Consider the following 144,179-nt stretch of genomic DNA (forward strand, 5'->3'; position numbering starts at 1 on the left):
GGGTTTTGTGTATTGGGTAGGACAGGGCTGAATAGAATCAGACATGCCCGGGGCACACAAGGTGTCCCCGTGCATAGGCCAGTCCAAACCGGTCCTGGGACTTTCCAGACCCAGGCTTGGCGCGGAACTGGACAAAGGAAAGGGGGTGTAACCGCCCCCTTCCTGGTTCCTCCCAGAGGAGGGACCTAGTAGGTGATCCACCCCTCAGATTGGGAATAAGAGTGGGAGCAGTGCCATTGCACAGCAGATCATCCTGAATCAACTTTACACGAAGAAGAAGACTGGACTTCGACATTCTGCTGCACAGAAGACTGAAGAGAATCTCCCTTGTGGCCTAGGAGTGGCCACCCTGTGAACACAGGTACCAACCAGCAACTCGACGTCTGCTTTGCCGCCGCCTCCCGCCGGTGCCCGAGCCCAGAGCCCGACAAGAACCAGACTCCCAGACCTCTCAGAGCCAGATTCACAGTCCCTGCAGAGAAGGGACCCGTGGAGGCACCGAGTGACGTGGGACCGGACCTCTTGGAAGACACTCGAAAAGCTGACTGCGCAGCTTCTGAGGCATCCTCGATGTTGTGCTTTGGGGACTGAGAACCCCCACCACCGAGCAGCCCTTGCACCGAAGATCAGCCCTCCAGCATCTCCACGATCTGCGTGGGGCCCTTTTGCATTGTGCCACTCGACGCGCCATCCCGGCCACTAGCCACATGGTCAGCGGCCATCTTGGCGACGAAACCGACGATTTACACAGCAGGTCTGGTTGCTCCAGACCTAACCCAGCTCCTGTAAAAAAGGAGCACCCGCTCTGACCTTGCTGGTCCGAGTGATAAGCATCTTTCAACTTCTGCATGGCTTGCTTTTGCCAAGGGCTGTTTGCTCCGATCAGGTCGCCGACACCGCCAACAGCGAGAAGCCTACGTGGGACAGCTTGTGACCGACTCCTGGACGTCCTCGACCCCGGGTATCCACGTGGCTGCAGAAAGAAGCTACCCGACAACGCCTGTTTGCACCCGACATCGCCTGGTTCCAATCTGGTTCCACGGTAGTCACTGGCTAGTGACTTTGAACACTGTCCCCTCTGCTTTCAGGTCTTCACATCTTCAGATCCACCCTTGGATCCACCGGAACTCTTCACATCGAGCCGCCTGCAGCATCTTCAGCTCCAAGCACCATCGACCAGCGTGACGAAACCCGACACTACTTCGACCCTGTGCACCCGCTTCCTGTGGGTGAGGTAACTCAGCTCCGCCGGTGCTCCTGCACTGGTACACATCTCAAGGGCCTGTGTCTTAAGTTTCAGCTCCGTAGGTCACTCAGAAGGTTCCTAACTTTCTAACTTGGTACTTTTTACGCACCATAGACTTTGCATTGGAAAGTGCGTGCACTTTGAACACTGCACCCGAGTCCCGTGGGCCTTTCCCGACTTAATCATTGCTAGTCTCGAATAGCTCCAGCGATTCCCAAGGCCCTAGGCCTGTTCCCTTTCCTATTGGTATCTCTTATACCACTTTCTTAGTATATGGTTTAGGTGGCCCCTAGGGCTCTTCCATATTGTGCAACTTTTGTGTATTTTAAACTGTCTTGTGATTTAACGCTTGTGCTTCTGTGCTCATAAAGAGTCCAGGGGATTTTATAGTTAATAAATCAATATATATTTTCAATATATATCTGTGTGGTGTCCCTTTCATTTGGTATTCAAGGGGGTTGTGTATGGTATAACAGCTGGCTTCACATGCCTTTCAGAGTTTAGCCTAAGACTGCGTTGTCCACGTTACCACTAGGATAACTGGTCTACAAGGTTGAATTACAACCATCATCATAAGGGTTGTTTGGCATGGTACAAAGTGATCACTAAGAATTAGTGAGCATTATATACCAGGCCAACTTCTCACAATTGCTTATCTATATTTGCATTTCTAATTCTCGAATATTGCAAAGCATAATTGCATACGTTCCTTATTCTTCCCTGTTTCTTTATAAATGAGATTTTCATGCATTATTTGTCTATTAGCATGTTCCACTTTTCTACCTACCTTTAGCCAAATGCTAAATCGTTATTTTATAGTTTATGTTCCATTCTTACCCTCCCTATAGAGAATAAGCACATCTGGATTAATCTAATTGCATAAGTTTCATTTCCTTTTAACAGTTAGTGAGTTACGAAAGTCTACTTTGATTTAGCATGTTCCCTTTCTTTACCCGCCTTTAGTGAAGTTGTGAAAGTCTGTTGATCTAAATTAGCATGTTCCTTATTTTTCACCTTCCCTTTATTTTTCTGATTTCTAAATGATTAGTATTCTCTGCCTTATTCATAGCTATACGTTATTTCTAATTCTAGTTATAGATAGTCTTATCTGTGTAAATCTCATGCTCATGACATATTATGATGATGATGATTAGATAAAGGTTTTCAAAACTTCCTGAGTCTGTGGTTATTATAAAGAGTGCAAACATTTTTAATTTTATATTGTATTGTGATGACTACTTATCTTTTCAGCTAGTTCCTTGATCCATTGTGATTTAGGTACCTGTGACAAGGATTGGTAAGTCAGGTACATTGGAAATAAATAGAAAGGAACAGGGTTACTGGTAGTAGATTACCCGAATAAATAAAGTATGTGGTAAATAAATTATGGGCCCAAGTGTGCATATTTGGTAATAAAATAGTTGGGTGACCTGCGCGCTCTTTCAGTAATTTTCTGGTAGCAGAATGATGGTTAAGGACTAGTTAAGGGATGTATGACATTACAACGCATGCTTTTACCACGCATGCCTTTACAACGCAGTTTTTACAATGAAAACCTTTACAACGCATAGCGCTTTGGGGTGCTGGATAGTGAATAGTTTAATTTACTATTCCAACTCCAGTCCCCGTGGACACTAGGGAAGGTGTTGGATAGTAAATTAAACTTATTCCCTATCCTAGAGCGACCCCAGCACAATGCGTTGTAATGGTTTGCGTTGTAAAAGTTGCGTGGTAAAGGATGTTTCCCCTAGTTAAGATAGGTAGATAGGTTAATTGCTGCTAACTGTGTAAAATGTAATTGCTGCTATGTAAGAGTATCGATCGATCAAATGTAAAATTGCTTTGAAATATTATGAAATGTTTTTGACATATTTTTGGTGAAATGCTGTTATATTGATCTATGTATTAACACAACTCGTTAGTGATTGTAATATGTTTGTCTGGAATCCCCGGGGGCAGAATAGTGGGTGGTGAGGAGAATCCACCTCGCAGTGAGGTCAGTGGCTCGAGGAAAATTAGTGCATGGTTGGGCAGAGCTGGAAGCGCTAATTAGGGTTTTCTGTATGAATAATTGAATGAAAAATAGCAACGAGTTCGCTAGCAAAACTTCTATTGTGATATAACCTAGTAAGGGTCACACGGATGGAGTAGTAGGTTCGTCGGAGCTTGAGTGATAGCAAAAGGGTTCGCTAGTGACACTTTAGACTTAGTATATATCCTGAAAATAAGTGGATGAGTCAAAGATGTAGCAGGTTCTCTAATGTTTGTGTGAAGGATAGGCAGAAGGGATCTATCCGCAGTATATGAAAAGTAGACAGAAGAGGTTTACTTGCAGTAAAGCAAATCTTTCCTTTCTAGACACTCGAGTACAGTGGTGAATGTTTTACGTTGTAAATTAAATAAAGCACTTGCACTTTAGGAAGGAAATTGAATTTCAGTTACCTTGTGAAAGAGGGAGTCAGTTTCGGAGCTGCGTTGACGTCACTCTGTGCCGCGCTGGTATTGGTCGAAACAGCGGGCATGTAGTTGAGATAGCATTGTAAAGGAGGGGTGAGCGCAGGAGCGTGGGAACTTGTCTCACGGAAAGGCCGCGCACCCACTGGTCGAAACTAGTTGCAACCACAGTGTTGATTGGTTGTCGAAAATTGAAAGACGCACTAGCATTGGAAGAGTATAGTAAACAGAAGTACGTATTTTCACACGATCTAAGTCTTTGCGAAGTATATGTGGTATCCGACTCATCCCGAGACTCGACCTGATCCAAGATATCAAGGTTTTGTGAGAGATCAGTGGGAAGGCCGTAGACTAAACGCTATGTACGGAAGCAAGAGAAAAATTACTCTGGTAGACAGAGTAAAGAATTATTTTAAGAAAGACAAGACAATCAAAACTAGAGAAGGAGTCATTATTCCACCACCTAATACTCCCACATCATTTATGATGTTTGATAGAGGCTACCATGCTTGCGTATGGTTGGAAAATTGGGTGGAATACACTAAAGATGACAGAATTTTAGCATTTCCCTTAGAAGGTACCTTTAATGGGAGAATTTTGTTCAATTTGAGGACTCAAATTAATGATTTACATCCCAGACCCAGACTAACGCAATATGAGGCCTCAGAAGAATGGGAAATAGAGGCGTTTGAGCGAGACAGGCTCAGAATTGACAAAGGGTTAGCAAAATTTTATCCAAAAGTACAGAAAGGGACCCGAGAGAAAAGAATGAAAGAATGGAGACAGAACATGATGGTAGAAGGACTGTACCCAGTATTAACCGTAGAGGATCCTGTGGGAGGGAAAAGGAAAGAGAAAACAAAGCATTTAATGACTAGTGGTGACTCTGATGATGATTACCTGGAGGATTTATTAATGAAAAATCCACCACCGTATAATGAGGAACCCAGGTCCCTGAATACGAGAAATTAATTCCTAAAACCAAATTATGATGAGGGACCAAGTATGGCAAATCCGAGTGCACTGAGTCTTTATACTCCCTTGATTCCACAGATAGTACATGAAACCACCATGGAAAAGGTATTACAGGACTGAGAGAGAGAGGCTTTAATTAAACAGAGAACTGAACTTATCCAGAACATTTCCCAGTTAAATACAAGTCCTGAAGCTCTAAAATTTCCAGTATCTATTGACCCAGTTGTTCCTCTGTACGGGGATAAACAGGCTAGTTTAAAAACTCCAGTTGTAATCCATCTGTAGTGCAGCCAAGAAAAGAGCCCTTAATAGTTGATGACCAGGCAAGTGAATGCGAATCTGTAATTTCCCTGATGGATTTACCCATAAGGGAACCAGAAGGCAGTTCACAGAGAAAGAACACTCATATTAGTTCAAGAGAAGTCCAGATTGAGTCCTCGTCCGGTACTAGAAGTGCCACAGTAGTGACTCCTGAAGAAATAGATCGATGGACCCGAGAACTAGAGAAAATAAATTCTCAGCCAAAACCATTAGATATTTACAAATTAAGAATAGAATTGGAAGAATTAATGGCTGGGAACGTGGGATTGGACAGGCTGAACACCCTTAGTGAGGAAAAATTACTATTCATTTGCAAAAGTATTACCCGAAACACCAGACTGTTCCATGAAAAATTAATGGACACCACAGCTAGCATGGGAATAGACATTAGCAGATCCAAAGTGTTGCAAAAGCCCTACAGAGCAGAATTTTCTCATAAAAACTTAGAAAACAAGAATGTATCAGGAAAAAAGGTGCAGATAAGAGAATTGCTGAACCTGTTATAGAAATGGGGAGACTTAGAAAAATGGAAAGCCAGGTGGGCAAAGAAAAAAGAAGATAGTAGATCCAAACAAATGACTTATGAATATGTCCTAAAAGAAGCTGACAAGGCAGAAAAATTATATCCTATGAGAGATGTACCAGATGGAGGATATGTACATGTTCCATGGTCCAGACAAGATATTGTGTCATTTACAAATGATTTCCCAAAATTACGAGAGAAACCTGTAGAGTGGTTCAGACAAGTTGAGAGATTTGTTAAAGTTCAAAAATGCCTCCTGAAAGATCTAGATGGGTTCTTTGACATTGTAGTTCCCGTAGATTTGTGGACAGAATGAAAAATTGCTGTTGATTGGTCACGTGAAGAATACGCCAGAGACCCAAAGACCGGAGCTCCCTCAGGGGAGGTGATGAGGAAATACAACCAGGTAATGCTGTAACTGAAAGGAAAGGTGCCTGCAAAAGAAACTGATTGGACACGAATAGATAGAACTACCCAGAATCGAGATGAAATTGTGCATTCATACTATGAACGACTGTTACAGGTGTTCAAGACATACAGTGGCTTGGATAATATTGAGATGAAGCATATGACCCACTTCATTTATCGATTTGTGATAGGAATAAGACCTGAAATTTCACAGTGGATCAAAGACAATAAGATCTGTTGGCAAGCTAAGCCCATTGATGAGGTCTTGAAATATGCTAAATATTGTGAAGATGAGCTAGAAAATAAGAAAAAGGAGTTAAAGGAAAAAGTCATGTGGGCACAAGTAAAATTAGCAGAGCACCAAGAACAGCAGTTATATAAAATGACAAATACTCAGAATCAGAACCCTGGGGGTGGAGGAAAACCAAGAATAAAAATGAGCAGAGAGGAGGCCAGGAAGAAGTTCCCCTGCCATGGGCGCGGAAAGATGGGGCACTGGAGGGACGAGTGTAAGGCTGTGCAGACTGATAATGTGCAAATTAATGATTTAAATCCACAGGCGCAGAATGAGGGACCAAAGAAGACACAGCAACAGGTAAAACAGAATCAGTTGCCCCCTGCACCTAGGCCAAACTATAGGAGCAAAGCAGAACAGGGTGAGGAAGCAGAGGTTTGGGAAGGAAGGGAGGATATAAATGCAGCAACTTCGCAATTTCTGCTAAATGATTCATTCCTCTGTGACGAACCTTACTGACGGTGCCTGAGGGTGGAGGACGAGGAGTGCGTGCTTGGCGCCTCCTTGCCGGTGGACCAGACAGGGCCATACATTGAAGGAAAGGTTGAAGGAAATGACGTCACCTTTCTGTTGGACACTGGTGCTACCCGTTCCACTGTGACAACAGCAGACGTTCTAACCTACCCCTCTCGGTAGAAGCGATCCAAATAGTGGGCGTTTCTAATAAATTAATTAGTACCCCAGTTACAGAACCCATGGAAATTAAAATAGTGAATTTCAAAGAGATGCATAGATTTGTTGTTTGCGATTCAAGTCCTGTGAATCTACTAGGACGAGATTTGCTGTGCAAAATGAGCTGCACCATCTTTTGCACACCAAATGGCGTAGAAATCCAGACCCCAGATGAAGACGGAATCTACAAATTAATGCTGATAAGACCTGACTCAGAAATTAAAAGACTGACAACACAAGACTTACCTGAAGAGCTCCAACAGACAGTGAAACCAGAAGTATGGGATTTTACAGGAAAAGATGTAGGATTAATGGCAAATGTTGACCCAATTAAAATTTCGATAAAAGAAGATGCAGTTTACCCGAATACTAAACAATATAAAATGAGTGCAGAAGTGAAAGCAGGGGTTGCTATTGAAATAAAAAGGTTGTTGGAAGCAGACATCATACAGGAGGTATTGAGCGGTCCTTGTAATTCACCTATAAATTGAATAAAGAAACCAAGTGGTAAAACAGGGTAGTACAGGACCTGCGCAAGGTAAATAAAATTGTTGTTCCTTGCTGTCCTCTTGCGCCGAACCCTGCAGTGATCTTTTACCAAATACCATGGAATGCTGGATGGTTTACTGTCATCGACCTATGCCATGCATTATTTTCGATTCCATTGCATCCAGACAGCAAATTTCTTTTCTCATTTGAATTCGACAGTCATGTTTACGTCTGGAATCGTGTCCCTCAGTGGTACACAGAGAGTCCTTCGATTTTCAATCAAATTCTGAAAAAATGCCTTGAATCCTTGCTATTGCCTAGAGAATCAGTCCTGGTGCAATACATAGACGACCTCTTGGTGGCGTCTAAAAGCAGGAAAGACTGTGTCGTTGACACCATTGCCTTACTGAACCATTTAGGTGAAGGGGGACATAAAGTGTCACCAGACAAACTACAGTTCTGTACCTCTTCAGTGAAATATCTGGGGCACCAGATAGAGAAAGGTATCAGGAAAGTTACCACAGAAAGAATCAGGATAATTTTAAACATGCATCTGCCCAATACCCAGAAAGAAATCAGAATGTTTCTGGGAGTTGTAGGATACTGTAGGCAATGGATTGTGGGATTTGCAGTCCTAGCAATACCATTAATAAAATTGACAAAGAAAGGAGCAAAAGACCCAGTGGAGTGGGATGATGAAAGCATGACAGCTTTTATGAAATTATGAGAATGTCTGTGTACAGCTCCTGATTACTCAAAAGAGTTTGCACTATTTTGTGACACACGAGACAATTGTGCACTTTCAGTCCTAACCCAAAGTCATGGTTTAACCAGACGACCTGTAGCGTATTTTTCCTCTACTTTAGATCCAGTGGCTGCTGGATTACCTGGATGTCTGAAAGCAGTAGCTGCAATTTGCATTAGTCTTGAACAAAGAGAGTCTATCATTATGGGACATCCTGTAACTTTGTATGTTCCACATGCAGTTGTAATTTTGTTGACCAGAACCAAAACTCAGTACCTCACACTTAGTTGGCTGACTAAGTATGAAAGAATCCTTGTAGGTGCAGGAAATGTAACCATTGCCCGCTGTAATATCTTGAATCCAGCTACTCTCCTACCAAACTCACTCACAGCAGGAGTGAAGGGAGAAGTTGAGCATGACTGCCTTGATCTGACTGAGTATAGTACAAAACCACGCCCTGACATAAAAGAAGTGCCCCTAACTGATGAAGATTACGAGCTGTTTGTAGATGGAAATGAAATGAAATGTTTTTGATTTATATTGCACAGTTACTTAAAACCATTTACAATACATCTTAGAAAGAAAGGCAATCATAAAAACGACATTTATATACAAAACTTTCAAAAACAATATATAAAAAACAATATGTGTATTAATATTTGTATCTGTACATACGTAAAAAAAATAAACAGCAAGAATATACCAGTGTGTCCACATTAGTGAGTTCCTTGCGTAATTTAAAATGTTATAGTTATGAAAATGATGTCTTATCCAACTGGTTAGTGGGGCGAGTTGGCTTATTGGTCTGAGGTGACTTTCATCATGCCTGACCCTTCATTTTTCAGTAAGCATGTTTCGAAGCTTGGCAATGTATTTCCCAAACCTGGCCAGGTCTGATGGAAGAGTGCAGGAGAAAAGTACCGAAACCGCTTCTTTTACTGTTCGAACCCCGTGTTGTAGCCAGATTTGTTTTAAAAAGATCTGTCGGGACAAGAGCATCTCAGGGCAACAGAAAATCATGTGTAATAGAGAATCGTATTTGTAGGTGCAGAGTCTGCATCTTATTTTGTATTCCAGGGACCTCCACCTAGGGTTTAGCTCTTTAATTTGGAGGGGCACTAGTCTGGCCCATATGATGTTTTTGAGTGCTTTCCTTCTTAGTGCTTGGCTGAGGTAGGGCTGTGTTTTATGCCCTATATATGATGTTGCCAACCCGGGCGGTCCTCTTCCTGTTGCGAATTCTGCTAGGTCATTTGTGTGTGACAAATGAAGACATTGTTTATTTATTGCATTTTTTAGCCGTTTGTAGATGGCTCATGACTGAGACATGAGGATGGAGGCTTAAGTGCTGCTTATGCAGTATGCACTTTAGGAGGTCCAGTGGTAGCATCCTATTTGTATGGAGTCAAGTCTGCACAAGTAGCCGAATTGGTTGCATTGGCAAAAGCCTGTAGATTTGGGAGGAACATGAACATAACCATATACACTGATAGCCAGTATGGTTATGGGGTTGTGCATGACTTTGGCCAATTGTGGCTGCAAAGAGAGTTGCTGACTTCTTCAGGTACTCCTATCAGAAATAGAAATTTTGTGCAAGAATTACTGGAAGCAATCCAGTTACCAAAATAATTGGCAGTGGTCAAGTGTGCTGCTCACAAATCTGGCTCTGACAAAGGGACAGCAGGTAATCGATATGCTGACCAACTAGCCCAACATTGTGCTAAATACAAAATAGCAATCAATACAAAGATGGGGGTAGGCGGAAACAGCTGCCAACTTACGGTGTTTGAAGAAATAAAAACATGGGAAGAACTGAGAGATTTGCAGAATGCAGCAGAACCAAAGGAAAAGGAAAGGTGGAGAAAATTTGGTTGTCCGAGGAGGAATGATGATGGTGTCATTGTTTACCTTGATGATATGCCTGTGTTGCCAGACTGCCTGCTTGCTCCTATGGCTATATTGATACATGGAGATACCCATTTAGGAAGAGATGCAATGATTCGTGTCTTTAGACAGACATGGTTCAATTCGAAATTCAGAAACATAGCAGAGGCACTCTGCCAGAGGTGCTTAGTATGTCAGCAATTCAATCCCGGAAAGAAAACAGTAGTTTTACCAGGTACAATTGGAAAAGGAGACTTTATTCAGTTACCCCCCTGTCGATGAATGAAGTACGTCCTCGTCATTGTCTGCCTATTTTCAAAATGGGTAGAAGCTTACCCTGCACTCAGAAACGATAGCATCACTGTAGCCAAATTGTTACTGAGGGAATTGATACCTAGGTACGGTTTTCCAGTCACAATTGAATCAGACAGAGGTAAACATTTTCATAGCGAAATAATAAGACAAATCTGTGAAGCATTTTTTTTTTTTTTAAACAAAAAGAGGGACTGGAGTAGGACAATATTTAATGGGGTCCAGTGTACTGGTCCAGAAACTAGTATCACAAAGAGGGTACAAAAGTCCCCGGGAAGAGTGACAGAACAGGGGAGAGTGTGTGCTAGTAAGAGGGGGGAATCCCCTTGTTGGAACTAAAACCCTCACACACCCAGCAAGCTAGGTGTCATGCTTCATCATATGGGTTCTGCTCCTCGTCAGACTGGCGCTGCAATGTCTGACGGGCTCCCGAAACCGGGGCTCTTTATCGGAGATCTTTTGTTCCGGCCATATGGTGCATGCGTGTGAGAGGCGGGGGGAGTGTGGTCGTGACGTGAAAGTGAAGCTAAAAAAGGTGAGTCAGTCCACAACCTAGTTTATTCTCGTGGTAGACTTCCTTTGGTTAAAAGGGGTGAAAGGGGAGGTAAACTGCCCTGGAACTATCCAAGCAATATTAACTACTACCCTCAAATGTGGTCGACGTGTTTCTTGCCCTATGGCAATTCTTCAGGACCTCGGTAGACAGTACCACACAGTGAAAATTAGTGAATGAAAAAACTTTCAATGAGGTATACAACCTTCTATGGTCGCCTGTAATAGATAAAAATTGAAAACAATTCACGAAATAACAGCGTCAGTAAAGTTTTCAAATGAGAAGGATTTACTCAACTATAGTGTACCCTCTTTGTGCTGCTAAATATGTGAAGCATTCAAAATTACACAAAAACTACACTGTGCATATCTCCCAGAGGCTTCTGGAGTGGTAGAACAACTGAATGGCACAATCAAGTCAAGATTGAGAAAAATGCGTGAATCGACTCAAATGAAATGGCCAGATGCTTTGCCCCTTGTCTTGATGGGACTTAGAAGTATTCCAGACCGGAAGACAGGCTTGAGTCCCCATGAGATACTGATGGGAAGAGCAATGCGGCAAGCATAGGTGCCAGGACACAAACTGATAAACATATCTGATGATTTGGTGCTAGAGTACTGCAAGCAACTGGGTGACCAAGTGCGTTCTATCTCTAAGCAGATTGGGGAAGACGCCGTCGCCAGACCAGCAACTCCAGCCCATGATTTGAACCCAGGAGATTGGGTTGTAATTAAGAAACATACTCGGAAGAGTTGCCTTGCACCGAAGTGGGGAAAACGAAGACAGGTGAATCTGGTTACCACAACAGCGGTGAAGTGTGCAGGTGTGCCACGGTGGATCCATGCCAGCTACACGAAGAAAGTGACTGAACCTGAAGAAACTGAGGCTGAAGGTTGTGCAGCTGAGGGGTCTCCTGAAATTGGTCCTGAAGTAGCTGAAGAAGAACAACCGAGCTCCAGTCAAGATGATTGGGTCCCAGTAATCGACCTGACTCTCGATCCAATAAGAACAAGAAGACAAACCTACTTAGATAGAAAGTGGGATAGTGAGGACGAGACAGGAATAGAAGAAGATAATCAGATCATCGAAATCCAAATCAAATCTGATGATGAGAAAGGCCAAGTTGGGACAGAGCAGGTTATCGACACACCTCCAAAAACTCCTAAGCCTGAAAAGGGACAGATAGAAATTAGAGCAGAAGTTCAAGCAGAAGAAAATCAAAAGTTCGAAGTGCTTGAACAGGATCAGATAGAAATAGATAAATGTGTTCAGGAAGAAGAAATTGAAACAAAACAAATCCAAATCCAGCACATACCTGAACAAGGCCAGTTTAGTAACCAGGCAGAAGAAACTGAAATAAGACTTGGAACTAGTCAGACAGAGAAGAAAGAAGACACTGAAATAGATGTGCCACAACTGAGTGAAAATAAAAGAGCCTTTGAAGAGGGCCAAAGCACAGTGCCAGCTAAAAGATTCAAGAAAGGAGATAAAGTGCCAAGATTTGTCAAAAGACTGAGACTGAGACTAAAAACTATTGACGAAGAACTTGAGCAAGAAAATCAAGACTCCAGTAAAACTGACCAGTCTGGAACAAAGCCTAAGAGAAGAAGTGCCCAATAAAAAGACTAAACAACAAGTATCAGAGTCCTGAATGGACTTATCTGGTTTTGGAAGACTTTGAAAACCTTGAGATAAGTGACGAAAGTGATGAAGAATTGATTGCTGACCAGACTGACGAAGAAGTGAAACCAACCTGAAAGTTGCCCTGTGTAAGCAACCTGTGCAAAGTTACAAAGAGGGGTTGGAGCTTCTTTTGAGCCAAAATGTCTGATTCCAATGTGAATGGAAGATCGAGGCGAAATTGTTGCAAAACATGCTGCAAAGTATGTTTGTGTAGTATAGCATTAGCACTGATATTATGTATAGGACAAACAATAACTATTCCTTACATGATGAGTAAATATACTAATTTGTACCCTACTAAACCAGTGACAGAGGACACAGAAGAGCTACAAACAGAAGACGCACCACAAAGAGTAGATACACTAGAGAAAGCAGTTAGCCTTAAACAAACTAGAATGGACTTAGATACACCAGATGAGGAAGGACTACATTATCATAGAATCAAGAACAAAACTCATTTAAATGTATTTGCAAACCTTTTAGTACATTGCGTAGAAGCAATGGAAATAGAAGACTGTTACGTCTGTATGAAGCTACCTACTTCAGTAGCTGAGGGTGTGACCTACAATCACTTGCCACTAACATATGGAATTTCCTGTAGTATTTTAGCTAGTTTATTCAATAAGAGAGGGCCGTTACAGTATTATTACTCAAACGTAGATGTGATATTTTCTGAACTTTTTGTGCGAAGAAATCTGAATCCTGAACATACTACTAGGGATGTAGCAAAATACATGGGTGAATATTTTCTAAATATAGGTAAAATAAGTATAGATCACGCACACGGAAATAACTTGACCTGTACATTACATGAACAAGATTTTTTTTTTCTAAATATGGTAGAGAAAAGAAGAGAGAGTTTCCAAAAGAAAGCAAAGGACAAAAATCAGAAAATTCCCAAGTGGGCTGAAAATATAGAGAGCACCTGAAATGGTGGAGCTAATGCTGCATTGTTGCTGGATTTCGAAAAGAAAGGGAAACTTTGTCTTCACAGAGAAAAGACTAGTTATTATAATAATATATTCATTGGTTCCAGTGAATGTGAGCACAATTACAAGGTAATTGGAGGTTGGGGTTTCAAAGATGGGTCAGAGCCTGTGTTTCTTGGAATTTATTATATATGTGGGAACAAGGCTTACTTCAAATCGCTCGACCATTGGTACGGAAGTTGTTATTTTGGTATTGTCTTCCCAAAGATATACCATATGGAGAATATCACTGGAAGCACTGAAAACACTAATGGATTAATGCGTAGTAAAAGAGAAAGTGTAGGAGAAATAATAGGTGATATATTTAGTGCAATGATACCTACAGTGGAAGTGGCTCTGAATACACACAGAATTTGCAAATTGTCTACAGTAGTAGATCGGTTATCAACTGACACTGCTGGAGGCTTCCTAATGGTTAATACCGAAATGGTTGCGATCAGATCTATGGTTTTACAAAATCGACTTGCTCTTGACACTTAATTGGCAAAAGAGGGTGGAGTCTGTAGAATGTTGAAATCGCAACATTGCTGCACCTATATTCCGGATAAAAGTGTTGGAATTAAGAAATACGTGAGTAACATTACTAATTTGGAAAAAGAGCTCAAACCACTGGAGGTTGATAGTGCCTGGAAGAGACTAACTGATGTCTCTCCTCTGTAGGTAATTGGTTTTCTAATCTAGGTAAAAGTTTTGTGAGTAAAATACTGATGCTAATAGCGGGAATTGGCTTATTTGTGCTCATCATAATAATTTGCTGTAAATGTTGAAAACACAAAAAGAAGTATACTGTGAATAAGCGAGGAATAACGAGAAATGTCGATGAACTCGAATTAGAAGAGCTGAATAATCATATCTATAAAAGAGTGAAGAACTCTCATCCTAATAAAGATGCAGAAAAAAAACTAAATAGAAAGTTTGAAGAGATTGAAATGGGTGAAATGTGAAAAGTTGGCATCTGGTTCCATTAATAGTGATGATAGTAAATATCATCAAAGAGGGGATTGATGGAGCAAGGATTCGCATGTTAAGCGACTTGCTTGTATTAAGAACCTCAAATAATGTTAATAAACTAAACCATCATGTTCGTGTTACTAATATTGCACGTTTTTACACTACACGGGGGTGTCCCAGTGAAGCTTGCCTATGTGTTTACTAAATCGAATACGCTTGCCATTAAAATGGCCGCTGCTACGCGGGAATTTAGACTGCGCATGCGTCGGTTATACTCATGTGAAGTGATGTACTTGCAGTTCTGGTGGGAAAGTGTTTGCTCATTCGCAATACAGCTAAAATGGCTTGTTTGTGTTCTCACATGCTCTGAGATTGCATTGCCGCTTTCGCAAAGCTGTCTGTTCTGCCTACAAACTTAATGCTTTAGGTATTATAAAGTAATGGGAATAATATAGCAACTCATTTTATACAGTGAAATCATTTATTCCATGCACTAAAACTGTTCTTTTCCATTTCATGTAACACTTCGAAAACTTGGCCTGTTCTAACGTGATCTTGCTTGAATCTGAGTCTGCGCAAGATCTGCGAGTCTCCACAGAAATTACCTTTGGACGGAAGTCAGATGGCTATCCAAGCCAAGATGAGCCTGGGAGAGAGCCTTCTCACCTAGTCAAAGAAGCCGAACTGTACTACATTTGCAACAATTGTATATGAAAATAGTATTCACCATTGTTATGTGAAAAAATATGTCATGGGAACACAGAAAATAAGGGGTGGGTACAAAGATTGAATATTAAGCCTGAGAAAGTCTAAATATTAGGTGGTGTGATGACCTAACCTCCTCCTTGTCCAATCAAAATTGGGGATCCTTACACTTGCAACATTGGGGGGTGGTACACTGACCCGAAAAATAGTATAACTAGCGTAGGTTTAGCTAGAGAAATTGTCCGACTCGTCCGAATAGCTGACCTGCCACTGACCCAACGCACTCTATAGGTGACTGAACTCAGAGAGCTGCGAAGCACTCTGTTGGGAGGTTCGAGAAACCCATTCGGGGTTTATGCAGACTTGAAAGTGCTGTCAAAGCACTTTGCTGGGAGGTTCGAGAACCCAATTGTGGTTATTGGCAGATTCCTTGCAGAGAAGGAGTAGCACAGGCGTTGCAACCGAAGCTGCGGGTGTTGGTCGTACCCTTTGGTGAACCCGATCCTGATCCAAATTCTGGGGTTATCCTGTCCTGACTGTCCATGAGCTGTACCTGCTTGCCTACTGGCACCTAAGTCCGTGAGGGTCCTTTTGTGAAAAATGAATACAATCTTGGTGAACATTATCTGCGCCATCTTGCCCCCTTTTCGAGCCCATTCATGCGCGTAAGCGGCAGCCATTTTGAGCATCATGGTCTCCCTGCCCCTCGCTAATAGCCAGCGCGTCTCTCTCTCTCTTAACCTCGCAAGCATTCCCCCGCACGCTGACAACCCCCGCTCTCTCATGCCTTGGGTCATAAACCCCTCTTCAGCGCAGCTTCACCACTGAGTCCCGTCCTGTTCCCAGCGCGACACCTCCCCTCATTCCTTTCATGGCCTCAAACCCCTTTTGATGCAAACCCCCTTTTCCTGTGTCCCCGTTTGTCTTCCTCGTTCCCAGGCTGCCACCTGACCCTGCGGATACTGTTTATTACCCGTACAGTAGGAAGCTTCCCCTCCCCATCAAAGATCCCCGAACCGATCAAAGCCCCCACCCCATGAGATCCGATCAAACCCCATGCATTCCGTGAATCGGCGGAATGCCCTGCTGTGCGACCACCACCACCTGTTGTGACCGGGGTGGGGAATCCAACTGTAACTGTATGTGGGAACGGGTCTGAAGGGGAGATTCCGAGGATGTCCTTTCAAGTACTACAATATTACGAGAATGTGTTATATGCAATAAAGGTTGTAAACTCTAGTATAAGAGGCCAGGCCTCAGAGATGTGGTTAGAGCACCTCGTGACGATACTTGCTGTCTGAATTGATGTGTTCTCCTCCGGAGAGAATAAAAATCCTCGTTTCCCGCCTTCCAGTCTCCAGCGCCTGCTTCTTCATTGATTAATATTGGTGGGTCATAGAGGCGATACCGCCGGGCAACATAAAAGGGTCTTTGGTTACCGGTTGTCTTTGAAACCCTTTTTAACAATTGGCGTCCCAAACGTGGGGCCCATCAGCGACTCGTGGATCCAGTGGGAGAGGTCCTGACGACAGAGTGAACGACTGCAACGATCGGAAGGTACCCTGTCCGATAGACCCTCGTCTGACAGCCGATCATCCGAACTTCACTGGTTCCGAACAGACCTCTCTCGAGTGATCTGCGGTCCTGACTGGGAACCATCAGGAGTGCCACGAGAAGTGCGAAGAGAAGAGGACGATCGGGCGCTGGATTCGGAAGACGAGAAACTGTCCATGCGGTCCGGGTAAGGTCGTGTAAACACGACGAATTGCGAAAGTGATAGATAATTGAAAGAAATTGATAATTGTTGTGAAAATACTAGTATTACTCTTTGTTAATTTATTGGAGATTCACTGTCTACGAACGGAGAAACAACAGGCTCTCCCTTTATAAACAGCGAAGGATAGGTACGCACCCGTCGGACCTATTTTTCTCCCCCACCAAACAATTGCCCCATTGCCCCATTGATTAACGGTTATAGATTGTTTTCTGGAGATTCTCTGTCTGAAAACAGGGAAGATTAGGTCCCCTCTTTACAGATAGTGAAAGGGTAGGTGACGCGAACCTTTGCGAGCCTACTTATTCTCCCCATTGACCATATTGATTTTTTATTTTTGACCTAACATTGATTGATTGCTCAGAATTGGTTCATGAGGTATTCACTACGTGCAAACAACGTAGAATAGAAATATTCTGTCTAGTCTTTGCGCGCAGTGATAAGATAGGTAGTGCTGACTATTATCCCATTGTGATCCGTCATGCCTGTCTTCTCCCCACTGGTCAATAGCCTGTTTTACCCGGACCGCTTATTAGAGATGAACCATCCGGCTCCGCTGGAAGGCACCCCTAATAAGGACATGTTCATGAAGCATGGATTAATCGCTATAGCCTATAGTGAGCTGTGGCATAAATATACAAAAAGGGATCGAGAAAGACAGTGGCCACTGAGAGGATCCTTTGATCTCGACAAAATAGAAACAGTAGAAATAGCCCTTCGTAGGAATGAAACAACACCTATTATGCTCGATAGTCTCGGTATGTGGCGCAAAGAAGCCACGCAACGAAGGGAAAGCGACGAATTTAGAAAAGGTGAAGGGACACGACGGACAAACCTCCAAACGTCTAGTAGGCAAAGGGAAGGGCCAGCGATGGCACAGCCCCGAGGAGTAGACATGAAAAGCGAATGGTGTAAGGGGATGTGCCGACAAGCCAACCCCGGAACACAACGACCCGAAGGTAATCCCCCGGCACTATGCACAGGACGAACAGATGTACAACAAAATCAATGTGCTTTCTGTAAATGTCTTGGACACTGGAAAGCCCAATGCCCGACTCTGCAAAGCATAGGTAAGAATGGAGGGTTGACAGAAAGGACGGACCGACAGAAAGGAAAAAGACGTGAGATAAAAACCGATCAGACTAGTGCAGACGGAACAGACAGGACCACCCCGTTCGATTATGCTCGGTGGCACAGATTTCGTCAGACCAATTTTAACGACATGTTAGAGTTCTGGGACTGATTGCTCTCTGTTGCTCCCCCACTCTGAAAAACAAACACAACTGCAGGTCAGTGTAAACAACCCCCCCGTTAGAGAAAAGATTCAAGAAAGCCAAGCGTCTATTATATAACTTAGGATTCAATTACGGTAAAACACACAACCAACAGTAAATAGAATAACTAGTAGAACTCTCTAAAAAGCAAACTTGACTAATAGGAAAAATACAAAACATGTTATGCTCACTCCGGAAGTCCTCGAAATATAACAGTTCGATGGTCCCGCCCATCCGAAACACATAGCACGTGTGGGGCGGGGCCTGCCAGCAACCATGAGCCCAAAAAGAGATTGCTGGCGAGAAGGTACTGGAGACCCCACACAGCGGGCAATGAAATGGTCTTCCCATATTGCCCTTCCAGGGATGGCGTCCCCCGGGCCACAGGTAGGGAGGGGGCGACTGCAAATGACCCCCTCCCTCGTATCTTCTGGTCCGGCCATCACGAATTCCTCCATCGAACGGATGCAGGGTGGGCAGGGAGGAAGAGGCGACGCGGACGAGCCTCTTCCACCTCCACAGGTAGGAGGCTTCCCTGCCCTGGCCCGGCGCCGATGTCCTCCAGCCGGGCGACGGCCATATACCTACGCTGCACAGGAAATATAATGTCCGGCTGGTATATTTTCTCAGAACAGGACATACAAGACCCGGCTGGTATACTTGCGTAGTACAGGACATACAAGACCCGGCTGGTATACTTCCGTAGCACAGGACATACAATGTCCGACGGGCATATTTACGGAGTGCCGGATGTACAGTGGTCCCCCAAGAGTCGGAATCAGGGGTGTAGGGTGGTCATCATGTGCGCCCCTGATTCCAAGAGACGGCGTAGGATGCACCGGGAGAGGAAGACGACACGGTGAGCCTCCCTCACCTCCCCAGATGAAGGCTCCACTGCTGCACCCTGGCGCCCCGAACCAAAATGTCCTGCTCCAACCGCATGATGCTCTGTTTTTCGCCATCACAAGAAGTTTTCCTCCGCTCCTGATGGATACGGCAAAGGTTGCTGCAGGGCCTCAAAATGGCGTCTGGGCCCTCAAAAGGCGGGTCTAGGCCGCTGGAGTAACTTTGTCCGAAATTGCAACTCGGGCGCTTGCCCACCTGGGCGCAAGCCCCCACCATCGACAAAACATCCCCTCGACTTTGAAGATTCTACCAAAGTCCCAAGAGCCCTCGGCCCCTTCAGGCTTCCGGTGAGGAACAGTTGCATTGATCTCAAATGAAATAACCACGGCACAGCAACAAGATGGCGGTGCTCTCGTGTCTGCATCAGCTTCCGTCTGAACCACCCAGGAACATTATGGGCTAACGAACTCGAGCAAGTTCCGGCTGAACATCAACATGACCCGGTAAGAGAGACTTTACCCCCTCCCTCTCTTGATTGACGGTCCACACCACCAGCCCCTTTGTTAGCACAGTTTTCTTTTGGACTACCGAAAGGGACTCTGGTCCAACCGCCAATTGTCGGGGATATTTTGCCCCTGATGCTACTTCCGGACTAAACCGGCCTCGCCCAAAATGGCGCTGGTATCAATAGAAACTAACGGATGCCTCGTGGTGTTCCTTAGCTAATGAAACTTGATGTACTAAGATATATATATATGTACAAACCATTGCGCACTCGATGTTAAAGGGAGGAGGGTTCACTTGGCGAACATTCAAGAAGGGTTCCGTAAAAATGTTGATTTCAATGAACAATTTATTTTTGATATTTGTTGTAACTGATACATAACGTCGCTCATGATGCACGCCCGGGGTTTTGCATTTAGGAAATGTGATTACGATGAGCTTGACCGTGTTTCCATCTATGAACTGAAATGCCCCTGATTTCTTCGTCACGCAATGAAATGTTTTTGGGTACTCACAAATAATTAATTAGACCTTTTTACATGTTCTTGTACTACAAAATAACCCCCTACTGTATGTGCTTCCATCGACGACATGTCAGGCCAAAATATGAATTGCGCTCTCACATTTTACGTACTGAATAATTCTACAAATAAAAGTTTTAAAAGCTATGGATAGGCCCCGCGTACTTTTGTAAATACGGGTATCGGTGGGAGGGTTTTTCTGTGCGCAACTGTTCTGCTCTCTTTTTAAGGTTATCCGAGAAATGGTTGTTCGGCCCTGGGTTGATGGTCAAAACGAAGGTATGATACGCTGCTTATGAAGAAGGACCTCGACTTCAGAGAATGGGTAAAGTAAAATGGTGTGATTGATAAATTGTTATAAGGATATGGTGGTCGAAGGTACTACGGTACAGGGTTGAACAAAGAACTGGTATGCCTTAAGAACATCACAGCTTTGAGAATGATTTAGGGACCCCGATGACCGGATACATCTACGAAACCGGGTACCTCGCGCTAGGCACCTCTGATTCCTCTTTTTAGCGTTTTTCACTACACACGATCCTTAATGCCATCCTCGAACCTCCCCATGAACCACCTATCACATTGTCGGCCCCCATGACTTTAAGAAACCAGCACCCTAAGGGATTATATCCCGAAGAGACAAGTACGAGTATGTGGTAAGTAAAGGATTTTCGTACCCTTACATTTGATGTGTTCGAATGTTGTCCCCCTACCTCCCCTTTTTCTCCCCCTTTTTCCTCTGCAGGTTACATTAGAATCCCGATTAGAGTATCATAAGGGATCTGGAACCACGTCACGCCCGATGCATGAAGACGGACTAGCGCTACAAAATGGCACAACAAGGACGCTCTCACAACCTTTTTACCAAATCTAACGCTTTTCTGTCCCAAAACCGCATGCTTCCCACCTCCTAACGCAGACCCGAAACGTCAAACGTTGGGTAACGCACTGAATAGCCCAAACAATACACGGTCATTCTCTATGTCACACGTGTACTGTTCGGCCTATTGTCTCTCTCTCTCTCTCTCTCTCTCTCTCTCTCTCTCTCTCTCTCTCTCTCTTACTCACTCTCTCTTTCTCTCACACACTCTTCCACCCCTCCACACTTTCCCTCTTCCTAGCAACTGGCACCTAATTGGCGAACCTGGTGCACCTCCTGATTGGCCCCAAATACCACAAGTATTTGTGCAAATCTGTCCTAAATAAAATTGTATTGGTACCACGTTACTACCTCTCCTTTTCTACTAAAATATGGATAAAATTTAATTTGGCCGAGAGGAAAGGGACAGGTAAGACGACTAAGGTTCCCTAAATTTGACCCACTCTCAGGGAACTCTTTGTCAGTGGCTCCTATGATAAAAATGTGTCTGTGGTAATGCGACCATCCCCATTGAAAATTGTCTCCGTACCCCAAGCTGTAAGAAATGATCGAGACACCCCCATCTACCCAAAATGCTCCCAGTTTGGTATCCATCAGATCCCTCCCTCCCCAAGGATAAGTTTAATAATTATTGCAAACCACCCCTCCCGAGTTTTTGTAGTAACCAGGTTGCGAGGATTTATATAGAAAGTTAGAAGGATGTGTGCAAAGTTGAAAATTAGATTGAGAAACGAAAGAACTTGTTGCAGTAAGCATGGTTGAAAATAAGATGTTTTTATGTAATGCAGACTTGTTCAGCCTATGTTCATCCCTCAGAAGGATGCTTATCAGACTATGGTGAATAGCACGTTGCACTTTTTGTAAAATACAAGGCCCTGAAGACCAGCCTAGCCTTTCAAGACTTGTACTAGGGAAAATGGGTCTCTGCCAGAAGAACTGACATCTACTATACTAGACATATGACAAATGAACGAAATAATCATTAAAGCGCCAAAGGATTAGCCAGCGAAAGGGAATTGTAAGGAATCCAGCAAACCCATCATCAATTATTTATACGTTAGCCGCAAGAATCTCCAATGTAGCGAATGCTTACCCCAGTTGCTTGGTGTTGGGAGAGAAATAGACCTATGTAATTACCTTTTTCTGCAAAATCTCTAAAGACTGTCTTTTCAACACTCATTTAAGGATATCACTGTCGGAGGAGAAAGAGACCGGATGTGGGAGCACGCGGCCTGACTGCGGATCGTGGAACATCAGCGACGGAGGCCGAGGCGAGACCACAGCAGTAAGGAGACACCGGACGAGGCACTGTTTCAAACAAAACTAAGGAAAGGGCTGACCTGAAGCCCCTGCTCTATGATCAACGTGTGCCAAGAGTCCCCGCTCTCTGAACATGGTTACGGACTCGCCTGTCGCAAACTCTCCGCCTCCCCCTGATCTGTCCCCGACTTGGCCTTGCTCCATCCCCTCCTCCTCCGACCTACCATAAGGACTGTTCACACCCGCACCTTTCCACCCGAACTCCCAAGTTCCTCCAAATCCTACTGAGCTACCCAGAGAAGAGTACTCCCTCCGTCGGAAGGGAGGGAGCTCCGACTAAGTAGACCACGAACTATGTTAAATCCCAGAACGGTGACCTAGAACTCCACCAAGGGTCGCCCCCGAAGAAACGATAAACAAAGTCTGTGGATCTGCCCGCTACCAAACACCCTGAAGATGATGGAAGCAACAGGAAATGCCCACCACAGAGACTCAAGGAACGAACAGATCTCACAATTCTGGAACAATCGCATTTTTTTTTTTGCAAATCTATGCCCTGCGCTACAAAAGAAGGTGCATCTGTTCCAAACCGTAGCGCATTGCTCCTATGGGGTCTGGCGAATCAAAGCAAAAGGTACCCCTGCCCGCAGACCTCCAACGACTCAATCCACATGAACATTTCTGTTGCTAGGTAATCCAGGTGCTCGACGGCGCTGACAGAAGACGACAAAGGACAACGAGAACTTTGACATATTTACTGTATCTCCTTTCTCTCCCAATCACCATTTGACTGACTATGTACTCGCTGTATACAAGAAGGACTTACTTATATGATAACTCACCAGTTCTTATTCTATGATCTGTACCCAACGCCCTCACTGCGTAATTCTAGGCTGATATTGCATTACGATGACTTCTCCTGCAACCAACTTAACGATGAACCCGCCTACTAACTGATGAGATTTTTCAATATGATGTTTATAATGTGGTGTTTACGTACAGTTCTTTCACCTAAGTTCCTTCTCCCTTACTTATGATCACTACATATAGGTATAGATAGGAAATAGGCCAGCAAGATGTCTTGGAAATGTTAAAGGGAGGACTGTGAAAAATGAATACAATCTTGGTGAACATTATCTGCGCCATCTTGCCCCCTTTTCGAGCCCATTCATGCGCGTAAGCGGCAGCCATTTTGAGCATCATGGTCTCCCTGCCCCTCGCTAATAGCCAGCGCGTCTCTCTCTCTCTTAACCTCGCAAGCATTCCCCCGCACGCTGACAACCCCCGCTCTCTCATGCCTTGGGTCATAAACCCCTCTTCAGCGCAGCTTCACCACTGAGTCCCGTCCTGTTCCCAGCGCGACACCTCCCCTCATTCCTTTCATGGCCTCAAACCCCTTTTGATGCAAACCCCCTTTTCCTGTGTCCCCGTTTGTCTTCCTCGTTCCCAGGCTGCCACCTGACCCTGCGGATACTGTTTATTACCCGTACAGTAGGAAGCTTCCCCTCCCCATCAAAGATCCCCGAACCGATCAAAGCCCCCACCCCATGAGATCCGATCAAACCCCATGCATTCCGTGAATCGGCGGAATGCCCTGCTGTGCGACCACCACCACCTGTTGTGACCGGGGTGGGGAATCCAACTGTAACTGTATGTGGGAACGGGTCTGAAGGGGAGATTCCGAGGATGTCCTTTCAAGTACTACAATATTACGAGAATGTGTTATATGCAATAAAGGTTGTAAACTCTAGTATAAGAGGCCAGGCCTCAGAGATGTGGTTAGAGCACCTCGTGACGATACTTGCTGTCTGAATTGATGTGTTCTCCTCCGGAGAGAATAAAAATCCTCGTTTCCCGCCTTCCAGTCTCCAGCGCCTGCTTCTTCATTGATTAATATTGGTGGGTCATAGAGGCGATACCGCCGGGCAACATAAAAGGGTCTTTGGTTACCGGTTGTCTTTGAAACCCTTTTTAACACTTTCCTGTCTTTTCCAACTGACCCGTGGCAAGGGTTGGTCTTCACTCTATCCTAGGTAAATATAAAGTCTGTATGGGTGATTGCTTATCTATATTTGCATTTCTAATTCTCGAATATTGCAAAGCATAATTGCATACGTTCCTTTTTCTCCTCTGTTTCTTTATAAATGAGATTTTCATGCAGTATTTATCTATTAGCATGTTCCACTTTTCTACCTATTTTTATCCAAATGCTAAATCGTTATTTTATAATTTATGGTCCATTCTTACCCTCCCTATAGAGAATAAGTACATCTGGATAAATCTAATTGCATAAGTTTAATTTCCCATTAACAGTTAGTGAATTACGAAAGTCTACTTTGATTTAGCATGTTCCCTTTCTTTACCCGCCTTTAGTGAAGCTGTGAAAGTCTGTTGATCTAAATTAGCATGTTCCTTATTTTTTACCTTCCCTTTAATTTTCCGATTTCTAAATGATTAGTATTCTCTGCCTTATTCATAGCTATACGTTATTTCTAATTCTAGTTATAGATAGTCTTATCTGTGTAAATCTCATGCTCATGACATATGATGATGATGATGATTAGATAAAGGTTTTCAAAACTTCCTGAGTCTGTGGTTATTATAAAGAGTGCAAACATTTTTAATTTTATATTCTATTGTGATGACTACTTATCTTTTCAGCTAGCTCCTTGATCCATTGTGATTTAGGTACCTGTGAGAAGGATTGGTAAGTCAGGTACATTGGAAATAAATAGAAAGGAACAGGGTTACTGGTAGTAGAGTGTAGGTTACCCGATTAAATAAAGTATGTGGTAAATAAGTTACGGGCCCATGTGTGCTTATTTGGTAATAAAATAGTCGGGTGACCTGAGCGCTCTATCAGACCATTCCTGTTTTAGCCAACACTGCTACCTGCCCACTCGTTATGTGTGTTCAACCTAAAAACCATTAATGGAAACAATAATCCTTTATAAAACCAAAAGATTGGCAGGCAATGTCTGACATATTCTTTTTAAAACAATGAGAGCGTTCAAATAAGCCTTTTCATCCTCTACATACCCAGGTCTATGTGTGGAATGACAGGGGAAATGCTCCTGTTTTCGTTTCATATCTCTTGCGTGTGGTGTGAAGTGGCCAGCAGTAGTTTAGGACCATAGTCAACACCTATTGATGGACATTGAAAATATTGAAATGCCTACTTTCGTGCAATGGACCTACTTATTTGTACATATATACCTCTTTTTCATAGGAATAGTGTTTTTTTATTTGCCAATATCTTTGGCGCCGTTTGACGAATCATCGCGAAACTTTCAAAACTGATGGGGTGGACCGCTCTGCTCCTGTCTTGAACGTTTTGGGGTGATTTGTCAACCGGGGGCCGAGAAAAAAGGGGGGTCCCAAAACACGTTTTCCCCATGCTAATTTCCAAAGGATTTTTGAGACAGGTTGCAGCCCTAACTGCTGAACGAAATTATACTAAATTTAGCAAAAAGGTAGGTCTTGTTCTAGAAAGTGTAAATCCATTCAATAGTTTCTAAGAAATTCAAAAATAAAAAAAAATTGAGATCTAGGCAGAGCCTAACCAAACATCTTATCATGAGATCTGATTGGCTGTCAGCACTCCATAGCAGGAAATGTTGGCAGCCATCTTATGACTCTGTAACCGAGTTACAAGAAAACAGTGCAAAAAAGATAAAAATGAGAAAAGGGGGCAGGGTAAAAGCACCCTGACCCCCTAGGCCTGCTCCAAAAAAGCATAAAGAAACAAATCATCAGAATTCGCGCTCGGTGCGCGAATCCTGCAGAGAAAATTTAAAAAAACAAAGCTCTTCATTATCTGTAAGCCCTCGGGTGGGCTAGGTCCCGGGGGCTATGCCTGGTAAATTAGCAGGGGCCGCGGGGGCCCCCACAAGCCCCAGGGCCTGCCAAATCCCCAGGGCTTTCTTTAATTATAATTGTGTGGTACGTGGCCCCCTGCAGCCCCAGGGGCCGCCGCCTCCCCGGGCCTTTGTTTTATAAATGTGTTGGGGGCTCCATCTCCCCGGGGCACTGTTTAATCATATGCGGGGGGCCTCATGGGTCCCCCCAAACCCCGGGGACCACCACCACCCTGGGGCTTAATTTAAAAAATATAAGCGTGTGGGGTCTACTGCCCCCCCCACACTGCCTAGGGACCACCACCTCCACTAATTATTTGAATGTGGGGGTCCGTTGTGGACCACCGGTCCCAGAGACCATCACCTCCTGGGGCTTTGAAAATGTAGGGAGGGGGGGCTGCGTGGCCCCTCCTGGAGCCCTCGTTGGCCCTGGGTACTGCCAACCCCCAGGGCCGGCTCCTTCAATGTCCGGTGGTGCCCACCCCCGGGACATTGGTGTTTGCTATGGCAGGGTGGGAGCATGTCTCCTGCACTGCCATAGCAAACCCTGAATTGCTTCGTTGAAGTGAGAGCAGGAAAACCTGCTCTCGCTTCAACAAAGCAAAGCAGGATTTCTTTTCCGAAAGGGGAGCTGCATGTCAGCATCTCCCTTGCTCAAAAACAATGCCGGCTCCCGCAGGAGGCGGGGAGCCGGCAGGGGCCGTCAGGGACCGTGGGGGCATTGGGGCTACCCCCACGGTCCCCAAAGCATAGGGCCGGCCCTGGGGGATGGAGTCCCTGGGTAGGGAATGGCTAGGGAGGGTGGCCCCCCGGCCTCCCTCCCTTTAGTTAAAAAAAAAATAACCGGGGTCGGGGGATAGGGTCCCCGGGGCCTAAATCAGCCTGGGGGGCCGCGTGGCCCCCTCCTCATAAATCTATAATTTAATAAATGGCCAAGCCCCAGGGGATGGGTACCCCTGGGGCCAATAGTGGCCCAGGGAAAGGGGCCATGCTGCCCTCCTTTCCTGTAAATATTTTAAAAAAGAAGAGGCCATGCCCCTGGGGATGGGTTCCCCAGGGCCAAAAGTGGCCAGGGAAGGGGGGCCATGCGGTCCTCCCTCCTTGTAAATATTTAAAAAAGAAGAGGCCATGCCCCGGGGGATGATGTCCCCGGGGTCAAAAGTGGCCTAGGGCAGGGGGACACACGGCCCCCCATCCCATTAAATGTGAATGAAAAAGGAGGCCATGCCAAAATATTAAAAGAAGGGGCCACACAGCCCCCTTCTATAAAAAAAAAAGCAGGCATCTCACCGGAGGCCCTCCCTGCAAAACTCTGCAAACACGCCTCCTGGTGCATTCTGAGCTGGGGGTTTAAGTCCCCTAGAATACTGAGGGTTCTGAGGGCCAATAGCCCACCAGGTCCCTCCAATAAGTGCCATACAACTGGATTGCAGACAGGAGGTCTGAAGCCACGCCCCTTTTTACACCACTCTGCAAATGAGCCTCTTGGTGCTCTGCTGGTGGGGTCATGAGGTCCTCTTGTGTCCTGAGGACTTCATCCCCCGAGCAGCAGTGCCCCAGGAGGCACATTTGCTGAGTGGTGTGAAATGTGGCGTGGATTGTGTCAACTTTCAGCAATACCACTATCTGGGGTTTACTGGAGGTATCAGGTAGGCCAGTCAGTCCCTAACCACCCCCAGCAGCGAAGGGAAATTCAATCCACATCTAAGAGCATACCGGGGAGCGCGTTTGCCGACTGGTGGGCAAAGGGAGCGTGACATGCTATGAAAACTTACCATTGCTGCTCTATGGCGCTTACTGGAGGTAAGAGGAGGGGTAGTTGGCCCCTAAAGATGTCCTTGGGGGCCAATTACCCCGTCTGTTACCTCCAGTAAGTCCCACACAGTGGTATTGCTAAGAGGTCTTTGGAGGCCCTGCCCTGTTTCCCCAGCATTCTGCAAATTTGCCTCCTGGCACACTATGGGTTGGGGTATGAAGTCCACTTTATTCATTGGGGACTTTAGGGGCCAAGAAGCCCTCCCTGGACCTCCTGTAAGTCCTTCGCAGTGGAATTCCTGAGCGCTGGTCGGAGGCCCAGCCCCCTTTCTCCACCACTCTGCAAACGCGACTAGTAGTTAAAGAAGCATTTGCAATGTAATAGGTTTCACATTTGCGAGAGTTAGCGCTATTGTAAAAGATTTTTACTAATGTTTTTTGGAGTGGGGTGAATGTACGTTGTGCGTAGTGGAATTGTGTGGTATGTTAAGCAGTGAAATTATGTGGAAAGAAAGTTTGTGGTATTTAATGTATAGGAATTATGTAGAGTGGGATTATGTGTTAAAGTGAATAATTATGTGGTATGGTAGTCTGAGTTGTGGAGTGGTAACTTCATGTTTAGTCTTCATCGTCTCTACAGAAGTTAAACTATAAACTCAATGAGACAAAAAAAGAAGGAACCACTGAGTAGCCCTTCTGGACCTAGTCAGAGATAAGAGCAAGGCCCCTGGAATTATGCGACTGTTTGGCTGGACTGATTTTTGCATAATTATCAATTTTCTCGCATTTGCCGCATACTATATCATCTGATGTATAAACTGCAGACTGGAACAAAGAAATCTTGTTTCTATCACAAAGAGCTCAAACGTTACCAAAAATGCAGCGACACGTGTTGCAGTGTTGTGGAAGGTCTTTTGCAAGGCTGGAATGGTCAACTGTTAGTAATTGCTAAATGTGAGTGTTAAATTAGTATTAATGGTGCGCAATTCACTCTTGCTTCTCTCTGTGCTTCTCTTGCCTCTTTCTGCGCTTCTCTTGCCTCTATCTGCACCTTACTTCCCTCTGTTTGTACCTCTCATGCCTCTTTCTGCACCTTATATGCCTCTTTATGCACTCCTCTTGCCTCTTTGTGCACCTCTCTTGCCTCTTTCTGCATCTCACTTGCCTCTTTTGTACCTCTCTTGCCTCTATATGCACGTCGCTTGCCACTTTCTGTACCTCTCTTACCTCTTTCCGTATCTCAACTACCTCTTTCTGCACTTCTATTGCCTCTTCCTGCACTTCTCTTGCCTCTTTCTGTACTTTTCTTCCCTCTTTCTGCACTTCTCTTGCCTATTTCTGCACTTCTCTTGAGTGTTTCTGCACTTCTCTTGGCTCTTTCTGCACTTTTTTTCCTTCTCCTGTACATCTGTTCCTTCTTTTGGCGCTTCTCTGACCTTTTTGTACGCATCTCTTGCCTGTTTCTGCACTTCTTTTGCCTCTTTCTACACTTCTATTGCCCTGGTCTGCACTTCTTTTGCATAATTCTGCACATTTCTTACTCTCTCTGCGCTTCTCTTGTTTTTTCTGCACTTCTCTTGCCTGTGTCTGTACTTTTCTTGCCTCTTTCTGCACCTCATTCACCTCTTTCCGCAGTTCTCTTGCCTCTATCTGCAACTCACTCTCTTCTGTCTGCACCTCTCTTGCCTCTTTCTGCACTTCTCTTTTTCTTTTCTACTCTTTTCATGCTTCTTTATGTACCTCTGTTGCCTCTTTCTGCACTTCTCTTTCTTCTTTCTGTGCTTCTTTTGCCTCTTTTTGTACTTCTCTTGCTTCTGTCTGCACCTCTCTTGCATCTTTCTGCACCTTACTTGCTTCTTTCTCTACCTCTCTTGCCTCTTTCTGTACTCCTCTTGCCTCTTTCTGCACTTCTCTTGTCTCTTCCTGTAACTTGTTTGCCTCTTTCTGCACCACACTTGCCACTTTATGTAGTTCTCTTGCCTCTAGCTGCACCTCACTCTCTTCTTTCTGCACCTCTCTTGCCCCTTTGTGCACTGCTCTGTCTATTTTCTGCAGTTCACTTTCTTCTTTCTGTACCTCTCTTGCCTCTTTCTGTACTTCTCTTGCCTCTTTCTGCACTTCTCTTCCTTCTTTCTGCACCTCACTTGTTGCCTCTTTTTGCAGTTCTCTTGCACCTTTCCGCTCCTCTTTTGCCTGTTTCTGCACCTTACTTGCCTCTTTTTGTACCTTTCTTGCCTCTTTCTGCACTTCTCTTGGCTCTTTCTGTACTACTTTTTCCTCTTTCCGCACTTACCCTTCTTCCTCCTGCACTTCTCTTCTAAGGGTGGGCGTAGTTCGTGAAGTAGCTCTATGCGAAGCTACGCGAAGTGCACTTCGCACTACGCAAACTTCACGTAGCACTACGCGAGCTGCGTAGTAGCATGTTCGCACTGTGCAAGAAGTGTTTTCAATGATTGCACAGTGCGGACAAGCATCCGGCACTGTGCAATCATTGAAAACGGCATCTTGCACAGTGCGAGCTGTAGTTTTCTGCTGCTCGAGTAGATTATTACTCGAGCTGCAGCTTTCTCAACCCGAACTGGTAGTTTCTCATTGAGAGCGGTCGTGAGCATGCGTAACCACTCACAATGAGAAACCTTACTTCCCCGCGTTGAGAATCTCGCCGGGATGTCATTTTGCTTGCTCGCGGTCGCGAATATGACGTTCAGGACTGCGAACAAGCAAAAAATGAGCTCTGCACTACGCTACGCTGCACTACGCGTGTTCGCACTGTGCTACGTGCAGCTCGCGTAGTGCAAAGTTGCGCAAACTTCGCAAACTCCGCGAGCGTAGCGTAGTGCTTCGCCCAGGCCTATTCTCTTCCCTCTTTTTGTGCTTCTCTTCCCTATTTCTGCACTACTCTTTCCTCTTTCCGTACCTCACTTGCCTCTTTCTGCACTTCCTTTGCCTCTTTCTGCACTTATCTTACCTGTTTCTGCACTTCTCTTGTTTCTTTCTGAACTTCTCTAGGCTGTTTCTGTACTTTTATTCCCCTTTTCTGCACTTCTCTTGCCTTCTACTTTCTCTTTCTGTACTTCTGTTCCTTCTTTCAGTGCTTCTCTTGCGCATCTCTTACCTGTTTCTGTACTTCTTTTGCCTCTTTCTTCACTTCTCTTGCCTCTTTCTGCACTTCTCTTGCCTCTTTCTGCACATTTCTTACTCTTTCTGTGCCTCTTGTTTTTCTGCACTTCTCTTGCCTATTTCTGCACTTTTCTTGCCTCTTTCTGCAGTTCTCTTTCTCTTTTCTGCACATTTCATGCTTCTTTCTACACCTCTCTTGCCTCTTTCTGAACTTCTCTTGTCTCTTTCTGAATTTCTGTTCCCTCTTTCTGCAATTCTCTTCCTTCTTTCTGTACTTCTTTTGCCTCTTTTTGTACTTCTCTTGCTTCAGTCTGTACCTCTCTTGCATCCTTCTGCACCATACTTGCCTCTTTCTCTACCTCTCTTTCCTCTTTCTGCACCTCACCTACCTCTCTCTGCACTCCCTTTGTCTCTTTCTGCACTTCTCTTGCCTCTTTCTGCACTTCTCTTGCCTCTTCCTGTAACTCTTTTGCATCTTTCTGTACCTCACTTGCTTCTTTCTGTACCTCACTTGCTTCTTTCTGCAGTTCTCATGCCTCTATCTGCACCTCACTCTCTTCTGTCTGCACATCTCTTTCCTCTTTCTGCACCTGTCTTGCTTCTTTCTCCACTTCTCTTGGCTCTTTCTGTACTTCTATTTCCTTTTTCTGCACTTCTCTTGCTTCTTTCTACACATCTCTTGCCTCTTTTTGCGCTTCTCTTCCCTCTTTCTGCACTTCTCATTCCTCTTTCTTCACTTCTATTGCCTATTTCTGCACTTCTCTTCCTTCTTTCTGCACTTATCTTACCTCTTTCTGGACAACTGTTGCCACTCTCTGCACCCCACTTGCCTATTTCTGTACTTCTTTTGCATCTTTCTGCACTTCTCTTGCCTCTTTCTGTACTTCTCTTCCCTCTTTCTGCATTTTACTTGCTATTTGTGCACCTTACCTTCCTCTTTCTGTACCTCTCTTGCTTCTTTCTGGACCTCAATTGCCTCTTTCTGCATTTCTTTTGCTTCTTACTGCACTTCTCTTGGCTCTTTCTGTGCTTCTCTTGCCTCTTTGTGCAATTCTCTTGTCTTTTTCTGTACCTCTTCTGCCTCTTTCTGTACCTCACTTGCCTCTTTTTGCACTTCTCTTGTTTATTTCTGCACCTCTCTTGCCTATTTCTGCACGTTACTTGCCTCTTTCTGTACCACTCGTGCCTCTTCCTGTACCTCACTTCCCGTTGTCTGCACTTCTCTTGCCCCTTTATGCATTTCTCGAGCCTCTTATTTTTTTCTGAACATCTCTTGCCTTTTTGCGCGCGTCTCTTGCATGTTTCTGCATTTCTTTTGCCTCATTCTCCACTTCTCTTGCATGTTTCTACACTTCTCCTGCCTCTTTCTGCACATTTCGTACTCTTTCTGCACCTCTATCACTTCTTTCTGCACTTCTCTTGCCTCTTTTGGCACCCCTGTTCCTTTATTCTGCACTTCCTATGTTTCTTTCTGCATCTGTATTGCTTCTTTCTGCACTCCTGTTCTTTCTTTTTGTACTTGTCTTCCCTCTTTCTTTACTTTCTTACCTGTTTCTCTATCTCCCTTGCCTCTTTCCACACTTTTCTTGCTTCTTTCCATACCTCTGTTAGTACTTTTTGCAGTTCTCTTGCCTGTTTCTGCACCCCTTTTGCCTGTTTCTGCACCCCTCGTGCCTCTGTCTGCAAACCTCCTACCTGTTGCTGCACCCCTCTTGCCTCTTTTTGTACCTCAGTTGGTTCTTTCTGCATTTCTCGTGCTTCTTTCTGCACTTCTCTTGGCTCTTTCTGTACTTCTATTTCTTTTTTCTGCACTTCTCTTGCTTCTTTCTGCACATCTCTTGCCTCTTTCTGCACTTTTCTTCCCTCTTTTTGTGCTTCCCTTCCCTCTTTCTGCACTTCTCGTTCCTCTTTCTGCACTTCTATTGCCTCTTTCTGCACTTCTATTCCTTCTTTCTGCACTTCTCTTGCCTCTTTCCGTACAACTGTTGCCAATGTCTGCACCCCACTTGCCACTTTCTGTACTTCTGTTGACTCTTTCTGCTCTTCTCTTGCCTCTTTCTGTACTTCTCTTCCCTCTTTCTGCATTTTAGTTGCATATTTGTGCACCTTACTTGCCTCTTTCTGGACCTCAATTGCCTCTTTCTGCACTTCTTTTGCTTCTTTCTGCACTTCTCTTGGCTCTTTCTGTAGCTCACTTGCCTGTTTCTGTACCTCTCTTGCCTCTTTCTGGACATCACGTGTCTCTTCCTGTACTTCTCTTGCCTTTTTCCACACTTCTCTTGCCTCTTCCTATAATTCTTTTGCCTCTTTTTGCACCTCGCTTGCCTCTTTCTGCAGTTCTCTTGCCTCTATCTGCACCTCACTTTCAGCACCTGTTTCTTGCTTCTTTGTGCACTTCTCTTGGCTCTTTCTGCATTTCTCTTGCTTCCTTCTGCACATCTCTTGCCTCTTTCTGTACTTCTCTTCCCTATTTTTGCGTTTCTCTTCCCACTTTCTGCACTTCTCGTTCCTTTTTCTGCACTTCAATTGCCCCTTTCTGCACTTCTCTTCCTTCTTTCTGCACTTCTATTCCTTCTTCCTGCACTTCTCTTGCCTCTTTCTGTACTTCTCTTCCCTCTTTCTGCATTTTACTTGACTATTTGTGCACCTTACTTGCCTCTTTCTGTACCTCTCTTGCCTCTTTCTTCTTTTGATTTTTTCTGCACTTCTCTTAGCTCTTTCTGCAGCTCACTTGCCTCCTTCTGTACCTCTCTTGCCTCTTTCTGTACCTCACATGTCTCTTCCTGCACTTCTCTTGCCTCTTTCTGCACTTCTCTTGACTCTTTCTGCAGTTGTCTTGTCTCTTTCTGTACCTCTCCTGCCTCTTTTTGTACCTCACTTGCTTCTTTTTGCACTTCTCTTGTTTCTTTCTGCACCTCTCTTGCCTCTTTTTGCACTTCTCTTGCCTCTTTCTGCACAAGTCTTGCTTTTTTCTGCACATCTCTTGCCTTTTTGTGCGCATCTCTTGCCTGTTTCTGCATTTCTTTTGCCTCATCCTCCACTTCTCTTGCATGTTTCTGCACTTCTTTTGCTTCTTTCTGCACATTTCTTACTCTATTACTTCATTCTGCACTTCCCATTTTTCAATTTTGCATCTATCTTGATTCTTTCTGCACACCATTACCTTTCTTGCCTGTTTCTGCATCTCCCTTGCCTATTTCTACACCTTTCTTGCTTCTTTCTATACCTCTGTTTATTCTTTCAGCAATTCCCTTGCCTCTTTCTATAGTTCTCTTGCCTTGTTCTGTACCCCTTTTGCCCCTTTCTGCACCCCTCTTGCCTCTTTCTGCACCTCTCCTACCTCTTTCTGTATCCCTCTTGCATCTTTTTGTACCTCTGTTGGTTCTTTCTGCATTTCTGCATTTCCTCTTTCAACACCCCTCTTCCCTATTTCTCCTTGCCTTTTTCTGCACTGCTCTTGCTTTTTCCCACACCTCTCATGCAAATTTCTGTATCCCTCTTACCTCTTTCTGCATCTCTGGTCCCTATTTATGTATCTTTCTTGCCTGTTTGTGCACCTCTCTTGCCTCTTTCGGCACCTCTGTTGCTTTTTTCTGTACTTCTCTTACCTCTTTCTGTACCCTTTTGCCTCTTTCTGTACCCCTTTTGGCTCTTTGTGTACTTCTCTTGACTCTTTCTGTACCTCTCTTGCCTTTTTCCGCAGTTCTCTTGCCTCTTTCAGCACCTATCTCCCCGCATTACCACATTGCGGAGAGATACAAAGGGGCGTAAAGCCTTACAGCCCCCGCTTTCAAGATTTCCAACTGTCCATCAAGCCATGTATTGGCAAGCGTTCGCTTTCACATACCAGCTTATTTTCAACAAGTGCATTGTCACTCAAAATTTCATAGCCAAATTAAAGCATTCAGCATGTTACACCATACATTTCCAAGTGTTCTTATTCAATATTTCATAATATTCCTAACGTTTGTTCCTTTCTCGTCCGTCTCTTCAACATCCCCAAATTACTGTTATAACAATTGACTTGCATTTTATTGGGTTTATCTGATGAAGAATGGGTTGGCGGGTTATTATGGAGAAAACTAGGAATTACTGAAGGGCAACACATTGTAATATAACGAACTCATATGTTATTTTCCTCATTTTAGCTCAGATTATCTCATCACATCAGTTCATAATTGTCAAATTTAGAAATTTCTCATATTTGGAAACTTGAGATAGAGAAAACCAGTCAGTTGGAAATCTTGAAAGCGGGGGCTGTAAGGCTTTACGCCCCTTTGTATCTCTCCGCAATGTGGTAATGCGGGGAGCCATGCCGATACAAGGCGATATACATAAAATCAAGGTTTCAATTTGAGTCTAATAGAGCGCGTAAGGAGATTAAGATGTACTTACATGTTCCAAGATGGCGCGACCTGAAGAAATAACTGAGTCCGTCAACTATGTTTATGAATGTCTGCATTAATACCCAAGCTAACTCGCACAATGTAACTGACACTGATGAAGGCTTGATGCTGAAACGCGTCTGTTAAACTTTGTGATTAAAATCCTTATGGTGTGAGCACCGACAACTTTGGTTCCACGAGTGCGGTTCTTTGGAAAATAAGTTCTAAAGCTGAGCGTTGTGTTATTGCGGGCGCCCATTACCGCATACCGCACCCACCCGCGAGTGCCTCGATTCCCAGTGGGACAGGGAGCGTATATATATATATATATATATATATATATATACATATATATATATATATATATATATATATATATATATATATATATATATATATATATGTATATATATATATATATATATATATATATATATATATATATGTATATATATATATTCCAAGAAAAGTGCTCCGTGGGTATGCTAGAGGCCCCTAGGGAGGTGGCGTGTACTCCGGTCGAGCATGCCGGAAATTCTATTCATTTCAAGCAACTGCATAAACACGCTCTCAGTGGCAGCCAAAAATACGCCAAACAGGAAACAATCCAATGGTGTTTAATCAATTGCAAGTGATTAAACACCCTTGGATTGTTTCCTGTTTGGCGTATTTTTGGCTGCCACTGAGAGCGTGTCTATGCAGTTGCTTGAAGTGAATATATATATATATATATATATATATATATATATATATATATATATATATATATATATATATATTCAGGTCAGAAGTACTACATAAACACGCTCTCAGTAGCAGCCAAAAATACGCCAAACAAGAACAGTCCAAGGGTGTTTAATCACCTGCTACATGTTTCGGCTTCTCACAAGCCTTGATCACGCAAATGACAGAAGGGTGCAAAACGTTTAAATGTAGTAAAATAAAAGTGATAGAAATGGAACTGCGGGGAAATGGGAGCAGACATCTTATGCAAATCATACATGTTAAAACATGTCAAGACCTGAAAACCGATGAACGGAAAACATGACAAATGATATGTATACATCAACGTTCAAATTAATATTAAATTCATATCAAGATCTCGAGATACATAAAAAGATGCAAATGTTCTCGAAAGCACCAAATGTCCTCAGCAAAGTTTCACATGACATAAGAAAATACAATATATCATGGTAAATGTTAGCATGTGCAATTCCATGAGCAGAGGCATGAGATTAAGGCGCCGGGGGTGTAAGGCAATCAAAGTCTGTAAATGCGCGGAATCACCCGGGAGAGATGGAAAGTTGCTTGTGCTGTCTCTGTCATTAAAGGAACAGCACCAAGTAAACGCTGACAACAAAAACATGCCCAATGGGAAAGTAAAAGGGGCATGACGTGAGCATGCAGATAACTAGACAAATGTCACAGGAAAGTACAGGAGGCAAAGACGTGATTAAACGCAAGCCAGATCAAATGCCCAGTACTAGACAAATTGGTATGTGTAACCACCTACTCACCCATCTCAAATCGTGTCAAGCAATGCATTAAAAAGAACTGGCACATATTGAACTCAGGCCCTTTGAACTGGGATACTCCTCTCTTTGCCTTTAAGAAAAACAAAAACCTTAGAGATCAGCTAGTAAGGGCGGCATTACCAACAGTAAGAAATGTTACTCTCCATGACCATTGGCAACTACCACCACTCCGTGGCCATTCTAGATGTGGTACGTGTGTTGTTTGTGATTACTCATTAGATGGTAAGGAATTTGTCTATAAAGATGTGAGAAATGTATTGAAAACGTTTACTAATTGTAACAGTTGCAATATCATTTATGCCATTTTTTGCCCGTGCAATAAGATATATGTGGGCCAAACCAAACAGAAAATCAAGCTGAGGATATCCCAACACCGGAGTCGTATTCGATGTAAAACACCTAATGCCCCTTTGGTTGAACATTTTCTGGACAAAGGACACACGGAGAATGACATTCGCTGGACTGTAATTTCTCAGATCATTGTTCCGCCCAGGGGTGGTGACCTCACCCGCTTATTGAACAGAGAGGAGCTCAAATGGATTTTGAAGACTGACAGTCTTAACTCTGGACTGAACCTGCAGGATGAATGGACTGCTTTAATCTAGCCTTTTGCTCTGAGTCAGCTTTCATGTTTATTGTAAATGTTTTAATGTTTTACTTGCACTCATGTAATTCCCTTTACACATGTCACTTGCACTCTCCCTGGGCACTTCACCCCTCCAATATGGCCGCTGAGGGCAGTCCGTCTTCTATTATTATGCCCTAATTCACCACATGGTTTTCGACCAATCGGCAACTCTTATATTCAGGAGTGCACCCTTCTCCCTTGAGCACGCCAGGAAGTGCGAGTGGAAACCGACTCCCCCGGTAAGCTTGTATACTGATTTACAGTCGAACCCTTCTGCTTTAGGCTTTTGCCTGTTTTTAATGCCTAGGATTTCCTTGTAGGTTCCCCTGGCCGCCGACGGATACCATCGTGTACCGCGGCACCCCTCGCCTGATTGCGGTAAGAACCGGATCTCCCGGCTCCAATTCCTCTCCACTTCCCCTCGCGCTAGCCCGATCACCTAATTAAAACATTCTTTCTTTATTTAGGGCGTGCGCAAATTTCCACTGCTGTTTCCTATTCAGGATCTCTGGTAAGCCAGATCCTTTCGGCTATTGTTGGCTGCCTCCGCGCCGCTCACATGCCCCTTGGTCTCTCGTTAAACGCACAATAATGGTAACTCTCACTGCGCTCTAAATTACTTCCCGGCGGATGCGCACTGGCACCAACTCATCCACTGTGATTTGATGACGACGCCGAGTTAAATATCGTGTATGCGGTACCACTAGTCTAGACACTCTTGGCTTACAGCAGTATGTAATTCCGCATAGTTCACGAATCGCCTCACCAGCGACAACGCACGGTCATAGCTGGACCTCCGCAATTCCACCAGCATGCTTGCCCGAATCACTTTATTTTCACACTTCTTCCTGAAATCCACCCGCTCCTATAGCGGAGCCGATCACTATTCACCACCCCCGTGGTCTGATAGCAGCATGACTTTACGCATAGTACCGTCCACGCATGGAATCAGATGTACTACCGCAGTCTTCACCAGCATGCTCGTCCGAGCCACTGTGTCTTCACATTTGTCCTTGAACTCCACCAGGTTTCATATTTGCGCCACACACTGGTTACTACAAATCACTTGTTCTGGGAATCCCAGTCTATGTAATTAAATGTATATATTTTCCTTCTCCCCCTTTTAGGCATTTAGAGGCTAAATTATTTTTAAGGCTTTCACTGAAAATGTCCTGATGATGGTCCCCGTGATTTATTAGGGGTCCGAAACGCCGTCGACCTTTAAGTACCAAAAACTAAAACGTGATTACTATGTGTTTTAATGGTGCTTTGTTGAAATATTCTGTACATTTGCATTTATAACAGAAAACGTGTTTTGCCTTATAAAGCCCTTCTTTGCTCTCTATATTCACCTTCTGTACCTGTTCTGTAAGTGCTGGGCACAGGCTTGTGTTCCACACTGGCTGACTTGTGGAAGGTACTCTGTGTGATATAACTACGTGTGAATTGAGTAAACTTTGAAAGACCACTGTCCGGCTGGACATGTCACTCTTAATATAGATTGACTCTGTCTATATTTTATATTTTTTCAACTTTCTTGCATGGGACCAATGTTGCATGTACAAAGTATGTTCCCTGAGGTCCCTGCTGACTAATTTGGGGCCCCTTGTTGCTGTAAAATTAGCGTGAAGGAGAAGGCAATTTACTACGGTGAGTGCGGGGTTACGGGCTGTGTGTTCTGTGTCCGTCCTAAGGGAGCGGGGTGTTGGTTGGCTCACGCTATCAGGCATCGCGTTCCCCCGGGTTAACGGCGCAGCGCGCTTTGCCCTGCCCAGTGCTCCCGCTGTTCAGCATTGGCGTTACAGACCAACAGGCATAATATACGCCGTGCGGTGAAACCTCACCTCGCCGTTACTTACTCTCCCACTTCCACTTTTCCAGTATCGTATAGCAGGAGGAACTTTGTATCTTACAAAGGTAGGCAGCCATAATACGTTACAGAAAGTCATCTAGTCCGAGGGCATTCCAACATGGAGGAAGAAGATGAAAGAAGGGCAGCAGCACACTTGTTGTTTGCTAGGACCAAGAAGGGGGCCCCCACCGGCAGTGCGGTCTGGAAGGACCCTCCACAAACCATTAAAGATAAAATCAGTAAGCTTGAAAAGCTAAAGAAAGGAGAAATCTCCAAGTGATGGGAGGCAACCTCGTTACAGAACTACATAGATAAAGAGATGGTACCGAGGGGGCTACGCATTTTTACCACTCCCACCTACGAGGCGCCCAATCCTGACATGTTGACTGATTGGTCAGTCAACTCAGCCAACAGTTCCAGAAAGATGCTGGAAATTCTGGTCAAGTACGCGTGGCTAGATAGAGATGGTTTATTGAAAGAAATTGCAGAATTAATGGAGGACATAAGTAAACATGTGGATGAAGAAAATGTTAAGAAATTGGTGGCAGAAATGAAAGAGCGCCTCAAACGTTATGAGGAGGACATAAAGGCTTGCAAAGAGAGGAAACTGGAGAGAGACTATAAAGACTATGATACGGGCAGGATCTTGACCTTTAGCCGGAAATATGATCATCTTTATGCTAATACAGCCAACATTACGCAAGTGGCAGGTGCAACAGGGGGCGAAGAAGACTCCACCGTAAAGAGCGAGACCGAATCAGATGTCTCGAATGTATCCACTGAGGAAACTACTCAAGTCAACACCCCAGCACGGAAGCCGAATTTTTTAGACGAATATCGTCATCTGCGCCGGAGCAGACGGACGAATCAGGCAACTCCGTCACCACCACCACCCAGCACATCGAGAGGCCGAGGACGACCCAGGGGACGCGGAAATGCAGGAACCGTGGGAAGAGGCTTCGCCAGCGGTGGGAGAGGAGGCAATACAAGGGGCAAAATGGGAAGAGTCAATACCCGCTCCAAGAAAGGCCAATAATGGATGACAACACGATAAATAAAACTGTTATTAACTTATCCAAACGCACTATTACTGAGACTGAATTGACCACTCCCAGTTTGCGCCTCTCCTTCTGTCCGTCCATGTGCTTCAACTATAGCGAATCCAGGATCGATGTTTTTAAATATGCCTGTAAATTAAAACTTAAAAAATGGCACAAACTGAGGGGCAGGATTGGGCAGCAGCATATAATGAGATCACTGGCTCATGGAGAAGATCCCTTCAGGATAGGTGATGTTGACGCTCTCATCAACATCATACACCTTGAGAAAGAAAGTGATAGGGATCCTTTGGTATCCAACACCAGTGTACAAGAAGAAAATGCTGTCACCACCAGCAACACCCAGCTCCTCACTGAAGCCAATTTTTCCACAGACTACAGTGCTGCCTCTGACTTCAAGCCTAAATCCACCTTCATTCTTATGATGGCCCATAACGCGATTGACACGTTTCACGAATGTGTCAATAAAGAACTTAACATCTTTAGAAACAACAAGAAAAGAAATTTCAGACCTGGACAAGATAACCTGACATTTAACCAGAGGAAAGCTCTGAAGTCCCTTACAGAAGACAATACCATCGTTATATGCCCTGCTGACAAAGGGGGCAACATTGTCATCATGGACAGGGACCAATATGTGGCAGAGGCCCAAAGACAACTCTCGGAAGGCACCTACTATATTACTACCACCTTTGAACTCTATAACAGCAGTATAATTGAACTGTGGGACAAATTGAGTGGGTGTAAAGATAAGGGCATTCTTGAATGGGAGGAATATAAGTTTTTGAAAAATGACAATCCTACCCTACCAGTGCTTTACCTACTCCCCAAAATCCACAAAAGCATGGACCACCCGCCGGGTAGACCCATAGTATCCTCCTGGGGTAGCGTGGCGCAGCATGTGTCTAAATATGTGGATCACTATCTTAGGGAATGGGACCAGGGACTGGCTAGCTATGTTAAAGACACCAAAGATTTCTTGTTCAAACTTTACAATGATGAAAATGATTTACTCATCACCATGGATGTCCAAGCACTCTATACTATTATAGACCACAAGCAAGGCTTGGATGCTTGTCAGTATTTTCTTGATGGGCGTCCTTTACGTTTCAAGGAGCACAACAAAATGCTCCTCAAAATGATGGAATTCTGCTTGAAAAACAATTTCTTTCTTTTTGATGGTGTCATCTATAAACAAGAGATTGGTACCGCGATGGGTTCGTGTTTTGACCCAAGTTTCGCAAATCTTTTCATGGGACATTGGGAGCAGACCATCTTCACGGACTCATCTTTGACTGAACACATAAGCCAAGTAGTTACTTGGTGGAGGTATATCGATGACCTCTTCATGGTTTGGAATGGTACTGAAGACGAAGCCTTGCGCTTCATTGACATCCTCAACAATAACAGTCACAACATCAAACTTATTAGCAATATCAACAGGGAGATGGCAGAGTACCTTGATGTCAGAATTGACATCAAGGAGAACAGTATCAATACCTCTCTTTTCAGGAAAGCCACTGCTGGCAACAGTATTCCCCTTGCCCTCAGCAGCCACCCGGAACCTCTCAAATGGAGCATTCCGTACGGTGAACTGCTGAGGGCAAAAAGAAACTGTAATACGGAAAGCAGCTACCAACAAGCTGCTTCTGAAATGATGGAACGTTTTAAACTCAGGAATTATCCTGCCTGGGTTCTCAGGAAAGCGAAAACCAGCGCTGACTCCGTTTCACGCATCAACACCTTGCGTGATGAACCCTCTGAAGAGACATTTTGTGACGAAAACAACACACGACTCATCCTCACATACAACAGGGAGTCGAAAAAAATACACAAAATTGTAGCTAAGAATTGGAATATCCTTAAGAGCGATGCTACCATCTGCCATTTAATTGCAGATAGGCCCAGCATCGCCTATCGGAAAGGCAAGAACATCAGGGACATATGGATCCGCAGTGACATCACTGTTTACCCCAATACCCAAGATCTTGGTTTGAAAGGGTTCTTTCCGTGTAGTCACTGCAAGGCCTGTAGATATAGCACCTCAATCAAGAAAGCTACATACAATGGGGTCAGCAAAGAAATCAATCAATTCCTTACTTGCAATACCATGTTCGTAGTCTACGTCATTGTATGTCCCTGCGGACTATGGTATATTGGCAGTACCACTGCACATGCCAAAAAACGCATCCTTGAGCATTATCGTGCCATTATTCATAAAGATGCCAAGTACCCAGTGGCCAGACATTTCAGTGAACACCATTTCTCTAATCCCTCTCTGATGAAATTTTTCATTTTAGAGCAGGTAACTAGGAACCCCAGGGGCGACAACAGACTACTCAAAATGAAACAGATGGAATCTAAATACATCATTTCCTTCCACACCAAGGCCCTGGGAGGGTTAAATCATGACGAAGAACTTGCTGTTCATTTCAAAGATGATTATACATAGCTCTGTAATTTCCTTTCGCGCCCTATTTGATCTGTTACTGTATTTTTCCATGTTGTTGAACTTGTTTATTATGCGTGCACATGATGTTGTCATGTATGATTTTAACATTGTTCTCTTTTTTCCAGAGCACTTCAGGAACATAGTCCATCACAACACTTTACACAGGGCGTGCTAACCACCATGTTCCTGCTCACACTTCAAAGAGCACGCCCACTTGGGCATCACTGAACACATCTCGGACTATAATGCGGGCACCGGGCATGACGCGCAGACCTGATCTCCAGCCTCTTGTTCACCTGGGACGCTGCACTACTTTGCAAGTATTTCATCTTTGACTCTGCCTCTAGTACTGGGCATTTGATCTGGCTTGCGTTTGATCACGTCTTTGCCTCCTGTACTTTTCTGTGACATTTGTCTAGTTATCTGCATGCTCACGTCATGCCCCTTTTACTTTCCCATTGGGCATGTTTTTGTTGTCAGCGTTTACTTGGTGCTGTTCCTTTAATGACAGAGACAGCACAAACAACTTTCCATCTCTCCCGGGTGATTCCGCGCATTTACAGACTTTGATTGCCTTACACCCCCGGCGCCTTAATCTCATGCCTCTGCTCATGGAATTGCACATGCTAACATTTACCATGATATATTGTATTTTCTTATGTCATGTGAAACTTTGCTGAGGACATTTGGTGCTTTCGAGAACATTTGCATCTTTTTATGTATCTCGAGATCTTGATATGAATTTAATATCAATTTGAACGTTGATGTATACATATCATTTGTCATGTTTTCCGTTCATCGATTTTCAGGTCTTGACATGTTTTAACGTGTATGATTTGCATAAGATGTCTGCCCCCATTTCCCCGCAGTCCCATTTCTATCACTTTTATTTTACTACATTTAAACGTTTTGCACACTTCTGTCACTTGCGTAATCAAGGCTTGTGAGAAGCCGAAACATGTAGCAGGTGAATAAACACCCTTGGACTGTTCTTGTTTGGCATATTTTTGGCTGCTACTGAGAGCGTGTTTATGTAGTACTTCTGACCTGAATTGGATTTCCGGTGTGCTCGACCGGAGTACACGCCACCTCCCCCGGGGCCTCTAGCAACCCACGGAGCACCTTTTTGGAATTCAATATATATGAACAAGGCGGCAACGCCGAAACGCGTCTAAGCAGACAGTGAGTAAATAAATCGAGTTTGGATTGAGATTCATGGTGTCAGCGCCTTCTTCGTATGGGATGAGTTTGGCAAGACTGGATATATATATATATATATATATATATATATATATATATATATATATAGATATATATATATATATATATATATATATATATATATATATATATATATATATATATATATATATCTATATATATATATATATATATATATATTTATATCAAACACACAAGTTGTCCCTCACTTGAAAGGCCAACAAGCAGGTAGGTGTAAATTTCGTTTTAATGGGCAGATGACATCGTAGACAGAGAAAAACAAAGTCCAGTTTAAATGACTGCAGCCTGACGCGTTTCATGCTCTCCTGAGCATTTCTTCAGAGGCTAGTGAAACTCCGTGTGGAGCAAGAGTCATTTTAATCAATTGCACCTGCCCCAGTGGGCGTTGGCTCCTCTGAGCCTGCTGGTACATGAAGTTCAATGTTTTGCGCTTGTGCGCTGCTCCCAGAGTTAAATAAAAAGTTACTTCAATTGAACCCCAGTGGGCCCGGAAATTATTTCCTTCATGTTAACGATGTCAGTGTTCATCTGCACAACGCCCCATCTGCTCACCTCGCGCTGTGTGCCATCTGGCTCCAGCAAGAACCACACGTTCTGTGGCAGGGCTCTTCCCCGACCAGGACCGGCCGGTAAAACATCAAACACACAAGTTGTCCCTCACTTGAAAAGCCCACAAGCAGGTAGGTGTAAATTTCGTTTTAATGGGCAGATGACATCGTAGACAGAGAAAAACAAAGTCCAGTTTAAATTACTGCAGCCTGACGAGTTTCATGCTCTCCTGAGCATTTCTTCAGAGGCTAGTGAAACTCCGTGTGGAGCAAGAGTAATTTTCATCAATTGCACCTGCCCCAGTGGGCGTTTGCTCCTCTGAGCCTGCTGGTACATGAAGTTCAATGTTTTGCGCTTGTGCGCTGCTCCCAGAGTTAAATAAAAAGTTACTTCTCCACCCTCTTGTTCACCTGGGACGCTGCACTACTTTGCAAGTATTTCATCTTTGACTCTGCCTCTAGTACTGGGCATTTGATCTGGCTTGCGTTTTATCACGTCTTTGCCTCCTGTACTTTTCTGTGACATTTGTCTAGTTATCTGCATGCTCACGTCATGCCCCTTTTACTTTCCCATTGGGCATGTTTTTGTTGTCAGCGTTTACTTGGTGCTGTTCCTTTATTGACAGAGACAGCACAAACAACTTTCCATCTCTCCCGGGTGATTCGGCGCATTTACAGACTTTGATTGCCTTACACCCCCGGGCGCCTTAATCTCATGCCTCTGCTCATGGAATTGCACATGCTAACATTTACCATGATATATTGTATTTTCTTATGTCATGTGAAACTTTGCTGAGGACATTTGGTGCTTTCGAGAACATTTGCATCTTTTTATGTATCTCGAGATCTTGATATGAATTTAATATCAATTTGAACCTTGATGTATACATATCATTTGTCATGTTTTCCGTTCATCGGTTTTCAGGTCTTGACATGTTTTAACGTGTATGATTTGCATAAGATGTCTGCCCCCATTTCCCCGCAGTCCCATTTCTATCACTTTTATTTTACTACATTTAAACGTTTTGCACACTTCTGTCATTTGCGTGATCAAGGCTTGTGAGAAGCCGAAACATGTAGCAGGTGAATAAACACCCTTGGACTGTTCTTGTTTGGCGTATTTTTGGCTGCTACTGAGAGCGTGTTTATGTAGTACTTCTGACCTGAATTGGATTTCCGGCGTGCTCGACCGGAGTACACACCACCTCCCCAGGGGCCTCTAGCAACCTACGGAGCACCTTTTTGGAATTCAATATATATATATATATATATATCGCCACTTGTGCCCCGCCGCTGCGCCAGCTATAGATGATCAGCTAACACCAACAAGGACACGGAAGACCCAGAGTGCAGGTGAGTTTTTTATTTCTTCGCACACCACGCCAGGATAACGTTTCGCCCTACACAGAGGGCTTGGTCACATGGCGCAACGAAAAAAGTTGCGTGAATTTAAAGTGCCGGTGCAGCCTCAGCGTCTTAACTGATTGGTCGTTACTTAAACAGTCAAATTGAAAACACATTTGTAAACATTGTTTCAAATACATGTGCAAAACCACGGAGCAAGGTATGGAAGTAAAGTGCAAGTGCTTTCATTATTCCTGTGTAAATACATTTTCAATATCCAGCATCATCCTAACAGAAGCTTTGAGAATAGACCGGACAACTATTTTGCACTGCTGTGCATCTAGTAGTTAACCAAATAATTCTAATGAGATATAATTCATATATTTACAAATAGTGCAACGGGGCGTTAGCCTGTGTGTACACTGTTTGGCTCTCATAATCACTGCATAAATGCAAATTTGCCCCAAAAAGCTTCTAATTAAAATATATACACATTAATTCATATATATACATCTATATACAACGAGTATTATACATACGTTTATCACTAATTACCATAGGGGTTTAAACTGGTAATGTTGTGCCGGATAGACATGTAGGGCCTAAAGAAAAGATGTACCCTCGTCAAAAAACACTCATACCCTGCCAAAGGTGTTAAATCAATATTAACCTAAGACGTTGAAATGCTAGCACCATAATAAACAAGTGAAGGTTAAAAAGCAATGCTGTTCATATATTGCTAAATCCAATGATCTATACTACAGTCAACTTAGCTACAGAGGAGTGGATATAGTGAATAGCAGTTTTAAGGTGTATGCAACGGAACATAGATATGATAAAAACAGTGAGCAGCATGGATCATGACAGTAATGGTGAGGGCGATGGGAATATGTGGAGCTATAGACATGTATAAAACTCCTCAGTGGAATTAAGCCCATTGGGGCTTTTACTGTCCATCTCCAGGATGTACCTGGTCTCGAGAGCCCTCAAGATCCCTTCTCTATTCCCTCCCCTTCTGAGTGGGCCAATGGCGTCAATGGCATAGTATCTCAGGAGCCCACTGTTGTTATTATGGAACTCCTTGAAATGCCTCGCCACTGGATATGTGGCGTCGCTGGTGTTGATAGCACGGATGTGCTGGAGCACCCTCTTGTGAACCTGCAGCTTGGTACTACCAATGTATTGCAGGCCACACGGGCACTCCAGCACATACACCACATATTCTGATTTACATGTCAGCTGCTTGGTGATTTTACGTGGCACTGTAGAAAAGGCTGTTAGAAACTCGGTCTTATTGAGTCCCTGCGTACAGGCCTTGCAGCTAGAACACTTTCTGAATCCGCGGCTTGCAGCCAACCAGTTCTTAGGGGGAATCACTTCAGGGCTGGATTTAACCAAGGCATTTTGCATTGCAAATGCTTTCCTGTAAGTGATTGCTGGCTTGTTGGACATGTGATCTCCTATAACTGGATCCAGTTTAATCAAATTCCAGTTCTGATTGACAATTTTCCTGAGTGCTCCATGCTGACTATTGTATGCCCAGATGAGTCTGACTGGCTGCTCACTATTAGTTGCACTAGGTTTCTGATGTTTTCTATGGGTCAATGCCTCTGTGCGGGAAAGGGCATTAGCTTTGTTGATTGCTGAATCAATAGGATGTTCCTTATAGCCCCTGGCTAGAAACCTTAGCTTGCTTGTTGTTTGTGCCTCCCTGCAGTGAGATTCAGTACTGCATACACGCCTAATTCTAAGCATCTCCCCATAGCCTGCTGGTACATGAAGTTCAATGTTTTGCGCTTGTGCGCTGCTCCCAGAGTTAAATAAAAAGTTACTTCTCCACCCTCTTGTTCACCTGGGACGCTGCACTACTTTGCAAGTATTTCATCTTTGACTCTGCCTCTAGTACTGGGCATTTGATCTGGCTTGCGTTTTATCACGTCTTTGCCTCCTGTACTTTTCTGTGACATTTGTCTAGTTATCTGCATGCTCACGTCATGCCCCTTTTACTTTCCCATTGGGCTTGTTTTTGTTGTCAGCGTTTACTTGGTGCTGTTCCTTTATTGACAGAGACAGCACAAACAACTTTCCATCTCTCCCGGGTGATTCGGCGCATTTACAGACTTTGATTGCCTTACACCCCCGGGCGCCTTAATCTCATGCCTCTGCTCATGGAATTGCACATGCTAACATTTACCATGATATATTGTATTTTCTTATGTCATGTGAAACTTTGCTGAGGACATTTGGTGCTTTCGAGAACATTTGCATCTTTTTATGTATCTCGAGATCTTGATATGAATTTAATATCAATTTGAACCTTGATGTATACATATCATTTGTCATGTTTTCCGTTCATCGGTTTTCAGGTCTTGACATGTTTTAACGTGTATGATTTGCATAAGATGTCTGCCCCCATTTCCCCGCAGTCCCATTTCTATCACTTTTATTTTACTACATTTAAACGTTTTGCACACTTCTGTCATTTGCGTGATCAAGGCTTGTGAGAAGCCGAAACATGTAGCAGGTGAATAAACACCCTTGGACTGTTCTTGTTTGGCGTATTTTTGGCTGCTACTGAGAGCGTGTTTATGTAGTACTTCTGACCTGAATTGGATTTCCGGCGTGCTCGACCGGAGTACACACCACCTCCCCAGGGGCCTCTAGCAACCTACGGAGCACCTTTTTGGAATTCAATATATATATATAAATATATATATATATATATATATATATATATATATATATTTATATATATATATCCGAAAATACGATTGCCGCGTTTTTTTTCTGAAATCAGCGGGCACTCAAAAGATTTAGTCACTCAATTATTTATTGAAGTGATGATACATCAACGCGTTTCAACAGCTTCTCGCTGCCTTGTTCACGATGCAGATGAGTCATCTGTTTCGATTAAAATAGGCATTAATTCAAGTCAAGTCAAGTCAAATAATTTATATAGCGCACTACATACCCAGAGGGTCTCAAGGCGCTTGAGGGTGGGAGGGGAAATTACATGTCGAATATCCAGGTTTTAAGTTGCTTTCTGAATGCTAGGTGGTTCTGAGTGAGGCGAAGGTGAATGGGAAGTGAGTTCCAGGTTTTAGCCGCCAGGTAGGAGAAGGATCTTCCTCCCATGGTGGTTTTGTTGATGCGAGGGACAGCGGCAAGGGCTAGGTTGGAAGAGCGTAGCTGGCGGGGGGGGGGGGGTGTAGAAGGAAAGTCGTGTGTTGAGGCATTCGGGTCCAAGTTCGTAAAGTGCTTTGTGTGCGTGGGTTAGGAGGCGGAATGTTATCCTCTTATTGACGGGAAGCCAGTGGAGGTTTTTCAGGTGGCCAGAAATGTGGTCTTTACGCGGGATGTCTAGTATGAGTCTGGCTGATGCGTTCTGGATGCGTTGGAGTTTTTTCTGAAGTTTGGCGGTGGTACCGGCGTATAGGGTGTTTCCGTAGTCCAGGCGGCTTGTAACCAGAGCATGGGTGACCGTTTTTCTAGTTTCGGTGGGGATCCAGCGAAATGTTTTTTTGAGCATGCGGAGAATGTTAAAGCAGGATGATGAAACGGCGTTGACTTGTCTGGTCATCGAGAGTGAGGAGTCCAGGATGACACCCAGGTTCCGTGCGTGGTCCGTCGGGATGGGTGCTTTTCCTAGGGCCTCTGGCCACCAGGAGTCGTCCCAGGCGGAGGGAGAGGTACCTAGGATAAGGACTTCTGTTTTGTCTGAATTCAGTTTCAGACGGCTGTGCTTAATCCACTCGGCGACTTCTTTCATTCCTTCATGTAGGTTGGTTTTGGCGGTGAGAGGGTCTTTGGTGAGTGAGAGGATCAGTTGAGTGTCATCGGCGTAGGAGATGATGTTGAGGTTGTGTTGGCGTGCGATGGTCGCGAGGGGGCTCATATATACGTTGAAGAGGGTGGGGCTGAGTGAAGATCCTTGTGGCACGCCGCAAATGACTTCAGTGGCCTCTGACTTGAACGGTGGGAGGCGGACTCTCTGAGTTCTTCCGGTAAGGAGCGAGGTGATCCAGTCGAGTGATTTTCCTTGGATTCTGATGTTTCTGAGGCGTTGTAACAGGGTGCTATGACAGACAGTGTCGAAGGCAGCGGAGAGGTCGAGGAGGATGAGGGCGACTGTGTCTCCATTGTCCAGTAGAGTTCGAATGTTGTCTGTTGCTGCGATGAGTGCGGTCTCAGTGCTGTGTTTGGCTCGGAAGCCGGACTGTGAAGAGTCGAGGGATCTGTTCGTTTCAAGGAAGGCGGAGAGCTGGTTGTTGACAGCTTTCTCGATGACTTTGGCCGGGAATGGTAGGAGCGAGATGGGGCGGTAGTTTTTGAGTTCGGTGGGGTCAGCTGTGGGTTTTTTCAGAAGGGCGCTGAGTTCGGCGTGTTTCCAGCTTTCCGGGAAGATGGCAGAGTTGAGGGAGCAGTTGATGCGGTCAGCGCTCTAGTTGCTGCACCTTGAGGGTATATAGGCAGCGAGGAACAGGCGGTGAACTGCGGTAGGGAGGACGGTGAGAGTGTCTCGCCGACCCGCTGATGCCCAGGTATCGAGTTCTGACTTGTGTAGCTAATGTCATTTACAACTGTGATGTAATACAGTATTGAGATTGAGAATCAGATTTTATCCACAAATTTTACTGAAGCGCCGTATTTTAAAAGTTTAATCAGGCATTTTCAAACGCTACACGCTAATGTGTTCAAACAGTAAAAATCACTTGTGAATAGCCTGGGCTCGATTTGCCGTCCTGCCCGCCCCGGTCCGACTCGGCAACCAGTGCCGTTGAGCGGAGGGCGGGTCAGGCAGAGCCAGGTCACTTCCACATTGTCAGAGCGGTCAGTGCTCTAGTTGCTGCACCTTGAGGGTATATAGGCAGCGAGGAACAGGCGGTGAACTGCGGTAGGGAGGACGGTGAGAGTGTCTCCCCGACCCGCTGACGCCCAGGTATCGAGTTCTGACTTGTGTAGCTAATGTCATTTACAACTGTGATGTAATACAGTATTGAGATTGAGAATCAGATTTTATCCACACATTTTACTGAAGCGCCGTATTTTAAAAGTTTAACCAGGCATTTTCAAACGCTACACGCTAATGTGTTCAAACAGTAAAAACCACTTGTGAATAGCCTGGGCTCGATTTGCCGTCCTGCCCGCCCCGGTCCGACTCGGCAACCAGTGCCGTTGAGCGGAGGGCGGGTCAGGCAGAGCCAGGTCACTTCCGCATTGTCAGAGCGGTCAGCGCTCTAGTTGCTGCACCTTGAGGGTATATAGGCAGCGAGGAACAGGCGGTGAACTGCGGTAGGGAGGACGGTGAGAGTGTCTCCCCGACCCGCTGATGCACAGGTATCGAGTTGTGACTTGTGTAGCTAATGTCATTTACAACTGTGATGTAATACAGTATTGAGATTGAGAATCAGATTTTATCCACAAATTTTACTGAAGCGCCGTATTTTAAAAGTTTAATCAGGCATTTTCAAACGCTACACGCTAATGTGTTCAAACAGTAAAAACCACTTGTGAATAGCCTGGGCTCGATTTGCCGTCCTGCCCGCCCGGTCCGACTCGGCAACCAGTGCCGTTGAGCGGAGGGCGGGTCAGGCAGAGCCAGGTCACTTCCGCATTGTCAGAGCGGTCAGCGCTCTAGTTGCTGCACCTTGAGGGTATATAGGCAGCGAGGAACAGGCGGTGAACTGCGGTAGGGAGGACGGTGAGAGTGTCTCCCCGACCCGCTGACGCCCAGGTATCGAGTTCTGACTTGTGTAGCTAATGTCATTTACAACTGTGATGTAATACAGTATTGAGATTGAGAATCAGATTTTATCCACAAATTTTACTGAAGCGCTGTATTTTAAAAGTTTAATCAGGCATTTTCAAACGCTACACGCTAATGTGTTCAAACAGTAAAAATCACTTGTGAATAGCCTGGGCTCGATTTGCCGTCCTGCCCGCCCCGGTCCGACTCGGCAACCAGTGCCGTTGAGCGGAGGGCGGGTCAGGCAGAGCCAGGTCACTTCCGCATTGTCAGAGCGGTCAGCGCTCTAGTTGCTGCACCTTGAGGGTATATAGCCCCCTCGTCACAGCTAACGCGCAGCAGTCGCGCGCAGCGAAGCGCCTGAGACGTGCCAGAGAGAAGCCCGTCTGCGCCCGTCCGCGACAGGACGGGACCAGGGGCCATGGCACTTCCATCTGAGACGGCTAAGGTATGTAGGCTTTCCTACTCCTCCCAGGCCTTACGATGCTTACGTCCTACATTGTTAACCCCGGTCTGTAAGCTTCCACCTCACTGTCTCCCTGAAGGACCTTTTTCTTGTATAACTTGTCGTACACAATTTCAGACGATTATGCATTCCCCCCAACAATGTCCCAGTAAAAACTTTACAGTACTGAAGCAGGGAGGAAAGTTTTTGTTGTGTAATGTTAGATCTTTAGTCAAACACTCTTTCGAGGTTTGGGACCTTATTTCCACATATAAAGCAGATGTTTGCTTTTTAACTGAGACCTGGCTTAAACCCCACTCCACCCCCGCCATCACCCTTGGAATACCGGAGGGTTATAAGATTGTCAGATTAGATCGACCTAAAAAAATTGGGGGGGGAATAGCAATTGTTTTTAAAACTGAGATTTCAGTTTCAATCATTGATCAGTGCTGTAATCCGACTTTTGAAATGTTGATTTTTAGGATTGGCTCATCCTCTAAACATAGCAAGAAAGGAACATTAGTTTATCCCCCGCCAGGTCCACTAAAAAACATGTCTAAACAGCTAGTGGAAGCATTGGCACCTCATGTATGCCAAGATAAAGAATTCCTACTGCTTGGAGATGTTAATATTCATAGTGAGGAAGAGACTAATAGTGACGCACAGTCCTTCCTAACCGATATCTCCTTCTTAGGATTAAACCTATGCAATAGTGGACCTACCCACCAAGCAGGACATACCTTGGATTTAATAATATCTAACTTCCCTGGTATCAAATGCAGTGTACCTAAACAATATCCTTGGATGGACCATTTTTTACTTGAGTTTTCTATGCCGATGACTGACCCCCCACCTAACTCTCACATGCATATTCCGTCCAAACGTAGACAGTGGCACAAAATAAATAACATTACTTTTGCACAGAAATATCTCCCTCCCTCTACTGTTTGCACAGATGACTTTAACATCGCCCTTTCAAATTGGGAAGGTGCAGATAGTGCCGCAGAGCAACAAATTGCTCCGATAAAGACTTTTAAAAATAGCCTTGCCAGGAAACAAGAGATCTGGTATTCAGAGGAACTACGTAACCTTAAACGTCTGACCATAAAATCGGAAAAAACATGGAGGAAATCCTCCTTAGAAGAAGATAAAATCAATTACAAAAAGAACCTGAACATCTATCATAAAGCCATAAGATCAGCACGGAAAAACCATGTTACTGCTCAGTTGGAAGCAGCTGGCAATGACTCTAAAGTGCTATATCAGATTGTCAACACTTTCCTGAAACCCATAGCTTGTGAAAGCGCAGACATGGCCTCACAACACCTCTGTGATAGCATCTCCTGTTTTTTCTCTGAAAAAATAGATGCCATTTATAATAAAATAGAGGCACTTAGCTCTGTCATAAGTAGCCAGGATAACTACACTCTAAGACAGACAGCACCCACCAATATCTACTCCTTTGACGAATTTCCTGAAATATCGTTAATTGAGGTCCAGAAACTGTTCACCGATATTAAAAGTGGCAGCCCTGCGGACTTGCTCCCTGCCAGACTTATGGGGCCGCTAGGGAATACACTAGGCCATGATGTTCAGAGTCTAGTGAATCTCTCACTTACATCTGGAGTTGTCCCACAGTGCTGGAAAAAAGCCCTAGTTAGACCTATTAGGAAGAATACATCTATTCCCTGGACCAACATGTCTAACCTGAGGCCCATCTCCCTTTTGCCATTTCTAGGGAAGATTATTGAAAAGCACACCAACAAACATCTGTCCACCTACCTAGAACAATCTGGTAGCCTCGATCCATCACAGTCAGGTTTCAGGCCAAAATTCAGTACTGAAACGGCCTTGCTGTCGATAACGGACGATCTGCGGCTGTACCAGGACAGGAGTTACTCTGTTATCCTGGTGCTACTAGATTTATCGGCAGCGTTCGATACGATTTCTCATACCATCCTGATCGAACGACTGTCTGTGAGTGGAATCGGTGGTAGGGCCCTGGATTGGATTAAGAGCTTCCTCTCCCACCGCACCCAATCTGTCACCATGGGTGAGTTCAGGTCGGAAGAGGTTAACATTACCAAGGGAGTCCCGCAGGGTTCCTGTTTGAGCCCGACTTTATTTAATATCTATGTGGCTCCCTTCGCAGATGTTACCAGAGCCTTTGGATTCCACCCAGTGTCCTACGCGGACGATACGCAGCTGCTCTTCCCCTTTAAACAACTTACCCCGGAAACTATTCAATCATTTTCCGATGGGATGAAGGCAGTTGCAAGGTGGATGTCGTCCAACTTTCTCCAATGCAATGTTGGAAAGACAGAGGTGATGCTCTTCGGAGAAGCCAGGGTCCAATGGTCTCCCGACTGGTGGCCTCCCGATTTGGGCCCAGTTCCTGAACCCAAAGCAATAATCAAGAACTTAGGAGTCAGATTGGAGCCGGAGCTGACCATGAAGCAAAATGTTAACATCACTGTAGGATCCTGCTTCCATGTAATTGGTCTCCTCCGCAGAATCTTTCCTTTTCTCGCTGACACCTACAGGAAAACTTTAGTTCAGGCGCTGATCATAAGCTGTCTGGATTATTGCAACGGTCTTCTGGCAGGTGCAAATGAGGAGGTTTTGGATCGTCTACAGGTGGTGCAAAATACAGCAGCCAGGCTGGTGCTAAATGCACCCTCCAGGACCCCCTCAAAACCACTACTCCACAAACTCCACTGGTTACCAATACGCCTACGAGTGAAATTTAAGACCTGCTGCATCATTCACAAGGGCCTCAATCAATTGGGACCAGAATACCTTGCCAGAAAATTTGTTCCCTATGTCCCCTCCCGGGCCCTCAGATCCAGTAACCAGTTGTTACTAAGTGTCCCTAAAATTACTAAATCTAGGCTAGGTAGCAGGGCTCTGTCCGTAGTAGGCCCTAGTCTTTGGAATTCACTCCCGTTTCCATTAAGACAATGTCATAACCACCTCCAATTCAGGAAATTTTTGAAAACTTTTCTGTTTAGTTTATTCTAATCATCACTTGCTGGTTCATAGGAGTTTCACTGTATTTTTATTTGCATTTGCTTCCACCATCAGTTTCATACCGGTTGTCTTTAGCGCGGAGATACCCCTTCGGGAGTTTATTCATAGCGCTATATAAACCCGCAAATAAATAAATAAAATAAATAAATGACGTCTCGGAGGTGTGGTGCTATGATGGAGTCTGCTTTGTTGAAGATGTGGTGAGGGCATGGGTCTGTGGGGGATCCTGAGTGGATGGAGTTCATTAGGCGGATGGTGTCCTCAGTGGAGATTGGGTTCCAGTCATTAAGGATGTTCAAGGGAGGTTTGGGTTCGGGGGTAGGTTGGGTAAGTTGGTCTCCGGGTTGGTTGTCGAAGCTGTTGTGGATGTCTGCGATTTTGTCGTGGAAGAACGAAGCAAGGGAGCCGCAAAGGGTTTGGGAGGCGTGATGTCGTTGGAGTTGGCAGTGGGGTTGGTAAACTCTTTGATGATGTTGAATAATTCCTTGCTGTTGTGGGCGTTGTTGTCTAGTCGGTCTTTGAATGCGGCTTTCTTTGCAGTCCGGATTAGTTGGTGGTGTATGCGGGTGGCGTTTTTGAATGCGTCCCTGGTGCAGGTGTTTGGGTCTTTTTTCCAGGCCTTCTCAAGGGAGCGACAGAGTTTCTTGGATTTCTTGAGATCATCGTTAAACCAGGGGGCGTTTTTGCTGCCTAGTTTGATATGATGTTTTTTAAGAGGTGCTAGGTTGTCGGCGCTGTTGGTTAGCCATTGAGTGAGATTAGTGGCTGCTTGGTTGGGGTTCGAAGAGTTGGCCGGGGGGTTTTGAAGAAGCGATGAGGAGATCTGGTCGATGGTGATTTTGTTCCAGTTTCTTCGTAGAGTAGGTTGAGAATGGTTGTGCATTGTCGTCTTTTTGTAGATAAAGTGCGCGCAGTAGTGGTCCGTCCAATGGAGAGCTGTGGTGTGACTGAAGGAAATGTGTTTGCTGGAGGTGAAGACAGGGTCAAGTGTGTGACCTGAGGAGTGAGTGGGGGTGTTGACAAGTTGTTTGAGTCCGAGGTTGGCGAGATTGTCCAGAAGAGTGGTGGTGTTTCTGTCGTAGCTCTTTTCCAGGTGAAAATTGAGGTCTCCCAGAAGAATGTAGTCTTCGGAGGGGAGGGCGTGTGGGGTGATGAAGTCAGTGATGTCTTCACTGAATTGTGCACGGGGTCCTGGTGGTCTGTAGAGGAGGGTGCCTCTGAGTGTGGTCTTTGGGTCGGTGTGGATCTGGAAGTGGAGGTGTTCGGCAGACGAGAGGTTGTCCTCTGAGCTTGTTGAGACGCGGATGGTGTTCTTATGGACGATGGCGATGCCTCCTCCTGTTTGTTTGTTGCGGTCTTTTCGGATGATCTTGTAGCCTTCCGGGATGGCAATGGCGATGTCGGGGGCTGAGGAGGCGTTCATCCATGTTTCTGTAAGGAAGGCGACGTCCGGAGAGATGGTGTCTAGTAGATTCCAAAGGTCGATGGCGTGTTTGTGAACCGAGCGGGTGTTGAGCAAGATGCATTTTAGGTGGTTGGTGTCAGATCTCTGTTTTGTGTTAGTGGATGATGAGTTGGTCTTGGTGACGTCGTACTTGCAGAAGTTGCATGCGAAGGGTCCATGGGTGCGTCCAGGAGCGGCTTGGATGCAGTTGGGGAGTCGGCCGGGGTTAAGGGCTAGGAGGGTGGGGGCGTTGTATGTAACTCGGGTGGGGAGGGTGGTACGGGGGCCAGGGGGTCTGGCACTGGGCGCGGTCCAGGCGCGGACGGGCGTAGACGGGCTTACCTTTGGCGCACCTTCGGCGCGAATGGGGCACGGCCGCTGCGCGTGAACGCTGCGCGAAAAAGCATCTGTCATAAATGGTTGGTGGGGGGAGGGGCGAGGGAGGGTCAGCAGGGAGGTGGGATCGGGCGGAGAGGACGGGCTCTGAGGCACAAACAACAAACAAAATGGAATCCGAGTCCAATTAGCAACAGGAAGGGGCACACCGAGTGAATGGTGGTTCCAATGCTTTTTAAAATTAAAGAGGAGCACTCTGCAATGTGATGATTACACAGGCGCTATGTTAAGTAGCAGCTGGCGCACACAACAGCTGGGCATGCGCGGCTGAGCCAAGGAAAATGCAGAAATCGGCAGAGCGCTATGAATGGGTTAATATACCCACGCTTATGGCTTCACTCGGCAGAGCGCTTTAAATGCAATAATATGCACAGGTTTGTGGCTTCACTCGGCAGAGCGCTTTAAATGCAATAATATGCACAGGCTTGTGGCTTCACTCGGCAGAGCGCTTTAAATGCAATAATATGCACAGGCTTGTGGCTTCACTCGGCAGAGCGCTTTAAATGAAATAATATGCACAGGCTTGTGGCTTCACTCGGCAGAGCGCTTTAAATGAAATACTATGCACAGGCTTGTGGCTTCACTCGGCAGAGCGCTTTAAATGAAATACTATGCACAGGCTTGTGGCTTCACTCGGCAGAGCGCTTTAAATGAAATAATATGCACAGGCTTGTGGCTTCACTCGGCAGAGCGCTTTAAATGAAATAATATGCACAGGCTTGTGGCTTCAATGAATGCGGCGCAATCCAATGACAAGGCCAGTTATAGGTTGTAAATACAGTATTGCAGGCAAAGCAGCAAGTATATTAACGATGCCACAGGAGCAGGGAGCAGGGAGCGACCGCTTCTGAGAGCGTCAGGACGGTCACGGCGCTACTGGGGGTGGGGGTAAGGCTATGTAGTTCGTGGGAGGGAGGGTCAGCAGGGAGGCGGGATCAGGCGGAGAGGACGGGCTCTGAGGCACAAACAACAAACAAAATGGAATCCGAGTCCAATTAGCAACAGGAAGGGGCACACCGATTGAATGGTGGTTCCAATGCTTTTTAAAATTAAAGAGGAGCACTCGGCAATGTGATGATTACACAGGCGCTATGTTAAGTAGCAGCTGGCGCACACAACAGCTGGGCATGCGCGTCTGAGCCAAGGAAAATGCAGAAATCGGCAGAGCGCTATGAATGGGTTAATATACCCACGCTTATGGCTTCACTCGGCAGAGCGCTTTAAATGCAATAATATGCACAGGCTTGTGGCTTCACTCGGCAGAGCGCTTTAAATGCAATAATATGCACAGACTTGTGGCTTCACTCGGCAGAGCGCTTTAAATGCAATAATATGCACAGGCTTGTGGCTTCACTCGGCAGAGCGCTTTAAATGAAATAATATGCACAGGCTTGTGGCTTCACTTGGCAGAGCGCTTTAAATGAAATACTATGCACAGGCTTGTGGCTTCACTCGGCAGAGCGCTTTAAATGAAATACTATGCACAGGCTTGTGGCTTCACTCGGCAGAGCGCTTTAAATGAAATAATATGCACAGGCTTGTGGCTTCACTCAGCAGAGCGCTTTAAATGAAATAATATGCACAGGCTTGTGGCTTCAATGAATGCGGCGCAATCCAATGACAAGGCAAGTAATAGGTTGTAAATACAGTATTGCAGGCAAAGCAGCAAATATATTAATGATACCACAGGAGCAGGGAGCGACCGCTTCTGAGAGCGTCAGGACGGTCAAGAAGTAGACATGAGTTAAGAAGTAGACATGAGTGACAGACTACGTGTAAACAAAGTGCTGTGCAATACATGGTGGCCATCTTAGAACATTTTGTTCAAAGAAAGATAACAGTACAAATTGAAACATGTAGTGGCATTTAAACACTTTACAATGTTTTTAAAGTACTTATGTAGATGGAAATATTCATCACAATTGTGGCCATTGGAATTAATTATTGCAAGAAAATGAAATCTCTGCATTTTATCACATTTCCTTAAATCCCAGCCTCGTCCTGGATCATTTATTTATCAAATAAAAAAAAAATAAAAAAATCCATTCTAGTTAAAGGAAGGGCCAGTGCCTCATTATTGCTGGTTCACAATTAGACAAAGTGCAAGTGCTTTCTTCACCTCCCTTACCTCAAACATACAGTACTCAAATTCATAAAGTGCTAGTGCTTTCCTAGCAGCTCCTTTCCTTATGTTTATTCATGGCTAGTACTAAATATGCCAATAATTCTCACTGTTCTCAACTGTACAAAAGTGCAAGTGCTTATTCAGTGCAAAGTATCTCAAATTGCCTTTTTTTTGTTTGCTTCAACAACTCTCAGAAAGTGCAAGTGCTTATTTTTTCACAGTACTCGATCTCATATTCAAACTTTTCTCTTATATCTTGAAATACTTGTGCATTAACACCTTGGCTGCTAAGGGTTTTCCCCTCCTGTGCTGAGCTTCATCGAACCCCATTGTTCATGACAAGGTCAGCTCTTCATAAGCACAGCTCCACTGTGCCTCATGACGAGCTGACCTTGTCATGAGCATGGAAGGGGTAAAAGTATATTATTCCTGTTAAAAAACAAACCCAGAATATAATCATATACTAAAAAAAGAGAAGAGAAAAAGTAAAGGGGGGGATTTAGAGTGAAAGGCTTCATATTTTTTCTCTCTCCCTTAACAAAATTTCAATAAATATATCATCATCGAGGAATAAACAAATATAAATAGATATAAGTACCCCTCATTCTTAAAAATCCAAGTATAAAAAGATGAATTTGCATTTTCATAATGTACTGTTTCGTTTCATCACTTTTAAACCTTCATCTTAGCTTCATAACGTATTTACTCCATCCCATGCCAACTTTCTATAATAACATTATAAAACAAATTCTTATTCATCTTGTGCAGCATTTTTTACATAAATTCCAATATCATCTTTCCTCTAGGTTAGGCACGTATACAAATCTTCATCAATATTTAATCCACAGGGCTCTTTTCTATTAAATTCCAAAATAAAATAGTTTTCGAGTCTCCTAAGTTCCTTTTCCCTACCCCCCCCCCTCTCTTTTTTCGGGGGATTTCTGCTATACAGCTATACTGCAAGCTAGAGGGATTACTTTCATGAAATGTTTCAAAGTGCCTAGCCACTGGGTATGTTCTGTCCTTGTTAATGATTGCTCTGCGGTGCTATAGACTTCTATGATGTACGGGTAAAGTGGTACTGCCTATATATACTTTCATACACAGACATTGTAACATATACACCACAAAGCTAGACTTACAAGTTAGATAGCCTTTTACCGCAATTGTTCTATTAAAAAATATCTTAAAATGCGTGCGACTCAACCCATGTTGACACGCCTTACACTTAAGACACTTTTTAAAACCCATTTTTTGTTGGGGCCAAGTAGTACTCCCTTTCTTTCTTTACTGAAACTTGCTCCTTACCAACAGATCTTTCAATGATTTAGATTTTCTAAAGGTTATGTCCGGGTGTTTATTCATTTTTGGGGCCAGAATCGGATCATCATTTATCAAATACCAGTGTCTGTTTAGGATTGATCTGATATCCTTATGCTCAGTGTTAAAAGTTGTTACAAATCTCTGACCATCCACCCCATTATTCGCTTTCTTCATCTGGGTTTTCGATGGATCAAATAACACTTTTTGTCTTTCTAGACCTCTTGCTTTTTTCGCTGCCCCATTGATTACACTAGCTGAGTAACCCCTTTGGATAAATGTGATAGTCATTTCCTGTTCAATTTTGGAGTACTCATCCACACTACTGCATGCGCTTCTTAGCCCTCTAAAATTCCCCAAAAGGTATACTCCTTATTAGTGGTGCGGGGGGAGAGCTATGGGCGTGCAGCATGGTGTTCCCAGCTGTCGGCTTTCTAAAAACAGTAGTTTCCAACTTATCTTCATGTGGTGTCATTCTAATATCCAGGAACTCTATAGAAGCTTGACTGGAATGTCCCACACATTTCAAATTAAAATTATTCTGGTTCAGATCATTTATGAATAGTTCTACCTCGTCTTCCGTGCCCTGCCACAGCAGGAAGACGTCATCTATAAATCTGACTCATAGTAGGATATGTTCCGACCACTGTTCCAGGGGGGCCCCCTGAGCACCTGCTCCTCCCACCAGCTGAGATGTAAATTGGCGTAACTGGGGGCGAAGCAGGTGCCCATCGCCGTCCCCTGCTCCTGCTGGAACAAGTCATCACCGAACAAAAATATGTTCTTAGTTAAACACCACTCCATCAATTCCAAAATCATCAAGTTCTGTTTCGCAAATCTTATGGGCCTCCTATTTAAAAAATATTCAGTTGCTTTAAGGCCATCTCTATGTCTTATACTCGTATATAATGTGGCAATATTTAATGTTACCAATACCATGTTGTTCTTATCCCATCGCGCATCAAATATACACTTTAGGAAATCAGTTGAGTCTTCAATGAATGATGTTAATGTCCGCACAATGGGATTCAGGAAGTAGTCTATATATTTTGAAGAACTCTCAAATAAACTGCCACAAGAGGGAATAATCAGTCACCCTGGTGGACTAGTGTCACTCTTATGCACCTTTGGGAGCATATAGAATACTGGTAAAATAGGTTTTTCTTTTTTAATGAACTTAAACTCATCCCAACTGAGTAGTTCTTACTGTTTCCAAGCTTCCAACCTTGTGTAGAATTGTTCCTTCATTTTCTTGTAGTTCACCATACTGATTCGGGAATAGCATTCACTATTATTTAATTGACTTAAAGCTTCCTTTTTATATAGTTTCCGTCCCCTTAAAACCACGTTTCCCCCCTTATCAGAGGGTTTCACCAGAATACCAACCTCTTTCTGTATTTTTGTCACAGTTTTATGTAGCATTGATTTCCTTGGATTGTAATTTCTTTTTCCTTGGAGAGTCTTACCATATAATTGTTTAAGATCTTTAATTACATTTCCCCCAAAGATATCCAGGTTGTCTCGTGCTCCCTGTGGCGTAAATTTGGAAGGTAACCGGAATGGGGTATGATCTTCTCTCTACAGTGTCTCTACATTGGCTTTCCCTATGTCAGCATCTCCAATTGCTTCATTGATAATCACTGCTTCTTGACTATTATTATTCCATAATGCCAACAAGTCTCCACAGACAGATACATCATTAACAGTTAAATCATTCGGGTCATTAGGTGCATTTGGACGGACTATTCCTCCAGAGGTGGTCTGAGTATTTCGATTCATGTGAATCTTGGACAGTTTCAACTTCCTAATGTATCGATATAGATCCATTCTACTGTTTGGATAAACAAAGTTATTCTCATCACAGTAGCTAAGTCCAAGTTTCAACACTGATTGATCCTCTGTAGTTAAAATTACTGTACTCAGATTGATTACTGTCTTATCATCAATTACTTCTTCATTGATTTCTTGTCTTGGGAGCGCATGGATCGGTTTGTTTGCTTTTCTAATGCATATATATTTTTTTTTCAAACGTCCAAAATGCTGTACGCTCTCAATAACTTGAACGAAAGCCAGAAATGATTCCAAGGGTGTTTATTCTTCTGACAACATGTTTCGGCTGCAAAGCACTGCTCACATCAAAGAAAATGTGCTCAAAACGAACTGATAAAGCATTCAGCTACTCAATTGCCTTGAACATAAACACAAGACTGGAACTCAGCAAGATTGTGTGAAGTAATGCGGTGGCCATCTTATAATGTGCAATGGGTCAGGATATTTAAGCAATTCATAGCCTGTTCCCAAATACATGTAACAGAATATATAACATTATATAGCACTGTGTAACAGCAAATTCATTGTAATTCAACATAAAATACGATCTGAAAATGTTATGCGAGCGTACCCTCCTTTGGTAGATTACACGAAGAGAGATGTTAAGACCTCCGCTACTCGTAAGCCTCCCAATGAGTCTCAGGCTAATCTAAAGTGTGTCAAAACCGTATGCTGGCAAATGCGGGCATCCGAAAGATACAAGAGGGGTGCACAAACAGCTTTGCAAACAAATGTGTATTAGCATCAAATTCCCATGCCCAGGATTTTGTTTGCATATGTTGCATTCAGGAACCTCTGAGCCACAGTGCATGGCAAAGGCACGTTGTAAAACAATTGTCATATAATACTGTATAGATTGATAGGACAGAGGTAATGCCAGTTAGCATGTGAAATACAAGTGTCGCATATCATGACTATCGCATGAAGCAAATACATACACTTCCTGTCTGTCAACCTCCGATGTCGTAGTGCCTATTGGTTGAAATACGGCAAGGAAATACAAAAGTATAGCCAAGATAGTTGTGCTTTCAGCAACAGTGCCAGTTAGCATGTGAAATACAGGAGTACCCCTTAAAGCTCCCTGCCACCTGACCCTGGTCCATCACGGCTTGTGCCGCTTGAACGGAGGGTCTGTTACTGGCATTTCAGTACACCTCCGGTGGGATCACCGGAAGTCTAGCTTAGCGGTCTAGCTTCCCCCTGCTCAAACTCCATTTAAAGCGGAGCAGGGCGCGGATGCGCAGGTGCGCCAAAGGCAAGCCCGTCTGCACCCGTCCGCGCCTGACTCCTGGCTCTTCATAGACTGATACCGTATCTGCTACCTCTGTTCTAAATTTTAGGCAACATGACCTTCCTCAGATATCCCAGTAAACAACTAAGAGAGTTCAACAACTCCCGGAACAAACTTATTGGAACCCTAGCCTCTGAATTAGCCCGCTGTCCTCAAATCTCTCTGGTCACTCATCCTATTGACCAGACGGAGATTCCCCCCCTCCTTGGCTCTAACCCCCCCAGTACAGATAATTTAGCTTAAACACTTAATGTCATATATTTTAATGCTCGCTCAATCCCCAAACACGCATTGGAAATCTGGTCCTTAATTGACTCAGCAGCCCCCGATATTTGTTTTATCACTGAAACCTGGCTACATGAACATGCCACCCCGATTTATACATTGCCTTTCCATCAGAATATAAATTAACTCGACTTGATAGGAAAGAAACTAAAGGGGGGGACTACTGATTGCTGCCCAAAAAAACATGAACGTGGTTAGCTTAGAAAACTTTGCCTCCAACTGTTTAGAAGTCATCATATTTCAGATTGAGGGAAAACCGTACAACATTTGGAAAGGAGCCTTAATATATCGTCCCCCTGGCACCAAAGGCGACTTTGCCAATATTTTGCTCGAAATTATTGCACCACATGTCCTCGCCTCTGACAAGTACCTTTTAGTAGAGGATTTTAACTATCATGTAGACATACCATCTGATTTAGACACAGAAAAGTTAATGTCCAGTATGAACACTCTGGGACTTGATCAGAAGATCATAGGCCCTACACACCAAGCCGGCCACACATTGGATCTTCTTTTTACTAATTCTCCTGATCTGACAGTAGCTTCTCCTATTCCATTGCTCTGGACAGAGTAAATTTCTCTTTCCCGATGGTCAAAATAAAAATAGCATCAGCAAATGGATCAACATTACAGAGATCTTTGAAAAAAATGACCCTACCACTGTTTAAAAAAAAAATTCAGCTAACCTTTCAAACTCCTTTTTTAAGTGCTAGCACTGCGGCAATACAACTGGATCTTGCCATAGAGACAGCACTGGATAAAATAGCTCCTTTGAGCAAAGTTAAGCACAAAATTAGAACTGCGCCTTGGTTCACAGAGGAATTGAGAATCATAAAATTGAAATGTTGAACCGCAGAGAAGAAATGGCGGAAGAGTAGAGATCAGAAATTTCGGAAAATATATAAACACCTGCATTCTAGCTACATGCTTAACATAAAACTGACAAAGAGAGCATTTCTCACGGAGCGGATAGACAGAGCCCAAAATTCCTCTAAGGAACTTTTTCAAATAATGAAGGAATTTACCACTCCGAACACTGCATTAGAAATTCCAACCTCTCTGGAATGGACCAATGCACTATCTCAATTTTGCGAAGATAAAATTACCGCCATTCACCTCTCATTTCCTTCCCATCCTAACTTAACTCAGCTAGATACCTTGGGCATATCGCCATCAGACCCCCCACACATCATGGAGGAATTCACTAAATGTGATTGCGAGGCGACCATGTCGGCTGGACTAAAGATTAAGTCAGGGACACCTACCGATCTTATCTCCCCTAAACTTTTTTCTACACTTGCGCCGGTACTGGTGGAACATCTTACTAACCTTTTTAATAAATCCTTCATGGATGCCGATTTCACAGCAATATGGAAAGCTGCTAAAGTCAGGCTCATCTTGAAAAAGCCCATGGCCGACCCTAACATCTTGTTAAATTATCGGCCAATTTCCCGGCTTCCATAGTTTGGGAAAATGCTTGAATCCATTGTTAACAAGCAGCTTGTGAGTCATCTTGAAAATCATGGACTCTTGGATCCCTCACAATTGGGATTTAGGGCACAACATAGCACTGAAACCACATTGGTCGAGGTGGTTGATAACATCAGACTGGCGCTGGATAAGCGCCAGTCAGCCATCCTCGTCCTTCTTGATTTGTCGGCGGCATTTGACACCATCTCCCACCGCATTCTAATTCATCGGCTGTGGGAGATTGGTGTCAGAGGAAACGCCCTAAAATGGTTTTCTAGCTACCTGTCCAACCATACCACAACGGTACAAATTGGAAAAAAATAGTGCAAATGAAAGACCTGTTAAAATGGGCATCCCCCAGGGCTCTATATTGAGCCTGACGCTCTTTAATATCTATATGACTCCTTTGGCCAAAATAATCAGAGCTCATGGTTTTGATGTTCTGTCATATGCTGATGATACGCAGATCTTAGTTACACTAGATTCTGACCCTAACAAAACCAAATAACATTTTCAAAGCTGCCTGGTACAGGTTGAGGAATGGATGACCATCAATCACCTTCAACTAAATGGCAGTAAGTCAGAAATCATGCTTTTCGGCAAAGCGGCAGAACATTGGACAGATGACTGGTGGCCAATCAATCTGGGCACCTGCCCAGTACCAAAGGATTCAACCCTTAATTTGGGCTTCCTGATGGATAATAAATTGTCTATGAACAGTCAAATAAACAACATCATTGGTACTTGCTTCGGACTAATGCGTAGTCTGAGGAAAATCTTCAAGTGGATTCCTGTTCTGGCCCGAAAACCCTTAGTCCAGGGCCTAAAAATAAATAGGATGGACTACCGGAACGCACTTTTGGCTTCCATAAATGAACACCATCTGAGGAGGCTTCAGGTTCTCCAGAACACCGCAGCCCGGTTGGTTCTTAACCTCCAGCGAAAAACTTCCTCTGCTGCCTGTTTAAAAAGCCTACACTGGTTGCCAGTAAAAAGGCACATCCTTTTTAAAACATTATGCCTGGTCCACAGACAGATGTACGAAAAAGGCCCGAAATATTGGTCCAAAAAACTCAGATGGTGTCAGCCACAAAGAGAACTTAGATCCAGAAACGAACTCCTACTGACACCTTTAAGAATACGAACCTCCAGAAATGGCAGTCGAGCGTTTTCATTTCTGGTCCCGGCCGCATGGAAGAAAATGCCTTTCCATCTTCGTAACTCCCCCGATCACGGCTGTTTTTGCAAAGGACTAAAGACTTGGCTCTTTGCAAACTAATTGCGTCGCCTTCTGTCAGAGACTGCTGCAAGCGCCATGAGACTCCTAGGATGTGGTTTAAGCGCTATACAAATGTCCCTGACTTGACTTGACTACCCAAACTGTCCAGTGGCAACAATTCTCATGTTACGCTGCAGGTAATGCACCTTGCTAAAATAGCAGACACTAAACGTAAGCAGCGCTGGTTGTACATACATGGATTCAAAGTGCTGAAGATGTCCTTCAGTGATATCGTGCTCGGTGACATAACGGTGAAAAGGGTAGGAGTGCCCGTGAACGGTGGATGGTGTGGTTGGGCCCCTTCCTTTTCGCCTTTCAAGAAAAACATAAAGGAAATATAAATGTGGTGAAGTTAAAACCTTAAAAACATCATACATGAACTTTCAATTCTTTTTAATTACCAAGGCACATATGGAGGATGGGGAGAGAAAGGACGAAAAAAGGAAGTGGGGGCAGGGGGAATGGAGAGAGAGAAAAAGAAATAGAAAGAAAGAAAGAACAGGAGAGGGAACCTTCCAACAGGACTTTGATCAGGTAAAATACCATCACTCCGCATTTTTTACTCCGTATACTTTCACTCCTCATACCATTAGTACGCAGGTACCTTTACTCCGCATTTTTTCATTCCGCATGCCTTCATATATTATATGCTTTTATCTCGCATGCTTTTATGACGAAAATCATTTTAAAAGCATGATTGGTAAAAGTATATGTTTTAAGGTAAGTTGTAAGGTAAGTATATGGTTTTTTTTTGGGTTCAGGGGTATTTTACGGGTGGGTTTGGTTATGGGGTGCAGGGGTATTTAAGGGTTAAGGGGTACAGGGGTATTTTTAGGGTTCATGGGTAGGTTTGCGTTTTGGGGTACAGGGGTATTTTTAGGGTTCAGGGGTAGGTTTGCGTTTTGGGGTACAGGGGTTGTTTTGGGGTACAGGGGTAGGTTTGCGTTTTGGGGTACAGGGGTATTTTTAGGGTTCAGGGGTTGTTTTGGGTTTTGGGGTACAGGGGTATTTTTAGGGTTCAGGGGTTGTTTTGGGTTTTGGGGTACAGTTGTATTTTTAGGGTTCAGGGGTTGTTTTGGGTTTTGGGGTACAGGTGTATTTTTAGGGTTCAGGGGTTGTTTTGGGTTTTGGAGTACAGGGGTATTTTTAGGGTTCAGAGGTTGTTTTGGGTTTTGGGGTACAGGGGTATTTTTAGGGTAAAGGGGTTGTTTTGGGTTTTGAGGTACAGGGGTATTTTTAGGGTTCAGGGGTTGTTTTGGGTTTTGGGGTACAGGGGTATTTTTAGAGTTCAGGGGTTGTTTTGGGTTTTGGGGTACAGGGGTATTTTTAGGGTTCAGAGGTTGTTTTGGGTTTTGGGGTACAGGGGTAGTTTTAGAGTTCAGGGGTTGTTTTGGGTTTTGGGGTACAGGGGTATTTTTAGGGTTCAGGGGTAGGTTTGGGTTTTGGGGTACAGGGGTATTTTTAGAGTTCAGGGGTTGTTTTGGGTTTTGGGGTACAGGGGTATTTTTAGGGTTCAGGGGTTGTTTTGGGTTTTGGGGTATAGGGGTATTTTTAGGGTTCAGGGGTTGATTTGGGTTTTGGGGTACAGGGGTATTTTTAGGGTTCAGGGGTAGGTTTGGGTTTTGGGGTACAGGGGTATTTTTAGGGTTCAGGGATTATTTTGGGGTACAGGGGTATTTTTGGGGATAAGGGGTTGTTTTGGGTTTTGGGGTACAGGGGTACTTTTAGGGTTCAGGGGTTGTTTTGTGTTTTGGGGTACAGGGGTATTTTTAGGGTTCAGGGGTATGTTTGGATTTTGGGGTACAGGGGTATTTTTAGGGTCAGGATGGGTTAGTGTTTAAGGGTGCTGGGGTATTTAAAGGGACTAGGGTGGAATTAGTTTTTGGGGTTTTTATATATGTGTGTGTGTGTATTATTAATATAGTTCTAAATATAATGTAATTTTAAAGACTTAATTCTTCTTTTTATTTAAAATATATATATATATATATATATATATATATATATATATATATATATATATATATTCACTGAAAAAACCATAGGTTATAGACCATATATAGTTAGGAATTCGCATTTACAAAACCTTATTTTACTCACACAAAACCATTGAAATTCCATATATAGTTAGTTGCACTAACTATATATCGCGCACCCGCAATCCACTGCTGATGATGTCACATATTACATCATTCATGACATGGTCAGTGACATCACTGATGACATCACTGATGACATCTCAAATGACATCACTGATGACATCACTGATGACAACATCCAGTGACTGTATGTTTCTGTAAAGTTAAAATATGTCTTACATATTGAAGAATGAGTGGATGTATAAGTGTCTGGATGTAATATGTGACATCATCAGCAGTGGATTGCGGGTGCGCGATATATAGTTAGTGCAACTAACTATATATGGAATTCCATACTATATTTGGTCTATAACCTATGGTTTTTTCAGTGAATTTTCAAGGTTTTGTAAATGCTAATTCCTAACTATATATGGTCTATAACCTATGGTTTTTTCAGTGAATTTTCAAGGTTCTGTAAATGCTAATTCCTAACTATATATGGTCTATAGCCTATGGTTTTTTCAGTGAATATATATATATATACATACATATATAAACATATATCATCTGTATATCTATATAAATACAAACATAAATGCATGCATACATATACTTATATGCATACAGATGCATGTTATTTACATGAAAGTTGAAAAAACACTAATAAAAGCAAAGCTAAAAAGCCACCTCATTACAAACAGAATGGCTTTAACTTAAACGAGGGCGAGATCTATTGCATTTTCAATGCTTGTTTACTTTGGTTCCATCAAGAAGGCATTCAGATGTGTCACACATTTGCCATAAATTCTGAATGTTAGCACTCTAGTTGCACATTAGATCACTGTAGTAAAGCTACTGCTCACCAGGGACGTCTGCTGCTGGTATTCAAAGTGCATGTTTCAGTCTGCATGTCAGAATTTTTTTAATGAAATAGAAGAGGATTTGAGAAGTCACTCAAAATGATCCCTAATTTTTCTTTCTGAAGCACTAATCATACTTTCTATGGCAAAATTAACCCCCTCATGTTGTTCCTTTTTAAATTGAGTGTTTTCAGACTTACCACTTCATTCCAATCAAGATGGCTTCTGGTGTGCCATACTTTTGTCATAAGTAAGACTGTTAGCGCTCTAGTTGTTCTTTAGAACACTCTGGGACATTCTGTCATTGGGCTATACTTGGGGTACATCTGGGTGATAATTGGGCTACATTTAGGCTCTTTTGTCTCTGGTGGCCATCTTGGGAGACTGTATGTCAGAATTTTTTAATGAAATTGAAGAGGGTTTGAGAAGTCACTGAAAATGTGCCCTAATTTTTCTTTCTGCAGCACTAATCATAATTCATAAGGCAAAATATACCCCCTCATTTTGTTCCTTTTTAAATTAAATGTTTTAAGAGTTACCACTTTATTCCAATCAAGATGGCTTCAGGTGTGCCATACCTTTGTAATAAGTAGGACTGTTAGCGCTCTAGTTGTTCTTTAGAACACTCTGGGACATTCTGTCATTGGGCTATACTTGGGCTACATCTGGGTGATATTTGGGCTACATTTGGGCTCTTTTGTCTCTGGTGGCCATTTGGGAGACTGCATGTCAGAATTTTTTAATGAAATAGAAGAGGATTTGAAAAGTCACTCAAAATGTGCCCTAATTTTTCTTTCTGCAGCACTAATAATACCTTCTATTGCATAATATACCCCCTCATTTTGTTCCTTTTTAAATTAAATGTTTTAAGAGTTACCACTTTATTCCCATCACGATGGCTCCAGGTGTGCTATACCTTTGTAATAAGTAGGACTGTTAGCGCTCTAGTTGTTCTTTAGAACACTCTGGGACATTCTGTCATTGGGCTATACTTGGGCTACATCTGGGTGATATTTGGGCTACATTTGGGCTCTTTTGTCTCTGGTGGCCATTTTGGGAGACTGCATGTCAGAATTTTTTAATGAAATAGAAGAGGATTTGAAAAGTCACTCAAAATGTGCCCTAATTTTTCTTTCTGCAGCACTAATAATACCTTCTATTGCATAATATACCCCCTCATTTTGTTCCTTTTTAAATTAAATGTTTTAAGAGTTACCACTTTATTCCCATCACGATGGCTCCAGGTGTGCTATACCTTTGTAATAAGTAGGACTGTTAGCGCTCTAGTTGTTCTTTAGAACACTCTGGGACATTCTGTCATTGGGCTATACTTGGGCTACATCTGGGTGATATTTGGGCTACATTTGGGCTCTTTTGTCTCTGGTGGCCATTTTGGGAGACTGCATGTCAGAATGTTTTAATGAAATAGAAAAGGATTTGAGAAGTCACTCAAAATGTGCCCTAATTTTTCATTCTGCAGCACTAATCATACTTTCTATGGCAAAATATACCCCCTCATGTTGTTTCTTTTTAAATTAAATGTTTTAAGAGTTACCACTTTATTCCAATCAAGATGGCTTCAGGTGTGCCATACCTTTGTAATAAGTAGGACTGTTAGCGCTCTAGTTGTTCTTTAGAACACTCTGGGACATTCTGTCATTGGGCTATACTTGGGCTACATCTGGGTGATATTTGGGCTACATTTGGGCTCTTTTGTCTCTGGTGGCCATTTTGGGAGACTGCATGTCAGAATGTTTTAATGAAATAGAAAAGGATTTGAGAAGTCACTCAAAATGTGCCCTAATTTTTCATTCTGCAGCACTAATCATACTTTCTATGGCAAAATATACCCCCTCATGTTGTTTCTTTTTAAATTAAATGTTTTAAGAGTTACCACTTTATTCCAATCAAGATGGCTTCAGGTGTGCCATACCTTTGTAATAAGTAGGACTGTTAGCGCTCTAGTTGTTCTTTAGAACACTCTAGGAGGCTGCAGTAGAACACAAAGGAATCAACTGACAGTCTCTGTCCTTGTTGGATGTACATGTTTTACTGAGAATGTCAGACTTCATTTTCACATGACTGAGAAAGATAATGTGAATTTACAGAAAATATGCTTTCAGTTTAGCTTATAGATCCCCTTCCAAACCACTGTGGGAAAATCATGAGATATTAGTTTTCTTTCAAACAATATTCATGATATCACAGCAGAAGGTTTTTTCACATGGTAAAATCACCTTAGAACCCACCACAATTCCTAAAACGAGTATGGTACCATCAACAAATGATTTATAATGTAACTAAAGTCCTAAAACCCTCTATTAACTACAATGCTTTTTAATGAGGTGCTATCATGTATATTGGTCCCAAGATGGCTGCCAACACTTCTTGGATGAAGTGCTGACAGCCAATCAGATCAGATGTGTGGTTAGGCTCCGCCCAGATATATATCTTTGTTGAACCTAAATTACTCAAAATCCACTTGAGCACATATATTGAGACCTAGCAAAGGCACATCGGGCTAACAGTCCCTACAATTTTGCCAAGTTTCGTGCAAATCCATTCAGCCGTTCGAGCTAAAAGTGAGGCCAACCGCCCTATGGAAATTAACATGGGAAAAACGCGTTTTGGGGCCCCCCTTTTTTCTCGGCCCCCCCTTGATGAAACCCCCCCAAATTGTCAGGGGCTGCTCAGAAACAAAATGTTCCATTTTCCTGAAGATTTCAGCCAATTCCGTCCACAAACGCCAAAGTTATTAGACATAGAATTTTCAAAAATCCCATAGAGAAAAAATCCTAACTATATATACCTACTGGCGACCGCCAGTAGGTAATATATATATATATATATATATATATATATATATATATATATATATATATATATATATATATATATATATATATCTTTAAAGATAAAGTACTTTTACAAAGTATATGACTTCACCACACATGCATTTGCGTTATAATTGCATGCGGAGTGAAGTCATATGCGTTGTGAAAATTTGCGGAATCATGGCATGAGGAGTAATGGTTTTTGCAGACTTAAAAATGCGGAGTGATGGTATGCGGGATTTTTTTTTGCGGAATGGAAAGACATATTCCTTTGATCATGGTGGAACAAACAGAATGTAGGCTAAGTTGCAAAAAAGGGGGAGGGGGGTAGTCATTACCCTGAAACCCTGAAACCCAAGAGCTGAGTCTAAAAACTTATTCCCTAAGGTGTATTGCTAACTCTTCGGCTTGGTTGAGACCCCCTGTATCCTTGGTCTGGAAATCTATGATGTATTTTGATTCCTTTTGCCTTAATTTTAACTCCCTGTGGCCTCCCCTAGGGTTCCTCTTGATCTGTTCCAAGATAACAAATCGCATGTCGGAGGGATTGGAGAAATGCCTGTCTCTAAAATGCCTGGCTACTGAATACTTTTCATCGTTATGTGTGATAGAATGGTAGTGTTCTAACACTCGTTTTTTGGCTAGTAAGTTGGTGCTGCCAATGTACCATAACTTGCACAGGGATTCAATTACATAAATTGCAAAGGTGGTATTGCATGTGAGAAATTGTTTAATATCCCTTTGAATGCCGTTGTAGTTGATCTTGTTGGTGAAATGGCTGTTCCTACAAGCCTTGCAATGGCCGCAAGAGAAAAATCCCTTGAGGCCATGTTCATGCCCTGTCATGTAGGTGGTGACGTCGCTGTGGACCAGCATGTCTCGTATGTTTCCACCTTTTCTGTAAGTTACACGTGGTTCACTGGGAATTTCATCCCCTATGACGTTGACGCATTTGTGCACTCCTGTTGGTATGCCAGATCGGTGTTGCAGTTCCTTTTCGCCGTCAGCAATTCATCAAAGGGGATGCTCCACTTAAGAGCCTCTGGGTGACTGCTGAGGGCATGTAGGATATTGTTGCCCGCAGTGACCTTCCTGAATGGAGTGGTAGAAAGTTTGTTGGCATTGATCTCAATTTTGACGTTGAGATACTCAACTGTCTTTTTACTGATATTGCAGGTAAGTCGGATATTCTTGTCGTTGTTGTTGAGAATATCGATGAATTGCATGGCCTCTTGTTCGTCACCATTCCAGATGATGAACAAGTCATCAATATACCTCCACCAAGTGATCACATGTTCGAGGTGTCCTGCAAAGGCTGGGTTGGCAAAGATCTCCAGCTCCCAGCACCCCATGAAGAGTTTCGCAAAGCTGGGAGCAAAGCATGAACCCATTGCGGTGCCAATCACGTGCCTGTACAGGACACCATCGAACAGAAAGATGTTATTGGTGAGGCAAAATTCCATCATATTAAGCAACATCCTGCTGTGTTCCCTGAATCTCAGATGACGCAGTTCTAAAAATTGGTTACATGCATCAAGACCCTGTTGATGGTCAATGATGGTATAAAGTGCCTGGACATCCAGGGTTATCAGGATGAAATCCTCCTCCCACAGCACTTCTTGGATTCTGGTGAGGAAGTCTTTAGTGTCGTGAATATAGCTGGGCAGGTTATTTACCCACTCGCGTAGGTAATGATCAACATATTTGGATATGTGCTCCACCACACTGTCCCTGGAGGACACGATTGGTCTCCCTGGTGGGTTCACAAGGTCCTTATGTAATTTGGGCAAGAGATACAGGACAGGGAGCACAGGATGATCATTTTTGAGATATCTATACTCCTCCCATTCAAGAAGCCCATGTCCTTCCACAGTGTGAGTTTGTCCCAAATGTTTGTAATGCTCTTATTATATAGCTCATGGGAGATGGGCTGGTAAAATCTCTGATCCATGAGTTGTCTTTGTGCCTCTGCAATGTATGCATCCCTGTCCATGATGACAACATTGCCACCCTTGTCTGCAGAACGGATGACAATGTTGTCATCATCCATTAATGATTTGAGTGCCTTTCTTTCACTTGCTGTCATGTTTTTGCTGTTGGTAAAGACTCTATTCTTTTTGTGTCGGTAAGCACAAAATGCCTTGCTCACAGTATCATGGAAGGTGTCGAATGAGTCGTGAGGGAGTGAGGGAGAAATGTAGACTTGCGCTTAAAACCCAACAGGGCACAACTGTCTGTGACAAAATCTGCATTGTGTAGAATCTGTGTGCTACTTTCAAAAGGCCTGTCTTCATCTGCATAACCTCTTTGTTGTCCACTCAAGTTCTGCCTGCTGTTCACTGGTGCTTTCTGCAGTGCCCTGCATTCTTGCTCTAATTGAATTATATTGAGAATGGTCTCAACATCACCTATGATGAAATCTTCTGTGTCTGTAGGGTCAGTTGAGCTAGGTTTTTTTTATGCCCATCAAATCTTTTGAGTTGTGCCATTTTCTCAATTTTAATTTGCGGGTGAATTTAAATAAATCTATCCTGGATTCGGTATAATTAAAGGGCAATGTTTTCAATGTCGTTTCCAGTCTCTACCTCAGTAATTTTGACATCTCATCTCGACGGAACTAGTTGCAGGTTGCCGGGTGTCGCGCTGAGTTTTGCGCATACATTGAGAACATTTACAAGGCTGTGGGAAGAACGTTTCTTTCCGGTTAGTCCACAAGTCAGCTGTGAAACACAAGGAGGGCAGTACATTTCACCTTTCACTCTGACAGTGTGAAAATGGTATGTTACAACGATGTGGCGACAGTGTGAGGGAGCATGCAACCTATCACAAATTTCTCTGCCATCCATCTTGCAGTGCAATGCAGTGTATCTTGTGTGTTCCAGTCCTCAGCAGAGCGCTGTGACGCCGGACTTCACGTCACTGAGGTTTTGCGTTCAGGTGCATCTCATCAGTTTCTCTTCACACGGTACCTGTAAGTCAATTGCAGAACGCCAAGGAAGTTCTGTGCTCCACTGCTGGTTTCCGAGAGGCTCTACATGCGTGTCTCAGCCCAGGAACCATGCACTACTGAGAGATCTGGGTCACAAGGTTACAATAGTGTGCACCACTCTGCTGGTACAGTAAGTGCACTGCTGTTTAATGCGCTACGTTCAAGGATTGAGATTTTTTTATGACAGTAACATCCTCAGTTTCTGATTAGAGTGTTGTCTTCATAGTCACTGTTGCCTCCTTATAATTGTTTTTTATTCCTACGCACATTGCACTTTTGGGCAGGTTAACATTCTAGCCCTGTTTTTAGCAAGAATTCTTGTGGGTATACATTTTACTACACTTTGCATTGTGAGAGGGGGTGCATGTTTCAAGGTGTATAAGATTTTTTTTATTTCTTTGGCTCTACACAGGCTTGTGAGGGGGAGGCAGTTTCCTCACATTGTTCACTGTTTGTGCATTGGTCTGTACATCAGCCAGTCTCCTATTCCACTAACCTCCTCGTTAAAGTACATTAGTTTTAGCGGTTCTACACACAATTTTGGAAACTATCTTGTGGAAACATGCAAACAGTTGTACCCCCACCCCCATTTTTAGAAACACCAGGTGAACCACCCATCAAATGGAAACAATGGTTTGATGGGTTTGAAATGTATCTAGGTGCAATTGATGATATTTGCTTCAGGGCTGAGAGGAAGAAATATCTTCTGCTTCATTCGGTAGGGTTTGTAGTCAGGGCCATTTTGAAACATTTGTCTGCAACGGTTGTTGAAGGACTGGATATCCTTGATTATTATCCAGACACTGTAAAAAGACTTTAAGCCAGGTTTGATGTCCAACCAAGTTGGGTTATGTTGTGCCATAAGTTTTTCCTACGAGTTCAGAATGCTAGTGAAGATGTCAATGACTACATAACGACATTGAGAAGGTATCAATTTGAAAAGTTTGCAGACCAACTGGTTAGAGACCAATTCATTTGTCATTGTACTGACAAGATGATCAAGAGGAAGCTGTTGTTGATGGGCAACCCAACATTGGAGGATACTATTAAAATGGCCAAGAGCATTGAAACTTCTCAGCTGTCTGCTAAGGAACTTGAAACCAAGAACAGTGAACCTGTTTCAGTGGTCAAAGTGAAGGATGTAAAGAAGGCTAGAGATAGGAAACTGGTTGACAGGTCACATCCTAGTTATCTTGACAGACACAATAAAAAAATATTCTCAACAAAACCTTTGTTTCAAGTGCGGGTACAAGACACATGTGAAGGGTGGTAAGTGCCCAGTAAAGTTAGTCACCTGTAGAATTTGTAATAGACCTGGTAATTTTGCTAAGGTTTGTCAGTACTGTAAAGGTAAATAGACATCCTCAGTAAAATGTGTCATGGATAATACTCTGGTTGGCGAGGGTGATGAATGCATCAGCAAAGATCCCAGGGTCATGGATAATAATCTGTTTGGCGAGGGTGATGAATGCATCAGCAAAGATCCCAGGGACATGGTCATGGTGGTGCAGAATGGGAAATCCAGAGTTATGCGTGGATCCGTATGTAAATGTTTTGGTTGGAGATAAAAGTTGGAAAGTGTTGGTAGATTCTGGGCCACGCATCTCCATGATCACACAAGAGATTTACGATAATACTTGGCCTTCCAGACCACTCTTACCCCCTGATTGCAAGGCAGTCTCCTATTTATCTGGGTACATTGAAGACATTATTGAGTTATGGGGTAGGAACATTGCGGGGAAGGTGTATGTTGCACACACAAGTTTGAACATATTGGGCTGGTTCCACCAGGGGTTATTTGGGATGATGCTCAAACCTGGGACCAGTGAACAAGTACTGGTGGTGAGCGGCAAATTGGATCTGGAAAGTATAATTAACACATTTCCCCAAGTGTTTTCAGGTGATTTAGAGAGAGTCAAAGATTTCCAGTACAGAATCCTTGTGAAAGATTGGGCTAATCCTATGAAACCCCAGCTGAGGAATGTCCCTTTTAGCATTAGTCAAGATTTGGAAAAAGAGCTTGATTCCCTGTGCAAGTAGGGCATACTTGAACCTATTCAATCGTCCTTATGTCGCTCTCTCTCTTGGTGTATGCCTGCAAACAGAATGGAAAGTTGAAGGATTGCGTTGACCTTCTCTGTCTGAACAAAGAGATTGCGGTAGATTCCAACCCGCTCCCCAACATCAACAAAATATTTGCATGGTTGAAGAATGCAGGGTCTTCTCCAAGTTAGACTTAGCCTCTGCATACCACAAGGTTGAGTTGGCCCCAGAGTCAAGGCATCTTCCTGCGTTTGTTCTCTCTTTTGTACCTACCAATATGTTCGCATGCATTTTGGCCTTGCGTCTGTGGCATCGGTCTTCCAGTGGTTAATCAACAATATCCTCAATGGAATCAAAAGACTGTCTGTTTTCCAGGAGGACGTTTTAGTTTTTGCTCCAGATAGGGCTACCCATGATGACACTCTTCAAGAAATCTTATTTAGATATCAGTCCAATGGTGTGGTGTTGCGGAGAGACAAGTGTGTTTTCCTCACAAAGGAAGGTGAATATTTGCGGCATTTGGTTAACAGCCAAGATATTCTCCCGAAGTCGAGCCTGGTGGATTCCATTTCTCAGACCAAAGCTCCCTCAGACAAGGCTGGTATCAAATCTTTTTTAGGTGTATGCTAATTTTATTTGCATTTTGTACAGGATTTTGCCACCAAGTTGAGACCTCTGTATCAGAGGCTTATGAAGGGGGTTGTATTTGAATGGAATGCTGAATGCCAAGAGGTGTTTGATTGGGTAAAACCAAAGCTTATATCACCCATAGTGAAAAAACATTATGATTCGCAACTTCAGTGTACTTTTACTGTGGATGCAAGCAATGTCGGGGATGGTGCTGTGTTGGGTCATACTATAGGTGGAGAGGTGAGAACCATTGGATTTGCATCAAGATAGCTTTAAGGGACAGAAAAAGTACTCTGTCATCTAAAAATAATTATTAGCCTGTTGGTGGGCTGTGATGACGTTTTGCAACTATGTATGGGGCAGGAGATTTTATCTTCAAACGGATCACAAGACTCTGATTTAAATTTTGAGTGGGAAGAATTCTAGAGGTTTCACTCCATATATTGCTCGCTTATCCTCTAAATTGTTGCAGTTTAATTTTGTGCCAGAGTACATTCCTGGTAGTAAGAACAGTTGTGCGGGCTACCTTTCACGTTCATCTGTGACTGTTGAGCATGACATTGATGTGAGGAAGGAGGAGAAAGAAGAACTTATTGTAGCAACTGTTGATCTTCCGCTGTTGTGTGCGGTCTTTGAGAATGAGTGATGCCAAGATCTAAACAGTGATTTTTCCATGCTGACTGTTATGAGATATATGGATATGGGTTGGCCGAGGGACAGAAACCTTAGTTTTGTATGCAAGATGTATGTTCAAGTGGCGGATGACTTGTCCATTGTGGATGTTTTATTAATGATAGCTGACAAATTGGTCCCTCCTGTGAGTGTGAGAGCTGGCATAATTCTATGTGACCATGAGGGGCATTTGGGAGTGACTATGACTAAAAAAGGGGCAGCCTGTCCGTTTGGTGGCCCTCTATGGATAGGGAGGTGGATGATGCGGTCAAAGAGTGTGTCATCTGCTCTAGCTGTGATAAATCTGTGAAATTGCACACTCCAACCCTTTCTCCCATTGAGCTGCTATCCGTACCATGGGTGAAGTTAGGGCTTGACATTGTTGTACATGCTTGATATGTCTTCAAGGTTTGCCCTGGTCATACTGGATTACTATACTAAATGCCCAGAGGTAAGATTTGTGAGAGAGGTTGTTGAATTTTTGAAAGATGTGTTCCTGGAAGAGGGTTTTCCAGAAACTCTTTTGACAGACAATTGGACACAATTTGTCTCTAGTGAGGTTAATAAACCGTGAAGCTTACCTTGCCTCAGCATCTTGTTCACTACACTTTGTTTAGTGTCTTTCGTAGCCCAGCCTTTCCCAGCTTCAATTTTATTAAAGCGTGCCCAATCATTCGATAATTATGACCTTCCCAGCTTCCCATCTGGCCCTTACTTACAAAGGGTGGTGTCGAGTTAGCAGGCGGGTACCATAGCCATGCTGTCTTGACAAAAACTCATCATGAACACATGCAAGAAGGCACCTCAGAATATCCAACCCACAATACATTTATGGGAAAAAAGTTTGCAATAAGTCTAATTACTGGCAATTGCCCGGAGTAGTATTCCTACACATGCATTTTTTGCCCACCATGCTGATGGAGCAAGTGTTTCATGAAAAAGAAACTTGCTCAGATGCAATCCACTCGTTTAACTTACGAAGTTATTAACAAAGTATCATAAATACCTAATACGCACCACATGAACACACAGGTTAGTAAAGCTTGCCTATGTGTGTCCTAATGCGGATAACAATGAAGACAGACTAATATCGCTTTAAACGGGGAACTGTTTTGCGCATGCATCAACTACATCTATGTAGTATTGCGAGTTAATGCTTGGAGGGAAATTGTGGCGCATGAGCAGAAGACACTAAAATGGAGTCTTGAAGACTCACATGCATGGCACCTGCTTAATTGAAATGAAAACAAGCTATTTTACTAATGCTAATGCGTGAAAAGTATTAATAAGTAAAGGGGAACAGAGTAGAGGTGGGTGGTATACAGTGCAACCACTTTATTTGTGAAATTAATATTTGTCTTTTTGATTTTATCACTAGTGCGTATTTGGCTATCTTTCGCATAACTGAATTAAGCTGAGTGACACGAAGTCCGCGCATGCCCACTGAGTGAAGCTATGACGGCCATGACTGTGCATCTGAAAGAGAGCCAAGATTGAATATTACAGATGGGAATGGACGGTGAAGAGTTCAACGATGAAGACTCCTATTCAAAATGTTATTATATTGTTCAAAGTGAAATGTGGAAGCGTATGAGAATCACATTTATGAATAAACATTGAGGGGATGGGTTTTCGAACAATAGTTGAACTGATTTTAATGACATGTAAGCATGGTGTGATGGAGCTTCCCCCCTTGCCTGACCAATCATATTTAGTATTTTTACGATATTGAAACATTAATGGGTGGAACATGGAGAACAAAAGGTATAATTAAGATAGCTTTAGTTAGTAAGTAAGATAAGGAATTGCTGAGATTGAAGGAGAGAGCCTTGCTGCGGGAGATGTTGATGCTGGGAGAGATACTGTAAGATGCTGATGAAGAACCGCATGCAGAACCTGAAGCAGAACGTTCTATCCTAATTTTTTGGGTTGAATCAGAAGATTGCGGAAGAATCTCGAGGAGGAAGAGAGTGTCAGAGAGGGGGGGTGTGGCACAATCGTCGGTATTCTAGAGAGGTCAACTATGCTGTCCTGAATCCTGTTCTGCAGACTTTGGGTTTATTAGGATAACGGGCGGATCACCACCGCCCGCGTGGCGGTGGCGATCCGCCCGCCAAAAACCTCCGCCCGCTCTGCATTTCCCCCCGACACATTACCATGGCGTGGGGGACCACGGCAGACGGGAAGACCGTCCGCCGGTTTTCTGCCGGTAGGCAATCCGCTCGATTGACTACCAAGCGGTAAAGCAGTTTATACGTTGGCAGTGTCTGGTAGACACAGCCATCCATATTACCATGCAGGCAGGGACCTGCCTTCACTGAAAGGCAACTGCAAAACCAACAGTTGAAGGACATAATTCAGAACAATGTCATACATTCACCCCAGTACAGAGATCTGGGCATAAATCCATCATTTTTTTGCACTCCACACCACCCCAGTTCAGACATGGCCATATGCAAATCAGCCTTCACGCTGTGCCTCATGGGAACAGTCCAGCCCGAACTGCCAAGCCTTGTCTTCCCTGGACCGGAGTCAAGCATCCTAGGACCGGTTTCTGGCTATCAGCCATATTCAGCCAGGATAGCTTGACTCCAGTGGTGTGGAGAGCACAGGACTCACGTCTGAGCATACCCAGCCCACTCAGGGTGAAAATTGCAAAAAACACAGTTGATGGACATAATGAAGAACAATGTCTTACATTTACCCCAGTACAAAGATCTGGGCCTAAATCCATAATTTTTTTGCACTCCACACCACCCTAGGTCAGACAATGGCTATATGCAAATCAGCCTTGACCCTGTGCCTCATGGACACAGTCCAGCCCGAACTACCAAGCCATGTCTTACCTAGACCGGAATCAAGCATCCAAAGACCGGTTTCTGGCTATCAGCCGTCTTCAGCCTGGATAGCTTCACTCCAGTGATGTGGAGAGCCTGGGACTCACGTCTGAGCATACCCAGCCCACTCGGGGTGAAAATTGCAAAAAACACAGTTGATGGACAGAATGCAGAGCAATGTCTTACATTCACCCCAGTACAAAGATCTGGGCCTAAATCTATCTTTTTTTGCACTCCACACCACCCTAGGTCAGACAATGGCTATATGCAAATCAGCCTTGACCCTGTGCCTCATAGGAACAGTCCAGCCCGAACTACCAAGCCATGTCTTTCCTAGACCGGAATCAAGCATCCAAGGACGGTTTCTGGCTATCTGCCTTCTTCAGCCTGGATAGCTTGACTCCAGTGATGTGGAGAGCCTGGGACTCACGTCTGAGCATACCCAGCCCACTCGGGGTGAAAACTGCAAAAAACACAGTTGATGGACAGAATGCAGAACAATGTCTTACATTCACCCCAGTGCAAAGATCTGGGCCTAAATCCATCGTTTTTTGCACTCCACACCACCCTAGGTCAGACAATGGCTATATGCAAATCAACCTTGACCCTATGCCTCATGGGAACAGTCCAGCCCGAACTACCAAGCCATGTCTTTCCTAGTCCGGAATCAAGCATCCAAGGACCGGTTTCTAGCTATCAGCCTTCTTCAGCCTGGATAGCTTGACTAAGCGGCATGTGAGCCTGATGTCTGCCTCATTGATTGACTGGGCTTGGTCTTCCCTGATTGGCTCTTGTCTGTGGATTGTGGGGTGGCCCTACTCTTCAGTGGGGATGGTGTCTGTGGGCGGGAGTGCCTGGGTAGTGTCTGTTGTGTGCTTCTTGTGCTGTATCTTTTTAGTGACGCAGGCGAACCGTGGTCACTGTCATCTGATGTGGCCATTGACTGGGGGGTGGACAAAGGCACCTGAGCTGCAATGGGAGCATGTGCCTGTTGAAGGGCTGACGTCACTGTGGAGGACAACACCTGGACTGTACGGTGTAGCCCACCCACGTCAGAGTGTATGCCCTCCATGTATGCAAACACCTGGCCTAATTTCTTGTCATGGTCACTGAAGGCATTGAGCAGGGCGGTCTGGACCACATCAGAGCTGGAGCAGGAGCTCAACATACTCTGCAGTGAGGGCAACAGGGGGGACAAGTGCAGGGGCAGCGGTGCCAGGTGTGAATGTGACTCGTCCCCTCTTAGTGACACGGATACGGGCAGCACCAGAGGAAGTGGATGGGAGGCTGGGCACTGGCCGCTGGGTTGTAGATGATGATGTAGACTCCCTATCCCTGCCAACATGGATGCATCCCCGCTGGCATCAGATGATGTGCTACTCTGTGTCTCAGGCACTGATTCCTCCTGCATACTTCTGTCCCCCTCAGATGCGCTGTTTGGCTCTGTGTCACTTGCCTCCGCTGCAGCTGTAGTGCTACTCTCGCCACCACTGGTTTCTGGCTCATGTTCCTCCGTGGTCTCTTGTGAATCTGCATGAGAGAGAGATACAGGGTTGTGTAAGTGTCATCATCTGGCCACACGAATTCAAAGCAATGCAGTACAGGAGAGGTCCAAATGTACATGGTAACCACCACACCCTGCAATCACTGTGCAGCTACAGACAACATAGACCACAACAGTGCCTGCAACGCTGAATATCTGCCATGAGTGAGCCATGTTGATGCCACACAGCACTACACCCTGCCCGTACATGAAGTGTACCACACACACAACTTGGCCTGCCCACACCTTGGGACATAATGAGGGTACAACACTTGTTACCACTAACTGACCATCAGGGAACAGGAGGGGACAACACACACACCTATTAGGACATCACAGTCCCCAATGCCACGTAGGCCATAGCAAGCACCATGTGGTAATCTGGGGCACATTATTTGCAGATGTTGGGGCACCAACGATCATGGTGCAGGCGAAGTCGGCATACATGAATTCACACTCAGCAAGTGGACACTGCTGTTCACCCCATAATAGATCACCCACACCATCCCAAAGCTGAATGACCATGTGGAGGCTAACACATCTGGCAAAGGGAAAGTACAGCAGGGAGTATCTGCTCAGTAAGGCCAGGGTGGCACAATACCTGATACAAGCACACTTCACAGCAGCCACTCATGTGACACCGCACAGCACAGCAACACACCCACATCGCATGGGTCACCTCTGCCACAGGCTCTGTACACATGCACCCACTCCAAGCAAAAGTCACGCTCCCCAGATACTCACCAGCCCTGCCTTGCTTGCCATGCTCCTTCAGACGTGCATCCAGGTCTAGATGAGTCACTGCCAAGATGCGGGCCATCACTGGAGTTATGCTGTGCCGTGCCAAACGTCCTGTGCGTGGTAGCATCCCCAATGTCATCTCACCCACGGTTTTTGCAAGCCGATTGATGTCGTCCCACCTCTTGTGGCAGAGTGTGCGTCAGCAGTTGGACACCCCCAGGTTTCGCACCTTTGCCGCAATGGCCCTCCACACGGCCTTACGCTGGTTTACCTTGAGCTGCATGTATGAGAGAAAAGAAGGGTTAATGACCAGTTCCACAATGTCAGGTACCAACATCTATCAGTACAGTAGCAAGACCCAGGCCCAGGACCTATTGTAACCTCCCTCCCTCCAAAACTGGGGGACCCCTCACAAGGGCACACACAGATGTGATTGCATGCACACATTGGGGCGTAGAGGGTCCAGGATAATCTCACAAATGCAAGATGCATCAACATAATATGCATTGACAGAAGTGTGTAAGTCTGCAATTACACAGGGCACAGATGTGGCATATCTAATATTCAGTGGGAAGGAACTGGTGCAAGGAACATGTGAGTCTGGTGGTGTTTTTCATTTGTGTGGGCAGCCACTTGTCCGATTCTCTGGGTCACACTGAGTCAGACAACAGGGGCACACAGAAATACTCACACAAACAATTACTGTCCTGGCACCTACATGGCAAACATTCGGTGGCTCTGTATGGCTGACAATGTAACACTCCCCACTCACACATACAGGTGCAGGCATGGGAAAGAGTGACATTGTCACACACACACTCCCTCGCCCTGGAGACAGGCATATACTGCAGCAGCACAACTACACGTCTGACACCCCCCTGCCCGACAACTACCTTCATGGTGACTTACCACGACATTGGGACCACCAAACAAATAAATGACCAAATAAATCAAATGACGGTTATGTCAAGACTTGATTATGCTTGTACCCTCTATCCAGGGTCCAAAAAAAGCAGAGTTCTCGAGGCTGCAAAGGGCACAGAATGCAGCAGCAAGAAAACTCCTCGGTCTGCGTAAATTTTTCTCTGTGTCAAACGTAATTCGCCGTCTCCACTGGCTACCTGTAGCCAGATGCATTGAATTTAAAACCCTATGTCTCTCTTTCAAGATTTTGAAATTGGCCACTCCTCCTATTCTGGCTGATCTTTTGCTGCCATACGCCCCTACTCGACTTCTCCGCTCACAGGGTCAGCACTTGGTGGTGGTTCCTCGGACGCACAGATTTAGGGCTGGTGGCTGCTCTTTTCGTTTCAGAGCACCCACTCTCTGGAACTCACTCCCTGGGCAGATTTGTGGCCTTGTTAATTACCTAGCTTTCAGAAAGGCCGTTTAACCCTATCTTTTCTCTGCATCTTAGTTCTTGCCGCTTCTTATGTTCTGCCAGTCTTTCCTGCAATAGCGCCATAATGCTCCTTCACTGGGGCAGCCATTGCGCTCTACAAGACATGAAAAAAAATGTTGAAAATTTTACGTCTGTGCCTCTGTTGGTGGTATCTGTGCCCCATCCCTCACAGCAATTTTGGATGGGGTAATGTCGGTCTCAACTAGCACAGGGCTAATGTACATGATGACTGGCTAGTCATCATCCTCCTCTTCTACATCTACCTCCATAACTCTAAGGTTTTCTGGAACCTTCCTTTTTCCTAGCCTTGTCTCGTGGTGTACCTCACTCTCAGACTGAGGTGCGATCCAAGTGGCGTCTAGATCATCAGAAGGGGGGGCTTGCAGAAGAAGTTGTTGGACTAACCCTCCCTTTCCTTCCTTGGGATCTAGAAGATAATGGATCTTTGAAAGAGTGGCTTGCTCTTCTTCTAGCTCGATCTCCTGAACCGCCCCTACTTCAGGAGGAACAACTACTATTGAGGTCGTTGTGGCTGTTGTCGCCCACTTATCTGAGTTTCATGCATTAATATGGTACTACTTTGCAAGAATGATAAGTCTATTTCAACACCACTGGTCGTCGGCGTTGTCATGATTAGACTGGCTGCCTCTGCGACAGACATAGGCTTGGGCCTAGGTTGGTGGGATGGATCCACTGATGCAGGGGTGCTGCTCCTAGCTTGCTCCCCGGATACTGCTGCTGCAGGTGTAATTTATAGTTTCCCAAGAAAGGTCTTGGGCGACATCTAGGTGGTGGTAAGTGACGGTGCTTTCTTCTTCTCACTGGCAACTTTCTTGGTACTGGCCCTGGTACCTTTCTTTGGGGCCATCTTGAAGATGATAGTGAGGACGCAGTGTCCCAAGTTGAAGAGATGTCTGTGGTCACATATCACGAATGTTGTGTGCAGGCCTTCTGTCTGGCAATAGAATGGGTGGTGTTGTCTCATCCTCTTTTGTGCACCTAAAAGCAAAGAAGCAAGAAGAACATCAGTGAAACATGGCATTATTGTGGTTCAATTTCTAGTACAAACAAATATATTCAAATGTAGCGTGTGGTCACACTTATTAGTGTTATTAATATTATTATTACCTCAGTTATTAAAACAATTAACTATACAGTATAGCAATTTGGAGACTGACAACAACACAGGCTTTCATGCTGTACTGTACAGTACACTCAGAAAGGATAGGAAATAAGAAGAAAAACAACAAAAATACAAATGTTTGGCATTGCGCATCACGTGGCATGCAGCATTCAGGGAGCTGCAGCTGACACATGACAATCGATGTAAGCAATGAGCCAAGAGGAACAAAGGCCAAAGGCTAGAGGCAAAAGCACACTAATTACCTCCACAAAATAGCCGCCAGCCACACGGTCACAACAACAACAAGCAAGAGGCCTGGAATACAATGAACTCAAGCAGGCCTCAATGGACACAAACTTTACAAAATGGCCCCTAGCCACATGGTGAAGCTCAGCCATGGCAAATGCTGGCCCACTATGATAACCACACGCACAGGCTTCCAGACAATGGAGGCATGCTAAACAACACATCTTTATGGCAACAATGCCAAACGTGAAATTCTACAGGGCTAAAAAGGTTTGCAAGTTGCACACGCATCCAACAAAGGCATTTAATTTAACACACAAAAAAAGGTAAAATACCACAAAAAACAAATTATTTTCATGTTTAACCCCTTGGACGTGGCCGGAATTTTTCTGCAGTGCTGCAAAATTCCACGCATGCGCAGTTCGGATGGATCCCGGCCGTCTGACACACCCAACGTCCATCTGACGCATGCAAGGGGTTAATCCACTGTCATTCATAACCAAAATGATGTCAATTCAACAGACACCACAGAAACAGTTCTTTCATGCACCCATTAAGAGCTCTGGACCTATTGGTTGGAAAATTCATTACCAGGCTAAGCCACGCAGTGAATAAATTGCAAATTTATTAAAAACATGGAGAAAAATGTAGTGAACTACGCTACATTTTTGCTGAATAAAAGAAGAAAAAATTGCATGCAAAACAACAACCAGCAAGAAGACATGGCCACCACAAAGAAGGCATGCAGGCCTATGGCAGAGGCACACTGACTGCCATTACAAAATGGCTGCCAGCCACATGGCCAGGCCACAAAAACTAGCAATAAGCCTACAAAGGGAACATGATGGAGTCCTATGGGAAATGCACACTGTTCTGCCTTCACATGGTCAGTACACAGCAATAAGCAATAAGCTTACAAAAGGAAGACAATGCAGGCCTATGGCAAAAAACACACTTGCTTCCTTAACAAAATGGCCACCAGCCACATGGCTAGGATACCACAACAAGAAGCAATAATGTTATACTTGTCCCTGCTGCCCAGCATAGAATGTGTGATGTAAGAGCCTGTTAGAATGTTCTGTGTGTGTGATGTAAGAGCCTGTTAGAATGTGCTGTGTGGATGTCTGGCAGTTGAATGTGGGCTGAGTGGCAGGAGGCCACTCCTGGTGGGGTTTCCCCTTATATATATCTTACCTACCAACTTACCTGAATAAAGGAGCATCAGGAAAGCATATGGACTACCTGGCCTTATTTACAACAAATAAGCCAAGAGAAGCAAAGGGTAAACATGCAGGCCAATGTCAAAGGCACAAAAACTGCCTTCACGAAAAAGCCGCCAGCCACATGGTTACAACAACAACAAGAAGGAGGCCTGGAAAACAATGAACTCAAGCAGGCCTATATGACAACAAACTTTACAAAATGGCCTGTGGCCACACGGAGAGGCTCAGCCAAGGAAAATGCTGGCCCACTATTACAAACACACTCATACACTAGCCAGACAAAGGAGGCATGCTAAACAACACATCTTTAATGCAACAATGTCAAAAACGAAAATCCACGGGGCTAAAAAGGTTTGCAAATTACAACCACACACACACATCCAACAAAGGCATTTAAATTAATACACATTAAAAAAGGTGATATACCACAAAAACACATTTTGTATTTCTAATCCAATGCATCCATGGCCAAAATTATGTTTAAGTTTAACAGACACAGCAGAAACAGTTGTTTCACGCACCCATGATGAGTAGCTCTGTTTCTACTGGCTGAGAAATGCCTTTTTTGGCAGACTACTGGGCTATATAGTGAACTAAATAAATATTGCAAATTGATTTCAAAACATGGATAAAAATGTTTAGAACTGTGTAGTGTGTTTCCTTTATAAAAGAAGAAAAATTATTTACAAAGAAACAACTAGGCTCCTACTGAAACTACTGGCCACCCACCACAAAAAAATTAAAACAAACAATGAAAAGTACAAATAAATATAGGTGCATGGTTCCAATCAAACAAACAACACCAATTTTCTAACTTACTGGTGAAATCTCAAATTCAAAGTCCTCAAAGACAATTATATATATCGTGCAGAAGACACAAAGTGGCTAATTCAGATTCCGGTCGGAAGGGCTCCGACCCATGTACGGAGCCCTTCCGACCGCATCGGAATGTGCTGGCCAGATTCCTTTCCGACCGAGCCATTCTGGTGGGCTCCATCTGAATTTATTTGACTCAGATTTCCAATGGCTTAAGGCGGGCTCGGATAGCCCGTCTGCCATCCGGAAATCCTTCAGTACTGCCCCGGTCGCCTCTTTACGACTGGGGGAGTATGATATTTCTGGCACGAAAAGGCAGTTAGAAACTGTCTCGAGGGGCCCCCAGCAGAGTCCACATGGGTGCGAGGCCTGGGGGCACTTGATCTCTGCACCCGGTGGCAGGCACCTTGGGGTGCCGGCCACAGGGTGCAAGGATGAACTGCACCCCTGCTTTACACAATGCAAGCATGCATTCCGCTCAGGCTCAGCCATCCCAGTGGTCTCGATGGGTGAAGTACCTGTTTCAAATACAATACAAGCTTCGTCGAGCTCCGATGTGATTTCCCCTTCTCCAGTTCTTCACATCGCTCAGGTCGAATCTATATCCCCCCCTCTATCTGCATATGAGATACATAGTTCGACCGCTCAGTCTAACAGAACTGAAAGATCAAATGGGGACTGAGAGTGATAGACTTTATTTAAATCATTGAGAGAGGATTTGTTGGTCAAGTTCGAGATCTCTGGGAGAAACCATGATAAATTTGATGTCTTAGAGACGAAACTAGAGGAAATTACGGCCAGGACCAGTGTGTTGGAGAGTAAAGTTACTACACTTTCAGAAACTTTGAAGGGAAATTCCAAAGATATAGAAGTTAATAAAGCCCAAAATCGAGCATTGACGATGGATTTGGAAAGATTGGAAACGCAGAGCCGACGTAATAACCTCAGGATTCTTAAAATTCCGGAAAGGGCAGAGGTGGAAGATATTAAGGGATTTGTATGTGGACTACTCAGGGAAGATATTTTAAAGGATCATCTGGATATTGATCTAGAATCAGAAATTCAGCGTGTACATAGAGACCCCTATAAGTTGCATCCAGATCGTAAGGCACCAAGGAAGGTTTTGGTTAGCTTTCAAACCTATAGTATCAAAGAACTAATTCTCACCAGGTGTCTAGCACGTACTTCTCTCCATTATCGTGCTAACCCCTATCAAATTAGATCGGACATAGGTGGAAAGACTGCTCAAAGGCAATGGGAGTTGAGTTCAAGGATGCCAGAGTTGCGTTCATAGGGAGCCCAGGTCCAAATGAAGTTCCCCGCATTATTAAAAATAATGTGGAACAACAAGATGTATACTTGTCATTTTCCAGAAGAAGTTGACAATTTATTAATCAATATGAGAAATAGCTAATTTCTAATTAGAACAGTGCTCATTGGATAATGGACATTGGACATCAGACATTGGTTATTGTTAACTGGGGGGAACCTACTTAATTATTTGGTATTATTTGGCATTTGGGGTAAACAAAGGTATAGTGGGAAAAAAAGAAAACTTCTTTAATCAAACAGGGGAATTTTCCTGATGGAACGGGGAGAAGATTGTTGTTTGGTCTCACTTAAGAAGGTGTCTTCGGGTGCGGGGCCTCCTAAGGCGTGCTTACGCCAAACAGGAGGGTTGGGTTCCTCGGGGGTGGGAAGGGAGGGGCCACAGGGTGGAAGGGAAGGGAAGAAACAAATAAAAATGTCCTCATCTGCTATTAGCCTCAATATTCTTAAAATAAAATCTGAACATAGGCCACTGTTGGTTATAGATGCAGAACTAAACTATCATGATTTTAGCTATGGCATCTAGTTGTTAATTCCTATCCTGGAATTTGGATGGCATAGGGAGTCGAAAAAAGCAACAAAGAGTATGCGATTTCTTGAAAAATTCTGAAGCTCACATATATCTTTTACAAGAAGCACATCTGGAAGCAGAAGCCTGTAGGAAATTTTTCATGAAATTAAACTGGGTTCAGGAAATTCTTTGTTCTAAGCAAACTGGCTCTACAAGAGGGGTGGCCATAATGGTACGCGCTAATAAGGGGATTAGGATCCACGACTGGGGCACGGATCAGTCTGGACGATGGTTGGCGGCAGTCCTTTCGATTGGTAGCTCTAATTTTTTATGTGCTGTTTACTATGGTCCTAACGAAGATAATGCCTGTTTTCTTCAAAAAGTTGGAGCAATATATGATACAACATACAGCTCCTGTCATATTAGGAGGTGATTTCAATCTTATAATGGATCCACAATTAGACCGCACCTCTAAAGTTAAATATAACCCTCCAAATAAATCCCTTCTAGCTTTAAAGAACATAATGAAAGACTTCTCATTACAGGACGTTTGGAGATTTAAACATGGCAATCTTAGAGAGTAGTCGTTTTATAGCAAAAAGTATAGTCAGTTTTCAAGAATAGACCTTTTTTTGTTAGATCAATCATTTTTGTCTAATACTGTTTCAGTTTCACATGTCCCAGTAGGGTTGTCAGATCACTCGGTGGTTGAGTTAAAAATAACTTTTAAAGTCAGTCTTTCAGAACATAGGTGTACACTTGATAGGACCATATTGTTAGAAGAGGAGATTAAAAATAAAATCAAGGTGAGTCTGCTGGAGTTCTTTTTGTTTAATGAAGGAACGGCTTCAGATCAAGTCGTATGGGACACACTTAAGTCTTATGTAAGAGGAATCTATGGTTCTTATATGGCTTTAAATAGAAAACTCAAGAAAGAAAAGGATATTCATGATCTAGACTTAATTAAAATAAAGGAACTAAAATTACAGCAGGCTGCTTTGGATGATAGAACTAGTATACCGGGTCTTGAAAAATAAATATTAGATTTACAGATTGGCTTTAAAGCTCGAGCCAACAAGATAATTAAAGATAGTTGGGAGATAGGTAAGCTTCGTAACTTTGAATACAGAGAGAAGTGTGGCTCCCTGTTAGCCTGGAAGGCAAGGTCAGAGCGGAGTAGAAATAATATACATTTTTTGATACAGCGCAGCACTGGCTTGCCTTTAGTTGAGGATGCAAAAATAAAGGGAGAGGCTAAAGGTTTTATGGAGGAACTCTATCGGGAAAAGAATGTATTGGGGTTGGTAGAGTTGGATAATTGGTGGGCTTCGAGAGTGTTACCTCAGTTAAGTGAACTAGATAGAGCTCTTTTAGTTACTGAGATTACTGAGGGAGAAATAAGGTTACAGCTGAAAAAGATGGCTAGAAATAAGGCTTCTGGCCCTGATGGATTACCAACAGAGGTATATAAAGATAATTTGGAAGAAGTAATAGCCCCTTTATTGAGACTTCTTAATAAAATACTCTTGGAGGGGGAGAGTACCCCAGTTTCATGGTCAGAGGCTACAATATCCCTCATAGCCAAACCAAACAAAGATCCAAAAAAGATAGAGTCATACCGACCTATTTCTCTCCTAAATTCAGATTCAAAAATTTATTCCGGTATACTTGCTTCTAGATTGGCTAAAATTATTAAGTTTATTATCCACCCGGATCAAAGGGGGTTTATTCCCGGCCGTCAATTAAATGAATTGACATTCCAAGTTATTGGAGCAATAGATACAGCAATTGATAGGAGATCCCACTAACTATTGTGGCAATTGACGCCGCAAAGGCGTTTGATCAAGTTAACTAGCAATTTCTTTGGAAGACAATGACAAAATTTGGTTTTCCAGATTTGTTCATTAAAGGGATTGAGACATTGTACAGGAGTCCCCGGGCCAAAGTATTGGTCAACGGTAGCCTGCCCAAATGGCTGAAAATTTCTAGGGGAACGCGGCAGTGTTGTCCCCTGTCCCCCCTTCTTTTCGATATTTATATTGAGCCTTTTGTTTGTTCTCTGAGACAAGATCCAATAATTAAACCTTTTATAATGGGAGACCTGATGCTCAAGACAACCCTTTATGCTGATGACCTTCTTCTTTATACATCTAACCCTGTGGAGGCTATCCCCAGGTTATTTGAGCTGGCTGAAAACTTTGGTACTGTGTCGGGGTATGGTGTTAATAAAGACAAAACGGATATAATGAGCTGGAATAATTGTGCTCCGATCCCTGAAGCAAAGTAAAAAATTAGATATCTGGGGATTTATCTTACCCAGATATTAGAAGAAGTCCCTAAAACGAGTTGGTCAATGGTTGTTAAGCAGGTTAGGAAGCTTTTGACTAGATGGAACACTCTACCTTTTAACATCTATGGTAGAGTGAATCAAATTAAATGATAATACTGCCAAAGGTCTCCTTTTTGTTTAATTCTATCCCTCTAAAATTTGATAAAAAGGAGATCTCTAATTTACAAGGGAGGATCGGCTCTTTTATATGGGCCACTAAGTCTCGGAGAATAGCTTGGAAGAAATTGAGGAGGGGATTGAAATTTGGACTCTTCATCTCTTGGCAGACTATTTCGGGCTATGTTATCAGACCTACCACATAGCTCAGACTTTTTTCTCTATAAATTTGGAGATCAGAAATTTTTAAAGAAAATTTGCTTTTTTTTTTTTTTTTTTAACATCATTTTTATTGCATCACCAATATAAATGCACAGACAAGATATTCAACAAAAGTAGCATGACATGAACCGATGCAATTGAAGACATTCGATCTTCATCCGGGGGGATCTCCCCGCTCTTGACGCGGGTGGCTTCATTTCCGTCCTGGTCTCGTACTTCTTACATTGTCTGACCGCTTCATTTTGCACATAATTCTGGAATGCTTTTGTGATTTACGCCCCTCCCCCTCCCCCAATTTCGGTACCCCAACATCCCTCCAATCCAGCTTCCTACCCGCCCACCCCCGTGGTCGCGCCGCGCTTGAGTAACCATGTATTAGTGCCCGGTGTGTTGTAGGAGGAAGCAAACAATCGCTAAAGTGTGTTCTCCTGTATAGTGTTAGGGTCTGCTCCAGCTAGTTCGCTCTCGCCTTCCTGCCCCTCATCGTCTACATCCCTGAGCGCCTGCACCATCACCTCCCATGCAGTCGCCCTCTCCAGTGCTTTCTCGTCATTCGACCTCCAAGCCATCTGGTACCGTAGGGTACTATCACACGCGGCCCATCTCAGACACTCCCCATACCATCTTTTATACGTGGGCCCCACTCTGGACTTCCAATTTCGTGTGATCTCCCGCTTGGCCAAGATAAGCCCTAAGTCTATAAATTTACTTGACATCGTATTTCTAGGTGTGTGTGGGAACCAGTGAAGGATGCCAACTGCTTTAGTATACTGGATATCCCTGTCCGTCGCGCCGTTAAGGGCCCGCCCAACTTCCTGCCAATAGTCGCCTAAAGTGGGGCAATCCCACAGCATATGACATAGATCCGCCCCCGCTGTATTACATCTGGGGCAAGCAGCGTCGGTCGCCCCAAAGTACTGTTGGATTTTCCCGGGCGTGAGGTATGCCCTGTGGATAACATAAAAGTGGATCAATTGGAACCTTGCATTCCTCGAGCTCTTCCGCGCCCTCCTCAGCAGTTGGCCCCAGGTCGTGTCTGGTATCTCCACCTGGAGGTCCAGCTCCCACTTGGCCTTCAGGGCCGCCAAAGGTTGCAGGGCCTCCCGCTGCATCCTCGAGTACAGGCACGTAACGGCCTTAAAGGTTCCCGCCGCCATCATGGCGTACTGGCAAGCCATCGAGGTGCCTGGTTCCTGCTGCCCTTCCCCCCAGTGGGCTCGCATGGCGCCCGTGACTGCCGCGTGCAGCAGGTAGTCACCCCTCGGTAGGTCAAATCTCTCCTGCAGGTCCCGAAACGGCAGCAACACCCCATCTTCGTAGAGGTCACCCAGCACGTGCACTCCCGCCTCCTCCCACCCTAGCAAGCGTGACCAATCACCTCCATGTGGGAGGGCAGTGACCATTCCCAGCGGTATTTCGGGGGCATACATAAGGCGGACACCCGCCCGCTTACGGGCCCGGTCCCAACATAGCCGGAAAGTCTGTTCCTCGACCGTCAGGTCTCCCACTCGGAGTTTCTGGTGCAGCGTAATATAAGCCAGAACGTGTCGCGGGGTGCCTTCGGCTCTCGCGTCCTCGGGACCTCTATATACTCTTGCCACCTCCTGAGTAAAAGTCTGCAGCTGCGCGGCGAGGTAATATCCTTCGAAGTCCGGCACTGCCATACCTCCCTCGTCTTTGGGGCGTAACAGCGTGTCGAGCGCTATGCGTCTCCTACCCGTGCCCCACAGGAACGCTATAATCAGTGACCTCAGGCGTTTGAAAACCGAACTCGGGATCCATACCGGCAGTGTCCTAAAATAATACAAAAGCCTGGGCAGGGCTACCATTTTAAGCAGGGAAATTCTACCAGCCAGGGAGAGCGGTAGAGTCGCCCAGAAGTCCATAGATCCACGCAGGGCGTTAATACAGCGAATTATGTTGCCATCCAGCAGGTCGGACGGGGCGTGGTAAACATAAACCCCTAGATAATGTAGGCAGCGCGGCTCCCACCGGAGTTCCTGAGCAGTGAGTGGGCACGGCTCTCCCGGCCTCAGGGGAAACAGACAGGATTTGGGCCAGTTGACCCTCAGGCCCGATAACCTACCGAACTGCTCCAGTAGCCTCCGCGCCCCCTGAAGGTCGGCGCCGGCATCGGCCAAAAACATCAACAAGTCATCCGCATATAGGGAGATGAGGTGTGGCCTCCCCCTAAAAGACAAACCTGCGTAGTGGCGGCCCAGTCTGGCTACCGCAGCGAAGGGTTCCATTGCCAACGCAAACAGTAGCGGGGATAGGGAACAACCCTGTCTAGTGCCACGCCTAATCGGGTATTGTCTTGAGATCAGTGCACCCACCCGGACCCTTGCTACCGCCTCAGTATAGAGGACCTTGGTCCACTGTATGTATCCGTCTCCCAGCCCAAAGCGACGCATCACCTCATACAGGTATCCCCATTCGAGGCTGTCAAATGCCTTCTCAATGTCGATGGACAGGACAAATGGGGAGACGGTGTCTGGCCAATCCGCACCCATCAGTCTCGTGAGTCTACGGATGTTATGAGTGGTATTGCGTGTCGGTATGAAACCGCACTGGTCACCATGAACCAGGCCCGTCATGTGCACTAGTAATCTGTTGGCCAGAATTTTACTGAGGATCTTGTAGTCCGTCGTCAACATAGACAACGGACGATACGAGGACAGCGCCGCACCCTCTCTGCCCGGCTTCAAAAGTGGGATCATAAGGGCCTCGCACATAGAGCCCGGGAGTCGGCCCTTCTCCTGCGCCTCATTGTACACCTCGCGCAGCCGCGGAGCAAGATGTTCTAGGTATTTGCCATAAAATTCGATCGGTAGACCGTCAAGGCCCGGGGTCTTGTTTCTAGCCATCTGTTTTACAGCACAACCTATTTCTCCGAGGGAGATGGGCCGCCCTAACTCTTCTGCCTCCGAGTCCTCCACTCGCGGCAACTCTAGCCCGTCCAAGAACTCCTCAAGCTCCTCCGTCCCTCCCGTGCCACCACTCAGATAGAGCCCTTCATAATAAGCTCGGAACTTGTTCAGGATCCCGGGTTGGGAGTGGCAAGGTTCCTCCCCTGGCTCCTGGATCCTCATGATCGGCCCTCCCCCCCGGATAGGGTTAGCAAGCCAAGCCAACATCGCCCCCGCCTTATCACCTTCCGCATGCGCCCTCGTCACGTACGCCTTGTGGTCGAAGCTACGCAGCTGCTCCAGCTCCACCGCCAGCCCCTCCCGTGCCCCGCTAAGCCCCTCCTGCAGTTCAGGGTGATTCGGGCGCCTCTTCTCAAGATCCCTCAGCCGTGTCTCAGCCTTGTCTAAGTCATCTAACAGAGTCTTCCGCGCCCCTGCCGTGTGCCCAATACAGTGTCCCCGCACCACCACCTTGAAAGCATCCCATTCAACCGCCCTCGTGGAAGCCGAGCCACTGTTCTCCTCAAAATACCTCTCAATACGTTCACTCAGGGCCTCCCTGAACAACAAGTCGTCCAGGGTGTCAGGTTGCAGGCGCCATGTTGGCACGCAGTTAACAGTCACCATCCATTCCAGAGACATCAACAAGGGGTTGTGGTCCGATATCGTCCTGGCCAAGTATTCCGCCCCTCCCACCGCGGGGAGCACACATTCCGAACAAAGAAACGCATCCAGCCTCACATGTAAATCATGCAAGTGCGAGTGAAAGGAGTAGTCCCTAGTGGTGGGGTGCAACGCCCTCCATGCATCCGTGAGGGCCCAGCTCTCCTGCCATTCTAATCTACGCTTGGCGATCCTATGTGCTGGGGACGCGCGCAGCGGGGGATGGGACCTATCTAGTAGCACATCCTCAACTGAGTTGAAGTCCCCCCCCAAGAGGACCGGCCCTGCCAAATAACCCGCCAATTTGCCCGAGATGTTAGACAAGAAAGCGGGCAGATCTACATTAGGAGCATACACATTACAGAGAGAAATCATCCTGCCTCTCAGCCTACCTTCCACCGCCACATACCTGCCCTCTGGGTCTATCGACGACTTCGAGACCTGGAAGGGGACCCCCGCCCGTATCCAAATCAATGTCCCCCTCGCAAATGCTGAAAATGTCGTATAGAATAACTGCCCCCTCCAGCGCCTTTGTAGAGCCGCCCCTTCCTGCTTATTTAGGTGCGTCTCCTGCAAAAACGCTATGTGAACCCCCCTACGCTTGAGGTACGCCTGAACCTTATGTCTGCGCGTCATGGACTGCATACCCCGCACATTCCAGGTCACACATTTCAACGCTCCAGTACTAGCCATTCCCCCCTACACAACCGGACCAGACAGCAAAGAACAGTGTTCGTGTAAGTCCCGCGACCACGGGCCCCCCCCCCCACCCTCTCCAAACAGGAAGCCAAACCCCTCCAACAACTACAACCCCCTGAGCAACCCCAACTGCTCGCAACTCCCACCCCCCCAGGACAGGCCCCCCCGCAACTGGAAGTACCCCCATCCAAACCAACACTCCCGACCACCCCTCAAGGAAAGGTGGTAATATTCACAGTCCCCACTGCGATGACCTTAGGGGCCAGTAAGGCGCGGCTCAATGCTATAAGACCACCAACAAATCAGCCCCGCGCGCTCCACCCCACAATCCCCACATTACAGCTCCCCAAAACCTCAATCAATATCTCTCCACTGCTGCGGGTCCATCGCCCCGGTGTCCAACCAGCGAGTCCATTCCGCCAAACCAGTTCATCACGCCTCCAGTATCTCTCCCGAGGTCTGCGGCGTCACAATAGGGCCCCGGGCTCCACCAAATTCCGATTGTCCTGTCTCTGAGCCCGTGCCCGGGGCCTCCGAATCCGTACCCTTCCCAGACTGAGTCCTGGCGGCTCTAGATAAGTCCACCACCGCCTGTAGGGCCGCCTGCCTCTCCGCCTCCGTCTGCGACATCGAAGGTTTCCCGGTCCTCTTGCGATTCCTTCTGATCCGTTGGGACTGCCTGATCGGCTTTTCCACCTTAGCCTCTTCCTCCCTGGCCTTAGCACCGTCCGTTCCTGCCTTATAAGTGTCCCACCAGTCCCATGCGTCCGCGGAAGTCGTGAAGAATAAAGACTTCTCATCCACCACCACTCTTAGCTTGGCGGGAAACAACAGGGAGTACTTGATGCCTTCCTGGCGGAGCTCCCGCTTGAGGGACAGGAAGTTTGCCCGGAGTCGCTGAGTCTCAAACGTGTAGTCCGGGAACATGGTGACTCTGTTGTTTTCCACTTGAAAGGGCCCTGCCTCTCTCGCCCTCTGCAGTAGCCAGTCTCTGTCCCGGTAATGGAGCAACTTGAACACCACCGGGCGAGGAGGAAGGCCCAAGGCTGGCGGACGCGCCGGAACTCTATGTGCCCGCTCCAGGGAGAAGAAGGGGGACAGACCTTCTGGTGCCACCTCCGTCCGCAGCCAGTTATCCAAATAGCCCACCATGTCGTCGCCTTCAATTTTCTCCGGCAGGCCCACTAGGCGTACGTTGTTGCGCCTGTTCCTGTTTTCTGCATCCTCGGCCCTCCTTTCCAGCACCTTCAGACGGTCCATCACGTCGGCCATCTGGGCCTTCTCCGTTGCCTGGGCCGGGGCTAAGTCCTTAACCGTGGACTCCATGGATTTCACCTTGTCCTTGAGTTTATCGTGGTCGGCCTTCAGGAGGCCCAAGCCCGTTGCCACCTGAGCTATATCTTGCTGCAGGGCATCCTTTGTGGTGGCGATAGCTTCCAGGATACGATCCTGCATCCGCTGCAACGCCGCTTGGTCTCTCTCCGCTCCTTCCGCCGCCTCAGTGTCGGTCGCGCCATCCCCTTTCCCCTTCGGCTTCCCCATCTGGGCTGGGATGGGCGGTGGTCTTCAAGTGTGTACTTGGTCGCCCTCCGAGCGTCGCCGGGCACCGTCCTCCGGCCGGGTTCTCAGGCCCAGAAATGTCACCAAGAAACAGGAAGCACCGAGCGGTCGTGGCCCGGCCAGCCCCAGTGGCGCCAGAGGTCCGGGGTTCTCGTCTCCGGGTCACTGTCGCACCGTTGTTGCCCCAATCAGGAGACGGTCCTCTACCACCGCCCAAGGGCGCGCCAAAAGACCTGGGGGGAAGCGCGACGCGGCCGCTAACACCTCTAGCGTGTCCGGGAGTGGTCTTCAGTGGGTCTCCAGGCAGATGTCTCCGTCACAAGCTATCTCATGCCCTCGCCGCCATTTTGGGGTCCGCGACTTCTCGGCCGAGTTCAGCTTTCAAAGTTGAGATACTGCTGTGGGAAGGCTCGGTGTCGTCCTCCGTGGGTCCCGGACCCTCCGCAATACCGTCCAGTACCGGATAGTGTCCTTTATCTCGGGGTTCAAATGATTTTTCAGGATATTATCCGGGATCGGGCACGGAGCTCCGAGCTCACGCTGCCTACCTCCTCGGCATCCAAGCCACGCCCCCCTTTAAGAAAATTTGCTTGAAGCTCTTACGGACAGCCTTAGAGAATTGACAATCTATACGTAGAATTTTAGACATCCCATACTATCATTCCCAGTCCCCAATATGGGACTCCCCTGGTACTCCGGAATGTTTACTGGGCCAACTTGCCATTCCACTGAGAATAGCAGGCCTCACGAACTGGGGAGAATTATGTAATAACTCTACACTATTAAGTTGGGAATCCCTATTAAATTTAACAGAAGGCATCATTACGAGATTTAAATTTTATCAGCTATCTGCCTGGTGGGGGAGCCAGAATTGGACTATTGATGGGGAGAGCTCTATTTTTGAATCAATTAGCAGGGAAAAGGGATGGAAAGGCGAGGTAGCTTTATGGTATGGGATATTAGTGAGAGCAAAAGACAATCTAGAGGCTGAAATTAGTAAACTATGGGATAATTCTACGGTACAGATTCCAGGAGACCTGTTAAAAGTTTGGACGGACTCCTTTACACTCTCTCAAAAAATTGTAAAACCACCTGTTTACGGCGTATAGGGCTTATTGGACACCTGCAAAACTTTCTAAGATTGCAACTGAAGAATACCTATGCCCAAGATGTAGGTTATTAGCGGCAGACGATGGACATATGTTTGCAGAATGCTCTGAAATAGCTAATTACTGGAGACAGGTGTGTGGGTTTCTTGAAGAGGTGTTGTCACAATCTATAACTTATAGCCCTAGATTAGTTTTATTTGGTCTCCCCTATGACTATGATATAAAAAGTTGTACCACACAATTTATTTTCTATGTTGCTGTTATTGCTAGGAGGGAGATATGTAAAGAGTGGAAATCGGAATATCCTCCCAAATTTGCGGACTGTTTAAGAAATGTCGTGGCAGTGAGTAGCCTAGATAGGTTGTGTGGTGGGGAAAATTCAATTAAGCTTTGGTCTGCATTAAAATTATGGTGTGAGAAATAGCAGCAAAAATGTCCAATGATTATGCCAGAGGTTAAGTGGTCCTATCCTCCCAAAGTGGCAAGTAACATCGGTAATGGAAGTTGGATTGGAAACGACCTACCTCTGGGCAATCTCCTACGGCTATCCACAAACGTAAGGGTTGGAAACGTTGGTTTGTGTCAGTGGCCTGGAGTACGCTCATTTAGAGTTAACATCTACTGGTGGCATGTATGAGGACAAAAAAAAATGTATTTAATTCAATTATTTGATAATTGCAGGGAGGAAAAGTCCCCATTTTCCTGACGAAGATTTTTCAGCCATGGTGGATGAAATTGTAAGAGTAGAGCCACAATTGTTTGGAGCCCAACTACAAAATAAAACTATACCTCAGAAAAGGCAAAGGTGGGCCAGAATAGTTGACAATGTGAGTCCTGTAGCAAGCAACCTGTTCATACAGAAGGGAAATTAGGAAGAGGTGGAATTACCTGTTGGAGAGAGTGCGTTCCTTGACCTCGAAGCATCGCCTGGAGGCCAAGAGGACCAGTGGTGGTTCTCCCAACCCCCTCCTTACTGGTATATCCCTGGGAGGAGAAGGTCTTGGAGAAACTACATCCTGAATTCTTTACAGGAATCCCTGGTGGAGTGGAGACTGGTAGTGTCAATTCTGCTTTTAATTTATCTGTTGCAACTGTGTTTTGCACCAGTTGACTACATGCAAACCTATGTAAAACTTTTTATTTGATTTTGTATGAAAAAAATTCTCCTTATTCTTTTTTTCTTTTTTGCCTTGTTTGCTTGAATATATTTTGTTGAATTTAGGATTACAGGTTTCAATCTCGATTACATTTCACATGATGTTTTGGTGCCTGTAGGTGTTTTTTCACCTAATACCATATTTGATATATGTGTTTTACATTAAAAATGTCTTTATTTTCACTGCATATTTTTGCTTGGAATGTTTACCTTACAATTTTTCGAGTGTTAATGTTTAATTGAAATTGCTACAACTACTATAATGCTTTTTTTGTTTTGTTGAAATAATATTGCAATGGACATTCTCTCCATTCTTTCATATTTTCACATATGTTAACCCTATGTGTGCGTCGGACGATCCCCGGCCATCTATGGTCACGGTGGGCTTGTATGGAGAACGGCAGGGGCCATTCGAACTCCACCCACTCAGTAAAACGCCCGCACCGTGGTGGAATTTGTGCCACGGTTAACGGGTTAAAGTGTCATACATTTATCAATCTCCATTTTATGCTATGTTTTGAAATATTTTTTGTTTAATTTTTTGTTGTCATTTTCTTGTTGTTTTAGTGAATTGATGTTATTTGTTTCACAAATGAAAGTTTCTTGACTTAAACATTTTAATGCATGTTATTTTGTATTCTGAATGTAAGTTACTTTTTAATAAATGTACTTTGCAATGTTTAAATGATAACAAAGGGCCTTATTATGAGTTTGACGGTGTGGGAGCGCACTTCTCAAGCACCACCAAACCCATGTTTGAACTCCCCGTCAGATTAGGAGTCTTTTCCTGTTTGGCAGGCATTCTTTGACAGTGAAATAGGCACCGCAATGTGACTGTCAAATAAGTACCTGTATGACATAGAAAGCTGCAGTCCATGCAATGCAGATACTGGTGTGCATCCACATGCCACAGAGGCACAAGGGAGACCTGTAGGGCCCCTTTTGTTTCCTCACCACCACACATTTCATTTGATTATACCACCATGAAAAGTGTGGTAGTGAGGAAACTCATAACATGCCAAGAATATTGCAGCCTCAGTACTGCTGCGCGCCGTTCCCTGGCAGTTGAGCTGGTCCCAGGTCGGCTCGACTGCACAAGTTGTAATAGGGTGGTCAGGAGATTGCCACCATCAGTCTGGCAATTCGTGGATCGCAAAATATGGCCTTGGAATGGTTTCTTTCACATTTCCCATCTCTACAATCTTGTGTTGAATGTCTGGTATATTTTATGTATGCATTTTTTTAATGTGTTCTATTATTAATGAAAGGAATACGAAATATATTAATTTACTTTTAGGTTGCTTAATTTTTAGCTTCAAACTAATTTTATATATGAACCAGACTTCTAACATATACATTTTTTTTAATTTATCATGGGGCCAACACCCATGGCCACCCATGCCACTGCTACTTATAATACCTCCACTCCAGACCAGGATCAAGCCTTCAATAAGGAATCTACTCCTGCAAATCCAGATGATGAGGAGGCGGCCGGTCCATCTGTTCTGCCTGGGCAGACAGCTCCAGTGAATCTCACTCGGTCCACACCTACACCTCTCAATTCAGCTGTTACCACACCTCCACTTGATGTGTCTAAAGGAACATCATGCTAATCTAGTGCCCCCCACCCCCACTCTTGTCTGCAGTTGATCCAGCACCACCACCACCACCTCCATTTCAGCCAGGACTCAGTGGGATGGGGTACACTGGGTCAAAGGCACATTGTAAATGGGTTAGGGTTCATGGATGGGAATCTGCAAAGTGAGGCTATTGGGTTCATTGTCAAACAGGACACCATCGAGCACATCTTGAGATCCCTCAATCAGTCCTAGGACATGATGAGCCAGGTCTTTACGGGTCTCCGAGAGATAAAGCAGTTGCAGAGGGATCACAATGTTTAGATGGAAAATATCAACTCGAATTTAAGCTCGCTGACTGGGTGCTGCATGATTGTTTGACCTATATATGCAGGGCTTTTCCAGCAACATCTTCCCTTTTCTGTGGTCTAACAATATCTGGGCCTACTTCATCTTCCTCAGCAACAGAAAGGGAGATCCTACTACAAGAGGAAACACCTGCACCCACCTCAGTTCCTGTAACTGTGGATCCGCCAGTCTCCCTCAGGACTGCACGTTCATCTGGACCAGCAAAAGATGATGGCCAGATCATCACCACCACTACCAGCAAAAGACAAAGAAACTAATTTCCTCCAGTGTGTTATCAGCATTCACCCTATGGACTAATTTCTGGGGACATTTGTTTCTTTGATACCAGTTGTTTTCTGTATATTGGATTTCAAGCACTTATATCTCTTCAACAATAGTTTAATTTACCATGATTGACTTTTTATTTTTGTTTCTTTTTTTTATCTTGTTATTTGCTTATGTATTTCTTTTCTCAATGTGTTCAAATGTTTTGTTTCATCATACATTCTAAAATATTACATTTAAAAAGATTGTCTATTCATAAATAAATAACATATAGGAAATGTTTTTCACAATTGTTAAAAATGACAAAAAAATAAACAACAAATCAAAATGTATTATTTTATTAAATTAGAATAAAAAATGTTTTCTTAGATTTTTCAAACACATTAGAACCCATGCATAATCCAAAAACTTCATGCTATATTTTCAGTTACAGTTCCAACTATCATTGATTTATGTCATTGGCAGGAGTTCTGCATCACAATAGGAATCCCACATCAATTACCTCAATTGTGAACATCATGGTATTACTCCAGTTTGTGGCCACAAAGTCATTCCAACACACTGTGGAAGTATTTGGTGGACTGCCACAACCAACTTTTAGTGGTGTAGGATTTTGCCTATGTGAAGAGAGATTTTTATTGATGTTGGATTACTATTGCGAGGTTGAAGATCTGGCTCCAGCTGATGACATTAATCAATGATAGCTTGTCTATTTAATCTGAATTATTTGATTATATCCAGTTTTTACATGATGGCAAAGTCTGAAAATGGTCTCATAACTTGAGGCAGTCGTCTTCTCACTCTCCCTGGGTCAATTTGTTTGCATCTAAAAGTTAAAAAAAAAATTATAAATGTTGCAAACATTTTTTTTAAATAAAACACAATTGTCATTTCTTTTTCAAAATGTTTGGGGTTTTCCCTTATTTTTACACAGCATTTATTTTTGATTCTTTTTTTTTAATTCCATTTTTGACATGTCAATTTTTGATATAAAAAGAAATGTTCAGATAGTACATTTTAAATGTATTATTTAGACATTCTTTTCAAAAATATATTTCTTACATCTTAAACTAACCACAGTAACACACTACATATGTAACACACTACATAATACATTTTTGGCAAAACAAATAAATAATATTAACATTTCATTTTGTGTATGTATACAAACTAGCCATTATTTTGAGAGGTAGTGACACACTTAACATTCACAAATACACCATTTAACAAGCTAAAATGGAGGAAGCCTGAATTCTCCATCAGGATATTTGCAAGTAGACGGAAATTGGCAGAAGTTGACGGGGTAGTGGGTGTGAAACTCCACAACAGATACTGCCCTTGGCTAAAGTGTGTGAAAGAAATGTACAAAAGCCAATGGATGTTTTTTTTTCCCTGGACAGTCTGACACATCGTGTAGATGTATGTGTAGAGAGCCACCCGGGCTCTCTCCTACATTGTATCTTTTCCCCCACGCACGCACGCACAACCCCGGGGCGGGCTCGCGCCAGGGTATAAATAAAGATGCGGAAGACCGCTCGGGGTCTTTCCGGCTAACTGAGCAAGAGCGTCTGTGTCCATATATATATATAAGTGTATTACTGCCACGTGTTAAGCCTTACCCCTGAATTCTACACTGGCGACGAGGCCGGGTGTTCCTCACGCGTGCCTGCTGCCTCCTGCACGCCGCCTTGCCGGTATCCTGCTGCGGTGCCCACCCGCTTCTTCGTGCCGCGGCCTCCGTTGCCCGAGACCAGCCCACGCGTCTCCCGTGAGGGAGTGCCTTCAGCTGGCGGGACTCGCGGAGCCACGGTGCTGCCTCTTCATCCTGCGGGTGAGTGTGCCTTCTGCCCCGCCTGCGCGGTCGCCGCGCTCTCCCAGATTCGCCGGCCGGCGTGGAGGAGGTGTGCCTGCGGCCTCCGAGGCCCGGCTGCAGTACCACGTGACCGCAGCCTACAGCGGACCCGCCCCTCTGAAGACGGCGCTCGAGCGGCGCCTCTGCCGCATGTGCTCGTGAGGCTCTGCACCAGGCCCTGTTCGCCCTCAACTGACACGCGGTGCACGCGCGCCTTCAACAAGCCATGGCAACAGCAATCTCGGCTTCACGTCTGTTCCCTTGCACGGCGACGACCGCCTGTGAAAAAAAAAAAAACGACAGTGCCAAAAGTAAAGAGGGAAGAAAAGGGACATTAACACAGTGAAGGGTGGCAGTGAACATTAAGCCCATCATACAAGGGTATCCTGCATTGGCACATCCTCTGTGGTCCTTCCACCCCCTGGAGCCCCAGGTGCCCTGCCTTGCGCACAGCCACGACCCCGGAAAGCACCAGAACACCTTGCATAGAGCCCCATCATGAACCCAGACGCGACAGGGGCGGCCCAAGACGGGGCTGTTCAGCCACCACCACCAGCGGTCCAGCCACCGCCACCGGCGCCTGCAATCCTCCCACAGGCCCAAGCGGGAGCCCAAGCCCCAGCGGGACCTCCTGCACCCGCACCTCCTGCCCACCTGCATGCCGGCGCAGCGCCCATCCCGCCTTTCAGCGAAACGTCAGACCCAGCAACGGCTGCGCTCCGGTGGAGAGCGTGGGTCGGACGCCTCAATCTATACTTCAAAGGCACCAGGGAGACGGATGGGACAGTGAAGAGGTCACTCCTCATCTTATATGGAGGTCAAGAGATCTACGATCTGTTTGAGTCGCTCCCCAATACTGGACCCGAGCATGACTACGACGGCGCTGTCGCGGCCCTCAACGCACATTTCGACCCGCAGCTCAACAATGACTTTGAAAAGTTCAAGTTCAAGCGAGCTTGGCAAACTGAGTCCGAATCTGTCGATATGTACTACGCTCGACTCCGTCGCCTTGCAAGCACGTGCCCCTTCACCGACCCACGGGAGGAAATCAGGGATCAAATCATAGTCGGATGTAAGTCGAAGCTGCTGAGAAAGCTGATCCTCAGGCAACCAGGGATATCGCTCGACGAGATACTCATCCTGGCCAGATCACATGAACTGTCCGATGGCAGGGCCGAGGAGATGGAGGTGGCGCTGCGCACCCCGGTTATCACCCCGACAACGGCAAGAACCCCGATCATCAAAGAAGAGCGAGTAGACGCAATTCACAGACGATTCCCGCCAGCAAGGCAGAGACAAGGCCCGCCAGGAAGCAACCGATGTGGGTACTGCGGCGAAGATCACCCTGCCACTGCCACGTGTGGCGCCAAAGGCAAGACATGCCTCAAGTGCGGGAGTCTGAATCATTTTGCCGCCGTCTGCCGGGGAGGAAAGTTTAGATCAGCAGGCCCACGTGCCCGAGCGGTGACACAGCGAATCCAACAGCTATCACTTGATCAGGAGCGACCTCCACCTGACACCGAGGCACAAGACCGACGGCCCAGGTACGAGGACGACGAAGATGACGAGGTATACGTCGTCTCCTATGTCAGCCGAGCATCTACGAAAAGGAGGCCGCCACCCATGTGCTCCATAACCGTTGACGGGACGAGTGTCAACGCGTTGATAGATACCGGAGCATCCGTCAACGTCATGGACTCGGATCAATATGAAAAGATGTCTCCGAAACCGACACTGGCACCATCTGTGGCAAGAATATACACCTATGGAGGGACGGAACCGCTACCTCTTCGAGGGGTGATCCGAACAACCGTAGTCAATGGGGAATACTCTACGGAGACCAAGTTCCACATCACGGAGGGCAAAAAGGGCACCCTCCTGAGCTGCCACACGGTGGAAGATCTCGGCCTGGTATTCTTCGCCAACCAGGTGCACCAGGCACACGCGGACTTCATGCTAAAGGACTTCCCTGAGCAGTTCAAGGGCCTAGGCAAACTCAAGGGACGGAGGTTCAAACTACACATAGACACGACGATCAAACCCGTCGCACTCAGGCACAGGCGGGTACCTTCCAATCTCCGGCCGCAAGTAGAAGAGGAGCTGCGGAAGCTCGAAGATCTGGGAGTAATCGAGAAAGTGTCAGGACCAACACCCTGGGTCTCCCCATTGGTCGTCGCCCCCAAACCAAAGCAGCCAGGAGCCATTCGCTTATGTGTGGACATGAGACTTCCGAACACAGCTGTCAAGCGCGAGAGGCATATCACCCCCACCATGGATGATATCATAGCGGACCTCAACGGGGCAAAGTGGTTTTCGAAGCTGGACCTTAACTCAGGTTACCACCAGCTGGAGTTGGAGCCGGCCAGCAGGTACATCACCACCTTTTCGACGCACGTAGGGCTGCGTCGCTACACCCGGCTCAGCTTCGGCGTCTCATCCGCGGCCGAGGTTTTTCAAAACGCCATTCGCGAGGTGCTATCAGGTCTGACAGGAGTAATTAACCTCAGCGATGATATTCTCGTGTATTCCACAACCCTCGAAGAACACCACGCTAACCTGAGAGCGACCCTACAGAGGCTTGCGGACAGCGGGCTGACCTTGCACCGAGCCAAGTGTGCCTTCTACCAAGAGTAGGTGGACTTCTTCGGATACACATTCACTAGGGAAGGCCTCAAAGTGGACCCTAAGAAAGCGGAGGCAATCAAAGCTGCCAGCACACCTCGAAACCCAACTGAAGTGCGCAGTTTCTTGGGCATGGCCACATACTGCGGCCGGTTCATTCCAAACCTGGCTGCCATCGCGGAACCCCTCCGGGCCCTCACCCGAGCTGATCAGAAATGGGACTGGACCGCGGCCGCAAATAAAGCGTTCCAGAATGTGAAAGCTGGTCTTCTGGACAACACCACTATGGCCTACTTCCAGCCACGGAGAAGGACCGAACTGATTGTGGACGCCAGTCCCGTGGGACTAGGAGCCGTTCTCTTGCAAGAGTATGGGCCGGAAGAGTGGAGACCAGTCACCTACGCCAGCAAGGCACTGACGGACACGGAGGTATGCACAGATAGAGAGGGAGGCCCTGGCCATCAAGTGGGCATGCCAGCATTTCCATCTCTACCTCTGTGGACAGGAATTCACGGTGGTCACGGACCACAAGCCTCTCCTGCCCCTCTTTGCCGGGACCTCACGGTTAGCTCCCCCACGTATCGAACGGTGGGCTGTCCAGCTGCAGGGCTACCGATTCAAGGTCGTGTTCCGGCCTGGGGCTCACAAACCCGCCGACTACCTGTCACGGCACCCGGATGTCACCTCACAGCAGCTACCCACCGAGGATGGGGAAGAAGTGGAAGAGATTGTACACATGGTCACGCATGCCGCGTGTCCAGAGAACATGTAGCTCAGAGAGATCGGAGACGCCACTGCAGCAGATGAGACCCTGACAAAAGTCCGCCGAGCCCTCGAGGAAAACCGCTGGGCCCGCTTCCTCGACGGCGCCGCTAGCCTCCGACCAGAAGTGAGCCATGCTAGACAGCAGTTATGGCAAATACGCAGCAAACTCAGTGTGGGAGATGAAGGAGTGATACTGCGGGGGCACCTCATTGTCATGCCAGAAAGCCTCCAACAACGAGCTTTGAGCCTAGCCCATGTGGGACACCAAGGCATTGCTAAAACAAAAGCACGCCTAAGGAGCCAGGTGTGGTTTCCAGCGATGGACAGCCAAGTGGAAGCGATGATACGGTCCTGCCACGCCTGCACGATCACTGGGGGCGAACCCATCCCAGCGCCCGTAATCACGGAGGAAGCACCTCGAGCTCCCTGGACTCAACTCAGTATCGACTTCGGCAGCTTCCCGGACGGAAGGCACATGTTGGTGCTGGTAGATTCCTTCTCGAAGTTCCCAATCGTGGAAGTCATCGCATCCACAGCATTCCCACAAGTCAAGAAGGTGCTAAACCGTGTGTTCGCCACGATGGGACTCCCCGAGGAAATCAAGTCCGACAACGGACCCCCTTTTCAAGGGAGAGAGTTCCAGTCGTATCTGGAGGCCCTCCGAATCAAACACAGAAAGATCACCCCGCTGTGGCCTCAAGCCAACGGAGATGTTGAGAGACTGATGCGAACCATAAACAGAGCCCTTTGGATAGCGGTAGACAATGGTGAAGACCTGGAGATGGCCCTGGACCAATTTCTAGGAGCATACCGACAGACGCCGCACTCGACGACCAAGTGCGCCCCGGCCCACGTGCTGTTCAAGCGGGCTCCCAGGGACGGCATACCCACCACGAGCACGTGGGTGCCTGAAGAGAGGGATGCTGAGGCTACCCAAGCCCGGAGGCAGATCACCAACGCCAAAGCAAGCCTGCATCGCCGTGCCAAAGAACCAGACATCAAAGAAGGGGATGCCGTGGTCGTCAAGGATCGCCATCCCGGGTGGAAGTTTCGAACGCCATTTGAACCCGAAGTGTGGAGAGTGGACAAGACCCAAGGGACAATGGTCACCGCAAGGAGAAACGGACAGACCGTGACACGAAACATCTCGTGCTTCAGGAAGGCAACTGAAGCAGCTGCTGGACACCAGCGAGTGGAAGAAATGGAACCAGAGGAGCTGGTGCTGGAAGACTTAGACTACCACAGTCTCCCGAGTTCTTCGCCAGCACCGTCACGAGGGGATGTTCCACCGAGGCCAATGTCACCCGGCCTCGGCATCGAGCCGAGTCAACCAAGGGCAGTAGAGGCGAGCGCTGATCCAAGGACAACCCCGGCTGGGGTTGTCGAACCATCAGGGACCCGGAATCATCGCTACAGCCTGAGGCCCAATCCAAAGCCCAGCCAACGGCTAAGAGACTTTGCATGGACATCTCCCTGAACTTTGGTCCTAGTGTGTGGGAGCTGAAAGAACTAAAATAAAGGAGGGATGTAGAGAGCCACCCGGGCTCTCTCCTACATTGTATCTTTTCCCCCACGCACGCACGCACAACCCCGGGGTGGGCTCGCGCCGGGGTATAAATAAAGATGCGGAAGACCGCTCGGGGTCTTTCCGGCTAACTGAGCAAGAGCGTCTGTGTCCATATATATATATAAGTGTATTACTGCCACGTGTTAGGCCTTACCCCTGAATTCTACAGTATGCGGCGTTAAAAAAAGGTCTCATTCCTCCTAACAGTGCACAAAGAACACCTCCTCAACTATTTCTGCAGTTTCCTAATTCTGGGACCTACAATGCCTGACAAAGCAGGAGACAGTGCCCCAAAATTCTTACCAGACGAGCTGGAGAAGCTGGCAGATCCGATCTTGTCACGGTACATCAAGCTCCATGGCTTCCAGAATAAAAGGTACATGTTTTGGATGGAAATATAACTATGCCTATCTTGTTTTTATGTACATACAGGCTAGAATGTCTCTTTTGGTTCCTAGTGCAGTGATTGAAGTAAAGTTTCTGTGCATATTTACATCGAAAAATTATGGTATGTCTTTTTTAACAAATGTAGGGGCATATTATCAAGGGGGTTTATCTCCGCTTTTTTGGCTTTAAAAGCCAAGAAAGCGGAGATAAAATTATCTCCCTATTACCTAGCTGCCCCTAACACCAGTTAGCGACAGCTAGTAGGAGATAGCGACCATCTTGGGCCCCACTTTGCATGTCAGTGATATTTATCACTAATGAGATGCAAAGTGGGCGTGCCAAGATGTTAGAGACTGAAAACAGTCGCTAACATCACTATCTCCTATTACCAACTTTTGGAGATATTCGCGCTAAGCGGGAATATCTCCAAAAGCTAACACCTGCCCTGAGCAGTTCTTAGCCATGTTATCCAATGGGAGGTGGATAACATGGCTAAGAGCATTAGCTCGCTAATGCATGAATATCGCTGACTTTTCAGCGATATTCATGCTTTGCGGCGATTTTTACCGCATTTGCGTTAAACCTTGGTAATACCAAGGTTTATTTGCGGTAAAAATCGCTGCAGCGCTGCGGTAAATTTTTGTCTCTAACCAAGCAATAGCGATAATTATCGCTATTGCCAAGCAATAGCGATAATTACCGCTATTGCTTGGTAATATGCCCCGTAATTCATACAGCACCACAACAGTAGCATGTGTTGTGTTATTTATGGACTTTTCTTTTGGTGTGTATTTAGATATATATATAAATATCCACACATCACCTCCGAGAAGGGGAGCCTCTGAGCCTGCAGGTCGTCTTTGGAAAAAACAGGCACGGAGCAGCCTGTCAATTAGTAACACGAGCAGAAGTACAGGACCCCAATTCCAAGTACAGCAGTTTGTTCATTTCCAATACAAAAGGCAGCATGCTCTCATTACTTTCCCCTAAGCTTTTCAGTTCCACATTGAGCCTTGGTCACAGGTGAGATAGCTTTCCTGTAAGAAAAGCATGTGTCTATTTGTTAAAACAAGGTTACCACATGACTCCCATTGCTGCAAAGCATATATGACCCATGATGTACTATTGATGTAGGATATTAATTTCCATCTGCAATGTATATTCCAAATGCAGCATAATTGTGTCCAAAACATTGCATCTGTGTATTTGTGAGTTATTTGCCCCTTAGTGCACTTGTACAGAAAGTTTCTCCAAATATGAGAACAAACTTGCAATGTAGAGGAATGTAGCAGGAGCTGCCATTAAATCAGACAAACCGGCAATTCACTTTCGGTGGATAGACAAGCAAGTACCTTTAACACCAGGAGTCAAGGACTGGAGGGGAAACACATGGGGGGGGGAGTGGGGTAGGCCTCACTCAGTTGAGGTCCAAGTGTAGGATCACAATGATTGAGGTATATTCTGCCCCTTAGTATATGATCAGGAGGCCACCCAACTAACCCTTGGAGATACTGTGTCTGTCCTGTGTGCAAGTAGTGGTACAGGGTGCAAACAGCAGTCTAGGCCTCGGAGGGTTCTAGCAGGCTCCAGGCAGCAACACAGTCCTTCCATGTGAAACAAAGCAGTCTTGTGGAGTACACAGCAGGCCACAGCAGCAGGCTGTTCTCTGAAAGTCCTTCTACAGGTCCAGAAAGTGAACTGAAGAATGAGTCTGAGTGTCCTATTTTTACAACTAGTGCCATCTTTGAAGGAGAATTGCTAGAGGTTTCCTGCTTCCCCTGCACTAGCTCTTGGATGTCTACATGAATGATGTAGGGGTGACAAGTTTGTTGTGTGAAGGCTGGACCTGGCCTAGCCAGTTGCAAATGGGGCCCTGTCCAGCTCAGCCCCCTATCCTGCCAGTTGATGGCCCATCTATGCACACCTAATCCCTCTATCGTTTGTCTGTCTGGGAGAAACAAACAAAGTTCAACGGCCAACTACTCCCAGTCATGTGACCCAGGCACCAAATAGTTAGGGCAGGGAAATAACAACTTTTTAAAAGTGTAATTTTCAACACTGTAGCTTAAAGTCTGACTTTACCATTAAAGAGGGTTTTATAATAAAGTTTCTCAAACACTAAACATGAAATGTTCCCGTTCCCAATTCAAAGTCAGCCCTTATTCGATTTGATAAGGCAACCCAATGTTATCCTATCGGAGATGGAGGCCTCACAGTAGTGAAAAACAAATGTAGGAGCTTTTACACTAACAGAACATGGAAAACTTAAAGGTACATGTTCAACCTTTTAATTACAATGCACCCTGCCCTATGGGGTACTTAGGGCCTACCTTAGTGGTGACTTATATGCAACAAAAGGAAAGTTTAATACTTGGCAAGGGGTTTATATCACCATTTCGAACTGACAGTTTAAAACTGCATTCAGGATGCAATGGCAGTCCAGGGACATGTATTAAGGGGCTACATACATGGATGGCACAATCGGTGCTGTAGGCCCTATAGCACCATTTAATTTGCAGGAAGGACATAGGTGGGTGGTATGCCACATTAATAGGGATTTCTTAGTAAATTAAATATGCCAATCAGGTGTAAGCCACTTTTATCATGTTTAAGGGAGTGAGCACAAGCACTTTAGCGCTGGATAGCAGTGGTATAGTACACAGAGTCCTGAGGCCAACAAAAACAAATTCATTAAAATAGGGATGTGAAGGCAAAAGGATTAAGTGCATATGTTGGGCAGCACCTTGCTTCCATTGAAATTGTTGCACTCAATTTACTGCAAGTGTAGTGTAGTTCCTAGTTTCCCACTAGGCCCTGCGCATTGGAATAACATAAACAGTAGTATCGACGTGGAACTGCGGATATTCCAGGCCTCCACTGACTATGCTAAACTTAATTGGGTTGTGTTACCAACTAGCTCAGAGGTCACTGGAAACTTTCTTCTCTGCATAGGAAGTGATCAGCTTCCTTGGCACAGACAAGAAGGGATTCAGTTTTCCAACAACCGTGCAACATGACAACTTTGCTCCTCAGATCAAGAGTCGATCTCTAGGGTCGTGTGAAACAATAGACATAGATTTCACTCAGTCAGTCTAGTGCAGTTTACTTTCACAGTATGTAGAGAATAGAGAGACGGGCGTTTATCAATAAAGGGTTAACATTTATTGAACAGTCTTTCTTCTCGTACAAGAGAAATGTATTGCCACAATTGCAATAACTGTTATTATAAAAAGTACGTACAGTAAGATAAGTATTGCGAAATAGAACTGTAAAAGCATTGATATGGTTTCTTAGCCATACAATGGTTTAAAAGTAATAAAACATATATACAGTCATATATACATTAGGCTAACATACTCAACTGGTGCTTCTAACTAAGCCTACCCCAGTGTGCCTGACCTAAGCCTAACACGTGAAAGGGGAGTAAGTAAGTAGCTTAAGTTAAGTTGGTTTTGCCAAGGTTTGTTTCAAGAATTCTCGTCTAAGGGTTTAGTCAACACCATACCTCTGAATAGAATGATGGAGGATTGGTATCTCCTTCAGGGGTCTCTCTCGATATCCCAGTCACCCGCGAGGGTAAACCGGAAACGCCGGGACTGGATTTCTCTGCACGAGAAATGCAGCGGCTTCTCTCAGCGCGTCGAGGAAGGAGGGGTGACAGCGTCCACGGGCAGCTGGAATCGGCTGGATGTCTTCGCAGAGGACGGCTGCTCGGCTCCTCAAGCGTACTGCACCATAGTTCGCGCTGTAGCGGCGATAATGGTAATCAGCAGCTTCACCACCACAGGATAGCAGGCTGCAGCGACAGAGTGCTAGTTTTTACCAACACAGGGTCATGCAGGCAGCTGGCATCAGCAACAGGGAACGAACTCGCAGCTCGTATCTCTCTCATTGCTTAAGGCAACGTTGGTAATATTTATACCTGACAGGTGCCGGGTTTGACGCAAGTTTGCTGGACATAAGACGTCAATTAAAGATGTCACTAGGAAGTGACAGTTATCAGTTGCTCATTAGAGTTCCATTACTAATCAAAACATAGCAAGCGGGGATTTCCAGGTTTGCTAAGTTTTTATCTTGTTGAAGAACTCGGAGTGTTATCTAGGAATATCAGATAGTGACTGCTGCACTGTCATTGCACTAATTGGTCGCAAAGGAAGTAGCAGAGAGTCATGCTGGAATGTGGCTCTGTTCGTGTGAGGCCAGAGATGACTTTTCAGAAAATCGCACTTGAACGGTTATGCCAATATAGGGAACAAATGGATTTATAGCCGAATAGGGGCATAAGGTCACAGTATCGATCAGGAACCTAGATAAGCATGCAACACCCACTCCACGTTTTCATGTCCATCAAAATTACTAAAACTAAGCAATTAGATGCATGTGTAACATTGCCCACCCCAAAATACATAAATGCATTCGAAATAGGCGTACTTGTAATACATGGAATTTTAGGTACTGTACGTTTTTTAAAGCATAGTAATCATTCAAAAAAATTATTGCATATGAAATCAATGAACGATTATGCATAAAGAATTACACATGAAGTATCTCTGACAGAAGAAATGCGAGATAAATCATCACATAAAAATGCATTGTAATAACATGTGTGCTAGAGGCTGGTGTTATGTTGTTATGTCTCTAGATGTGTTTAGAAATAGAAGTGTGAAGCTTCTGTTCTCTAAGAATAGTTTTTACGTTAAGCAAAGAATTGTTCGTGCCAAAAAGGGTGAATTATTAAAAAATTGTCCAATTTAAAAAAAAAAAATTTTTAATGCTTGAACGGGGAAATATAGAGTTCCAAAGCTTATTGCAGTCTTTGTTGATCAAAACTGAAGGCCGAATTCAGAGTTCATGGGAACGCTGTGTGTCGGAAAGCTTTTCAAAAGTTATTGTTTCTCTATGGGTGAGAACATCGTATCAGACAGGCTCGCAAAGAATTGGTCTACAAAATCAGGTGATAGTTCAACCAAATTAGATAGCGCTGTAACTTGGCAGGTGTGAGAATGATTGCTGTCATCGAAGGCAGGACCAGCAATGCTCACAGAACGTTGTACCTGGATGATGTTGCTTTTGTCACTCGCTCCACTGTTACCACTCGGCTGTAGTACAGGAGTCTCCACGAATGCCGTCATCAGGATTGGTAGCCGCTGGGGACAACACAATGCGTGAGCCGTTATTGGACTGAGCAAAGTATCGACGTCCATTGGTACTGCTGATGGAAGTGAAAGACAGATGTCCAACACGCATTCATCGCCGCAAAGCATACACCGTAGCACAGGTAAAATGCAATTTTGCCATATCGGTCTGAATGAAAGGAACCAGGTCATGTTTAGATCTCTCAGCCTGGCCAATCCGAGGACGTTAGTTATCCTGTCCCTGTAGCGCATTGCTAGGATTGTCTCTTCCATTCCCATGGGAGCTATGTCTGAGCCGAGGCTTGCCATAACGTAGCAGAAGGGTCAAAAATAGAATCCCTGCAACGAGTCCCAAAAATAGTGGCATGCCGCCAAAAATGGAGTGCACAAAATTAGGAAAGATTCCCAAAATTGCCTGGAAGGGTGTTAGCAGTCCCGTAAAGACTGTCTTAAATATGCCTGGGATGCTTGTTGCACTAGACATGTTAAGGAGTTGGCTGAACATTTCTACGAAATGCACGGGGCAATTTGTTGATAAAAGGTCATGGACTTCAGTAGCCGTCCTTGCGACTAGAAGATCATACGTCTCTTTAGATGACGTTATAGGCACTGTTGTCTGTAAAAGTACAGATTTCATTTTGCTTAATGTATCAATTCGTATAGAATAGAGATTCAGACGAGGCCAGAGAGGAGTCACTATGTCTGGAGACCCGCTCGGGAACAATGCTTGCATACAACATTTGACCGTGGACGTTACTTGTATTAGATAACTTTTCCCTGGCGTCAGGCCACAACATCTGTGATCCGTTCTAAGAATGTAACTCCCGTTTGCGAGTTGCATAAAGAAGGGCTCTATCTGAGTTGCAGGTGTGACTAGCTGGTGGCATGAGAGGTTGTTTGAATTTCCATCACATGCTCCGTGTAAATTAATACCCTGACACAAAAGTATACCGCTTAGTGAGTGTTTACAGTTGTTACCACTAAGAAATACATTTTTGTCGCTGTCACTATAGCAAGAATGAGTGTATGGTAATTTCCATATAGATTTAACATATCCTTTACCCAATTGTTCATATTGGCCAGCAGGTATGTACTCAAGGCATTTACGAAATCGGAAAGTTGTTATCGGAATTGTGATAATTCCGTGTATTATCCATTCAATGACAGGACTCTCTGACATTGTCAATGATAATCTCTCGAGTTTTTCGATGCTCAGGATTGTATAGTCTGCTCCTTTCTGTGCCAAACTGATCTGTTTATCAGTAAGGTTAAAACTGGAAAATAATGACGCTGTGTTGATTAAACGCCAAGGCACATAGCCTGAACGAAGATTTTGCAGCGTCCAGCCTAGTTCTATAATAGAGCGTAATTGAGACTGGCCATGTTGTAACATTAGCAAATCTCTGTCTATCACATCAAAGGCAGAGGATACAATATTGTCCAAAGAATATATTCTGGAAGACAGAGTCATTAACCCATTGTCTACTACAGAAAGTGATTTCTCCAAATTAATACGATCAATTTCTCGTATTTTTTCAGCAGTTTCAATTTGCTTTACTTTCCAAGCCTCGTTGTAAGCAGCATAGATACTGGTCGCTATGAAACGCTTCTGACGCTGTTTGCGTGGTCCAAGAATGAAATCGCGCAAATCAGCACCATCTTTTAATAAAGACAAGTGTTGCTTAATTTCAGCCAGTGTGGATGTAGTTAGCCATTCTAGGCAGAGTTTCCCTACACTGTATGTTGTTATAATCCCTGGATGTTGTCTCTGGGAGTATCTAGAGTCTAATCTGGTCATTTTTAAACCCTGTGTTTTATTCAGGAACCTATCTTGACAGCTATTTGTGTCTGTAGGCCAGATTAACCACTTTTTCCAATCAGGATGTGTTCTGTTGAAATGTAAAATTTGTGACACGTCTAACTCAATATCAGCTGTTGCATTTTCAGGTATTGGCTTTGGTATAGACGGTGTTTTCATTTCTTTGATCTTAGCTAGGCCAAGACAAGATGTTTGGTGTACAGTGTCATTTAAAAATAGCATTTGTTCTGGTATCATGCAGGTTCTAAATAGTGCTTCTATGCCTTGCACCTGCCAATCTTTTGTACCCCAAATTGTTTTCGTTTTTATATTATTTTTCCAATAATCGAAACCAAATGTCATCATTTTGTCATAAAATGCTTCTGAATATATCAATTTAGAATTTGTCAGCATTGTTTTCATACCTGTTTTATCTAACAGTTTGTAATAAAACGTTTCTGCATCACTGGTGTTAAACCCTGAGAAGTATTTGAATTTCTCAAAAAATGCTTTAGAACTGCTTTTAGGTGGTGTAGCACAATGTTCCCATTGATTATACATAAAAACATTTCTAGGCTGTGCAGATTTATGCAAGTAATGATCCCCATAGTGGGTGTAACAGAATAACTGCTCATAACTAGATGAACCTTGTAAATAATCATGATCTGTGAATCTAGCTTATTTCAAAGAACAGGGGTCCTAAGGAATCAAGATAAAACAAGAAGATAGCAATATAGACTACAATAAGTACTATATTTTTGAAACACGTCCAGCCGGGCGTAAGTTTATTCATAAGATAACATGAAGTTGTGTTGGCCCAAGGGGAGGCCAGAAATAGTGGCAAGATAGGGTACAGTCCTGTACCTATCCCGAGAGGTTTAGAAAAGATAAACCAGGAAGAGGGAGATAGAACAAGGAAAAGACTTTTCAGGCAAAACAAGAAGTTTTTGAGCCAAGAGGTGACTTGTAGTTACAGTAAATACAGTTACAACAAATTCACCCTGCAGTGACAACAATTTCGAATAACCATATTAAATAATATGCTACACTGCTTATTGCGTCGACGTTTCGATCCCTAAGGGCTCATAGAACAATGGGATCATCATCAGGACTATTTTTACAGTTATTGCCTGCAATACATAAAGCCTGTAAAAGAAAGGGGGGAGAAAAGACAATTTTTAGGCCTAGGCCCACAGCAAGGAAAATAACCAGAGAATACTTGACAGGGCACAATTAAAAGTTAAAAACGGCCATTATTTGAGCTCGCCAGTTCTTTGCTGGTGTGTTTGTGGTTTAAGAAAAATTATTTTGTACAAGTGAAAAAAGTGCTTAAAAAATGGCGCAGTGACATGGGTGTCATTCATCAAGACTTGTGCTATATCCATGGTGACATTGGGGTCGCTTTTGTTGCATTGTCGTGCTCTGTGATTGAGTGACATAGTGAGTGAAATAGTGCCTAAGGGCAGTCACATTTCAAATCAGAGCAGGATTAAATCATTGGGGGGCCAGGGTGTACTTCCCTGTGCAGCATACTGGGTGCTGACAGGTAAGAAGATCGTGCTGCCATTTGCTGCAAGGACAGGGGTTTCAGAGTGTGCTTCAGTATGCAGGATACTGGGAGCTGCCAATTAAGAATTTATGCATGCTTCAAGGGTTGCGCAATCTATGTCGTTTACGCACCCACGGGTAATGCTTACCTGGCGCTAAAACTAGTCGCCTTTTGCATAGAGTGATTTGTCACCGGAGGAACGGAATTTCTATCCGGTTTGCAGTATCAATTGCTAGGGGATATTAGATTGTAGCCATTAGACCGATGGTCAGTTTGAATTGTAAAAGCATTAGCAGCACGCAGGAGGGGATGGCTTACCTGGCCACATATGGTGTGGGCCTTGTAGACGTGGAGAAATTAAACTGTTGTTAGCCGTATTAACGAGGTTTCCCTCTGATGGATCCTCGTGGTTGCTGGGGGTTAAATTTTAAATTATAAGTGGCACGGCTCCGAGATTGGGAGTACTACTAATTTCCGTTTTTCGTTATGGCTGGCTTACCTAGCTACATGTGTTGTAGCCGGGGGCGTCAGAGGGTTTAGGCGATCTTCTTTTTGGGGAGGCTTAGATTCAAACCGTCCAGTTGCTGGGGATAAAAATTAATAGCTTGATAAAGGGTCGGGCTCCGTGAGTGGCGGAGTATTGCGACTATCGGCGTTTGTAGCATGGGCTTACCTTGCTTCCAAATGAAAGCAGCGGCGGGTTGGGCGAAGCTCGATCAGCTTCTGCCCCCTTCTTAGTTACAGCGCGGGTCCGCTGTATGTGAAACCCTCGTGGGCCAGGCTTATGGGGGTGGCTTAGATTCAGACCGTCCAGTTGCTGGGGATAGAAATTAATAACTTGATGAAGGGTCGGGCTCCGTGGGTGGCGGAGTGTTACGACTATCGGCGTTTGAGGCATGGGCTTACCTTGCTTCCAGATGAAAGCAGCGGCGGGTTGGGCGAAGCTCGATCAGCTTCTGCCCCCTTCTCAGTTGCAGCGCGGGTCCGCTGTATGTGGAACCCTCGTGGACCAGGCTTATGGGGTTGGTTATTGAAATTGAAAAGGGACTAATTCCGGGAGTGTGGTAATGGCAGCCATCTTGAAGTGGTTGAAAAGTTAGTGTCGATTGACTGCTGTGTGGCAGACATCTTGTAATGGTTAGGAGGAACGGGGTCCAATACTTTCGAATTGCCCACTACTTATACCAGAGTTTTAGGAAGTGATATATACAAAGGGCCTTATAATTTATACATAGGGCATTATGGCATGCAGTGCTGCTAGAAAAGTGGGGTGAATTGAAATAATGCAAATAGGCGAGTAGTGCTGACCGACCATGCTTTGCATACATACACATCTGAGTTAATATAGTAAAAGCATCAATATTCTAGTGTTCATATCAAAGAGAACGCATTATCTGCAGTAAAGGGCTGCATACAGTTACTTAGAGAAGTGATGTCCAATCCTCTGTTCGATTCAGTCCCTTGTGAATAGAGTCCAGTAGTATTATACATTTGAGCTCTTCTTTATTCAGTAGGTGGGGCATGCTGCCCCCTCTAGGTGGGAGCTTTAGTGATTTCAGGATAGTCCAGCGAATGTCGTCCTCATTATGGTTGACTTCCTCGAAGTGTTCCACCAGTGGGGCGTTTGGTGTGCGGCATCTGATGCGGCTTCTGTGTTGGCATATCCTGGTTTTGATTTTCTGAGCAGTCTGTCCTACATAATTTTTCTTACATGGACATTGGATCAGGTAAATCACATTGGTGGTGTTACAATTTGTTAGTGTATTGCAAGTGAAGGTGACATTGTCGAATACAAAACTTTTCCCTTCAATTGTGAAATTACAAACTACACACCCACCGCACTTAACATGTCCGACTGTGGGGGACAGACCCCAAGCGGATTCAAGAGTGGAGGAGTTGCTAGGGCTAGGAAGGGCAGCACGGACCAAATGGTCCTTGAGATTCCCCCCACGGAGCCCGACCCTTCATCAAGTTATTAATTTCTATCCCCAGCAACTGGACGGTCTGAATCTAAGCCACCCCCATAAGCCTGGCCCACGAGGGTTTCACATACAGCGGACCCGCGCTGTAACTAAGAAGGGGGCAGAAGCTGATCGAGCTTCGCCCAACCCGCCGCTGCTTTCATTTGGAAGCAAGGTAAGCCCATGCTACAAACGCCGATAGTCGCAATACTCCGCCACTCACGGAGCCCGACCCTTTATCAAGCTATTAATTTTTATCCCCAGCAACTGGACGGTTTGAATCTAAGCCTCCCCAAAAAGAAGATCGCCTAAACCCTCTGACGCCCCCGGCTACAACACATGTAGCTAGGTAAGCCAGCCATAACGAAAAACGGAAATTAGTAGTACTCCCAATCTCGGAGCCGTGCCACTTATAATTTAAAATTTAACCCCCAGCAACCACGAGGATCCATCAGAGGGAAACCTCGTTAATACGGCTAACAACAGTTTAATTTCTCCACGTCTACAAGGCCCACACCATATGTGGCCAGGTAAGCCATCCCCTCCTGCGTGCTGCTAATGCTTTTACAATTCAAACTGACCATCGGTCTAATGGCTACAATCTAATATCCCCTAGCAATTGATACTGCAAACCGGATAGAAATTCCGTTCCTCCGGTGACAAATCACTCTATGCAAAAGGCGACTAGTTTTAGCGCCAGGTAAGCATTACCCGTGGGTGCGTAAATGACATAGATTGCGCAACCCTTGAAGCATGCATAAATTCTTAATTGGCAGCTCCCAGTATCCTGCATACTGAAGCACACTCTGAAACCCCTGTCCTTGCAGCAAATGGCAGCACGATCTTCTTACCTGTCAGCACCCAGTATGCTGCACAGGGAAGTACACCCTGGCCCCCCAATGATTTAATCCTGCTCTGATTTGAAATGTGACTGCCCTTAGGCACTATTTCACTCACTATGTCACTTAATCACAGAGCACGACAATGCAACAAAAGCGACCCCAATGTCACCATGGATATAGCACAAGTCTTGATGAATGACACCCATGTCACTGCGCCGTTTTTTAAGCACTTTTTTCACTTGTACAAAATAATTTTTCTTAAACCACAAACACACCAGCAAAGAACTGGCGAGCTCAAATAATGGCCGTTTTTAACTTTTAATTGTGCCCTGTCAAGTATTCTCTGGTTATTTTCCTTGCTGTGGGCCTAGGCCTAAAAATTGTCTTTTCTCCCCCCTTTCTTTTACAGGCTTTATGTATTGCAGGCAATAACTGTAAAAATAGTCCTGATGATGATCCCATTGTACTATGAGCCCTTAGGGATCGAAACGTCGACGCAATAAGCAGTGTAGCATATTATTTAATATGGTTATTCGAAATTGTTGTCACTGCAGGGTGAATTTGTTGTAACTGTATTTACTGTAACTACAAGTCACCTCTTGGCTCAAAAACTTCTTGTTTTGCCTGAAAAGTCTTTTCCTTGTTCTATCTCCCTCTTCCTGGTTTATCTTTTCTAAACCTCTCGGGATAGGTACAGGACTGTACCCTATCTTGCCACTATTTCTGGCCTCCCCTTGGGCCAACACAACTTCATGTTATCTTATGAATAAACTTACGCCCGGCTGGACGTGTTTCAAAAATATAGCACTTATTGTAGTCTATATTGCTATCTTCTTGTTTTATCTTGATTCCTTAGGACCCCTTTTCTTTGAAATAAGTTAAGTAACCCACGGTCCGAAGGTCCCCTACTGGGTCCCCTTGTGTCCACAAAACGCTGTGAATCTAGCTGACATTACTAAATCAGACATCATGTCATTAATACTGTTAAAGTCCCAATCATCAGAGAATGTACTTGGTGTCACAAAGTCACTTAAGGAAACCTTTAGTTGATGAGGATACTTCAGGATTTCGACTGGACCATAGATCTCATAGTCTGTTTTCTCCCATACTACCCCACCAGGTATTGGAATTGCTGTGACATTTACTGTTGACAGTTCTCTTTTCTTCACGTGGGATGATCTGTGTGGTTTCAGGACTAGGTTGATGTTCTGACTTGCTGTGTCCATTGTAATATATTTTCCTTCAATGAATTTTCCCAAACATAGTACCATGATGAGCCAAAGCAGGAGGAAAAATACACCTAGACTGAACCAGAACTCTAGCCAAGGGGAAACAAGGTAGATTTCCTTCAGTTGATGAAAGAGTTCCGTTGCTTTTTCTTTAAAGGACTTTTTTGTTTCTGGCATCACTTCGGGGTCACTTAAATCTTCAGAGAAGTTGTCGAAGTTGATGAAATAACCAGAGGCAGTTCTGTCAATTGATGGGATTGTTCTTTCAATCTGTCTCTCGGTAGCACTTTCTGATGCCACATTAGTGTAGACTGGTGTTGTTTCTTGACGAACTGTTTCAATCTGTGTTTCAAGAGGCACGAGTTCCATGGCATTATTGCATAGTCCTTCATTGTGCACTGCAGGCTGATCGAATTTGATTAGTCTTTCAGTTTGAACCTCTTGGATTGTTGCAAGTTTGGGTATTCTGTTGTTTCTTGGGAGTCCACTGGGCCTACTGTTGATTATAGGCCACATGCTTGTGGTTTTACCAGATCGATGGACACGACTCTGTTCTCCTTTTTACCAGCAAGGGGCGGTAGCACAACTGATCTTGTTCCGATGACTGCCAAGACAGGTACTGCTTTTCTGTAAGAAGGCCCAAATTCCTTCTTAACCGCGATCTTTTCTCTGACTAGATCCCCAATCTTTGGAATCCAGACAGGCCTTGCTGGGGCTGTTGCTGGTGGTGCCTCGTCAGTGGTACTTGGCTGTTGCTTTAACTTTATGTTGCTTAATGATTTTCTTGTTTCATTCAGTTCCTGTAAAACAGCCAAACGGTCTTTTACATCAAAGTGCGTTGTTTCTTCTTGTACCACTGACATCTGACTATCGAGGTCCTGAACGTTCATTCTAATTCCGAACAATAGTTCGTATGGGCTGAAACCTTTTAGAGAATTTCTTGGCATGTTGTTAAGACTAGTCTGGACACTTATTAAATGTTTGACCCACCCAGCGCCTGAACCTAATACCTTCGCTGTTATAGATTGCTTTATGTCCCGGTTTTTTCTTTCTACCACACTATTCCCTTCGGGGTGCGACGGACAAGAATACCGCAACCCAATTCCCATGCTGGCCATGGCCTCCTTATAGGCTCGAGAGCTGAAAGCAGGACCCTGGTCAGAATGGAACGTGGTAATTGCGTATGTGCCGATAAAGACTCGCAAATCTTTTATAACCGTTCTAGCGTCAGCCGAGCGCTGGGGGCCTCATTTTTTTAAGTGCTTTTCGTCTTAACTGTGTACACTGGGGCGCGCTTCTCATCTTTGAGTGCGCAGATAGATCGCGTTATGCAGTCTATTAGGATTTCTGAAACTATACTTGCCGGTTCATCACTGCGATCTCTGTTGCAGTCCGGACAATTTATTGCGAAGTCATGAATTCCTTCACTCATGTCCGGCCACCAGTACTCTGATTGCAATTCTTTCAGAGAGGCTTTGATTGTTTGGTGTCTCAGACCCAACCCCATGTGTGCTTCCAGTAAGAGGAAGCCCCTCCTGCTCCTGTTTGGAATTACTCTGTCCCCCACTCCAGGGATTCGAGCAAAAGGAACGGAGTTTGCATCGATTATGTATGCATAATTGAGTGGATAGTTTACGGGTAGTGCTGCACAGTCGCCTTTTACGGTCGTTTTTACTGCCAGCATTGTTTCCCTGTCTATGTATTTATCTGTACGTTTTTTTGTGGCTACGGAAGCCGGTTTAGTTGCTTCCGCTTTGGCTGTATTAGCCAATGAATTCCCTGCAACGTGAACGCCATCACGTTGAAGACTCTGTGCGTGAATCACGTGAGTCTTTTGTAGTTCTTTGTGTAAAAGAGCTACCTCGTTCCAGAGCTTTTTATGCTTTATTGTGGCACCTGTGTCATCTTTGTAGTCGTTTTCGATCCAACTCTGCAGTTTATTGTTGTAAGAGTTGACGCAAAAATGAGAACCGCACACTATAAGTGTGGGGAATTCGCGTTCTGCATTTTCGAGCGCCATCTTTAAAGATCTGATTTCAGTTCTTTGAGCCGAACAGTATTTTACTGATTCAGTTTTTGTTATTTTCGGTTTGATTTTACCGCACAGCCAACGACATTTAATAATCGCACATGCTGCATCGTAGGATTTTCTCTCTACGTTGAAATTCTGTACAAAGCTATCTGTATATATTATACAGGCATATAGTGGGAGAGGCAGAATCTCGATTGGCAGAGGATATTCTTCTTCATATTCTAAATCATTCAGTTCTTTGTATTGCGGGGCGAAATAGTATTTCACGTCTTCCGCTCCAAGAGAATCTATGCACTGTATCCATTTCGGATCCAGTGACACTGTAGGCAGGTTTACTGGGCTGAATAGCGCCTCGAAGGCGGATTCCGCTGTAAGGATATTAATCCGTTTGCCGTGTGCTAGTTCTCGTTCATTTGCTAATGCGATTTGCACTGCGTTCACAGTTCTTTCTGTGTGACTGAATGTTTTTTCTGCTTGTGTGTACAAGTGAGATTTAATTGAAATTGGTACCTTTTCTCCCTCATTAGAGGTTAGGTACGTGAATCCGCATCTTCCTGGGATGACTCGTATTACAAGATCACGTGTGTTGTCACGTGTGTCTAATTTTGTTTTTGCTAACATGTCTGTTTGCAGTGATCTCAAAATTTCTGTGTGTTTTTGAGTCCAATTGATTTGTTTTAAATCAGGTTTAATTAGTTCGTAGAGAGGTTTAACCCTCTCTGCGTAATTTAGGATGCAAGTTCTTCCGAAATTCAGAAAACCTAGTATTGATTGTAAATTCTTCAGCGTTTTTGGAGCTTGGAGTACAGCGCACTTCTCTAAGAAGTTGTCCGCTAGGCTTTTCCCTTCACTTGATAATTCGTACCCTAAGAACAGTACTGTCAGATGGGCAATTCGGGACTTTTTAAAGTTGAATTTGTAACCCTCTGCTGCGAACCCAAGTATAATAGTGTTCACTCTTTTCAAGTGAGTATCCAAGTCGTCGTCTGTGAGATAAATATCATCTACGTAAGATAATGCTTCATCATCATAGATTTGTAGTAACTCTGTTACCCTAGCTGAGAATAGTCCTGGGCTGTTCTTGAACCCCTGTGGGAGTCGACAGAATTTTTTCTGTGACCCAAATGCGGAGAAAGCGGTCAAATATCTGCTTTCCGGTGCAATGTTTTGACAAAAGAAGCCATTAGAAATGTCTAATGTCGTTTTGTATTTTTTCCTAACTATGTTATTCATTAGGGCTGCACTATGCGAGTTTTGTACTGCAAATGTTTTGCAACATGTATTAAGATGTCTGTAGTCCAAAACTAGACGATATGAATTGTCTGGCTTGGAGACAGGAAACAAAGGATTGTTCATTTGAGAGGTGCATGTTTCAATCACCCCCTGGTACTCAAGTTGATCTAAGATCTCCCTGACCTGTTTTTTAGCTTCTTGCTTTATGGGATACTGCCGTTGGGCAGTTGGTTCACTTTTTAATTGGATTTTGTGAGGCGGTGAATCCTCATCCCATCCTACATGATTTTTATATAATGCAGGTGCCTGGGCCACTGCCCATTTCCTTGCATATGTATATTTTTTGTGAATCGGTATGTGATTCGAGAAGGCAGGCATAATCACTTCTTCGCCACGAGGGCACTCCCTGACAAACTCCGGGGGCCAATCTTTTTCAGCTAACAGAATATCATAACCTTTTGAGAGCTTATCCCAAAATAGACCCTTAATTTTCCTAGTCTTATCACCCTCTATACGCAATGTTATTTCGTATATTTTATGGGGCTCGCTAAGTCTGGCGTCGGCAGTTTCAACCTGAATGTATTCATTCGTGTCCACTGTCTCCAGATGACTCATCAAGATCTTGCGCGCTATACTGATTTCTGCTGCACTGTCCAACATTGTCAATGCCCACTCCCCGTTTTTCAACTGTGTCCTCAGTATTCTCGGCATGGTTGATTACTCTAATACTGGCTACCTTCTTTTTCTGAAATTGAGATTTCTTATTTTGAGCAGGTTCCTTGTCTTTGGACTTGGTGTGCTCTCCTGGGTCTGACCGTCCTCTTCTTTCCGAATTCTGTGGAAGAGATCGAGAGGGACGTGTATCAATACTTTGATATCTATCAGGTTTTTTTATATTATCCCTATTTCTAAGGTTATATCTTTTCTCAGAGGGCTCCCGTTGGGGAGACTGGCGTTCTCGAGTCGGAGTTCTTTCCCTCCGTCGAGGAGACCTTCCTCTGGACTGGAAAACTTTTTCCTTGGGAGTGGATTGTTTATTTCCATCCCAGCTCTTTTTAGGAGTGTTTAAATTATTTTTAATAAATAATTTTTCAGGATTTTCGAGCAGTTGGGGCTTAACTGGTTTCCCACCCAAGCTGTCTCTACCTAATTCTTCATAGCATTTTTCTATGATTTTTGCAAGCTCAACAGGATCTTTTATATCTGTTTCCCTCAACTTCTGGCGAATCGCCACAGATGCTGCTTCTCCCTTTATGTTGGCTAATAATATAGCCGTGACCTGCTTGAAATCTTTCAGTAATTTCATACCTAGATTTAAAGCGGGCTCTGGACCGAATTCATTTTGAATCTGTTTTAGCACTTCTGGTATTACCGCCATAGACGGAACACCGTGTGTTTTTGTGTAAATGGAAGCAAAGACTGTACCCCAAGTGTCACAGTCCTCCACGTGTGGTGCGATTCCCATAGGAAGGCAGATGGTCAAGATTCTGTGTTTCTCAATAGGGGTAGTATCAGGAAATACTGCCTCTATTTGAGTGATTTTCTGGGCTAACCAGAAAGGAATTTGTTCCCGTTTTACGGGTGTTTTACCAAGACATGACTGTATGTTCTGTGGTGTAATTTTATTTGTGTTCCCCTGGTGAGGGGTCAGCTGGTGTGAATTAACAGCTGGCTGGACTGTTGCAGTCCGTATTACATATTGGACTAATTGCCTATGTATTTTTATTAATGTGTTTAGCTGTGCTAACAGCTCTTCTCTAGACATTCTTGCAATGTCAGGATGTGGTGTGTAGCTGGCTAAAACCGGCCACGTGGCTCCTGGTCTACCTAGTGGACCGAGCCTAGTTATTTGATCAGTGTGTTTTAGGGCGCCATTAAACCAGAGCAGGTGCTCTTGAAATTTAAGTGGGATTTCAATCTCCTCGAAAGGAGCGTACTCTCCCGGAGGTTCCGCTATTTTGTAATAGTGAAACTCCTGTGTTATAGCGTTTACCGCTGGAAAGTTTATCCATGAATAGAATACCTCTGTCTGCCGATACTCGTGAGCCTCTATCACGAAAATTACTGTACCACCTTGAGGTGTCAGTCCGTGTTCTATAAGTTTTAAAGTTATAGATCTTCTTAACTGGACCGGGATGATAATAGCACCCGGGTCTGTGTATTCGGGACCTTGCTGAGTCGCATCTGCTGCGCCCCCAGTGGTTCCGTTATTTTCTACTGACATTGTATAAATGCAGTTTTTTCAGAGTAGGTCTCCAAGGAGACAAAGATTAGGTGCACAATATTTTGGAACACTGTATCCTTCAACGTTGAATAAACCAGAGCTTTACATAGGAATCTCTTCCTACTAAGGTCGGGCAGATTTTAACCTTTCACCCACTCCAGACGTCTATTGGAGTATTTACGGGAGAAAGGGGTGTGAAATATGCACGACTGAGTTACTCTATAAGTCTTGCGTTAGTTTATCGCCTTACCAAACGTTTGGGCGCCATGTAGTGTAGTTCCTAGTTTCCCACTAGGCCCTGCGCATTGGAATAACATAAACAGTAGTATCGACGTGGAACTGCGGATATTCCAGGCCTCCACTGACTATGCTAAACTTAATTGGGTTGTGTTACCAACTAGCTCAGAGGTCACTGGAAACTTTCTTCTCTGCATAGGAAGTGATCAGCTTCCTTGGCACAGACAAGAAGGGATTCAGTTTTCCAACAACCGTGCAACATGACAACTTTGCTCCTCAGATCAAGAGTCGATCTCTAGGGTCGTGTGAAACAATAGACATAGATTTCACTCAGTCAGTCTAGTGCAGTTTACTTTCACAGTATGTAGAGAATAGAGAGACGGGCGTTTATCAATAAAGGGTTAACATTTATTGAACAGTCTTTCTTCTCGTACAAGAGAAATGTATTGCCACAATTGCAATAACTGTTATTATAAAAAGTACGTACAGTAAGATAAGTATTGCGAAATAGAACTGTAAAAGCATTGATATGGTTTCTTAGCCATACAATGGTTTAAAAGTAATAAAACATATATACAGTCATATATACATTAGGCTAACATACTCAACTGGTGCTTCTAACTAAGCCTACCCCAGTGTGCCTGACCTAAGCCTAACACGTGAAAGGGGAGTAAGTAAGTAGCTTAAGTTAAGTTGGTTTTGCCAAGGTTTGTTTCAAGAATTCTCGTCTAAGGGTTTAGTCAACACCATACCTCTGAATAGAATGATGGAGGATTGGTATCTCCTTCAGGGGTCTCTCTCGATATCCCAGTCACCCGCGAGGGTAAACCGGAAGCGCCGGGACTGGATTTCTCTGCACGAGAAATGCAGCGGCTTCTCTCAGCGCGTCGAGGAAGGAGGGGTGACAGCGTCCGCGGGCAGCTGGAATCGGCTGGATGTCTTCGCAGAGGACGGCTGCTCGGCTCCTCAAGCGTACTGCACCATAGTTCGCGCTGTAGCGGCGATAATGGTAATCAGCAGCTTCACCACCACAGGATAGCAGGCTGCAGCGACAGAGTGCTAGTTTTTACCAACACAGGGTCATGCAGGCAGCTGGCATCAGCAACAGGGAACGAACTCGCAGCTCGTATCTCTCTCATTGCTTAAGGCAACGTTGGTAATATTTATACCTGACAGGTGCCGGGTTTGACGCAAGTTTGCTGGACATAAGACGTCAATTAAAGATGTCACTAGGAAGTGACAGTTATCAGTTGCTCATTAGAGTTCCATTACTAATCAAAACATAGCAAGCGGGGATTTCCAGGTTTGCTAAGTTTTTATCTTGTTGAAGAACTCGGAGTGTTATCTAGGAATATCAAATAGTGACTGCTGCACTGTCATTGCACTAATTGGTCGCAAAGGAAGTAGCAGAGAGTCATGCTGGAATGTGGCTCTGTTCGTGTGAGGCCAGAGATGACTTTTCAGAAAATCGCACTTGAACGGTTATGCCAATATAGGGAACAAATGGATTTATAGCCGAATAGGGGCATAAGGTCACAGTATCGATCAGGAACCTATATAAGCACGCAACACAAGCAACCCATAGTTTTGGAATGCTGTGTTTTTTAGCATAATAAGGTGTTGGGGGATAATCTGAGGTAACCAAACACACAAAATGTTAGTGGAGGAATGGTTGTAATAAGTCTAACCACTCAGGGTAACCTTCCAACCCATCCCTATTTCTCCACCATGCCACCTCAGTTTGGACACAGTCATATGCAAATCAATCTGGAGCTTGTTCTAATAGGTCCAGTCCAGCCCAAAATGCCAAGTCAGGTCCTCCCTGAACCAGAACACAAGCCACCCAAGACCAGTTTCACCCTGGTTGGGGCTCATTTGAAGGTGTAGCTTGGTTCCAGTAGAACAGTGAGCATGGGAGCTGTGTCTGGGCATTCTCTTTCAACTTAGCGCAGTACATCAATGGTGATGGGAAAAATGCTTGCAAAAAATCTAACCACTGCCAATCACTCTGGGATTCAATCCATCATTCTCTTGCCCTCAATACCACCTTGGTTTGGAACTGACCCGGTAGATCAGGCTGGACTGTTCCTGTTGGAGAACAGTCAAGCCTGATTTGCATATGGCTGGGACAAACTGAAGTGAAATTGATCCAGCGGTTCAACAACACAAGATGCTCTACTATCATATACTCACCTGGACCCATAAACTCACAGTGCGTAAAACCGTTGGGTTCAAGTTTGTAATTTCCACAGTGTTCAGCATTAGTTATTTATTACTCCTAACTAACCTTTCACTGATCAAAAATGTCTTTCCTTTGGTCAATGGACCATTAGTTGAACTAGTTGATGGTGAAAAATAACATAAAACTAACTGTTCTTTTATTCAATGTAAATAACCACAGACTCAGGAAAGTTTTAAATCTTTATCTAAAATCAATGCATGTAAACCATTCCAAATAACAGTTATGTCACCGACATTCATAGGAGAAACAAATTCAATTCATAAACACCAAGCATATATTTCGGACTCATACAATAATCAGTGCTCAGAAAGGGAGGGGATAGAGAAAAAGGACATAAACAAATAACAAGAATATATATATTTACCAAGGATAGTGTGAAAGAACAACTCCCTGGCCAAAGGGCTGGTGATGGTCCCCTGGGATAGGGCAGGAGACATAGACTACAGGACAGTATTCAGGGCAGAATAGTTGAGCTCTGTAGAATGCCGACGATTATGCCGCCCCCTCTCTGACACTCTCTTCCTCCTCAAGATTCTTCTGCGATCTTCTGATCTTACCCAATTAAATTAGAATAGAGGTTCTACTTCAGGTTCTGTATTCGGTTCTTCATCAGCATCTCACAGCATCTCTCCCAGCATCAGCATCTCGTGCAGCAAGGCTCTCTCCTTCAATCTCAGCAATTCTTCATCTGACTAACTAACTAAAACTATCTTAATTATACCTTTCATTCTTCATGTTCCACCCATTAATGTTTCAATATCGTAAAAATACGAAATATGATTGGCCAGGCAAGGAGGGTAGCCCCATCACACCATGCTTATATGTCATTAAAATCAGTTCAACTATTGTTCGCAAACCCATCCCCTGAATGTTTATTCATAAATTAGATTTTCATATGCTTCTACATTTTATTTTGAAACAATATAATAACATTTTGAATATGAGTCTTCATTGTTTAACTCTTCACAGTCTGTTCCCATGCTGTAATATTCAGTCTTGGCTCTCTTTCAAATGCTCAGTCATGGCCTTCATGGCTTCACTCAGAGGGCATGCGCTGTCTTCACCTCAATCAGGATAATTCAGTTATGTGAGAGAGGCCCAAATACTCACTAGTGATAAAGTCAGAAAGACAAATATTAAGTTCACAAATAAAGTGGTTGCACTATATACCATCCACCTCTACTCTGCTCCCCTTTACTTATTAATACTTCTCCTGCATTAGAATTAGTAAAATAGCCTGTTTTAATTTCAAGTAAGCAGATGCCATTTATGCAAGTCTTCAAGACTCCCTTTTAGTGTCTTCTGCTCATGTGCCACCATTTTCCTCCAAGCATTAATATGTCATACTACGTAGCCGTAGTTGACACATGCGCACAACAGTTCCCCGTTTAAAGAGGTATTAGTCCGTCTTCATTGTTTTCCGCATTAGTACACACAGGGCCAAGCTTCACTATCCCGCGTGTGGTGCGTATTAGTTATTTACGACACTTTGTTAATAACTTCGTTAGTAAGTTAAACGTGTGGATTGCATCTGAGCCTGATGCCAACTTTAGCATATCTCAGCTTCTTTTCCTTCTCTCTGTTTTTTGTCAGTTTCTCCTTCTCCTTTCAAATTTTTCATCTTTTTATATAGCTTTACTTTTATTCAGCCAGCTGAATTCCTTCGTATTCCCTCTTTTATTTCCCTCCTTTCCCTTCTTTTTCTAAATGTATTCTTTTTCTCTTGCTTCTACAATACTTACATTTAATCATCATTATCAATACTATTGTCATTATCACATCTACTGATAATATTAGTTGACCTAAAAAACTCTTTCCAAAATCTTTGTTAGTCTTCCCCATACACCGTCAACCTTCAGTTGGGTCAAATCTTTATGACTTCTTGTAATATTTTCAATATACCCTTTATTTCCTGACTTTTGTCAGGAATGTAAGTGCAAAAATTTTGAATTTTTAACATACCACAAACTCCACCCTCTTTTGCCAATAAGATACCAAAAGCAAGGCGATTTTATAAAACCATGGACCTTATCGCAAACATTTCTGTAATAGTGATCAAAAAACCTCCAGCCGTGTCTGTAGAAAGACGATCAACTATTGTTGACAATCAGTAAATTTTACATACATTTAGAATGAGCCCTCTTACCTGCTGACATTGTTTTGTGTTTGGCTGCGACAGGGAGTGCCATTGCTGCCCAAGCCCCAGGCCAACTTACCTGCTGACTCTTGGCTTGTCCCCGGCGACGAGGTCCGCTATTGCCGCCATTGCTGCTTGAGCCCCTGGGACTCTATTCCCCGGCATTCTTTGTGGCACGCACGCCGCGCTCCGCAACGTTCAGCGCCAGGAGGCGCTCATAAGTGAGGCGCCCTCTTACCTGCTAACATTGTTTTGTGTTTGGCTGCGACAGGTAGTGCCATTGCTGCCCGAGCCCCAGGCCATTTTGCCTGCTGACTCTTGGCTTGTCCCCGGAGACGAGGTCCGCTATTGCAGCCATTGCTGCTTGAGCCCCTGGGACTCCATTCCCCGGCTTTCTTTGCAGCGCGCACGCCGCACTCCACAACGTCCAGCTCCAGAAGGCGCTCATAAGGAGGGCCAAGGCTCCCGCAGCCCGGGACGTGTGCGGGCATGCCTGGGACAAAAGATGGGCCTGTCCGTGCCTGTCATGGGCCGGAAGAGGCCGGGCTGAGCCATGTCATTTTCATTTTTGATCAATGCTTTATGATTAAGCTTTTAAATTACATGTTGATGCCTTCTTCATTTTGGTTTTAGAAGGTAGTTAAAACGCATTATTCGAGTCCCTGCAGGTGGCGCAAGTGGATTTTTCTGGGGGTCATTTAGAAAAAAAAAAAGGAATCTCACTTTGTTTGTCTCTTGTATTGTGGCCGTACCCGATAAAGGTTATAAATAGCGGGGCAAACTTACTCCCAGAGACTTAGGATAACTATATAGGGCAGCAACCATGGTGAGGAGAAAAGCACAGGTGAATCAAGAGGGGTCTATAGCCGCATCTAGAGCAACAGTAACCACCATGGATGCCTTTTTGTCAAGGGCTGCCTCAGTCATTGACAAAGAGATTGAATTGGTTAAAAGGCGTCTATCTAGATCTCCTTCCCGTGGTCTTAACCCCCTTCTGGGTGGCCTCAACAACGGTTCTAAGGAAATTATTGACAAGTTACAGAGCACTTCTCTTTCCCCGTAATTGGGCAGCGATACACAGGCCAAGGATGTTCTTCTCCCCATTCCAGAAGTTCTGGGGGAGGTACCCCCTAGGCCCTTGTCCCCTGTAGTGATAATTGCAAATAGGAAGGGTTCTGTTCCCACTGTTAAAGCAGGTAAGGGGGGGATTGGTGGGAAGATTATTGACCCCCTAACAGAAGTACACCGTGGCCCTTCTCAACAATTGGGGGAGGTTAGTCGTTCCACTGGGAGCCTGAAAAGAAAATGTAAAGCAATAGGTAACCAAGCCAAAAAGACAAGACCTAATGCGCCAGTAAAACTTCCATATGAGATAGGGGTATCTCCGGTAGTAGTGGCCCCTATGTTAGAACATCCCACATTGGAGGTTTTTATATCCATTCTGAGCTCCATGTTGGAGGAAAGGTTGTCCCCCATAGTTGCCAAGCTAAATTTTATAGAGCAAAGCATAGCAAATCAGTTTGAAATTCTGCAATCATCTTGACCACCAGATAGAATTACCACTGTGTTAACCAATCCCAAAACTACATTAGACATTCCGGCCCAATTAGGGGTATCTAGGGACCCTTGTTCTTCTAGTATTACTGTGACCCGTGGTATAAACTCGGGTTACAGTAGCTTAGGGGGATGCCCGAAAGTACAATTGAGGGTCTGGTAACGAATGGGGCCCGACCAGTAAGGCAAGATGTTCAAGTTACTCAGGACCCGGGGAAAAACACGAGAAAGCTGCAGGGATATTCGACCAAAATCCTGCCGAATTCTGGAGTCATTTCCCTACCACCTCAATCCACGCCTTTGGTGGTCATCCTTGGGAACGTCCCGCCACTCTCACGGGGCACTAATGAGGACTTTTCACAACTAAAGAACAAGGTTACACACTGGTTGTCTACTAACACCGCCGTGGGCCTAGCTGTAGAAAGAAATATCCTCATGGTGCGCCGTATGGGTTGGCTGGGTAACACTAAGAAAACAGGGGGGGGTGATTGCATAATTGTGAATTTTAATACCTAAATGATCGTGGAGAGAATCTTTAGGGAGGCCCTTGGCGGTTTGGCTAATAGGGACCACAGCATCCAGATTCTGCCGCTGGTATTTTTTTATAAGCCTGAGCTTCCATGGGTAATAACTCAACTTTAGTTTGTAATTGGCAGCTTCAAGGACATGTTGAAGCCCTTGGGGCCAGACAATTCATCCTCATGGTAACGAGGCATAACACTCTGGGGGATCGCCACTTTTCCGCCATTTTGCAGGGGTCAAATAGATTCGCAGTACTTTCCAGATTGGCTTTAAAAAAAACAGCAAGGGTCTGAGCCCTCATAAGAGACCAAAACAGGTCCCTGCCATTTTTTTTGTTTGGATTCGATAGTTTAAAGAAGAGTCCAACCAAACCCCTAAGATTTTTACTGCCTGCTTTTGGAGAAGGGGGAGACTAGGCTGGCTGCCCACCAGTGCTCACTCCACCGGCCATGGTCCTTTCCTACTAGCAGTACCTCTGACTTGTTGGTATTCAGTTGGAGGCAGTTGCTGTTCATACACTCGGCCACTGCCACAAGGTCGCCCTGAAACGTAATGGCGTCTTGCTCGGTGTTATTAGAGAGTGCCACCACCGAGTATCGTCAGCGTAGGAGACCATAGATATTAAATATGAGGGGACTGAGGGAGGAGCCCTGTGGTACCCCTTGCTTCACTGGATATTCACCAGAGACAACTGGGGGGCAGTTATCGTAAAGGACTTCTCAGGGAGAAATGAAGCAAGCCAGTCCAGAGCCAGGCCCGTTACTCCAACCTCCGGGAGGCGTCTAAGCAGTATATCATGAGACACAGTATCAAACGCGGCGCTTAGAACCAACAAGATCAGCGCTGACGTTTGGCCCTCATCCATTGCTGACCAGAGGTGTTCTGTAAAAGCTAGGAGAGCTGACTTCGGGCTGTGACCCGGCCTGAAACCATTTTGGGAGGGATCCAGTATGGTATTCGCGGACAGAAAATCTGACAGAAGCGAGTTCACATAGGCCTCTGTGATCTTTGCTGCCCAGTTGAGCAAGGAAATAGGACGGTAGTTTTCTGGTTTGGATGGGTCAAGCGCAGGTTTCTTAAGTAATGGAATTACTTTCGCTTGTTTCCAGGCCCTAGGCACAGTGGCTGTGCTGAGACCCATTAGAACCCACCTCATTAGAAGTAGATATTGTAGAGAGTCAAATGTCACGCCCACTTACCAGTACATCTGACATTGCAAGTGGCACCAGCAGTGTCAGAAAGTTGACATCCCCAGTTTGTTACTTCTTTTCGGTTAGCAGGAAGGAGGTGAACATTGCTGTATGCTCCATATGTTGAGTAGGTGTTGGTCGGGATAAGCTTGGTACAAACTATGGTACTAAAGGCCAAACAACCCATCTGAGAAAACACCACTTGATCCAGTGGACGGCCTACATTAGCGGCCCAAAATGTACAAGTGTTGTCAGTGGAGGGGATTAAGAAGACATGGGGACCAGTTGCCAAGCCACTGATTACATGTGTATCACTGCACACTAGATCTCTTGTAATGCTGTTAGAGAAAGGATATGTGCAGGTGTTGACACTGCTGACATTTTTAATAACACTCATAGGCATGCTACAGTAGGCATGTTCACCATGGAGAAATCCCATACTTCTGCAAACATTTTGGACGACTTTGACACTAAGGTCTTTGAATGGCTGTGACCAAGAGGGCTAAGCATTAGTTTTGTTGCCACAGACAATGACAGTAATATACTTAAGGCCATAGCCGATGGTAGCTATTTCAGGGTCCTGTGTTTGGTGCACTGCGTTAACATCACTTTCTGAAAAAAGAAGACTGAGTTAGCAACTTACGGACCCAGACACGCAACTGCCACAGTGGGCTCCAAAGGCCTATGTACGAGGCCCTTGTCTTCTCTAACATTCCGTTCTTAGAGGTACTGACCCTGTTACACATGGCTTGGACCAACCATCTTCTTGTTCATTTCTCTATGCACCAAGCAGGCTCTAAAACACAGCCTCACCTCAACCCTCTATACAAACTTCCATGGCACACACTAGTTCCCACTACCTTCTGAGATGATCTTGGCAATCTACAATCAGCACTGTCTGCCAATATCGAAACAGCCAATGACAGCTTGAGCAGGTGGGTCAATCAGGCACTGGAGAAATGCATCCAGCCAGATGGACTTATCCCAAGAAAGCATGGGCCAATGTTTGGTTTGATGAATAACTCATAGCAGCCAGGAAGAACTACAAGGTTTTGGAGCATGCCTGGAGAAGCTCATATGATTCCACAACTAAAGCCCAATATAGAACTGTCATCAAAGCCTACCATGAACTGATTAGGTAGTCCTGCACTGCTTACTTTGCCAATAAAATCAATACTAACAACAACCCCTCTTAAAGGATATGGTGAAATTCCCTCTGGCCCTTGAAAACACTATAATGTCTAATGTGAGGTATTGGCCATCTACTTTATGACTAAGGTTGAGGGTATCTATAACAGTCTTTGCCCTGAGAGGACAGTCCTGGACCTCTTGGAAGGCCACCCTATACTCACTGGGTACTATTCCCTCCCAGCCCTTCCTTCACTTACAGTCTGGATCTTCAGACAACCCTTTAAAACCCACTCTCCTCATAAATTTCCTAGACTGTCTTCTACCCAGCTGCCTGGAGCTTATTAATCTATCCCTATCCTCTGCAGCGACTCTGCAATCCTGGAAACATGCAAGAGGGATTCTCCTACTGAAAAAGAAGTCTCTAGATGCCCCTAGGCCAGATAATTACTGCCCGATTTCTTTGCTCCTTTCTTAGATAAAATTACAGAATCCCATGTGAACACCATCCTGACTAACTACCTGGAATCCTATTCCATATTAGACCCCTCCCAAAATGTCTTTATATCCCACCATAGTACTTAGTCAGCCTTACTGGTATTCGCTGAGCAGCTCAGAGCCTTGCTGGCAGAGGGCAGAACCTCAGTGCTGATTTTACTCAATTTCAGCGCCGCCTTGGATACAGTCTCCCATAACATCCTGCTTTTTCGGCTGCAGGAGATCGGTCTCACTGATAAAGCCCTTGTATCGTTCACTTCTTTTTTTACTAACAGGACCTTTCAAGTCATCTCCCCACCTTTCCACTATCTCACACATTCCCTATGATGTGGCATCCCCCATGGTTCAATATTGAGCCCTACCTTGTTCAATGTATACATCTGTCCACTGGCTCTGCTGGCCAGAGCCCGTAACCTTTCCTTGGTGTCATATGTGGATGACAAGCAGTTGGTGCTTTCTTTCACCAACGGCCCTAGTCAAGATGCCGCTAACTTTCAGGAGGACTTGACCACCATCTCTGCCTGGATGAAGGACAATTGTCTTCAACTGAACTCTACCAAATCTGAAATCCTGCTTCTAGGCAGAGACTCCCATTACTAGGCAGTGATTGGTGGCCCCCAGCCCCCAGGAACTTGTTTTGACTTGCTACGAGGCCTAAAACTCATACTAGGCTTCTTTGATTCCCACGCTCGCAGCTGCTTGTTCAAGCTATTGTCCTATCCAGGCTGGACTACTGTAACACACTGCTTCTTGGTTCCAACCAGTTTGTGATCAAAAGGTTACAGCGCACCAAGAACGCCGTAGCCCGTGCGCTGTTTGCCCTCCGAGGCACTGCTCTGTCTCCGGCCTTTCACGTCAACTTCACTGGTTGCCTATAGAGCAGAGAATCCAATCTAAAGTGCTTTGCTACACGCACAAGATTCTCTCTGGCCCTGGCCTAGTGATTCTGAGCGATCTATTCCTTCCCTTAATCCTGACGCGTGCCCTATGCTCGGCCGAACTCCATCTGGTGCAAGTTCAATCAATCAATCAATCAATCAATCAAAGACATTTATAGAGCGCACTACCTACCCGTAGGGTCTCGAGGCGCTTGGGAGGGGGGGTGCCGCTAATGCTCGAACAGCCAGGTTCCAAGTTCCACAGTATGTCAACAACAAGACCTGAGGTCATTCATTTAAGGTGCTAGCACCATTCCTCTGGAATTTCTTGTCTCTTTACATCTGAAGAATCCACAAACACCTGTCCTTTAGAAGGGCGGTGAAGCCCTGGCTTTTTCGCTGACTGTGAGTTTTCTCTCTGAACCTCCTCTCTAGGCTGCCAGCGCTGGGACGGGACAGTCATGCTCTCTACAAACTGTATAACATAGCATAACATAACATAACTGACCACCTGCAGAAAAATCTGCACACATTTCAGTCATTCTTTTAAAGCCTGGAAACAGCTGAGGATCATTCAACGTGATAATTCAATAGCAGTTAAAGCACCCATCCAGGAGGTGCCAACATGTTGGAACTCATGCTTGAACATCTATTTGAGCAGTACAGACCAATCAATGAATATGTCATGCAAATAGGGAATGCTACTGTGAAAGGCATGATCATTGAGATGGACTAATGGGGCCTAGTTAAATGTCTGACAGAGATGCTGATTCTTTTCGAGGTCTTCACATGTGAAGTCATCAAGGAGGACTGTACCATGGGTCAAGCTATCTCATTGGTACACGTACTACAGGAACAGCTAAAGGAGGTGTCTGCAATGTACGTAGGTGTGGAGGAAAAAAAGAACCATGTGAGTTGGTGGAGAGCTTAACCCTTCCCTTATCTGAAAATACAAGGGTGCAAAGAGGCTTTGTGTCATCCAACCATTACATTTGTGCCACAATTCTTGATCCACAGTACAAACCATTAATGGACACTTTCATCTCTTTTTCAGACAGAGATGTTGCCAGCTACACAATTTGGATAGCTGTGAAAGCCAGTCATCTAGAAAAAGAAAGACCGGGAATTAGAGGCCGGATCCTCCAGGGTACAACAAGTACTGCTGGGCAGCCTTCAAGTTCAACCTCTGAGGCTGAGGGGAGTGCAGTTGGCTGACAGCAGCCCAAACTACCAAGAACAACATCAACAACTACAGCAACAGGAGCATCAGCCTCAAAATCGGAAAAGGAATGGTTTCTATAGGCAGGGTTTAAGTCCAGTGCTGAAGCAAAGGCAAAAGAGGCCAAGCAAAGCAGAGCACCCATGACCATTGAGTGGATGGTCCAGGCCTATCTGGATGACCCAGCAGAGGTCTACTTTGATCAAAACCCATTGCTGTATTGGTATGGGAAAAGGCGCCAGTGCTCAGCAGGCTTGCCCTGTAACAAGTGTCTCTGCTGAGCATGTTTTCAGTGCTGCTGGTGCTGTTCTGACAGTGAGAAGGACCAGTCTCTCACCCCAAAACGTGCAGAGGTTAACCATGATCAAAATGAATCAGCACTTTATACCTACGGATTTCACCATACCTGAAGTACGACAGCAGGAATATGATGACTGTGACTCAGGTCATGGAAGTAGTGTGACCTACATCTGGGTGAAGCACCAGAGTTTGAGGACAAGCTTTACTTCCCTGACAACTAGGCTTTCAAGTTACTTTCTTTCTTCCTTTGATACCCCAAAAAACCCTAAAAAATATAGTTAAGGAACATTATTTACTTTAATATTTGTGTGTGTCACTGTCTTTCTGGTTCATACATCCATCCCCACAGTCTTACTTTTAATTGCTGGATTGGAGCTGCAGCTGTGTGCAGTCAGTGAAGAAGTCAGGAGGATCAGCGATCATTGATTTAATAATTCAGGGCATGAAGTGGCATAAAGGTAAACAACAACACCGGAGCTACATGTAGGCCTGGGTGACAAATTCCGTTCCGCCTGCGGAATTTATGGAATTTGGGTAATTTTGCGTTCCGCGGAGAACGCAAAATTTCCCAAAAGTGTGCGATCTGCGGCTTTGCGAAATTTTTTGCTTGTTCGCGTTCACATTATGCGTGTTCGCAAGATATTTCCCCGAGCTCTCAAACAGCGATTGCGAACAGTTAAAAAGCATCGCAAACAAGCAATTCCGCGTGTTCACGGAATTTCTGTGTGTTCGCTGAGATTTTTTACCGTTTGGCAGAGATTTGCATAATGCAATTACGCAAATTCCGCCCACCCCTACATACATATCTGTGTAGTGCTGGTGTTGAGTGTGGTGTGACTGACAGCGGTGCATTGATTTTTTACGGAATTTGTAAAATGCTATGTTGCTGTGTGTGTGTGTGTGCTCACTGTTCTGTCTGACTCAAATTTGAAGCTAAGTGGAGGTTGGGTGGGGGGCTTATTCCTGTTGTTGGGGGTAACTTCCGGAAACAGACATGATTTAGCCATGCCACCTCCTAAAGTCTTCTTGTTGCACTAATACTTAATTATGCCTTGATTTTTCAATATCCTTTTTGTTTTTCCATTTACAGGCCCTTTACCCTGCGCCATACTGGAAAACCAACTCATACTTACCTTACCAAACAGCATCCGCCAGGTACCCAAGATTGACGGACAGACAGTCCAAGGAAGAACCAAGAGGAATGCAGAGATGTCACTCCCAATTTGGAAATAATACAGTATCATTTATTTTATTTCTCTTCAATCATTACAACTGAGTATGTTTGCATATATTTGACTCCTAGAGATATTTTGATTTTATTTGCTGTCTTTCAAAGGAAGCTGGGTACAACAGAACATAATGTATGTAACTTGGTTCTCTTTGGGGCAGACAGACAACTGCTTAATTAATATGCTGCCCATTACTAGTCTAGTACTACTCATCATCATGCATGCATTTTCTTTTTCTCCCTTAACAGATTTATGATGGTCGGCTGCCAGGATGAATGTGTTGTCCATGTGAAGTATTTGTCTTTGTCAAACCTTTCCCTCAAATTCCCCTTCCCAACCATTCATCAAACCCTAACCCTCTTGCCCCGGGCTGTATGATTTATTGAGGTGTGACTAAATTAAATTTACACCAATAATTGATCACAAACTTGCAGGGGCGGATGTGGTGAAAGCAACACTAACTCAAGGAAGGGTGAGGATCTTCTTCTGCTCTAAGTATATATTTAGCCAACACTGGCAAGATATAGAGTAGATTGCCCACACATGCCCAGCATTCGCTATTCAAATGAGGAAAATAATCCTTCATAATTAATAGCTAGCATCATCATCCTTCCAGCCCTAATGGTTACTCTTGTCCACTTCATAGCTTGAGTCAACTTCAGTTTGTAATAACGTGTACACGGCTAGCCCACAATTCTGTTTTATTTTACTTTAGCATTGCGCATCATCAAAGTTTCTTGTTTGACAGTCTTCTTGTGTACTGTACTTCTACTAGTTGTTCCCTAGTCACCCTCAGGTGACTGTCTCATCTTCTTTTTTTGCAAATGCTACTGTCTACTACTAATACGACCACCACCATGGCACCTTTGAAACCAAATCAACATCATGCAGACATTACTTCTCCTAATCATCAATCACAGGTAAGAGAAGAAGTGTGATGGATGCAACAATGTATATAATATGAAAATTAATTAATTCACATACCCACACGCTTCCGAGTCTATAGGGGCTTTAGTTGTAGACTTCATAGACTAGGAGGAGAGACTGACAGTAGCAGAACGAGTGAGGGTACAACATCTATATCTTGGTGTATTCCACAATTCGTAGATTTCAAGGAAATAGTGCATAGTGAATTTGAATTTTGAATTTGAATGGGGATTTGTAAAGCGCGTAGCTACCCTAGGGCGTCCCAGTGCTGAATTGACCTGTAGTTCCAGAGGGGGAGTAGAAGAAGTGAAAGATTATGGGAAGAGCCAAGTTTTTAGTTGCCTACGAAAGGCCAAAAGATTGTGTTCTCTCCGCATGGCAAGAGGGAAAGCGTTCCACAGTTTTGGGGCGTTGTAGGAGAAGAGTAACCCCCCAAAATATTTATATCATATGTAAAACTATAAATAATGTATTCCCTTAACAAATATAAACTAGAAGGAAAGAAACCCACAACACCTGACCCACCCTCTCCCTAGTCCCAACAAATGTCCAGTAAAGCAAGTCCAAAAGAATTGTCCAAAAAATCAAATGTCCATAAAGAAAAAGAACACCCAAGTTTCCCCAACTCCCACCTTCCCACCGTCTCCTTAACAAGTCCCACCCACCCACCCAAAAAAATATAAAAAAGGGGCAAGAGTCAAGAGACAGAGGTCTAGCGGCGGACTAGCCGGATCTTGCGCTCAAGAAGGTGGAAGGGCTCCTCCATCCTGCCCTCCAGGCGTGCCATCCGGAAGAGGATGCAGCACTGAAAGTTTTTACAGGAACAACAGGGGTGGGTAGCAGTGGTTGACTTGTGACAGACGGTTGCCAGACCACAGAGCCCTACCACTGGAGGCACTGGGGGACCTGGCTGGGGCCTGCGGCATTGGAGGATGCAGCTGCTGCCTGCTCCTCCTCCGCCATAGCCACCGATATTCATCCCTGATGGCCTTCAGCTTCCGTTGACGAATCTTGGCTTCTAACTCCTGCCTGATAGTTTGGGAAGGAGTAACTATATCAAGAAAGAAAAAAGACAATTGTAGCCAATACTGTTAGCGAAACAGTAACACAAAATCATATACATAAAATCATAGTGGCACAGTAGTAGTTCATAAAATTTTTAGTATCCTCACTTCCTCGACCTCTAAGATTTGGATGTGATTAGAGTTTCAGGCATTAGGCACTATGGAGTAGACATGTATTTATTTATTTATTTATTTAAAGTATTTGTATAGCGCAACTGATACCTTGCAGGTTTCCTGGCACTAGAGAATACTCTATCTGAGGAGAACAAGAGCGGGTAGCAAGCGGGAGGAATTAGGGAAATAACC

This window comes from Lissotriton vulgaris, chromosome 2_1, assembly GCF_964263255.1.
Source record: "Lissotriton vulgaris chromosome 2_1, aLisVul1.2, whole genome shotgun sequence".
NCBI lineage: Eukaryota > Metazoa > Chordata > Amphibia > Caudata > Salamandridae > Lissotriton > Lissotriton vulgaris.